This window comes from Acomys minous (assembly GCF_964271855.1).
Source record: "Acomys minous genome assembly, chromosome: 20".
NCBI lineage: Eukaryota > Metazoa > Chordata > Mammalia > Rodentia > Muridae > Acomys > Acomys minous.
Genome location: NC_140502.1, coordinates 23,621,669 through 23,760,987, shown reverse-complemented (window position 1 = coordinate 23,760,987; position 139,319 = coordinate 23,621,669). Strand labels below are relative to the sequence as shown.

Sequence of the window (139,319 nt, the reverse complement as noted above, 5' to 3'; positions counted from 1 at the left end):
ATGCTCTGTCTGCTCCAGCCACCGATAGAGTCTCAAATCATCTACCTCAGGGACCCAGGACAGGGAGGCTGAAGGAGCATATTAAATATCTATGCGAGATTAGCAACCAGCTTTCTCACCTGAGGATGGGACGTTTCTCCTCTAGGCTCATCACTTTACTAACCTGCTCTCAGGCTAATAATGATGCGGTCAGTTGGTAGAGTGATTGCCTTAGACGCACAAAGCCTCAGGTTCTACTCCTGACAACAGACTCTATACTGGCCCTGTCTTAAAAAAAAAAAAAGAATAAAATATAAATTGCTGGGGCTGGAGAGATGGTTCAGGGGTTCAGAGCACTGACTGTTCTCATGGAAGGCGTGGGTTCAGTTTGCAGCACCCATGTGGTGGCTCACTGCTACATGGAAGTGCAGCTCAAAGAGATCTAATGCCTTTTTCAAGTCTCCATGACCGCTGCACTAGGGTGCATAGAAGCATGACTAAAATTAACAACCGGAAAAAAAAAAACAAAAAACCCCTGTGTGCTGGCATATGTCTTTAATCTCAGCACTCATGATGCAGAGACAGACAGAACTCTGACTTGGAGGCCAGCTTGGTCTACGGAGTGAATGCCAGAACAGCCAGGATTACACAGAGAAACACTGTCTAAAAGCAAAAACATTAAATATATAAATTAAAGCACCTTTAAGAAAAGAAAATTATGGCCGGGCGGGGTTGCGCACGCCTTTAATCCCAGCACTCGGGAGGCAGAGGCAGGAGGATCGCTGTGAGTTCGAGGCCAGCCTGGTCTACAAAGCGAGTCCAGGACAGCCCAGGCTACACAGAGAAACCTTGTCTCAGAAAAAAAGAAAAAAAAGAAAAAAAAAACAAAAAAACAAAAAAAAAAAAGGAAAAGAAAATTATTTCTAAACATGATTTAAAACTACATTTTCTTTTCAGATATGGTTTAAAACTCAGCAAGACAAAGTGCTGGCACAGCTGGGAAACTATCAGCGGCGTTCATCTCTGGCAGCATCGAAGCAGGACACACTAACGAGAGCAACAGCATCCAACCAGGGCACGCCAGACATGGGTCCATCATCCAGCCAGGCCATGCTAACGAGAGCAGCAGCATCCAAACAAGCCACGCCAGAGATGGGTCCATCATCCAGCCAGGCCATGCTAACGAGAGCAGCAGCATCCAAACAAGCCACGCCAGAGATGGGTCCATCGTCCAGCCAGGCCATGCTAACGAGAGCAGCAGCATCCAAACAAGCCACACCAGAGAGGGGTCCATCATCCAGCCAGGCCATGCTAACGAGAGCGGCAGCATCCAAACAAGCCACGCCAGAGAGGGGTCCATCATCCAGCCAGGCCATGCTAACGAGAGCGGCAGCATCCAAACAAGCCACACCAGAGAGGGGTCCATCATCCAGCCAGGCCATGCTAACGAGAGCGGCAGCATCCAAACAAGCCACACCAGAGAGGGGTCCATCATCCAGCCAGGCCATGCTAACGAGAGCGGCAGCATCCAAACAAGCCACGCCAGAGAGGGGTCCATCATCCAGCCAGGCCATGCTAACGAGAGCGGCAGCATCCAAACAAGCCACGCCAGAGATGGGTCCATCGTCCAGCCAGGCCACGGTAACGAGAGCAGCAGCATCCAAACAAGCCACGCCAGAGATGGGTCCATTGTCCAGCCAGGATAAGCGAGGGAAAAGAGCATCATCCGAACAAGCCATGTCAGAGATGGGTCCATTGTCCAGCCAGGCCACGCTAAGGAGAGCAGCAGCATCTGAACAAGCCACGCCAGAGATGGGTCCATCATCCAGCCAGGCCACGGTAACGAGAGTGGCAGCATCCAAACAAGCCACGCCAGAGATGGGTCCATTGTCCAGCCAGGATAAGCGAGGGAAAAGAGCATCATCCGAACAAGCCATGTCAGAGATGGGTCCATCGTCCAGCCAGGCCACGCTAAGGAGAGCAGCAGCATCCGAACAAGCCATGTCAGAGATGGGTCCATTGTCCAGCCAGGATAAGCGAGGGAAAAGAGCATCATCCGAACAAGCCATGTCAGAGATGGGTCCATCGTCCAGCCAGGCCACACTAAGAAGAGCAGCAGCATCCGAACAAGCCACGCCAGACGTGGGTCCACCATCCAGCCAGGCCACGCTAACGAGTGATCAGGAGACACAGAAGAAATCTGAAGAAACGCAACCAGAAGAGGCTGGTGCCTCTGCAATGGAACCCCCGCAACCTCCTCTGTTTTTGGACATCTCCGAAATCGACCTGGGGCCTATCACGCCTCCCTGGGCATCTATGACCGAGGACATAGACACATTCATAAAAATGTATGATTTGCCTGGGGATGATGACCCTGAAAGCTTTGATAAGTATCTCCCCCCAGGGTGCTTTGACTGAGGCAATTAGTCTGCGAAACACGCCGAGAGCTTTAGAGAAAGGCCCGGAAATTCAAAAGCTCTGGTTTTTCCATGAGGGAGGCTTCCAGAATTCTCCTCTCATGCTGTTCAGCTAAGTTTCCACACTGCCTGCCTCTAGTAAACAAGCCTGTCCCAATTAAACGCATTCTATGATCAGAACTGCCTTGGTCATGGTGTCTCTTTGCAGCAACGGAATGCTCACTGAGACACTTGCCTTCTGTTCTTTTTTTTTCCTGTGCTAAGGCTAGAGTCCAAAGTCTCTAGCATGCAAGGTTGGGGGATACTACAGTGTACATGTAACCCCAACCCCTCACTGGGGATTCTAGGCAGGGGCTCTAGAATGGAGCCACACCACCATCCCTTAACTGAAGGATTTTAGTCAGGCGCTCTATGGCGAGGCCATGCCTTCAGCCCTCACAGTGGGGCTGTAGGCTGCTGCTCTACCACTCATTTGTGCTCCCAGCCCCTCACTGGGGGTTCTGGGTATGTGCTCTTCCACTTAGTCATATCCCGACACCCCCACTAAGGGTTCTAGGAAAGTCCTCTCCCCCAAAGCCACGGAATTACACCCAAAGGCATTTTTTTTCCCCTGAGTGTCCTGGCATTTACAGATTCTACCTGAGGGATCCCACCCTAAACATCCTAGCTCAGAAAGGAGAGAGGTCCCTGTGAGTCTCCAGAGAGCATGCAGGAAGAGACGTCTATATGGGTAAGCAGGCACTAGCAGCTGCTGCTGAGAGGTGGCTGAAACCCGGAGCTTTCTGTTTTCCTCAGGAGGGATGGCGTTACTCTTTGATCTGAGCTTGGCGGTTGTGTTTCTAACTCCCCTGCATCAGGGAGTTAGCTGGACAGGAAATGCAGCTCCGGAAGCCAGGGACTAGGAAGTCTTTCCAGGTAATAACTGCTCTGGATGGAAACAGGTAAATCTTCCTGTTGCGAGGTCTGAGGACACTGATGGGAAGAGAACAAGACCAGGAGGGAGCTAGGCAGGAAACATGACATCGTCTTTAAGGACACACAGACTGGAAGGGAAGGGTGGCAGAAAGATATTCCCGCTTAGCTGAGGAGCGCCTGTGTACAACTTGGGCACGCATGGCTTATCCCATCCCTCTCCGGTGCCAAAGGCACACACAGTGACTGAGACACATCACTGTCAGCTTTCCTGCTGTCCTGTTCTAGCCCTCCAAGGGACACCTGCAAATCCCCAGTCACTGTCCTAAGCCTGAAGTCACTTTGGCTTTGAGGAACTGCAGAGCCTTGAAGGCAGATCCCGTACACCCCAGCACTAAAGCAAGAAAGGTCGTTTCCTGAGAAACTGCTTTCCCTCTCAAGCAAATACACCTTGTTATGTCAATGGCTGATACACACACACTCACACACACTCACACTCACACACACACACTCACACTCACACACACACACTCACACACACACACTCACACTCACACACACACTCACACACACACACTCACACACACACACTCACACACTCACATACTCACACACACTCACACACACACTCACACACTCACACACTCACACACACTCACATACACACACACACACTGAACATACTACTCCCAAAACTTTAAAACAAGAATGCCAATACCCAGAGGAGGGGTTTCCACCCTTGCACCTGCCCAGTGTGTCTGTGTTAAATCCCACCATGTCTCACATCTATTTAGGGTCTAGAGACGGTGGCAGAGCCTAGCGTGTTCTGCTGGGACTCCCAGATGTGGTTTGTTTCCACCTTTTTAAAAAAAACAAGTTTTATGTATTTATATATTTTATGTATATGAGTGCTGTATTTGCATGCATATCTGAATGCCAGAAGAGGTCGTCAGACACCATTGTAGATGGTTGTGAGCCACCTCGTCGTGGCTGGGAGTTGAACTCACGACGTTTAGAAGAGCAGCCAGTGCCCTTAACTGCTGAACCACCTCTCCATCCCTTGTTTTTACTTCTTTTTTTTTCCCCCCCAAGATAAAGTTTCTCCTTGTAACCTTGGCTGTTCTTGAAGTCACTTTGTAGACCAGGCTGGCCTTGAACTCGCAGCGAGCCATCAGCCTCCACCTCCCCGGTGCTGGGATTAACAGCATGCGCTGATGTGTCTAGGCTGAGCTAGGGGTTTTCTGCTAGAATTCGAGTAAGTCTCGAAGTAGAGCCCAGCGGTTTCCAGCACTAGCTTCCCCCCCTCCACACACACACAGTGATTAGGCCTGTATGAGGTGCAAACATAAATGCAGGCAAAATATCCCTACACATAAAACAGCACTAGAGCGATGGCTCCGTGGTTAAAGGTCCGGTTGCTCTTGCAGAAGGCTTAGGTTCAGTTTGCAGCAGCCGTTTGGAGTCTTGGAATCATCTATAACTCTACTTATGTGGGCACCAAGTGCACATACTACATGCAAGCAAAGATGGCACACAGCCTTATTTTTATTTTTGTCTTTAGGTTTTTCGAAACAGGGTTTCTCTGTGTAACCATCCTGGCTGTCCCGGACTCGATTTTGTAGACCAGGCTGGCCTCGAACTCTCAGCGATCCGCCTGCCTCTGCCTCCCGAGTGCTGGGATTAAAGGCGTGCGCCAACACCGCCCGGATCACACAGCCTTAACCTTGTCATACTGGAGGCAGAGGAACTCTGATCTCTGAGTCGCAGGCCAGCCTGGTCAGCATGGTGAACTCCAGGCCTGTCAGGGCTACATAGTGAGACCCTGTCTCAGAAAGTCTAAAACTTGTCAGGCAGTGGTGGCTCACAGTTGCTTGTAAATTCAATCCCAGGGGATCCTATGCCCTCTGTGGCATACACAGAGCACACACAGAGCCACAGGGCACACACAGAGACTCAGACACACACAGAAAATAGCAGCTGGTGGAGCTGTCAGAGACTGAGGCAAATCATCACGGGCTTCCGTTTTCCCAAGTAAAGATCTCTTGGGGCCCCTGTGGCTGTGCCTACTAGATTGCCTCCCCACCTCAGCAACCGCTGCCCTGTGTCCACAGGCTGTGGGGGAAGCATTCTGACTTCCCAACCCATCATTAATGTCTGTGTAAAACAAGATGTCAGAGTCTTTTTCTTTTTTTTAAGATTTATTTATTATGTATACGGTGTTCTACCTGCATTTACGCCTGCATGCCAGAAGAGGGCGCCAGATCTCACTGTAGATGGCTGTGAGCCACCATGTGGTTGCTGGGAAATTGAACTCAGGACCTCCGGAAGAGCAGTCAGTGCTCTTGACCGCTGAGCCATCTCTCCAGCCCCAGATTTCAGCTTCTTGAAACACACTATCTGGGCTTCTGCCTATTTGATATATATGTACGTATGTAGGTAGGTAGGTAGGTAGGTAGGTAGGTAGGTAGGTATGTGTTATGTGGGTTGTAGCCCAGGCTGCCTTCAAACTGTCAGTGTCTGTGAGGCTGGCTTCAACGTCGTTCCCCTACCCCCATCCCCGCAGTATGGGGATTCCAGGCCGACACTACCATGCCTGGTCTTTTGGCTTTGTTTGGGCCCCTTTGCCACTGTCAACACTGGCCAAATACGAGCCCAAACCTCCCGAACTGTCTGTTCTCCGGTGTGTTGCGTGGCAGGTGAACTGCGTCGTACTGGTTCCTGGTTTTCATGAGTCCTGATTTCTCTGTAGGAACCAACACCTGGGGTAACAGATTTTCCTGGTTCTTCTGGGATTACCAGGTCAAAAGCAACCGCAGTTTTCGGTTTTGTTTTTAGTTTTCGAGGCACAGTTCCTCTGCATAGCCTTGGCTGTCCCAGATCTCGCTCCGTAGAAAAGGCCAGCCTCGAAATCAGAGTGATCTGCTGCCTCCCCAGCGCCGGGATTAATGGTGCGAACCACAGCGGCCTGCCACAACTTAAATTCTCTTTTTTTTTCCCCAGTTTTTAAAAATTATTTTTCATGCTTTTTACATATACATTTATATTATTACACACACATACAATAAACCACCCACAGCAAGAAGAACCACAAAGCTATCAGGAATTATTTAAATGTTACCTTCGGAGTGTTTTTGGCTATTTGTATTTGTCAGCCTTGAAGAAAACACCTTTCTTATATTGGTGCACCTAAAACCCTGAATGTAAATCACCAGCTATCATGTTTCATCATTCTCAACATAAAACATCTATCTAGACCTCAAGATATCTTAACCCATAAACAACCAAGCTTAAATCGTAAAACTAAACTACCTGCTCTTCAACCCCATCAGAGACTTGAGAAGGAATAAAATTAATTACCTGAGTAGGCAGGGAGTGCAGGTTAGCAGCGTCCCAAATGAGAAGGGGGCAGAGACAGTTTGCTGCCTGAGCAGTCACCCAAAACTGTCTATAACGTTGGAGCGTCATCTCCAGCCTTCTGGCCCAATGTATCTGACAGACAATACTTGTGAGGCAGGAACCGTTGAGGACTTGCTTGCCCTGTGTTGGCAGAGTTTGGCCGTCGACTCTGCCTGCGTCCACGCTTGCCCGTTTTCAGACAGAATTCTGCCAGCGGTAGAAACAAGGATATTTTCCCCAGCGGCTGGTTAACCTAAGTCCTGACTCCTTTTAGCCGCGGGCTGGGAAGTGGTTATCACCAGGGAAGAGAACTAGAAATTTTGCAATGTTCAAAAGCAGCCACAGGAGGGCGACAAAGGGCAACCGGGGCCGGGGAGCATGGAGACCTTGCCCAGTGGTCCTCAGGAGCCATCAAGGCAGTGAAAAAGCAAGACCTGAGATCCCGCTGGGTGGCTGTGGTTTGGAATCCTTGAGGATTGCGGGATGGAGACTCAAGAGCCACAACTGACTTGGGGATGGCTGTAATCCCAGCGCAGGGAGGAGGAGGAGGGGCAGGGGGAGAGGGGGGAGGGGGAGGAGGAGGGGGAGGGGGAGGAGGAGGAGGAGGAGGAGGAGGAGGAGGAAGAGGAGGAGACGCGGTGATCCTCGCTTTGAGGCCAACACGATTTACAAAGCCGGGTTTCTCCAGGCCAGAGACACCGCTCAGCGGTTAGGGGCAGCGCCCGCGCTTGCAGAGCATCCTGGTTGGATTCCCAGCATGCACACCGGCTGGGATCTGACGTCCTCTCCTGGCCCCGTGAGGCCGCTTCCGAGCCCTTCCACACGGTGCTCATTCAAACCTGCAGGCAAAGCACCCAAACACATAAAAATAAACCCCAAAACAAACCCCACGCACAGCAAGCACTCAAGGGCTGGGAGCGAGGCGTGGTGGTGCACGTTTGCGACTTCAGCACTTGATCCGCTGAGGCAGAGGAATCACCATGAGTTCCAGACCGACAGGCGAGGGCTACGGAGTCTGAAAAACAAGCAAGCAAACAAACAAACAAACAAACAAAAAGGCTGGAGATGTAGCTCAGTGGCGGTGCCTGGCCCTGGAGTCTATCCTCGCCGCCACTCAAAACAACCTACGACGAAAAAAATATAACTAGGGCCCGAGAAACCGTCCGCTGGATACGGTCTGCTCTGCAGCCATGAACATGTGAGGCTGGGTTCCCAGGACCCGTGGTGGCGCACGCCTTTATTCCCAGCACTCGGGAGGCAGAGGCAGGTGGATCGCTGTGAGTTCGAGGCCAGCCTGGTCTACAGAGTGAGTCCAGGACAGTCAAGGCTACACAGAGAGACTCTGTCTCGAAAAACCAAAAAAAAAAAAAAAAAAAAAAAAAAAAGCCAGATGTGGCTTGCATCTGTGGTCCCACAGTTGGGGAGGTAGAGACGGGGGGGGGGGGGCATTTGAGAATGCCAGGCTAGGCTTGGCTGAGTTAGAGACCCTGTAGGTTCAGTGAGAGAGCACGCCTTGGGGGGGAAAAAAGACAGAGAAAGTTATTGAAGGTGATAGTCAATGCTGAACCTAGCCTTCATTTGCATGTACACACATGTTCACCCTGCTGTCCACCATGCACATGCACACACACACACACATGCATGCACGCACACACACACACATGCATGGATGCACACATCCACACGCACACACATGGGAGAAACAGAGACAGAGAGAGAGAAACAGAGATAAAGAGAGAGAGTGGTCTCTCTTGAGATTGTGGATAGCAACATACAGTCCCCATACTTATGGAGACTGGGGACAAATGGACACCCAGATGTCCCATCCCAGCTGGCCCTGCCCTGGTTATTGGAAAGAGGCTGAAGGATTCCTAAAAAGGTGAAACCAATGGTGGCTCACAGCGATCTGTAATGTGATCTGGCGCCCTCTTCTGGCCTGCAGGTGTACATGCAGACAGAGCATTGTATATATAATAATAAATAAATCTTAAAAAAAAAAAAAAAGGGTGAAACCAGTGCAACTAATCCTCAGTCTTCTACCCTACCCAGCTGGATGGCACTGCTTTCTGGCCTGGGGTACACTGGGAAATTTACAGAGAATGTTTGCTTCCTTCTGCCCTTCTTGGGGTAGATTTATACTATGTTGTCCTCCTGTTGGTGATCCTGCCTCAGGGAGAGCCCCTGCCTAGAATCCCCCAGTGAAGGGCTGGGGGCGTGACTCAGTGGTAGAGCCCCTGCCTAGAATCCCCCAGTGAGGGGCTGGGGTGTGGCTCAGTGGTAGAGCCCCTGCCTAGAATCCCCCAGTGAGGGGCTGGGGTGTGGCTCAGTGGTAGAGCCCCTGCCTAGAATCCCCCAGTGAGGGGCTGGGGTGTGGCTCAGTGGTAGAGCCCCTGCCTAGAATCCCCCAGTGAGGGGCTGGGGGTGTGGCTCAGTGGTAGAGCCCCTGCCTAGAATCCCCCAGTGAGGGGCTGGGGGTGTGGCTCAGTGGTAGAGCCCCTGCCTAGAATCTCCCAGTGAGGAGCTGGGGTGTGGCTCAGTGGTAGAGCCCCTGCCTAGAATCCCCCCAGTGAGGGCTGGGGTGTGGCTCAGTGGTAGAGCTCCTGCCTAGAATCCCCCAGGGAGGGCTGGGGCGTGGCTCAGTGGTAGAGCCCCTGCCTAGAATCCCCCAGTGAGGGGCTGGGGTGTGGCTCAGTGGTAGAGCCCCTGCCTAGAATCCCCCAGGGAGGGGCTGGGGGTGTGGCTCAGTGGTAGAACATGTGCCTCCATAATAGGTTCTGGGTTCCATAACTACAAACAAGGGATGTGGCAGGGGTTGGGGGGGGGAGGGGAGAAAAAATAAATACATTGCTGTTTGAAGTTTGACCTCTTGTTGTTCCCCGAATGAGACATGAGATCTAGAAGTTTGCAGGGTCTCTTTGAGAACAAAACTGTTAGCTCTTCGCTTTTGAATTAGAAGTAGAGCTTGGCTGTTGACATCATTTCTCTGGCATAGATGGGATTAGAGAGGACCCCTCCTGTAGCTGTGCCCCATCAGGAGTGGTGACAGTTTTAAGAAAACAATAAAAGCAAACTCAATGTCAAGAGTTGGAGTTTCCAGCCAGGCAGTGGTGGCGCACGCCTTTAATCCCAGCACTCGGGAGGCAGAGGCAGGTGGATCACTGTGAGTTCGAGGCCAGCCTGGTCTACAAAGGGAGTCCAGGACAGCCAAGGCTACACAGAGAGACCGTGTCTCAAAAAACAAACAAACAAAAAAAGACTTGGAGTTTCCTGGCTCCCAGTCCTTCTTGGGGGGAAATACCTACATATAAATCTTTAGGCTCCAGAAAGTTCTCAGATGTCCATAGAGGAAGTCACGGATTTCCTTGTGGTGATGGCCTGGCAAATGTCCTATATAAAAACTCATCAGATTTTATGTTTTAGCTATAGACTCTGTGGTTGCACTGAGGTGAAGTGTGCAGAGCCAGGGAGACCCACACCAACACAGGGACACGAGGTTTGTTCGGGCGCTGGCAGTGGCTGGTTCAGTGAGTCTTAGGGCTTCCTTCCAGGAAGAGGGGGATAGGGGAGAAGGGCACATCTGGAATGTACTGCAGTGTGTGTGTGTGTGTGTGTGTGTGTGTGTGTGTGTGTCTGTTTATCTGAACACAGGTACACATGGAGGCCAGAGGCATCAGATCCTCTGAGGTTGGAGTTCTGAGCAGTTGTGAGCATCTCCATGGGGTCCGCTCTGCAAGAGCAGTAGACACTCTCCACTGCTGGGCCATCTTTCCAGCCCCTTTAAAGGGTTATTTTATTGCCAAGTACGTGCTCACTGGCTTGTCTCTGTGTGGAGATGTGCATGTGAGCACAGGCATTTGAAGAGGCCACAGGTGCCGGATTCCATGGAGCTGGGGATATGGTGGCTGTCACTGCCCCAGTGTGGGTGTGGGAACTGCACTTGTGTGCCCTGGTAAAGCAGTGTGCACTTGGAACTGCTAGGCCATCTCTCCAGGTCTATTTCTATCATGTTTCTTTTGACTTGATCATATTTAACTTAAAAATCTTCAACAGTGTGTGTGTGTGTGTGTGTGTGTGTGTGTGTGTGTGTGTATGTGTAGTGCTGTGAGTGTCAGTCTTTGGCTTCTACCTGTGTGAGAAACGGTGTCTGGTTTGCTGCTGTGGACATCAGGACAGCCAGCCTGAGAGTTGTCAGTTCTTCGGCCTCCACCTCTCATGTCTAGAAGTGCTTGGGCCACACATGGATCCACACACTGTATCCGTGTGTATATAGGTTCTGAGGACCCTCCCACATTGTGACACTCCCCAGTTCCCTCTATTTTATATAACAAAATTAATTGTATTTGGACATTTTAATGTGTGTGTGTGTGTGTGTGAGAGAGAGAGAGAGAGAGAGACAGACAGACAGACAGACAGACAGACAGACAGACAGACAGAGACAGAAGAGAGACAGAGACAGGGAGAGAGACTCACAGCATGTAGCCCAGGCTGGCCTTGAGTTTTCCATCCTCCTGTTTAGTCCTCTGAGTGCTGGGATTACAGTGTGTATGTCTTTTTCTGGCTATTTGAACATATTTCTCTTTTTGTTTCGTTTGACAGAGTGTTTCACTGTTTAGCCCAGGACGGCCTCAAACTCTTGGCAGGGCCTCTGTTTTGGCATCCTGAGTGTTGGGATTATAGTTCTGACCCGAGAGCCTGGCCTACTTGAACGGGGTCTGGCGGTTACTGAGAAGGCATCGGACATGGCATATAACGTCTGGCCATTCTTACAAACGTCCTCTGTGACTTGCCAGGGCAAGGAACCACACTTTCTTCTTCCAGACCCCACATGATCTCCCTTTGCTAACCCGCGGATCCCAATAGGACGCTCTGCAATGGTGGAACTTTATGTGTGCCGGACAGTGGGATGCCTACAAGCCAAGCGCTATCACGAGCACTTGTGGCGAATACGAGTGGGAAACTGGCTCAAGTAGGATTTCATTTGGATTTATTTAGGTAGCCACATGTGGGCTCGGGAGACGGCCCAGTGGTTACGAGTGCTTGCTGCTCGTACAGAGTTCTGTTCCCAGCACCCACGTTAGGTGAACCCAGGACACCTGACACCTTCGTCTGTGCCTTCACTCCTGTGGGGCATGTACACACGCACGTGCGCACGCGCACACTCACCCACACCACCACCACTCAGGGAAGATCACGAGATGCTGTGATCTACGGGAGATGAAGCAAACACCAGCATGTAGACTAGGGGTTCATGTCCACACGTGGGTGTGCCCTCCAGCGTGAGGGGTGCAGACAGGCAGGGGAGGGGAAGGGTGTGAGCTATAGAGGAAGAGCTTCACTGTGAACTTTTCGTCTACACACCTGCTCGGGATATATTTTTTTTCCAGAGGGGACATAAACATCTCATATTGTTATTGGCCTGGGATTCCCTATGTAGCCTGGCATGGCCTTTGATTCCTGGCAATCCTCCTGCTTCGGTACTGTAAGTGCTGGGATTGCAGGTGTGCACCACACCAGGCTCTAAGAAGCTAGTCACAAATGACAGCTTCTGGGAGAGGGAAAATTGATTTTTCTTTCTTTCTTTCTTTCCTTCCTTCTTTCTTTCTTTTTTTTTAAGAGAAAGGACATGACATTGGGTCAAAGAGGATCGGAGCGGAACTGGGGAACAGAAAAGAATATGACACAAAATACTATATAATATTATCAAGGAATAAATTTTTTCAAAGATTACAAAATAAACAAGCAAACAGCAAAACAAAACGTGGGGTTGGAGAGATAGTTCAGTAGTTAAGAGCGCTGGCTGCTCCTCCAGAGGACCTGAGTTCAGTTCCCGTCGCCCACTCACATGGCGGCCTCACAACCATCTCTATCTTCTGTCCTAGGGGGATCCAGTGCCCTCTTCTGGTCTCTTCAGGAACTGCACACACCCATTGAGCAGACAGGCGAGAGGGTAAAACACAAGGAACAGAGAGAGAGAGAGAGAGAGAGAGAGAGAGAGAGAGAGAGAGAGAGAGACAGACAGACAGACAGACAGACAGACAGACAGACAGACAGACAGACAGACAGACAGACAGACAGACAGGAGAGATGGCTCAGTGGTTAAGAGCACTGCTCTTCCTAAACGGTCCTGAGTTCAATTCTCAGGAATGACATGGTGGCTCACCACCATCTGTAATGAGATTTGGTGCTCTCTTCTGATGTGCTGTCATACAAGCAGTACAGAATACTGTACAAATAAATAAACAAATAAATCTTTTTTAAAAAAAGACCACTGTTAGGCTCAATCTTGATTAAATAAATAAATAAATAAATAAATCTTAAAAAAAAACACTACCGTTAGGCTCCATTTTGAGCTCTCCTTACAGACCCACAGAACCTGGGTACCTCTTTCCACACACCCCCCTCCCACACTTGCTCATGCTCTGAGCCACAGCGACCCCCCCCCCCCCGCACCAGTCACACTGACCTTCGGAAGGTCCTAGCCAGGAAGAGTTAGTTACTGCTTGGAGGAGGTTTAATTGGCTCTTTATTTAAGACGGTTCGTTATTAGCGGGTCCCTCGGCCCTGGGGGATTGAGTAAGGGCTTGGGGGCGGGACAGGTGGTGTTCCAGGAATGGTGTGGTAACTGCAGCTTCCCCCTGGGTGTGTGTGTGGGGGGGGGGGATGGGGGAAGGTTGGGAAGAAAAGGCATCTTCTTATATAAGAGACCTGGAGTCGGTTCTGAAAGGCGCCAAAAAAGGAGCAGGCGAGAGGAGACCGTCAATCAGGTGCCCTGAACAGGTGGATGCGGGGGGGGGGGGGGGGGCGGCACTCTCAGCCGAAAAGCCCGGTTCAGAGCTCCAGTTACCAGCTGTGGGAATCCAACCATGACAGCTGATGCCAAACGGGAGGGAGAAGAGGGGACAGAGGCCTGAGTCAGGGGAAACATGGGCCGTGGAGCACCTGAGGTGACCGAACACTCACCAGGGAGGGAGCTGAAGACCGGTAGCCATAGCATCCCGTGCCGTGGTTGCTGTCGAAGGGAGTGGGACCCCATGGGGTCAGCCGCAGTGACCTGACCAGGGCATTCCTTACACATGAGCTCTCCAGCTTCCGCTAGCGAGTGTCAGGAGAAGGAAAACAGGGGACACCAATCTTCTTCATTATCTTCTTCTTCTTGCCCCCCATCCCGCCCCCCCGCCGCATCCCCAATGGAGACTGAACACAGAGCCTCCTGAATATTGGGGTGGGCGATCTACCACTGAGTCACACACTCGGCCCCTCACTGAGGGATTCTAAGCACGCCCTCTGCTGGCTGAGCTCTATTTCTGCCCCTAATTTGGTTTTTTGTTGTTTTGAGTTTAAAATATTTTTATTTTATTTTATTTTATTTTTCTTTGTGAGAGTGGGTCTCACTGTGCAACCCTGGCTGGCCTGGCTGGAGCTTGCTAGGTAGATAAGGCTGGCCTTGAACTCAAAGATCCTCTCGCCTCTGCTTTCCAAGTGGTGGGGATTAAAGGCATGTACCAGCATCTTCAGCATTTCCCTCCCCCTTTTTTTTAATGGGGGAGGGGAGCCGAGACAGGGCTGCTCTGTAGACTAGGCTGTCCTTGAACTCAGAGAGAGCCACCTGCCTCTGTCTCCCAAGGGCAGGGATTATTAAAAGCATGAGCTACCATGCCCAGCAAAAAAAAAAGATAAAACAATAGTCTCCCTAAATTGCTCAGGCTTGCTTTGCATTCAAGAATTCATTCTGGCTTTGGCCAAACAGACTTTGATTTTTGTTGTTGTTTGTTTTCTTTGATTTGAAACAGGGCTTCTCTGTGTAGCCCTGGCTGTTCTAGAACTCACCCTGTAGACCAGGCTGGCCTTGAAACCAAGATAGACACCTGCCTCTGCCTCCAAGTGCTGAGATTAAAGGTGTGAGCCACAGTCTCCCCGCCTCAGACTTCGAATTTGGGATCATCCTACCTTCAGATTCCCAAGTAGCTAGGATTACAGGACTTTGCCACCAGAACTGGTGCATTTTATTTCTGTTATTTAATAAATTAATATTTTTGCTTTATTAATAAATTTTTACCGGTTTCAAACAAATGGTGCGCTCTTGGGTCCCTCCCCTCCTTCTTTATTTCCCCCTCCCATCCGATGCCGCCTTTTCCTTTTTGACTTGTGGGCTCCCTCCAAGTCACAATCCTCCTGCCTCTGGCACATAGGCACTAGGATCACAGACATGCAACACTATGGCCATTTGCAATGTCTTAGTAAGCCCAGTGTTTTGAGTCCGCTGTTTGCTAAGTCTGAGAATCACTGATCTCACTCGGAGCATGGCGCTATCTATACAAGGCACTGTTTCTGTCTCGGTGGAGGATTCATTGACTCACACAACAGCACTATGAAATTCAAAGTTCCCTGGAGAGCAGGAAACCATCCCAGGATTCCACTGGGCTTGGGCTACATCCACACCATTTTCCTAACAACAGTGCGCTGAGGCTTACCACAGCATTTGCACCTAGCAAATACCTCACACCACATGGCCCGCGCCCGCGCACGGCTGTATACACACCCCTTTTCTGAACAAGGGAATACGTTTTTTTCCTCTCTTATTCAGCTGTCTTCTTCTATCTCTGTATGAGAACAGAAAGGCCTATCCAGCCTGAGCTGGTTCTGGGTGCCCGTGTAACAAGGAAAAAAAAAAGTGTCCATAAATGAATCCTTAGCCAGCATCTTCTAGTTAGTTACTCAGGGTTCTGCACAACTGGACATGCATATGACTAAAATCAGATGCACCATGGGACATATGCAGTGGGGAGATTATCATACAACCTTTCATCAAAACAGAACCACTCAGGCTAGACCTGATAGCATGTTTTCAATCCTTTCACTCAAGAAGCAGAGGCAGGAGGATTTCTGCGAGTTCAAGGCCAGCCTGGTCTTCATAGCGAGTTTGACGGCACCTAGGGCTATACGGAAAGACCTTGTCTCAAACAAACAAAAGGCCCCAAACAAAACAACAACAAAAACCCCACCCCCTTAGTGACTAACCTCTCTTTCCTTTAGACCTCATGAAGAGAGACCCCAGGCTGTGACATAGGGCCCTTTAGTGTCTTTAAAATTTTAGATTTTGAGCCGGGCGTGGTGGCGCACGCCTTTAATCCCAGCACTCGGGAGGCAGAGGCAGGTGGATCGCTGTGAGTTCGAGGCCAGCCTGGTCTACAAAGCGAGTCCAGGACAGCCAAGGCTACACAGAGAAACCCTGTCTCGAAAAACCAAAAAAAAAAAAAAAAAAAAAAAAAAATATATATATATATATATATATAGTAAATATTATACTGTATACACAGATTTATATGTAATACATAATTTCCCAGCCGGGCGTGGTGGCGCACGCCTTTAATCCCAGCACTTGGGAGGCAGAGGCAGGCGGATCGCTGTTAGAGGCCAGCCTGGTCTACAAAGTGAGTCCAGGACAGCCAAGGCTAACACAGAGAGACCTTGTCTCAAAAACCCAAAAAAAAAAAAAAATTTAGATTTTGGTATATGACTGTTTTCTCTAAATATGTGTATGTGTACCATGTGTGCCTGGTGTCTTCTCAAGACGGCACTAAAGCTGGAACTGGAGTTACAGGCAGTTGTGAGCCGCTGTGTGGATGCTGAACTGAACTCAGCCTCCGTTAAGGCAAGAAGTGCTCTTAACGGCTGAGCAATCTCTCTAGCCCTATTTGATTATTTACACACTGTGTGTGTGCGCGCGCGCACGTGTGCATGGCTGCTTGTCCATAAGTACATTGTGTGCCCTCTGTCTGGCTGAGTGGAGAGATTCGTTTCCTATGGTTGGAGCCTTCTGGAGGGAGGTTCTAATCTCTACCACCAAACACATCTTGACTGGTACCCATAGGTTAGTGCATCACAGCTCACCTTTTTGGGGACCTTCAAAGTGTCAGGCTTGCAGAGTGAGCAGAAAAACTGCAATTTGAAGGGCGGGTTTTGTCACAGTGAGTTCTAACAAAACAAACAAAAAACCCATGTGTGTGGTATGCATGCGTTTACACCACTTCACACGCACAGCGCTCTGTGGCACGCGCGCACTCGTGGAGGAGACCAATCACTCGGTATCACTCGCTCCTCCCAGGAAATGCAAACCTGTGGATCCTGCCCCAGTTCAGCCCGGTGCTCCTGGAAGGCCATGGTTGTGAGGCCAGAGCATGCGTGTTGGTGAGATCGCCCCCTTTGTGCACATCTCTGGTTTTAGTTGAGCTAAATTGTCCTGTCTCTCTCCAACTGCAGCTGCTGTCTGTAGTTGAGTTTGGGTCGGGTGTTTCCTGGTTGATACAGGCTTTTTGTGAACGAGACACAGCTGGAGTGATGACTCCAGTGTTAAGAGCACCACCACGCCCTTCCAGAGGACCTGCGGCCAGTCAGACACACCCACAGAGGACCCGCGGCCAGTCAGACACACCCACAGAGGACCCGCGGCCAGTCAGACACACCCACAGAGGACCCGCGGCCAGTCAGACACACCCACAGAGGACCCGCGGCCAGTCAGACACACCCACAGAGGACCCGCGGCCAGTCAGACACACCCACAGAGGACCCGCGGCCAGTCAGACACACCCACAGAAGACCCGCGGCCAGTCAGACACACCCACAGAGGACCCGCGGTCAGTCAGACACACCCACAGAGGACCCGCGGCCAGTCAGACACACCCACAGAGGACCTGCGTCCAGTTAGACACACCCACAGAGGACCTGCGGCCAGTCAGACACACCCACAGAGGACCCGCGGCCAGTCAGACACACCCACAGAGGACCTGCGTCCAGTTAGACACACCCACAGAGGACCTGCGGCCAGTCAGACACACCCACAGAGGACCTGCGGCCAGTCAGACACACCCACAGAGGACCTGCGTCCAGTCAGACACACCCCACAGCTCACACTCTCCTCTGACTCCAGCTCCAGGGGGATCCGACCCCTCTGGCCTCCATGTCCTCTCATGCATATCCTCCTATCATAAAATAATTTTTTAAAAAAAGCCCACACAGATGGCAAAGTAGCAAGGACCCTGTTCAAAGTGACAGCACCCGCCAAAATACACTGCAGGGCAGAGTGGGCCTCAAGAGCTAAGACTTGCAACAGAGGGGCTGCCGGGAGCTAAGCGTTAGGTCTGCTCCCCACTGCCAACACCAGGTGGCTCACACCTGCCTAACTCCAGTTCCAGATGACCCAATGCCTTCATCTGGCCTCCACGGGTCACTACACATACATCAGAGACACATAAACAGTAAATCAATAAAAATAAGGTAGACAGCTCCTGGGGAACATGTGAGGTTGTCTCCTAGTCTCACGTGTGCTTGGTGCATGCATGCACACATGCACGTGTGTGAGCACGTACATGCATACACACACAAACACCAAAGTAACAGAACTAAAGTAACAGACCATCATCAAAGCAAAAAAAAATTTTTTTTTCTATTTGAGTATTTTGCCTGAATGTATGTTTGTGTTGTACCACACATGGTCCCTGTGGTCTGAAGAGGCCATCAGATCCCTTGAGCTGTATTTATAGACAGTTGTTAACAGTCAAGTGGGTAGGTACTGGGAGCCAAACCTGTGTCTTCTGCAAAGAACAGCAAGTGTTCTTAACCACCAAGTCATTTAGCCAGCCCCCAACAGGTAACTTTTTGGTGACTTTAAACTGGGTGGTGCTGGTAGCTGCCAGTAACCCCATGGACCAGGAGGCAGGCCTGGGGATCCCTGGAGCAAGCTGGCTAGTCAAGAGTAGTGGAATTAGCTCTAGGCTCCAGCGAGAGACGCTTCAAGCCAATGCTGGCTTCCACAAACATGAAGTGCATGGACACTCCACATGTGAAGACACGACACACACACATACATGCTGACGGTGTCACAGGATTGAGGTAGGGGAACTCACAGAGCTATGGAAACGCAGCAAAGCTCCTGAAAGCTTCTGTGGAGGGACCACAGAGGAGTCTCTGGATGTGACTTTTGTTTTGAGACAGAATCTTCCTGCCTCGGCCTCCCAAAGGGCTGGGAGTGCAGGCGATTGCCACACCTACCCACGAAGAGACATACTAACAGCAAATCTGGACACCTGGAATTAGTCGCAGGGAGAGAGAGAGAGAAGAATCCACCAAAAAGAGGGGAAGGCTTGAAGACTGGCAAGGGGTTCAGAGTAGCCTGGAACAGTGGACTCAGCAGGAGTACATCCAAAACACATGCAGCCAGCGTAATTTGAATTTTATTAAGAACTTGTTGCATTAAAATCATTCACTTTTGTGTGCATATGTTATGTGCCAGAGGACAACTTGGGCGGGCTGATTCTTTTCTTCCAACATGTGTGTTCCGAGGCTTGAACTCAGGTCGTCAGGCTTGGCGGCAAGCATTTTTGCCTGCTTGGCCATTTTGCTGGCCCTAAGTTTAAGTTTTCTAGTAGCCACTTAATAAAAACAAGTAAGTTAATTTTAATAATATATTTTATTTAACCCAAGATATCCAAAATATTACCATATCAACATGTGAGCAATATAAAAATTATTTTTGTACCACATCTTTCAAATCAGGTGGGTATTGTACACTTAAAATATATCTTAATTCACACGAGCCACATTCTCAAGTGCTCCAAGCCCCTGGGCCTAGTGGCTGCTGACTGAATGGCACAGCAAGGCTCTTGCTGTCCCAGGCCGCCACATCTTGGGCCCTTCCCAGATCCCAGAGAAGTCAAGTGCACATTCAAGACTGAGGAAACGGGCCAGTTCTGCTGAAAACACTTCTGTGGCCACCTATTGCTCTCATGGTTAAGTGCCTAACTATTGAGCTTGGTACCCACCCATCCATCCATCCACCCATCCATCAGCACTCATCCCACACACCGCCCCTGAGCACTGAGTGCCAGGCCTCAAAGTGGGTAGTCTGGGTGGTGCTGGGGACACAGCAGGGCAGACAGGCTTGACTTAAGCAGTCTGGGGGCTCCCAGGCAGGCAGCCACCACCACCATCCTCCCTTTGACTAGTATGGATGCCATGTGCGTCTCACAAAGTTAGTGAGGAAGATCCCAGGAGGCCTGACCTGGCCAGAGTGGACAGGGATCCAAAAACTAAGCCAAATAAGGGAAGAGGCCACAACCGTGGCAAGCAGCCATGAGCAGATTAAATGTCCTACCGCAGGGGGCAGGGCTGCCAAGCAGCCTGGCCTGTTGTTAAGGAGGATCACTTTCGGGCCGTAGAGAGGCGAGGAGACAGGCCGTGAGCGCAAGGTTACAGGAAGATCTCCAGGGCGACATGACACCATGCACAGACCAGTGGGAGAAAGGAACAGAGTAACTTGGGTCAAAAACTCATGGTGAGCCTTTCTTTAAAAAGCCCTTCTGTTAACCAGGCATGGTGCTGCGCACTTTTAATCCTAGTACTTGGGAGGCACAGGCAGATAGACGGGCCTGGCCTACAGAGTAAACTTCAGACCAGCTAGGGCTACACTGAGACCTGTCTCAAAAACAAACCAGAAGCAAAGGAGTTCCTTCCATTAAACACATTTGAGTTTGCTATGACAGCTGAGCAGGGGACAGGACCAGCAGGAAGAGGTGAATGGGGCCGTTAGGACACAGAGTGTGACAGGGTTTTCAGCTTCTCTGTTTGAACTTTTCTCTAAAATGAAGAATTCGTTTTGTTTTGTTTTTTCCTTCAGGCCAACTGAGGACACTGGGAAGTGTTAGCTGCTAGTGAAGGAAGGCACCAAAGCTCTTCCTAAAGAGAGAAGTCACAAAACCAGAGCTCAGACGCCTCCCTTTGGAGGAGGCGACAAAGTGGCTCACGCATGCCCAGGATGCCTGCCTTCGCATCTGAAGGCTAGCAGCTTGAGCCTGGGGAAGCAGCAGGTCAAAGCACGTGGTAAGTCTGCGACAGCCCGGGCTACACGAGGCCTTGTCTTCTAAGACAGGTCTCACTGGATCCCAGAACTCTCTAGATAGACCAGGCTGACTTGGATTCAGAGCCCTGCCTGTCTCTACCTCCCAAATGCTAGGCAAGCTGATCCACCACACCTGGCTTTTAAAAAATACTCATGTGTATGAATGTTTTGTCTGCATATACGTTATGTGCACACGTGTGCCTGGTGCCTGTGGAAGCCAGCAGAGGGCACTGGAGTCTCGGAAACTGAAGCTGCGGATGGTTGCTGGCCCTCACGAGGCCCTGAGAGCTGAAGCTGGGTCCTCTGTGACAGCAAGAGCTCATAAGTGCTGAGCACTCTCCAGCCCCAGACTCCTGGCTCGACAAGTGTCAGCTCAAAGGCCTCACTGCGAACCTTGCAAAGTAAAGGTGACTCTGTTTTGGGCTGTTTCAAGGTGACCAGATCTTGGCTCTGGTGTAGCTGGGTGTCCAGGTTCTATGGCCAGCATGCCTTGTGGAAAAGCTAAGTAGTAACGGAATGCAAGCTACAAAGGGCTCAGGACTGTGGCTGGCTGAGAGACGCCCGCTACCACATACAGCTGGCAGCTACTGTTACGGTTTGGGCCTCTGCGACCAGGCTGGCCTCAAACTTGTCATCATCCTGCCCCTTCCTGTCAAGCGCTGTGGCAGGCCTGTGCCGCCACAACTGGCCGCTAGGTACTGTACAGCATGTTTACCACAGTAGTCGCTCTAACATGGGTCACGTGGCCATACTGACAGCTCACGGAGATGAACCTGCTGTCCTCACGGCCAGACTCCACAGTGGCACTCTCTTCAGGCGGCCAACGCCCAGAGGGCTTGTCCTCTGCTCCAGATGCTGTGACACATGTCGGAGAGCTGACGTGAAGAAGGGGCCTGTTGGGGCAGCTGGAGCGTGTGTGATGGAGCTGCATGTACATGTGACTCAAGAGACACTCAGGCCTTGCCCTGACGGATGGAGAAGCACAGCTCCCCCCCTCCCCCTGTGCAGGGCATTTGCAGTAACCAAGGAATTCCTAGTTGTTCTTTTCCTTGTGGCAAAACAGTTAAACTTCTTTAGTTTAACTCTTCCCACACTGAGTTTAAGTGGGCTGAAAAGGGGGTTGGGAGTAGGAGAGGATGGCAGTGGAGGAGGCTGAGTGACAGAGGGGAGATGCAAGCCCCAGGGCTGTGTGGGCTGATGGCTGCACTGGGGTGGGGAAGGAGAGAGGCCAGAATGATTCTCCCAGGTGACCATGCAAGGGCTACTCTGAAAGAGGACAGGGTGTTTACCCGAACTCGGGACCAGGAGGAGACAACACCAGCACAGACAGGAAACAAGACCGTGACTCAGGCCAGGAGCGAGGAGAGCCCCCACACGGGACCCTCGGGGAAACGTGGACTTGCTAGATGCTGTCTCTGGGGCTAGCAGAGCAGCAGAGTCTGGCTGCAGAGAGAAGTGCTTCAGATGCAGGGCCGGCCATGCTGCTAGCTTCTGCTGACATGGTCAGGAAGACAAGCTCAAAGACCACCCGGGCAGCCTGCTGGCCACAGAGAAGGCGCAAAGGGCAGAGGACTCTGTACGGCTCCTGACCGAGCCAGACCCCCACAGAGGAATAGAGATGTGTGATGTCCTAGCCACCAGCAGCTAGGACGGGAGAGAGTGGCACACCCACGCCTAGACCTGAGTCTAACACTCTTCTTCAGCAGTGTTTGGACCTGCCTGGAGGAAAGCCCGTGAGCCCGTGACATGGTGCTGAGGCAGAGAGAGGGAACTCAAGGAAAGAAAGCCAAAAGAAAGCAGGAGCCTGCTGGTAAAGCAATAGCAGCTTCAACAAACAACTGAATCACAACACTGGGCTATACCAGATGGACAGACACCTCAAGTTCATGCGAATGCAAACTGCTACAGAAGTAAAATAAACACGAGAAAATACAAGAAATCTCATTAGAATGCCGTAGCGGTTGCTATAGGCCAGACTCACTGGTGAGGACTGGCAACGGGTCACACTCAGGAGCAAGGGGGACACTGTTACAGCCCCACAGTATCCTCCTGAGCTTGCTAACTACAGTGTATTACGCCCCGGGAGAGCCTGGTCCATCTGGGGACAGCCTCTTGACATTTTTTCTACAAAGCTAGAAAAGAAAAGTTTCCTCCCTACTGACTTGTCCCCAGTGGTCCCCAGCTTTCCCATTTGACTCCTGTAGGCCTCACCTCCATCTCCTTTCTCTGACACTTCAGACTGGGCCAGGCCATGGCCCCTGGGCTCCCACAGTCCTTTGCAACTCTTCATCCTGTCACCATGACTTACCCAAGGCTGGTTCCTCATCTCAGCCTTGACCACTGTCTGTAGGTAGGCTGCCTTCCCACTGCCTCATGTGTTCTGTGCCCTGCTATCACTATGCCTGACCTGACATACGTAGGCACACACTATGTATGCGCCTGACCTAACCTTGAGCCCTTCTGAGCTCAGAGCCCGCCAGAGCCTACTTTCTGTGGGCATGCTTACCAAGACAGCATTCCCTGCCCACTTCCCCGACCACACAGACGGCTCACCCCAGGCAAAGGCAAAGTTCAGGTTGTCAGCCACTGTAACTGTGAGCCTGGTGTGCCTGCCTCACAAAGAGCCCTTTGCAGCAGCCACACATCACACACAGGCCCAGCAGGGCTGTACGGCCAACTTGGGACCGGGAATGGAGGCGCTGCAGGAACCGGGCAGGAGGGCACACAGAGTTTCCTCAAGAACAGCCAGCCACCTGAACAGAAAGAGGAAGCAGGAGCAGCTCAGAAGCCGAAGCCTGCCTCAAGTCTGACAGGAGAGGCCAGGTGCTGCCGCAGGGAAGACACAGTCCTGCCCCCAGGAGGGCCTCCCTTCTCAGGCCGTCCTGAATTCAGCACTATTCAGAGCCAGTAACTGCTCAATACACCGTGCCCTGGTCAGTGTCAGTTCTCTCACAGATCACAGTGGCCGTCCAGCCCTGGGCTCTGTACTCGCCCTCCTCCTGTGATCTCACAGGCTTTCCCACTAGCGGGATGGTAAGCATCCCCACATGTGCCTACCGAGGCCCGCCCTCCTCCTGTGATCTCACAGGCTTTCCCACTAGCGGGATGGTAAGCATCCCCACATGTGCCTACCGCGGCCCGCCCTCCTCCTGTGATCTCACAGGCTTTCCCACTAGCGGGATGGTAAGCATCCCCACATGTGCCTACCGCGGCCCGCCCTCCTCCTGTGATCTCACAGGCTTTCCCACTAGCGGGATGGTAAGCATCCCCACATGTGCCTACCGCGGCCCGCCCTCCTCCTGTGATCTCACAGGCTTTCCCACTAGCGGGATGGTAAGCATCCCACATGTGCCTACCGCGGCCCGCCCTCCTCCTGTGATCTCACAGGCTTTCCCACTAGCGGGATGGTAAGCATCCCACATGTGCCTACCGCGGCCCGCCCTCCTCCTGTGATCTCACAGGCTTTCCCACTAGCGGGATGGTAAGCATCCCACATGTGCCTACCGCGGCCCGCTCCTCCGCACAGGCCAGCACCCTTCTCCTCCTTCCTTCAGACTTCTCTACCCTACAGCAAACACCTCGCCCCACACCTGACTGACCCCAAGCCACACGCATCAACAGCAGAGGGCTGTACCCCTGGCAGGTTCCCAGGTGGCAGTTAGAGGAGGCCCTTGAGCACCTTGCAGCTCAGCGCGCTAGCGTGAAGGGGCTGATGCTCTCCATGCCACTTGGCACCAAGGCCAAGTCCCCATCACAACCGCTCCACCTCACCCCCTTCACTCCTGTCCCGTTTCCGTTCTCTTTAGCATACCTTGGTGCCTTTGAACTGGTTTATTTTCCTGGAGGGATGTCCTTCATTAAACACATGGCTTCCTCCCTTTTGGTCCAGGGCCGTTTCCCTTAGAGAGTTCTCAGTGTCCATGGCTCTTATCCCCAGGACTCCATCTTGCTCCCAGGATGCTTTGGAACGACAGGGGTGCTTGTCTGCCGCTATAGCACTGGCACCCTCCAACAGTGCTCACAAAAAGTGCCTGTGATCAGATGACTTGACAAGCAGTGACAGGACCCATGGCTCACTAGGACATCATGGCTTCCCAGTAACAAGAGGCTCGATTTGACTTGGCTCTACAGCAAACTGCTGGACTCCCCATGAACAAGTCTGACTCTACCACAGCACTCCAACAATACCAAGGGCAGGCTGCTCTCCCCTAGAATGCTTCCTGTCACCTGCCCATGACTTCTTCAACATCTATGAAGACTAAATGCTGACAAACACATGTTGATAGGCATGACTGCGTACTCAGGACTTACTCTAGGCAAGGTGCCTGGCAATGCTTTAGTGGCATCTGTGTGCCTTGATTCTTCATCTGCAGGATGGTAGTACATTTACCTAGGAGGATTAAGTTAGCTCCATATAAATATGCAATCTTACTATTCTATCATTTAAAACACTGCCTGACTTCAGTTGGCTATTGTTGAGTAGCAGCAGTGCCATAAAACCACAATTGTTTACTCCATGATTCTGGAATACGGACAAGGGGAGTGGCCTGAGGAGGACTCTGTCCCAGCATAGTGTCAGCTGGCTTAGAAGAGTCACTAAGCTATACACATATTTGGCACAGATGAGACAGCTGCTGGACCTCTACGAAGAAATCCAGAACAGGGTAGTAGTGATGTGCGCCTTTATCCTAGCACTTGGGTGGCAAAGGCAGGCCTCCCAACTTCTCCAAGTTCGAGGCCAGCCTGGTCTACAGAGAGTTTCAGGACAGCCATGGCTATACAGAGAAACCCTGTCTCAGAAAACCAACCAACCAACCAACCAACCAACCAAAACAAAACAAAAAAAGAAAAAACTAAAGAAGAAATAAAGAGGCTGGGCGTGATGGCACACAGCTTTAATCCTAGTATTCAGGGAGGCAGAGGAAGGCAGATCACTGTGAGTAGTCCAGGACAGCCAGGGCAAGAAAAAAGAAGAGAGAAGAGAAAGGAAAGGAGGGAGAGAGAGAGAAAGGGAGGGAGGGAGAGAGAAAGGGAAGGAGGGAGGGAGAGAGAAAGGGTGTGTGTGTGAGAGAAATATCAGGGCACCAGGGTGACAGAAGAGGCCGCCACACATGTTACAGCCACCCATTACTCAAGGGGGAAGGGACTCCCTTTTCTGAGTAGAAACAGCAGAGAACAGGGACTGTCTTTAAGTGTAGTAACTGTAAGACCCACCAGTGGACCCTTTGAAAGCATACACTTGCTGTTCTTTCACAGGACCTGGGTTCAGGCCCCAGCACCCACAGTGGTTCATAACTAGCTCTAGCTCCAGTTCCAGGGGATCGAATGCCTTCCTCTGACTTTTGAGGGCACCAGGCATGAACGTGGCACAAACTCACAGGTAAAATATTCGTACGCATAAATCTAAAACAAAACAAAGTGCCAACACAGCTAACCTTACACTCTGTTCCACTGATTGGAATTCTTCTGTAACTCTCTGTCCACAGGCTGGGAGTTGGAGGGGTAGTGGGGTAGGAGCCCAGGCATAGATGATGATGGTTCATGGTCCTCGCGGGATGGCAAGATATGGCCCCTTGCTCCACATCCCAGCTTCTCAATGCCAACCAGCACACACACACTTGTCTCTGAACAGAGCTGACGGCAACCCCATGGCCTGGGATGTCTTCTGGAAGCCAGGTTAGAAGCCCCTATCAAGTGCTCCTTCAATGCTCTTGATCCTGCGACTTCCCACTGCTGTGCTACCTGACTGACTCCACCTTGACACTTCAGAGCAGGGAAGCTCTCCTCCTTTCTCTCTGTGTTCCTCTACTGTACACGAGGAAGCAAAATGCCTCCTCTCAGGAATGCTTAGCTGTACCGAAGGGACTCCCCGGAGGCTGGAACCCAGATCTGTGCTCTCAAAGCACTCATCTGACAGTGAGCCTGAGGGGTGTGGGAGATAAAGCATAAAGTGACCCCAATTCTTGCTTCCAAAAAGTTCAGGGGCTCCCAGAAGGGGAGGCAGTTGACAATACAAATTTTAGCATGTGCCAGCAGCGAAATGACTGACACGAGGGTCAAGTTAAAAGGCGAGTGGGCAGGGCTGCCAGCAGACAAATCAACCAGGCGATGGGAATACCAAGTGCAAAGGCCTTGAGGCCTGTGTGGCTAGGGCAGAGTGCGTGAGATTCCACCAGTTCAGACAGGTGAGAAGGGCGGATGTGAAGACCCCGCAGGTCATGTGAAGGATGTGTGCTTTTACCCTGAGTGAGATGAGGTCCAGAGGGATTCTCAGCAGGGAGGGGAAGAAAATCGGTGCTCCGATCTCTTTGGTTGCATGGTGTGATGGTGAGGAAGACCAGTGAGGAGGATGCCACAGACTTCCACCTGCCTGAACTTCCGAGAGAACCTAGATACCCACGGAGCAGTCAGGTAGTCGGTCAGGCTGGAGCCCTGGGCATTGGCTCTAACCACAGACATCAACGACAGGCCACGCCCACTCCACACTTTTCAAATAAAAATGGCAGGCTACTCCCACTCCACACTTCTCCCAGGGCTCTGCTGATGCCTCCAGCCTCAAATAAACCGTGGTGTATCAACGACTGGCACATGCTCACACTGCTACGTGTACGTGTACACACACACACACACACACACACACACACAAAGCTGAGCCCCCTTCCTGCTTGTGTGACTTAACTTCAACCCGCCTTCACTATCCCCAAACTCAGAGAGGTCACTGTAGCTCTGTCTTCTAGAACTGCTCATTCAAAATCTTTTCACCAGGCCATGGGCGTGTACAACACCTGCCTACTGTCTGGGATTTCTTGGGCTCCATCCCCAGCACCATAAAAACACATAAAAAACAAAACAAAACAAAACCAAGACTACCAATGGGTGCTCTACATGCTGGGAACCTCCCTTCCCGGCCCTCTCCACCTCACCCTTCCACTCAGCCTGTCGACTCAACTGTCTGTCCTTCGCCTGCCTTCTCAGCTCCACCCCTGCCCTGCCGCAGGCACTGCGCGCCCAAGGGCCTGCTGCGGGCTGCCAGTTCCCTCTTTTCCTGGCACCACACTTCCATATTCTCACATCTTGGGCTGTGCACCTTCCTCTCACGGGGCCTCGGTACCTTTGAAAAAGTCTCCCTCTCCACATAAACGTCCCCAATAAATCCTAAACAGCATTCTCAAAATGTCATCAGTATCCCCCGGCAGGCCCTTGCTCAGCAGAGCCTCTGCGTGAGCCCTCCACTACATGGCTGGAGCCCTGCAAGGCTGGCTCTAGCCAACCCACTCCTGCACACCATCCAGTCACCGCCCATCCTATTGACCCTCCAACATCCGGGCTGCTCATCCAACACCGGTCCCCAGCTGCGTGCACAAACACTTCAGGGCTTTGTCGTTTCTCAAGAAAAGTGAGCAAAGAGCCGGCCTTGTAGAACTCCTTTTCTGGGGAATCACCATACCCACACGTTGTGAGAGATCTTAACAGTTAGAACCATGTGGTTCTTACAAGGCAGGTTGGGAGACAGCGGGTTCCAAATTGCCATGGAAACAAAAACAAAACAAAACAAAAAAACAAAAATCACTTACCTGGAAGTCTGAGAGCGTCTTTTTGCCCGAGAATCTCAATACTCTGCAATGACTCCAGAGCAGGACTGGACACAGGTGGGGTAAAATCTGTACCCATTGCCTGTCTGCTCCCCAGATGGTACCAAGGAAGGCTTGCTGAATGCACCCAGTCTCTACTGGATGCCTGCCTGACAGGGGTGGGCTCTACGGAAGCCCTGATGGATGAGGGCAAAAATACTACAATTCATCTCAACAGGCCAGAAGGGGGCCTTTACCCTGGAAATGCAAACGTGGGCCAGAGTTGCTGCATCCAGATGTGTCTAGGTTCTAAAGCCCACTGACCGCCTGCTGCCCCCTGCCTGCACCAAGAACTGTGATGCCCCCAGGAGGGATACACCCACACCTCAAAGCACACCTTCCCCACACCACCTTCCCCACCGTGCCTCTGAGGGCCAGGGGAGGGAGCCAAGGCCCTGCAAACGCTCAGGCAGGCATGTGAGAAAGCTTTTTACTGGGGAGTACAGCGAGGAGGAGCAAGGCCATCTCCCCCTACCTGCCCCCGCCCCCTCCTAGGGCCCTGGGGTAAGGGGGAATCTCCCCTCTACCGGACCACCACTGTCTTTGGTACAATAAATAGAAAACGGGGAGGGGGGAGAGGGGGCCAAGGGTCCAGTCTTAGCGGGAAGGGTGCGGCCAAACCCCTCTCCCTTGACCCCCTGCCCTGGGCCCCAGTCAGTGCAGGCCTCACCCACCCCAGCTGGGTAGCAGCAAGTCCAGTCAAGGGAAGAGATGAGGATGGGAGCCCAGGGCCCCCAGATGGGGGGGTATGGCTTCAGGAGGGGCCCCAGGGAGGGGGCAGGGTCATGAGCTGGCTGCTGTGCTCTGGGGTACACCATGGAGACCCAGACGAGGCCCCAGAGTGGCAGGGTCATCAGAGGGTGGGAGAGGTGGTCGACCTCCCGTCATCCGAGTCCGGAGGGCTGAGGCAGCCGGGTGCTGAGGGGCGGGTGCTGGATGAGGCGGGGAGCAGTCCGGAAGGCTGCCCACCAAGCTCACATCCATCAGCTCCGGGGGTGGTGGTGATGTTGGTGATGGGGGTCTTCCGAGGCATCGGGGTTGGGGGGGTAATTGGGCCCCAATCCCCGGCAATGTCGAGGCAGAGGTAGGGGCTTGATGTGTCTTGTGGGGCACGTCACCCCCTGCCCAGGGGCGCAGAGGCTGGGAGGGTAGGACCTAAAAGAGCAAAGGAGTCGTGACCTGTGAGATCCTCAAGTCCCAGGCCCCCTGCCACCCTCTCCACGGTCTCACAGCTGCAGTACCTGGGGGCTGTTCATCTCACAGTCGGTGATGGGGGGCCCGGGCCCCACACAGTATCGATTGCTGTAGCGGTAGGCCCTGTTGTCACTGGAGGAGCCACTGGAGCCTCCTAGAATCACCGGGAAGGAGATGGTAAGAAGGAGGTTGGGGGAGGGATAAGAGGAGCAGGTCTATTCACCACCTAGCCCCGAAGCTTAGACTCGTGAGGCCAGAGCCTGTGTGAAGGCTCCAACACCGCAACTTTGAAATCTAGGGTCAAAGTTGTGTGGAAGGCTCAAGTCGGGCTCAGGTGTGGAGTCTCAAGCCCTGATTCCAAGATCCTGTTGGTCATGTAGGGCTCCCCCACCCCGCCTTGGAGCTCAGGATATATCTGGTAGCTCCAAGGGCTGGAAGGCCGAGGCCCAACGGTGAGACCACCCGGGCTGGGCCCTGAGGTGCACACCTATCACTGGGCACCCACCAGAGCTGGAGATGGAGCTGGCGGTGCTGGAGGAGGGGCAGGTGTCGAGAGGCGCCGGCGAGGTGGAGGCACTGCTCCCTGCCGGGCCTGTGTTGGTGGCCTCGTCGGCCGTGCGACGGAAGAAGCCATGTTGCAGAGCGCCCAGCGGGCTGATGCGGGCGGCGGGCTCATACTCCAGCATGCGCAGCACCAGGTCCTGGAAGCGGAGGTAGTCGGCGGGGCTGTGGCCCGGCTCCCCCGCCCGCCGGCCCCCGGGCCCGCCCGTCTGCACGCCCAGCACCTCCTGCAGCCGCCGTGTCCCGGGGCCCTGGTAATCCTGGCAGGGAGGGGGTGGGAGGGGGGGCAAGAGAGTGGCCGTCAGTGGGCAGGAGGGGCAGGGAGACACACATGGGGAAACAGAGGCACAAGAGAAAAAGAGGAAGAGAGAAGCTAACAAGAGCTGTGGGGCAGACGGTGATGGGGTGGGCAGGGGAGGAGGGAAAGGACAGACAAGCCAGAGAGGAAGACAGAAAGACACAAGGAGAGGGGAGCCCCAAGTGTGAGTGAGGGGCCACCCAGGGAGGGAGAAGTGGCACAGGGTAGGGGCCGCACCTTCCTGAGTTCCTTTGTCCTTCGTAGGGTCCAGCCACCCCCAGGCAGCCGCTCAAAGTACTTGCGAGCCTTGGGTGCCTGTTCCAGCATGGGCGCGGGCGGGATGCCCAACACCTCCACAATTCGGCTCATCTGGTCCACCTGCGGGCAGGCGGCGGTCAGGGACGCCAGGTGGCCAGGCTCCACCCCTCCACCTCCAGCACACCCCTTCCAGGGGCGCACCTCATTGGAGCCACTGAAGAGGGGCTCTCCGGTGTGCATCTCCACAAGGATGCAGCCCAGGGACCACATGTCAATGGCCAGGTCATAGGGTGTACCCAGGAGCACCTCGGGGGATCGGTAGAAGCGGCTCTGGATATACTGGTAGATCTGGGGGAGGGGACAGTAGTCAGGTTCCATAGAAGACCTAACTGAAGACAAGCCCGCGCCTGACAACAGGACAGAGCCTTCTAGGTCTTGAGGCCCGCCAGCTTCCAGTCTCTCCTCAGTGGCCCTCTTTGACCCTGCCTCCATTCCCAGCTCTGACCCCTCTTGATTAAGAGAGACTAGTCACCCCACACTGTGCTGTGCTAGTTTAACTGGAGGGCTTGGCCTGCTCACATGAGGTCTCAAGGCTTCAAGGAGAGCAGTGCGCCCGCTCAGAGCACAAGTGCACTCCTCTGAGGAGCTGCCCTAGCCCTCAGCTTCACCCTTTCTCTTCCTTGCTTGGGTCTTCTCTGCCCCTTTCACCTCTGACCCCTCCCTCCAGGCGGGTCTCTCCACACCCACTATCTTCTCTTGGCATCAGCTTCCAGGACCAAAATGAAGCCGTCCCACCCCACCCCACCCAAGCCACTGGCCCTGCCCAGAGTCAAGAGTCGCACCCGCTGGCCAAGCTGGCAAGAGCTGCCAAAGTCCACGATCTTGATGGCACTGCGCTTAGGGTTGCAGAGCAGGATGTTCTCAGGCTTGAGGTCGCAGTGGATGATGCTGAGCTCCGGTGTGGCCAGAAAGAGCAGCGCCGTGCAGAGCTGCTGTGCCAACTTCCGCGTCAAGTTCAGTGAGACACCTCGGAAGTGTGTGTTGCGCAGGAGGTCATACAGGTTATAAGACAGTAGCTCAAACACCAGGCACAGGTGATTCCGGAACATGAAGTGCCGCTTCAGGTGCACTGTGGGGGACAGCAGACAACAGGTCAGACGGCTCGAGGCCACACAGCAACCACGCCTGGAACCCTGCAGTGAGCCTTCAGGTGTTTCTGCACAGATTCACTGCACTTCCTTCCACAGCACGTTAACTCTCTTGAGTCTCTCACACCTTGCCATTTTTTGTTTGTTTGTTTGTTTTACCAAAGGGAAGGTTCTTGCTAGGAGGCGGCAGTGAGCACTACTGTAATCCCAGCACTTGGAAAGATGAAATGGAGGAGGATGAGCTCAAGGCCAGCCTGGTTTACACAGTGAAGCCTGGAATTACAAACAACCAAACAACCAAAGGGCGGTGTAACAAAGGTGTAAGGTATAGGATGTCCAAAGGGGGCACCATGTTTGCCTAGCAAGCACAAGGGTCTGGATTCAACCCCTGGCACTGCTAAGGGAAATAAAAGGCACCGTCACTGACTAAAACCGCTTCAGAACAGGCCCGTGCTTCCCTCATTTCTTGAACAGCACTGAGCCTGGTAGTGCAGGGACAGAGCCAGGTCGCTGCACACGGATGCACCAAGAGTGTAAGGCCAAGGCCCATGCGGACAATTCAGCGAGACTCTATCTTAAGATAATTGGTAAAAAGAGGGCTGGAGGTGTGTTTCTGGGGTGGCGTGGAGGGCCATGACAACCGCTTGCCTGGTGGACATGAAGCCCTGGATCTGACCCCCAGTGTGGTGAAACAAAACCTCCTAAAGTACCAGCAGCACCAAACAACCCCAACAACAAACCAACCCACTTTTCCTCTTTGCTGTATCTATCTCTGCGGCGAGGGCCACTGGCTGTCCTTTTCAGAGGAACTGAAGCCGGGGGCCCATCTCCAGAGGCCACTGCTTCTCGTACTATTAACTCTGTTGAGTATAAACTGTCACCTCATGTACGTGACAGCACTGAGTGCCTCGGGTTCTTATCTCCAACACGTGCACAAAATTGCCCCAACTCTCAGCACGCTGGTGGGGGGAGGTTAATTCATGTGACGTGTTGGCAGCAGAGCCCAGCCCTTAGTGAGCGCAGAAGAAAACTCCTGAGCACAGCAGAAGGCTGGCTTAGGTTGAGAAGCCCGCACATGCTCCCTGGCGGGGCCTCTGCTCAGGCGCTGGGCGCGCGCTGGCCGCCCTCACCTATGTAGTACTTCATCTCTGTGTCGTGCTGGTTCATCAGCTCCAGCAGCCTCAGCTCGATCTGCGCCTGGTTCAGGAAGGCCTTTTTGTTCTTGATGATCTTGATGGCCACCAGCTCCTGGGTCTGGTGGTCATAGGCCTTCACCACCTGTGGAAACACAACAGTTACCTGGGGGTGGGAGGCCCAGCAGCCACCGCTTTCTAACTAGCAACTCACAGCGCTGTCATCAGAGCCTTGTAACAGATACAAAATAACCCAGCCCTCTTATGCACAGACAGAGCACAGGCAGAGGGCGGCTGCGTGGCTCTAGTGGCTGGCCCAGGACAGGGCTTGCAGCAAGTGAGCAGGCACTGGGGGGTGGAGGGAGCGTGGCCAGGTCAGGCTGTGGGCCTGCGGGCACTGGGAGCGTGGGCACCACACCTGGCCGAAGGAGCCTTTGCCAATCAGAGAGTCGATCTCGTAGCGCTCCAGCCAGCGCTCGCCGCTGCGCACGATGTAGTCGTGGTTGTCGTCGTCGTAGCCGTGGTTCAGGACCTTCCTCTCCTTCTTGGTGCTCGGGTCCTGGGGCGGCGCCTGCTGGGCCCGCCGCTTCTTCTTCGCATAGTAAACCTGCTCAGGCAGCCAGGACAGCGCACCCTTAGGTGACCCAGGCGGCAGCAGGGCCCTCCCCAGCACCCAGCCAGGACTCCCCGCCCACCTCGTTGATGTGCTTGTAGGTCTTGATGAGGTCCACCGAGAGCTTGCGCAGCGGCGCCGCGGCCGCGTCCCGGAAGGCCAGGGGCAGGCTACGAGGCAGTAGCCGCACATCAGGCAACACCTGGACCTGGGGGGGTGGGCAGAGAAGGCAAACGCTGAGCAGAGTCCGCACCTGCAGCACGCAGGGCGACAAGGGCAGAGCAGGGGACCGTGCCCACACTTGTCTACTTGCGCACAGGACTACAAAGCTCCTCAAGGACAGGACCTATCCTGCGGGGCCTGGCTCATGGCAGCCGTCCTCTAGACATCTGTTCACTGCGGGCTGAAGCGAGCGATTTACCTGACTTCCACTTAGCCCCTGGTCTGCTCATTGCTCTGTTATCTGGGTTCTGCGCCTGAAATCACCATTTCTGGAGAGCAGGCCACTGAATCCCCTGTACGTCCTTGTCTTCACCCTCAAGCGAGGGTCTCGGCCCACGTCCTGAAACTCTTGGATTGGCTCAGACTCCCTGAGCGCCCGCTGCCCTCAGCTCACTTTCCTCCTCGTGAGCCCTCTTCACTTCTTGCCCTCCAGAGCTTGTTCTTGTGAACACTGAGGCCTGTGTGCGTGAGACTGTTCCGAGCCTGAGACACACTGCACTTTACTTGTTTAACCCTCAAAGCCACGGGGGTGGGGTGGGCTGGAGGGACGGAGAGGCTCAGGAATTAGTCTTCAGCAGGGTGAGGATGGGCTCACCAAACCCCAACTACCTCAAACTCTTCAGGATCATGAGGCCTGCAGAATCCCCAGAGGCCCTCCAACAACCGCGCTCTTGTCTGGAGAGCCTTCTATCCTCGCGCAGGTGACAAAACCAGCTGAATGCCTACCTGTGTGTGTTCCTGGGGCCCTGGAAAGCCAGAGAAGGGACCATGGCCCGGTGGGACGGCCATGGTGGGCTCAGAGGGCCGCAGGGGTGTGAGGCCTGGAGCGGGAGCCCGGCCGGGGGGCGCCTTCTCGCATCCTGCACCTCGGCTGCCACCGCCGCTGAGACCTGAGAGCAGGTAGGACGTGGGGAGACAATAGGAACAAGAAGGCATGTAGGTCAGGGCCAGGGAGAGAAGAGGTGGGCATGGAGGGGGAGGGGTTGGGAGGGCAAGGGGAGGCAGAGGGGGGAGGGCAGAGCACTAGCACCAGGCAGCAGCAACGCACACAGGAAAAAACGACAAATAGGTGGGCATAGCCGTGTCCCTCAACAACTGATCAGCCAAATAAATGAATGAGGCAAGACATCAAGAAACCGTAAAAGGGAGTGATCAGAGGCAGGCACGGTGGGAGGAGATGGGGACAGACCAGGACGGAAGGGCAGAGCGCGGCCAGTAACGGGAGAGCAGAAGAGAAGGCAGAGACCGGGTAGTCTAGGCAGTAGGACTGGATCTTTCCTGTAACTCCTGCCGGTGGCCATGCGAAGCCACTCACCTACGGCCCCGCCCTCACGCGCTCTTCCCGCAACCCCCAGGCCCACTTTCAAGTCTAGCACACCCACTAGGTTCTTTCTGCTCTCAAGAACGTGGCAATCCTTGTGGGCCTCCCAGCACAACCAAGGTTATCTGAGAACTCCTTCACACGGGAGCATTACAGATGTCTCAGCCACCACGGCACACTTTCCCCGGGATAGGCCCACCAAGACCGCTCTCCATCTGGGGTCTCCCGCCCCAGGGACCCTTCTTGTGAGTAGTCTACGCTTATCCCACTAGGATCTCCAGGACCCCGACTCCTCAGCAAAACAAGAGGGACGTGTCATTTCTCAACAGTTTAGAGTCACTGTCTTCTTCCAGTGTTCTAAACCGGGTCATTTCACAATTGAGTCTATTCCTAGAAGGGCCCAACAGCCAAATCCCTAAATACCACACACGGCTTCGCTCCCTTAAAGTGTCCTCCGGAACAAAACCCTCTCCCTGGAAGCCTCCCCCACGTCAGAGACCCTTCTATCTTACGCCTTGCTACACACACCAGCCCCCTCCATTGGGGCTTCACTGACAAACAACCCCTTCCCAAGCCCTCCCACCCTCCCACCCCTACCCGGGTCAGGGCTGGCAGTGGGCCCACGGGGGGCTGGAGCGCGATGGGGCCCCCAGTGCGGTGGGCGAGCGGCCAGCATGGTGGTGACGGGGGCAGCGGTGATGAGAAGGTGGCCGCCTGTCCCCGGCCCGGCCAGCCCCGCGGCGGTGAGGGCAAGCGGGACAGGCGGCCCGGTGGGTGACAACAGCCGCCGCCGCCGCCGCCACCGGGGTGGGGGGAGGGCGGGGGAGAGGCGGGGAGAGGACGGGACGAGGGTCAGACCGGGGCACGCGGAGGGGGGGGAAGGGGACAGCAGGTGGACGGGGGAGGGGCGGGTTAACCCTCGCCCTACGGCCCAGCCCCGCCCCGCGCGGCCACCCGCCCCCAGGGACCCTGGCGTCCCGCCCCCCACCCGGCTGGCCCGCCCCGGCCGGTGGACTCCCGGCGGGCGGGGCCCAAGTGAACCCGGCAGGCCGCACCTCCCATGGCAACAACCGCACCATTGGCTGCCGCCGCCAAGAGCTTAACCAATCAGCACCCAGGGCAGCTGTTGCTAGGCGACAGCGAAGCGGCCGGCGCAGCCGAGCCCAAACAAAGGGCGGGAGCGGGGCCGGGCTGCCCCCTCCCTGGCTCCCTCTCGAGGGGGCTCCCTGGGCTCAGCCCCTCCGGGAGCCCGGCCGCGGAGCACCGGCCGCGACCGCCGCGCCGCCCGAGCACCCCCGCTTCCCACGGCTAACTCTCGCGGGGACGGGCAGGGCAGGGCGGATCCCGGCCTGCCCCCCACCCAAGCGCGCCGCCCCGCCCCGCCCGCCGCAGCACCGTTACCTGAGGGCGTGGGTAAGGGGCCTCAATCTGCTCGGGGAGCCCGAGCTCACGCCTGCCCACGGGCTGCGGGTGTCCGGCGGACGCGACGAGCCAGGGCCCCGATTACCCAGTAATGCAACCAGCAAAATGGCGACCACAACAAACCGGCCCCCCCTGCGTCGGCTCCGCCCCCACACCGCCCACGTGACTCGCGGCAGCGCCGTGCGCCTGCGCGTTGGAGGCGCTGAGCCGCGGACATGCGTAGCGGACACCGAGGGAGCAAGCACCATGTGACCGGATGAAACCTTCCAGGGCGCCCCCTCCCCTCCCCAGCACACCCACAGTTGATCAAGGGCGCATGCGTCTTGCGGCCAATGAGCAATCAGCACCAGACAGGGGGAGACAGATGAGTCTTTTAATAAAAAAACAAAAACAAAAAAACAAAAACCACACGTGCAACAGTAGCAACACACATTTCCCCCCAATTCTAGACAGCTCCGAGGTTCAATTCTTCGCCTTGGGAGGTGGCCTGTGAGGAAACCAAAGGGGGTCAAGCTGTAACCGCTCTTAGCGTCCTGGGGCAGGGAGCACCGGGCAGGGAGCACGGGGCAGGCCGGGGCACTCACCGGTACACGCCCACCACCACAGCGTGGTCGCGCTCGTAGGGCTCCAGCGTGAGCTGCTCCTGCGGCTTCATGTTCTCCTGCTGCATCTTCTTCACCTCGGATGCGAACACGGCCTCCGCCGACGCCGTGGAGTCGATGCAGTTGGCCTGGAGGAGACAAGACTCAAATCTGGGTGGTGCTTTATGCTAAAAGCATGCTTTCAATAGAGATTTGGAGACCCAGGGATCTGTAACTTCGTTACAGAAGTTTTAATTTGGCTTGGATTACAAACAGGTCGCTCCATTTATCCAAGGCAGTGTGTACATCAATGACTTCTCTCCCACATCCTGGTAACCGCTGAAGCCCAGCTGGGAACAACAGCACACATGCAGCCAGCTGTGAGCATGGTGAGACGCCTGAAGGGTTGTCTATTTCAAATTAAAAGGTCTTGAGAAATGCACCTGCTGTAGTTACTTTTGTATTTATATCACAACCTGCACCAAATGCTTCACACACACGCACTTCAACACTAGAGAGCTAATAGACAAACTGAGTCAGACGCGAGATCAGGCACCCGCCGCCCTCACAGCCCAAGCCCCACACCTTAATGGAAATCACAAAGTGTCCTCCATTCCGCAGGAAGGTGTGGGCATTCAGGGCCACAATTCGGGTTTGGTCTGGCTGGGCTACGTCGGCAAAGATCACATCCACCATTGCTAAGGAAAAGGGGACAACAATTATACACAGAAGCCACCAGGGAACCTCCCAGGGCCTGCCAGTGGGGCCTATGCTCCATCACTGCCAAGTTCCTGGGAGCCTCCAGTCTCACTCCCCACCACATACCCTCCTTCCAAAGCACCCCAAAGGAGGAACCAGAACCCAAAGCCACATCGCTCATCCGCTCCTCTTGTAAAGCATGGTTGCCACCTACTCTGTGGCCAGCCCTGGGCTGGGCATGGGGGACACAGAGACAAGTCAGTCTGGGATCCTGACTTGGGGGGGGGGCAGGGTTTAGGGGGATGGGGACAGGCAAGTCATCAAAAAGACAAGTAAAGGAGAGCAGTTAAAGACAAGATGTGGGCAGGGCTGTCACATGATCAGAGGAGGGGCCGAGTGCGCTGACAAAAAGCACAGGAACAAACAGAACCAAACTAAAACCAACTAAGCAGACAAAAGAGCAATGCAAACGCAGCGTTTTAAGGTGGTATGAAGCACAATAGCAACAACAAAGTGACGGAATGAAAACACCTTTCAAAGTCCGGAACAAGCGGACGGCAAGTACTGAGCACCTCTGGGGGCTCACCACGCTTCTTTCTCACTTTTAGACTAGACCTTGGAGGTGGTTTAAAACAAACAAACAAAAACAGCCACTGGGTCATAGGTGCTGCATTCAGGGCTGGAATCTCATCAAATAACATCAAGAAAGGCAAGAGGCTATAAAACGCAAACCAGGGCAGCGTAACACATTTTAGAGGGGAACAGAAGTGCAGGGGACTCAAGGAAGGAGAGAGAGATGACCCTGCACCATCTGCACCCGCAACTCCTCACAAGGGAGGAGAGAGAGATGACCCTGCACCACCGCACCCGCAGCTCCTCACAAGGAAGGAGAGAGAGATGACCCTGCACCATCTGCACCCGCAGCTCCTCACAAGGGAGGAGAGAGAGATGACCCTGCACCACCGCACCCGCAGCTCCTCACAAGGGAGAGAGAGACGACCCTGCACCACTGCACCCGCAGCTCCTCACAAGGGAGGAGAGAGAGATGACCCTGCACCGCTGCACCCGCAGCTCCTCACAAGGGAGGAGAGAGAGATGACCCTGCACCGCTGCACCCGCAGCTCCTCACAGTCCTGCAGTCAAGAGCCCTCTCCTCAGTCTAACTGCACTTGCCTCTTCCGGGAGACACGCAGTGGCTTATGCTACCCTCCCTGGGCCACCCCCAGGCCCCTCACCGATAAGCATGCGGTATTTGTGTGGGTGCCGAGCATCTTCAATCACGGGGATAATGTTGGTCCTCTTCTTGGCCAAGTTGATGAGGTCACGGCCAGAGCGGTGGGAGAACTCAACTGCATAGACGAGGCCATCCTAAAATAAACCCACCACGGATGAGCGCACACTGGCTCTCCAGTATGGTTGCCAACACTGGGCTTGTGTGGCACTTGCAGCAGGTCCTCAGACCCGAGTGACTGTCATGTTTACAGTCCAGATGAACAAATGGGCCTGAGCCGAGAAGCCCCCCGCCGTGACCACTCACAAACAAAGCTACAAGATCCTAAGTTTTCTGACTCTGGAGCCCAAGCTCCCGACACAGGCACCCAGCGCAGAGATGAAGGAACAGAGCAGCATTTGCAATGGGCCAGCACTTTGTTTAATTTTCAAAATACGTTTGCTCTCCAAAGGGTTAACCACCGGCTCAGAGAGCTCCAGTGCCTTGCCAAAGCCACAGGGTCAAATGCCTACAGAAGTCAGTTTTGTTGCAGTTTGTTTTTAGATGAGGTCTAAGCACGCAGCTGAGGCTAAGATCACAAAGGTGTGTGCTTCCACATGTGGTCAGGCAGAGGGCTTCATGCACCAAACTGAGCAGTGTGTAATCCAGTCACCAGCAGGAGGCTGTGACCTGAGACACTAAGAAGCAGAGGCCCCTGCACTGGGCACCTGAACTGCCACGAGAACACAAGCTCAAGAGTGGAAATCAGGGGCTGGGGTGTCACCAGCCATGGCACACTTGCCCAAGTGCAAGAAGCCCTAGGCTCAAGACCCCATAGAGGGGAGTGGGGAGCAGAAAACTAGATTTGGGGGAGATAAACGTTCTGCCCGTGTGTATGGAAGCCAGCGGACAGTGTTAGGCACTCTGCCTGTCCTATTTTTGTTGTTTAGAGAGCTGTCCCTTTTAGCCCTGGAGCATAATTTGGTATCTACACTCCCAGCTCAGGGTTATTTCAATACTGGCCACACCCCCTTGCTCACAACTCTTAGAGTCAAGAACCCAGGAGTGGCTCTGAAAGGAACTCAGCTTCAAGCTGTCCCTCTCACAGCATGAAGGGTCAGTCAGTGCAGGGAGACAGCAGGCCCACTACCATGACCCCCACCTGCGCACTCACCGGGCCGACAATATCCGAGACGTGGGAGACGGTGGTGCCCGAGGCGGCACCCAAGTAGAGCACCTTGGCCCCCGGCCTGATGTGGATCTGGTCCACGCCGCCAAGGATTGCTGCCGCCAGCTTGGAGCGGAAGGGGTTCCAGGCTCGGTACTCAATTTTGTCATCTCCCTCCTGAGCCAGGAGACACCGGGACAGAATCAGCGCCGGGTCCTTGTGCAGGACACCAGTCCTGTAACCCCAGGGCCCCCAGAGAAATTGTGCATTCCAATGTGCACGTAGAGCAGGGAAAAGATAGTAAATACAGAGGTGGAAGAAAGAACTGGACACTAGGCATTCCTTCCTGTCCCCGCATCTGTTCCAGGCGCTAGAGACAGGAGCGCACAGGACATCCATCCTGCCCCAGAGACTGAGTACCCACAGAACTGACTAAACACAAAGTGGCACAGGAGATGGTGGCAGGCTGTACGGACCAGGGCAGGAGAGAGGATATGCAACAGCAAGAGAGCAAGGAACATGCGCAAGGGAGGAAATGGACCAGGAAGGGCGGGACACTTGTGAACCAGACTTGCAGGTGAGGAGGGAGCCACCCACACCGGCCTGGAAAAGTGCTCCAGGCACAGGAGGGGAGGGGAGCGGGGAGACCTACGGCTGTCAGACAAGGACTGTCAGACAAGGATGTGGCTGGAGGAAGGCTTTGGACAGGCAGAGCAATGTGGCCAAGCCCCGTCAGAAGGACTAGGCAGTGCCTGGCCAGAGACAGCCGACAAGGGGCCAGTTCAGCATGGAGCTGGGAGACAGCAGGGCTGGGAACAGCAGCGGTTCTGAGGCCACAGAGGGTGGGGAGACTTAAGGGAGGATTGTGCTCGGCCTGACTTACGCAGCAATACCCCCCCCCCAGCGGCCATGTGTAGGGCACACTAGGAGGCCCGGACAGCAGGTAACTTAGCAGCTGAGGCCTGGGTTTTGGACAGGGGTCCAGGACTCACTGAAATGGAGACTCTCTTCTCTCCATACACAGATTCTCCGGGGACCAGGTTCTTTGTGACAAGGGCATCCTCCTTTCCTCGACAGATAAAGACGCCTGGTAAGGGGACGGGAGCAGAGCACAGGGCGGCTGAGGACTCTGGCCACGGTCCACTAGCTTCGGCCACGCCCCCACCTGCCATACTCACCTTCGTGCCGATGTGGCTCTACCATCACATTCTTCCCTGACTGGTTTCCTCTTTTGCCTCCCCGGCCACCACCTCGACCCCGGCCGCCCCCAGACTGGAAGCCTCCACCTGCAGGAGAGAGCGGCAGTAGGAGACGGAGGCGCCCACCTTCCCCCTCCCTGCAGCATCAGAACGTCAACCCCACTCACCTCGTCCACCTCCTCGGCCCCTGAAGCCACCACCTCCGCCCCGACCTCGACCTCCGCCGAAGCCTCCTCGTCCACCGCCGAAACCTCCTCGTCCACCGCCGAAGCCTCCGCGGCCTCCTCCTCTACCGCCTCTGTCACCAAAGCCGCCTCTGCCACCAAAGCCACCCCCTCGGGGGCTGAAACCTGCAGCAGAAACAAAGAGAGGGCCTAAGGCAACGAAGGTGAAGAAGCTAAGCAAGCCTTGCCTGGCAGCTGCACAGAAGCGAGGCGCCAGCAAAGCGCGTGGCCGCGTGTGCTCAGGGGAGCATCCGCTGCAGCCAAGGCTGCAGGCCAAACCGCCCCAAGTCCCATCAGCAGCATGGGCACCTAAGAGGAGGGAACAGCAATCAACAATGCAATCGGCCTTCAGTTGTAAAGCACAGTCCCCAAAACTGAAAGCCAAACCCAGCGGCACACAGTTCTCTTGGAGCAGGGTGGCCTTGAAGTCACCTGTTCCTCCTGCCTCCACCCCCAGTGCTGTTTATGGGCTGCAGCACTGGGCCTAGCACCGTGTCCTTCTCACGATGTGCATCAGCAAGGGGCCGCTAAAGGAAGACGTGCCAGACTATCCAACTGACTAGGGATGAGGTGACACAGACAGTCCAGTTTACTTGTGGCACAGCAGGTTCACGGAACACGTTTTATCCTTGGTATCAGTGAGCCCCAAGTATGCACGTGCTGGACAGGAACGGGATCTCCTACACTCTCACAGCATCTCCAAGACCTCTAGAAATAACGCGCCAAGCCCCCAGCCTGATGCTCAGTTCAGCTAATCCATCCCCCTGCTTCCAAGACTGTCACCTCCCTCCCCCCAGCACAGGGGGGAAAATAAGATTTCTCCAGTTGCCCTTTTAAGGGTGGGCAATCAGGGCTCATCAGCACATCAGTTTGGGTCCGTCCAAACTGGGACTCCAGGAAGTGGAGGCTAGAGACGGCAGGGGCTGCACGGGGAGGCCAGTGCTCAAGATCCCCAGCTCACTTCAGGGCAAAGGAAACACAGTCCACTGAGCAGCAGTGCACTGGATTGCACTTCATACTGTTACTGGGGTTGATAGCTTCTCTATAATGGTTTCAAACACATCTGCATACTATTAGAGTTGATCTGAAAACACAGCTGGAAGATTAGTGATGACTCAAAATGACCTCATTTGACATAAGCTGTCAGTTTTTGTCATGGTACTCTGCGACCATACCCTATTGACAGCTTCCAAATTTTTTTGTTTAAAAATTTTTTTTATTATCCTTTAAAAATCTGGAGCTCACTAGAGACACCAGGATGGATTTGAAGTCAAAGAGATCCACCTGCCTCAGCCTCCCAAGTGCTGGGATTAAAGGAGTGCACCACCTTAACACTATGTTTAATGGTATTTGAAACAGAAAAACCATCTTTGCTCTTTTTCTTTTTACTTTTGGTTTGCTTGGGTTTTTGTCCTTTCTATGTCACTGCACTTAAGGGGCTGGGTACTGCAGCTCTAACACGCCAGGCACTGAGTTCAACTCCCCAGAATTAAAACAAAACAAAACAAAACAGAAAACTCCAACCAAGCAAACATACACACCAGTTCAACTTGGCATCTATTCCTAATTTAGTTTTTGAAGTTAACAGCTTCATCTTCAAACCCCTCACACACTGTCAGGCTATTTCTACCCTTCCCCCTCCCCATCCACAGCAAGACCACAGTTCTCTTCACAAAGAGTCCCTGAGAAAGGCATGTTTTTTCTTTTTGAGTTCCCTTCAAGACCCTAATGTATAGCCCAAATTAACACCCATCATGTCAGGAACCTGTCCCCCATCCTGGCTTTTCTGACTTCAGGCTCTCTGCTGCCTTCCCCTCCCCAACCCCAACCCAGCCAGCTTTGAAAGCTCTCCCGAGAGTAGTTCCCATTTTCTGGTTCCTGTCAACAGGGGCATGGCACTGCAGCACCCCACGGCGCCCAGCCCACTCTGCCCCCCACCATCACACTACATTCAGCACTGTCACTCTCACCGGCCCCCACAGGCTCCAAATGCACGGCGTTTTTAACTGTTCTGGTTACAACATGCCAGCGCTAAGAACAATCAAGACACCAGGTGGGCATGACAACTCTGTTGAGACAGGGTCGGGAACTGCCCAGTGCGATGAGGGCGAGCCTGCACTTCCCGGCCGGCTCTCCTTGTCACGAGGGATTAAACCTGCGGCTTCCTGCACGGCAGCCAAGCGCTCCACTGACTGAGCAGCATCTCCACTCCCGCCAACTCAAGCAGGGATGTTACATAGGAGTCAGGCTGAAAACCTAACGACTTTGTATACCAGCCAGGGCTATGGGTCTCAGCCAGGGCCTGACAACAGAGACCTGGCACATTGTTGGCATCTTCCAGTGGGCAGGACTTTCAGCGCTCAGTCCCAATACCCAACATGTACCTGGATCCAGTTCCGGTCCTGGAGTTTTTAGGAAAATGATTCGGAAGGACTCACTACTCAAACAAAACTCCATATCCACATACAGTCTGCTGGTTTAGACCCTGCTCCCCGCCCCCCCCCCCCATCAGAACCAACAACTCCAGCAGGGTGAGGCAGCCCATGCCTGCCATGCCACCACTCGGACGCGCAGTGTGAGGCCAGCCTACACTATACAGCAAGACCCCATTTCCAAACACAAACAGAAAAACAAAGGCCTTTGTTTTAAAAGGCCCAGACTTTAAGCACACCTCTGCTTAAAAATCTCCCCCAAGCCAGGCATGGCGGAGCACGCCTTTAATCCCAGCACTCGGGTGGCAGAGGCAGGCGGATCGCTGTGAGTTCAGGGCCAGCCTGGTCTACAAAGTGACTCCAGGACAGCCAAGGCTACACAGAGAAACCAAACCCTGTCTTGAAAAACGGGGGGGGGGGGGGGGGGCGCGGACGACTGGACCTGCCTGCCTCCGCATCCCAAGGGCTGGGATTGACAAGCCTGTGCTGCCACAGGTCGAAATAACATATTGCTAAGAAAAGCACATTTTTTTGTCTGGTCAGGAGTGGTGGTGGCACACGCCTTTAATCCCGGTACTTGGGATTTGGAGGATGGTGGGTCTCTTAAGTTTTGGGGCCAGCCTATCTACACTCTACACGGCGAGTTCCAGGCCAGCCCAGCGAAGAGTCACATGGTAAGTAAGACCCTCTCTAAAATAACCAAACCAGCAGCAAGGCGTGGTGGTTGGTGCACGCCTTTAATCCCAGTACTGGAGATATAGAGGGTGGTGGAGTTTGAGTACAGCCTGGTCTACAAAGTGAGTCCAGGACAGCCACGGCTACACAGAGAGACCATGTCTCGAAAAACAAAACCAAACCAACCCAACTCACCTACCATAAGTTTCTCTCTCTCCCAGCTCCCCAGACCTTCAATGCTCCACGTCTAAGGGAAGGCCCCGCCTCTCCCGGAAGCGGCGGGGAGAGAACCCGCGCGTGCCGCACACCCCAGACCGGAGGTCCCCGTGCACCCCGGGGAAGCTAGGTTGTGGACGACCAAGGGTAGCGTTGACGGCGGGTGACACTGGGTGATGACGGCAGCAGCAGGGAGGGCTTGGGGTGGGGGGACAGGAGCTCCCGATCTCAAGCCCGGGGGCCGTTCCATCTGCCGACCCAGGCCGGATCCCCGAAAGCCAGGCTCGGAGATGCGAGACGCCCCCACCCCCCACAAGCTCTGGGGTCTGCAGGGCCGCGCCGGCCGGTCTGAAGCGGCGGGCCTGTAGGCCGGTGTGTGAGCCGAGCTCCCGGCCACGTTCCCCAGGCCCCATGAAGCCTCGGTTCCCCGCGCCTGGGGCTCCCCAATCCCTCCCGCACCGCGGCCTCTACCTGGCTTCATCACTGCGTCCCCGGTAGCGCGGCTCCGCCAACCCGAAGCGTCCGCCCTCCTCCCCGCCAAACCTCCACGAGTCTCAAGGCTTTCGCACGTGGAAAGGAGCGCATGCGCGCGGCGGCGCGTGACGGAAGCGCGTAGCCCCGCCCCTCTGACGCGCGCTCCCCGGAAGTCGGAGAGCGCGCGCTGCGGGTGGGGATTCCGGAACCTCTGTCGGGCTCCTGTCTTTTCTTTTCTTTTCTTTTTTTCTGTCTTTCCTTTTCTTTTCTTTTCTTTTCTTTTTTTTTTTTTTTTGGCTTCGCCCCTTGCTCTTTCCCAGGCAGGGGAATTCTATCCCAGCTGCGCCGCGGTTCTCCCCCTCGCTTGCGGTAACACTCTAGGAATGTCAGACAGTGTCCGTTTGTCTGTTTGTTGTTTATGTTTTATGTGCATTGGTGTTGTGTGCGTGCGTGGATGCCTGTGGGAGGGTGGCTGGGTCGGCCCCTCTCTGGAAACCCCTCGGTCTCCCTAACGTTGTCCCGGCTGCTCTAGGGCCACTGCTGCGCTGCCAGTCTCCTTGCAGTGCTGCTGCTGGTTGGCAGTTGCTTCCGCCTCCTGTCCCTTCCTCTTCACGCCGTGGATTCAGCCCACGCTGCTGATAAGAACTATCAACCGCAGCGAAGGAAGAAGCCAAGGTAGAGTCGCAGATGGTCCAGTATTAATGTTGCACCACCAGGGGGCAGCAGAAGTGCTTCCAGCTCTGCAGAAGCGTGTCCCCTCGGAGGCCACAGCAGGGGAAGGACACTTCACAGTAACCACAGACTTTTGGGTGGGTTATTGGGGGGGGGGGGAAGTGTTTCTCCTCTGGCCTAGGTGAAGTGGCTGCTAGGGTTTACAGAGGCTTCCGGTGGGAAGAAGTCCGTGAAAACTGTTGGGAATAGTCAGGGCTGGAATGGAAGTGATTGTAGCTTCCTGGAGGTGTCCGCGGAGCGTTCAAGAGCTGCCAGGCTGCCATGACAGCACAGCAGCTGGCTGCCAAGGGGAGGCTGGTTGGATGAGAGTCATCCATTCAAAGCAGCCAAGTGCCTGGGGATGGCTGCATGGTCGTCAGGGTGACAAATCACCCTAGCCTCCAACATCCTTTTTTTTTCTTTTCTTTTCTTTTTTTTTTTTTTCTTTCTTAGATTTGGAGACAGGGTTTCTCTGTGTAGCCCTGGCTGTTCTGGACTCACTTTGTAGACCAGGTTGGCCTCGAACTCACAGCGATCTGCCTACCTCTGCCTCTCTAAGTGTTGGGATTACAGGTGTGAGCTTACCCCACCCTCTTTTTCTTCTTCTTTTTAAGGCAAAAATAGCATTAAAGGGCATTCTTACAATAAAAGCCTATCAAAGACACTGACAATGCTTTAATGGTTACATGGTATGTGTATGTGTGCACATAGAGGGCAGAGGAGAATGTCGGCGTCTTGCTCTACCTCTCTGCTTTATTCTTCTGATAGAGGGTCGCTCACTGAACTTAGAGCTAGGCTGGTGACCAGAAAGCCTCCTGTCTCACTTCTACCACACCAGTTTTGTGGTTACAGGCACACAGGTGACCACTTCAGGTGTTTTTTGGTTTTTTGTTTTGTTTTGTTTTTACATACGGGATAGGATTTGAACCCAAGTCCTCAGGCTTGCTCAGCAAGATTTCTTACCTGCTGAGACATCTCCCAAGCCCCTAGTATTTCCAATAATAATAATAATAATAATAATAATTATTATTATTATTATTATTATTTATTGATAAGTAGTCTACATAGTATAAATTTGCTCATGTATGCAATAGAATGACTTTTAGTGTAGTAAAATCATAGGAATTATAGAATTCTTTTGACAATTCTAACGTGTGGACAGTGTGTTGTGGTCATATTCACCCCTTTAACCTTTCTATTTCCTCACTCCTGATGACCGCTTTATTTCTCCCAACTAGTCCTCCCTCCTACTTTCATGCCTGCCTCTGTCTGTCTGTCTGTCTGTCTATCATCTATTTGTCATCTATCTATCTGTCTGTCTATCATCTATCTATTTGTCTATCTATCATCTATGATCTATCATCTGTCGATCTATCACCTATAATCTGTCTGTGTGTCTATCTATCATCTATGTGTATGTTTATCTATCCATCATCTACCTGTCTATTGTCTGTCTATCTCTCTATAGAAGTCCTTTCCTCTCCTAAATTGCTTTGGTCATGGTATCTGACACAGCAGCAGAGTGAAACCAGAGCGTAGGATTAGGTCCTCGTTCCCCTGGGCGCCATCGCTACACTTTTCTCTCTGGCCCCTGGCTAGGCCAGCAGTAATTCTGAAAGCGACTAGGCTGCGCTCCCATTGCTGTCACCAGAACTAGCAATTTCCAGGTTATGTCTGCTTTTCTTGTGACTTCAACCTGCCCCCCGAACTATAGCCCGGTCGGAGCCTCAGCTCTTGTGTGTCCCGTTTCCCACGCATCGGCTCCTACCTCTCCGCCTTACTCCTCGAATGCGGGTGTTCTGAGCATCAGCACACCCACTGACCCACTACAGTGTTTGCCTCTTCGTCATGCCTTGCCCACTTGTGGCCACACTGCCCTCATCACTGTCCATCACACAACTCCACGAATAGCCTTAGACTGTAAAACTGACCCCCCCCCTACTGTCCAACCACTCCACCCTAGGATCCTAGAAGCTGAACATATTAGACTCTGGTTCATAATAAGACTGTTGAAAGAAGATTCTATATTTACTATGTTCACTCTTCTCCGGCTTCATGGACCCATGTCAGTCAGATCTTGCGCTCCGTCATCCCATGAAACAGTAAGGACTCAAGCCATATTATTCTGACATATTATTATTCTGACACTTGACATGATATACTGCGAACTCAATGTGCCCTTTAAATCTGGCTCTCTGGACCACCTTCTGTGTTCCCTGGGGTGGGTTGGATGATGTCCCCCATGAGCTCGGGCATTTGAACATTTGGTCCCCAGCAGGTGGCCCTGCTTGAAACTGTTGGTGGAAGTGCCTCACCAGGGTGGATTTGGTGGCGCACACCTTTAATCCCAGCACTTGGGAGGCAGAGGCAGGTGGATCTCTGTGAGTTCGAGGCCAGCCTGGTCTACAAAGCGAGTCCGGGACAGCCAAGGCTACACAGGGAGATTCTGTCCCGAAAAAAAACCAGAAGAAGAAGGAGGAGGAAGAGAAGAAAAGAAGGAAGGAAGGAAGGAAGAAGAAGCAGCGATCCAGCTTCCTGTTTCCTCTCTGCTCATGTCTGCAGTTGAGATGTAATCTCCCAGCTCTCAGTGTCCTGCTCCAGCCCCTGCTGCTGTGCTTCCTCCACCATTATGGACTCCCTCTCTGGAGCCACAAGCCCACATCGTGTCTTTTTGCTACAGGTTGCCTTTAGTCATGGTGTTTTACCAACAGCAGGAGAGTAATGGATTCATTTTTCTAACATCTCCGTTAAATTTTTTTTGTTGTTTAGGGATTCCTACACTAATCCTCACTGTAACTCTGTGAGAAAACGCCACCCTTTCTGCTACTTAAAGGTGATGAAACCAGGTGAGAGAGAAACCGGGCAGCTCACCAGGCTTATCAATGGCAAAGCCGGAGTCTGTCTGTCTGTCTGTCTCTGTCCACCTCCCACCTCTTTCCCCATCCAGTCATGCATCGGTTCATCCGTCCGCTCCTCAACCTCCCCAGGGCTTCTCCCACTCTGCCCAGCCGATTCTGCCGCTGCTCACGCACCCACACGCGCAGACAGCGTCCCTTTCGCACAAGCACTCATCTCCACCCACGAATCCCACAGTGGGGAGAGAACCGGGGGAGACAGCAGGAGGCAGACACACTGGCGTGCAACGTGGGTCTACATATTTACTCAATGCTTTCAGACTGGGCTCAGCAGAGGGGAGGGACAGGGAAGGGACACACAGGGCATCTGTCAGTCACTGCAACTTCTGGGAGGCAGCAAGTCTTCAAGTCTTCACTGCCAGGGGTAACTGATCAGTTGGAACTGCAAGAGACAGATGCTTAGCCCTTCATCCTGCACACTGAGCAGCTACCCACCCGCACTCCCTCCTTGCCCCGCCCCCAAAGGCCTGGCTTCTGCCCTCCATCCTCACCATGGGGAGAAGTCCTGCGCTCTCCACTTCTCCATCGGAATCTTCTTGTGAGATTTATGCATATCATTAGCCTGGTCCCCATCAAAGTTTCCACAGGCCCCACACAGCATGGCTGCATGGCTATCGCTGACCATCACATCCAGGTGCCCGTCTTGTCCAAGCCACACCTGGACCCCGGCCTTCTGGCGGACAAGCATGGAGCCCTCGGGCAGCCTCCTCACAGACACAGATGTTAACACGTTAGCTGGGAGGTCCACTCGGAGACCGTTCACCTGGTGGGGGGAGGGGGGTGGACCATTGAGACTTGAGTGGCAGAGCAGCTGCGGGGCCACCAAGGCTGGAGTCCTCATGCACAAGGACCAATCAAGCGGGAGGGGCAGGTGCTGGGCGGGATGGGCCCTGGAGAGGAGGGTTAGGAGGAGGACGGACAGGTGAGAAGTCAGCTGCGGATGTGTGGACGCTCAGCCCACTTTGCATGCTTCTGTACATTGCACTGTGACTCCCAAATTGACTTACTAGTATTTTCAGAATCATTGTTTAGGATGTAAATTGTCAGTGGGTGGAAGGACAGAATAGTAGATTTTTTACAATATTCCCAAATAAGGGGGTGGGGGAAGCTCCTTGGGTCAGACAGACGAGTTAAGTAAGCAAGTGAGCGAATCTGGGGTCATCCTTCAGGTCCCAGCTTTCAAAATGTAATACTGATTCAGCGCGTCCTGTCCGGCCCCTCTTTCCCTTTACGTTGTTTCTTCATATCCTCTCATTGTAACAATCCTCAGCCATGCGTACAACTACGTACTGAGTGCTTAGAGGGGACCATGGAACCTGGAAATTGACTTGGCGGGGGTGGGGGGTGGGGGTGGAGAATGCCAACGCTTTATGCAATGCCAACTGGGCTAATGATAGCATTCCACTCCAAAGACCAGGAGTGGGCAGGCAGTCCAAACTCGCTCACTAAGATGCAGGCCTGGGGAGTATGTTGTGGGAGTTTCTGCTGAGGTAGCCGGGATGGGGCAGGTGGTACTTCCCTGCATGAAACGAAAATGGTCTAAGAGTGAAGGCGAGGGTCAGTCAGTGGTGGCGCACACCTTTAATCCCAGCACTCGGGAGGCAAAGGCAGGTGGATCGCTGTGAGTTCAAGGCCAGCCTGGTCTGCAGAGCAGTCCAGGACAGCCAGGGCTACACAGAGAGACCCTGTTTTGAAAAGCAAAAACAAACAAAATAGAATGAAGTTGAAATCTAGGCATGTGGCCCTTGTTCAATTCTTGCATTCAGAGGGTAGAAACAGGTGGATCTATGTGCACTCAAGGCCGGTCTGATCTATATAGTGAGTTTCAGGACAGCCAGTACTATACAGAAATATACATAAATTCTGTCTTAAAAAAAAAAAGTTGACTTCAGGGACAAGTTTGAAACCCAGAAGTGTAAACTCCCAGCAATGTAGCTGGGGTGTGTGGGTCCAGACTTCTGACAGTCTGTCTCTGGCTTTCCCAGATATGGAGCCAGTCCATTCCTTTTCCCCCAAGGACATTCGTGATTGGTTTCCTGTCACTGCCAGCCAGTGGGGTCTTGATTAAAGCCAACAACAGAGCTGTCCTGTTACTAGCGTGTAAGAGCTCAGGCCAAGGACAGGGGCCCAGGCTGACATGTAGAGATGGGTACAAATCCAGGAAAAAAAGATGCGGAGATCTGGATGAAGAAAGCAGACCAAGAGGCCCCCAGGCAGGCGGGACGTAGGACACAGTGACAGGTAGAAGGACAGCCCAGAGAGGACATCCCTGCCCCCTGTGCCCAGGCTTACCCACACGCCCTTGCTTGGGATCACAGTCACCATCCCATCCTGGAAGAAGATGTGGACCTTGCCCACGACCTTGTTGTTGCCATGACAAGGCTCGACATCAGCAACCACACGGTACCAGGGCACGCTCTTCTGGAGTCCAGGGCAGCGAGAAGAAAGCTCATAGACACCAGGGGAGCTGATGGTATTGTGAGCTCCATCAAAGGTAGTGAGGTTGGCATCCACAGTCAGGGAGCAGAGACCATCGGCTGGCCAACAATCCCGGACTCCTGCTTGGATCTCACAGACCTGGCCAGATGGGCAGCCAGCTGCATAGCATGTCAGGCCGGTGCGTGGGGAGCAAGAGCAGCGCTCGCTGCAGTCTGAGGCCATCAGCGAGGAGTTCACCTGCGCACAGAAAGGGATGGATGGTGTGCATTCACACAGAGGGGGAACCACAGAAGTCCCCAGTAGCAAACGGCCTGGATGCCCTCTACCCAGGACTGTGATTTGTAAATAAGATACAGCAGTGACCTGGCTGTGCGGAGTTCACGTCTTGAATCAAGGGCCTTGACATTCCTCCCCATCATCACTTCTGCGTCTGTCTCAGAGTGTGCCCAGTTTGCTGTGAGCACAAGCCTGGGCTTGTCCACTGGAGGATGCAGACAATGATCCTAGCTCAGGCCAGTGCCTTGGCTTGACTATGACTTATTAACCCTGAACCATGCAAGCACTTTAGTTTTGCATGAATGGTATGAAGAAAGTGGAGACTTCGTCCCTCTATAGAGTTTAGAAGTAGGGACTCTGGTTACCCTGGGAGAGCCTGGATGATCCTAGAAGCTCCTGCCAAACTAGCATTATTAGCCTATGGCGTGTGGTTATTATAGCTGCAAGGGAGTCTCTGACAACAAAAGGAAAGCAGGGGTAATGCATGTCTCAAGCAGACCCACGCACAAGGGGCCTGGCCACGCTTCAGTGTAGCCTATTAGTAGGAAATAACTCTGTTTTCAAATGAATACAAACATTAATTTCAGAAAGAAATTGACTGAGGCTGGGTGTCGTGGCACATACCTTTAATCCCAGCGCTCAGGAGGCAGAGGCAAGATTATCTCTGTGAGTTCGAGGCCAGCCTGGTCTGTATAGAAAGCTCTAGGACAACCAAGAGTACATAATAAGACCCTGTACCAAAAACAAACATTCTTTCTGTTTGATGTTGGTATGCCAGAAATTTGGCTGTGCAGATGCAGGCTCGGAAACCAATGAGAAAAAGCCATCAAGACAATATGCATGACTAAGTCTTGTAAAGAAAGAATCAGGCGCTGGCTAGATGGCTCAGAGGTTAAGGGCACTGTCTGCTCGTCCAAAGGTCCTGAGTTCAATTCCCAGCAACCACATGGTGGCTCACAGCCATCTATAGTGAGATCTGGCGCCCTCTTCTGGCCTGCAGGTGTACGTGCAGTCAGAGTACTGTGTACACAGTAACGAAAGACTCAATCCTCTTTGACCATGCTAAATGAGAAAGGAAGGGGAGGGGCAGAGCACTGAGGGTGAAATGGTGATGTCTTATTACAGCCCTTGATTTTAAGTGAGAAATAGGACATGTGTGGCCTTTGGGAGCTGACTGCATCCCTAGAGTCTCTAGGATGGGGGGCATGTCCATAGTAGAAGTCCTATGGCTTGTTAGGAGAGAGGCTCCATGTTGACAGAGACATACAGACGCTCCCATGACGCCATGGTGCAGCCACGGGGGCCTCCCAGAGCCCGTGCCGTGCATGCTCTTTGGACTTCCAAGTCTCCAAAGCTGTGAGTTAGTTACACAAACCTCCTGTATCCACGAAGCAGTCCTCCTCAGGTACTGTCTTACAGTAACAAATGGCTAGTGTCCTACAGCAGTGGCCCTGTCTGTCCCTGTCCCCCCCCCCGTTAGGTGACAAATAAGCTCAGATGATTGTAGGACCCCCATCCCAAACTGCAGTCACAGGATTAGAAACGCAAAAGTAGTCATTGTTTTAATCGATTATATTTTGTAGTGACTTATTAAGATATTAATTATATGAAGACACTTACTACTATAATACATTTTTAAAAATTACTTGGGGAGGTAAGGTGGAGGCTGGAAAGATCTGGAAACGAATGGCCCTAGAGATGCCCTTTCCCTGACCTGGGTGTCTCTTTTCTGACCATCCTGCCCTGAGCTCAGTCCTCAGGCCTACCCTCCGTGGAGATTTCATCAGACTGCATGAACAGAAAACAGTGTCTGCCTCCTCAGGGGCCTTGGGTCAGGGAGGATGACGATTACAGATGTGTGTGCTGAAACAGCTGGTGAAATCCGGGTCAAATTGGTATTGATTAACTGAACTTCCTGGTTTTGAAGGAGCCACCATGTTCACAAGAAAGTCTCAGAATGGTTTATAGGAAATAACAGGCACACACACACACACACTCCCAAACAGAAGGTGGTTAAAGCGAGCAGGGCATCAGTACGAGAGCCTCAGGAAAGGGTACAACACACACACACACACACACACACACACACACACACACACATACGCACACACACTTACAATTGTTCTAAACTTAGATTATTTAAAAGAGCAAAAGTTTGAAAAAAAACCCACCTAAAACTTCGAAAACTTTGCAAGAAAAAAAAAATCTGTAGTTATCACAACAGAGCCATCCCTTGGTCCAGAAGCCCCTGAGGGTCCTGGATTGGAGGATGCCAAATCCATTGCATACATCAGTGTAGTTTCTGCATGCAACCCACCACATGCTACTGTGCAGCTCAGACCTTGTCCAATAGGACGCAAATGCAGCATAAACACCTAAACAGTGTAGCACTGATCACGGCAAGATGACAGTTCTGCGCATGCTCGGGACACTTGTCATTTCCCCCCCCCCCCCCCCAGTGTTTTGCATTCAGGGTGGAATCCATTGGTGTGCCCTGAGACTCAGTGAGCTGACTGTGCTGCGTGTATTCCAAGGACTCCCACATTTGTATTTCCCTGCGGGCCTTCCTCTGGGTGCCAGCTTCACAAGCCCAAAAGGGCGACTCAGCGCAGAGGCCAGGGAAGAGATGGGGAGGCACAGAAAGATGGGGGGACAGGAGGGGTGGGGATGCAAGGAGGGGAGCAAGGGACCGGGTCAGAACTGGAGGGCAGATGTAGAAGTCCAGAGGAGCCTGCAGACCTAGCCTAGGCTTCCAGAAGCAAGCGAGACCTGACGGAAGCGGCAGAAATGTGGCTCCACTTCCAGCCTGCGCACGCGAGGGCTGCTCCCTAATGAGGGACTTTGGGATGGCGTCTCTATTGCGCAGCCTTGATTTGTAACCTTCGTGTTGTTGTGACCACAAGATAAACTAACATTTCAAACACACACACACACACACACACACACACACACACACACACACACACGGCTTTCAAAAAGCATCAGCAAGAACGTTACCTACTAAATGCCAAAGCACCCTGGTGAGTGACTGGTAGCTGAGCCGCCCACTGCACTATCATAAAACTGTTCTTTTTGCTGAATGGGATGCACGGTAGGATGAGGCTTACACTCTCTGGGTACCACCTGTCCTGAGTACCAGGCGCCTATGGAGCCAGGATGAAGAGGTGCAGAGACGGGAGGGTAGCGGAGGAACGCCCCCACACCAAAAGACAGCAACTCACAGTTCCTGGGACCAGGCATGCTAGCTTAAGTGGGAACGTGTCATTGCAGGGTTTATCCTGGTTCTGTGGGTGGGGGATCCCATGGACACCCACAAAAGAACGATGCGGGGAGATGTTGTGTCACACAGAGAAGTGATGGCAGAGCCAGAGGGAGGGGCAGGCAAGGACGAGATTCTCCTCAGGATCCTCTCATGACAATGTCCCTTCCATCCCTTTGATGTTAGGGTGGTGAGCCTGGTCTTTGAGTCCTGGCCTCCAAACTGTGGGGAACTAAGCTCTCTTGTTCTGACCTGCTGAGTCTGGGGTGACTTAGTACAGTGGCCACAGCTGGGAGCAGGTAATGCTCCCCTCACCCCACCCCACCCCCCGTGTCTTGAACAGAAACCCAGGGCACAGCAGCTCTGAATGTCCCTCCAGCCCCTCCACCCACACGGCCCGCTTGGAGCCCCCACTCACCGGCATATATTGACCGTTGTGGGTGCAGCCGCAGTCGTGCACGGGAATGCACACACCCTGGGAGAGCAGGAAGTGATCATCACACTCACATCCTTCAAAGCAGCGAGTGGTGCAGCTAGCAGGGCCGGAGAGCGCAGCACAGGAGCCCTGACAGGAGCGTGTGCAGACAGAGTAGTGGCTGTGGGCAGGGCACGGGAGAGCTGTGGGGAGAGGACCCAGGAAGCCCTGGTCAGGATGCGGCCGGGGGTGCGGATGCCGCAGGCAGTCCTCAACCCTGTCATACAAAGCTCACGCCCAGGCTGACAGAGCACTGCAGCCTGACATGCTGCGCTGGGAGACAAGATGGGGGTGGGGGGCAGGGTCTGTGATGGTGAGAAATCTGAGACAGGGAGTCCGGCCTGGAAAATGGAAACGCGGGGGGAAGGAAGTACTGCGTGGAAGAAGTCTGGGCTTAGATTTGGAGGCTCAGCCATAAGACAGGGGTGCGGCCGGGTGTGGTGGCGCTCGCCTGTAATCCCAGCACTCGGGAGGCAGAGGCAGGTGGATCGCAGTGAGTTCGAGGCCAGCCTGGTCTACAGAGCGAGTCCAGGACAGCCAAGGCTACACAGAGAAACCCTGTCTCAGAAAAACCAAAAAAAAAAAAAAAAGACAGGGGTGCGGTTGAGAGGTACAGGACGAGGGTGTGGATAGCAAGGGGAGGCCCAGGAAGAGGGTGGGGATGGGGTGGAGAAGTGGGGCACGAGGCTCAGGCAGAAGGTTCAGATGAAATGGGAGGGGTGCTTGACAGCCCTAAGTGGGGATGGGGGGGGGGAGGACAGAGTATCTGGGTGAGATGGGAATTGGGCTTGAGGATGGAGCAAGGGAAAGGCCAGAATATGTGAATTATCTAGGATGATACCAAACATAAGGCTCGGGGCTCTGACTAAGCATTGCACGCTGGTGTGCCTATCATCCGAGAGTCCCCGCGGCAAGAAGAGAAGGATCAAGTTTGGGGTGAGGTTTGATTTCAAATTGGAAACACAGCAGGTGCAGAGACTATAAAGACCACCAGGAGACGGGCCCAGAGCACACAGGACGCACGGGGCTAGCCTGCTGTTTGAGCTGGAGACATGGTGCACAGTCAAACCGAGGGGCTGTCTCAACGCCCTTGGGTCTAGGTCCCGCCTAGGGGACTGAAGGACGGATGGCTTTTCACCACTACACCGGGGACCATCGCTTTGGCATGGGGGCTATCCTAGGGGACCTGTGCCTGCCCCGAGGACCGAAAGGAGGGGTGTGGTCCTGGATTGGGGGTCTACTTCCTGTGTGGCCTTGTACTGAGCATGCGAGAAGATACGGAGGGGTCAGTGAGCCGCAGACTCACGACTCCTGTGGGCTCTCCTTCCATCCGCCTCACTTTCAGGCCACTGCGGAAAGAGCCGGGGACCGCCCTGGGAAGAGGCAGATGTGCCAGCTGGGGAGAGTGGACTCGTGACTGGAATCCGAGACCCCAGAGCCAGAAGGAGAGCCATAGAGGATGCTAGGGCAGAGCTAGGGGAAGCCCTGTCATAGGCGGGGACTTCTGAGCAGCAGACAGGGAAGGAGGGCCCGGCGGGGTGAGGGGGTGGCGGGGTGAGGGGTGGCGGGGTGAGGGGTGGCGGGGTGAGGGGTGGCGGGGTGAGGGGGTGTTGGGGTGAGGGGGGGCGGGGTGAGGGGGGCGGGGTGAGGGGGTGTTGGGGTGAGGGGGTGTTGGGGTGAGGGGGGCGGGGTGAGGGGGTGTTGGGGTGAGGGGGGCGGGGTGAGGGGGGCGGGGTGAGGGGGGCGGGGTGTCGCACAGGGGCCCACAGACACTCACGGCAGAAGCTGTCTGTCCTCCAGGGCTTCACTGTGGCACCAGCTGCCTGACAGGCTGCAGTATAGGCTGCCAGGCTCCGGCAGAGATAGGCTTTCCGGCCCTTGTGGGCACACATGTCATACACGCATTGGTGGAAGTATTCCGAGGGACAGAGGATCTGGTGGCAGGCTGCAAAGGGGCCTTGGGGGTCCCGGATCATGCCGCAGGCTTCATTCCTCTCATATTTCTGTGTCTCCTCTGCCAAGCACACAGGGCAGCCCTGGGGCCCGCAGCCTTCCCCACAGCCCAGGAAGGAGCCGGGAGCTCGCCAGGCAGCTCCGAAGGCCTCCACGCTGGCGGCTGCCGCTCCACTGGGCAGCACAAAGTCATCGCTCTGGTTCCCGTTGAAGTTTCCACAGAGGCCACAGAGTCGCCCGTGGAAAGGACTAGGGATGGACATGAGGATGTGGTCGTCACCGTCAAAGAGAAGCTCCAGCCCCTTTTCTGTCTGTAGAAACATGTTTCGGCCTTCAGCAGTTATATATACGGAGCCTACGCTGATGGGTAGCGTCACAGCTTCACCGTCCACGGTCACCTGGATAGAAAAGGTCAATCAAGCTGGGGTGAGGGAAAGAGCAGGTTTGAGGAAGGCCCTCACAGTTCAGGCAAGGAGCTGTATCTCTCTTTGTAGGTATAATGCTATTTGTTGTGCACTGTGTAAAGATTCAAATACTGATTTCTCTGCCTCCCCCAGTCACAAATCTGGTTGCGATCCTTCCTCTTAGAATCTCCTGAGTGTGCACCCCAATTGTTCCCCGATATGTTAATGAAGAGGCTTGACAGCCAATGAGTGAGCAAAGGGGAGGATAAGGCTGGACTCCCTGACAGCCAAGGGAAGAGAGAGGGGAGAGAGAGAAGGACGTGGGGGTTCAGGCAGGAGCAGAGGTCCAGGGGACATCAGGAGAGCGCAGCTGGGGCACAGAACGCCGTGGAAGCAAGTCTCTCAGGGATTCACAGCAGAGGAAGCCAGGTTATCTCAAAGGGTTAAAAATCGATTAACACTGCTCAGTTCTTGTGCCATAAAGCTTGTTAAGTAAATATAATAGTCCCGCTTCGATTACGTTATGTGGGTGCCAGCCAGGTTAAGAGAGAAGCCGCCACACACTTTTAAAACAACCACTGACACCCCTTCGGCCTTCCTGGCAGAGCTAAAGTGCGTTTCAGTTAGAGTGGAGTGAGGCCAATTTAATCTCCCAGAGCAGCGACAGGGCCATGTCTCCAATAGGTTTCAGGGTGGCACCTTTTGCCTCACAGGCTGCCAGGCGCTGTGGTAACTCTTATGACTGTCAAGCTTGCCAACGTCCCCCAAGCCCCTCCAAAGTACGGTGGGGATGGCTTCCAATGACCCTCATTATGGGGGGGCCTGTGCCCTTACCAGAACCAAGGCCAGGGTTGTATCCCCTTACCTGTGGTCCTTGAGCCAGGACCACAACCTGGCCCGTCACAGTCACCACCACCCGCTGGACATCACCAGCGAGGTTCTTCTCCAGCACAATGGAAAATTCCTCGTCTCCAGGTTTCGGGTAACAAACTTGGGCCAAGATGTAGGAGCAGGAGCCGGGGAGGTCGTACACCCGTCCGTCAAGGGTGGCATGATGGGTGCCACCGAGGACCAACATAAACTTAGAGCTTTTGGGACGGCAGCCCCAGATGCCGTCTTCCATCCGGCACTCCTCATAGACCCCACAGGTCTCCATCTGGCAGCTGACATCACCGCCTGGCCGGCACTCGCAGAGCCAATCACACTCAGAGCTGGAATAGAAGGTGGCACCCAGCAGGTGGTAGCGTCCCTCGTAGAGGCAGCCGCACTGGCCCACGGGCACACAGGTGTCACCACTCAGCACGAAGCCAGGGTCACAGACACAGCCCTCACGGCAGGTGGATTCACAGCCCTCGGGGGCTGAGAGGGTCGGGCAGCTCACAGGGCAGGAGTCACCACAGAGCTGGTAGTGACTGTTGGCAGGGCACTGGAGGGCTGTGGGCGGAGAGGAAGAGTCAGGCCGAGGCAATGGCGGCACCAGGAGGAGAGCATGGGTGGGAGAGACTGACTGAGGCTACCTGGTGCCTCTGGCTTGGCCTGGGACTTGACCTAGAACATGTGACCGGGGCAGTGATATGTGTGATTCCGCGTGTGGGGCATGACCAGGTCTCCTGAGAAGGGTTGTCACCCTGACAAGTACTCCTAAAGCAAGTGACTGTCTGGGGGATATGACCACATGCAACTGACCAGAGCAGTCTATGCGTGGGTGTGAGTGTGACTAGAGACCATGTGTGTGGGAGACCGGTGAGCCTGACTGAAGACAGTGATTGGCTGACACTGACACGGTGGGCCTGATCCAACACATCTGCCTGAAAGAGCTACCCCACAACCTCCTGACTCAGTCCACTTGGATCTGCCGGGAGCAGGTCCTGATTGCAGCTGAGCATGTCTGATGTCTGGCCAGCATGTGGCGGGCGGTGTGCAGCCTCCCCAGACACCACTGGGCTATCCGACCACTCCTGTCTGCCTAGCTCTATCCAGTGTGGGAGATGGTCCAGGGACTTGTGACCAGGTGTCACTCGCTTGGCCTCTCACAGGGGTTCCTTGCTGAGTAACTGTCACTGGGTCATATCCAAGTCTACCAGGAACATGAACCTCCAGAGTGGGCTGCACCCAGGGTTTCTGACTTCCGGTGGGCACCTGGGTTCCCCCTACCCCACTGGTGTTTTTCAGCATTAGTGCCAGGGCGTGTCTCTGACAGGAGACGGTGGGGATGGACCTTGAGATTCACCGAAGCAACAGGGCTCTTGTCTTAGAGCCCCTGAAATGTGTCGGGGGAGACCCTGTCTGTGTGGAGCTGCACAGGTCGGTACTCACGACAGAAGTCTGGCTTCCTCCACTCTTCAAGTTGGGCCCCGGCAGCCTGACAAGCTGCCACATAGGTGGCCACGGCAGGACAGAGGCCTCCTGGATGGCCCTGAACCTGACAGGCATCCAGCAAGCAAGCCTCAAAGTACTGTGTGGGTGGCACAAGGCTGTGGCAGGGTGCTAGCGGGCCTTTGGGGTCCGAGATTATGCCGCAGGCGTCGGGGCCACGGAAGGACTCCTGTTGCTCGGGTGTGCAGGGCTGTGGGCAGGGCCCAGGCTGGCACTGATCACAGCCTGGTGTTCCTCCCACCTGCCAGCCCTCAGGTTTGCCACCCACTGCTGTGAGGTCATCGCTGGGATCTTTGTTGTAGTTCCCGCAGAGGCCACAGAGGGCGCCAGCATAGGCTGCAGGCACGTGCAGGCGCAGGAAACTGTTCCCATCAAAAGCCAAGGAGATCCCCGAGGTGGTGTGTACCACCACTGCTGTGCCGCTCAGATGGATGAGCAACAGTGAGTCCAGCTGAAAAGGCAGCATCACCATCTCTCCGTCCACCTGTGGGTGCGGGGAAGGGGAATGCGTTGAGTGCTGTCTATATGGGTTCCAATCCTGCCTACAACTTTCAGTGTCAGTGATGTTAAGCATACGACGGCTGGGTGTAGTAATAGTAAAGCGACTGGTGACATTGGTTAATATGCTGCCCTGAAGCAGGCATTTTCTGACAAGCCACCCTGCAGAGGAATGCTGGAAGGCTGAGCCTGGGGAAGCCAGCGGCTTGCAGCCTTCCTGCTGCCACAGGCTGGGCGCTGAACCAGCCTCTGCTCCTGCCAAGCTGGGAAAGGCGCTCCGGGCAATGGTCACCTCATTCTCTCCTGCACAGCAGAGGCTCGGATGGCTTCTGTGTGGCCCACAGCCCACTCACCTGTAGCTTCTGTGGCCACTGGGCACTGAGGGTCAGTCTGAGGCCATAGATATGCAGAGTGACGCTGCGGGTGTAGCTGACAGCCCGGCTGACCCTGTGCTCGTTAGCCACAGTGACATTGAAGTATTCAGTCCCCGAGGGTGGTGCATGGCAGGGTGCGCTCAGGAGGTACTCGCAGGTGCCTTGGAAGTCAAACCGGTGACCATCGAGGGTGACATAATGGGGATCACCCAATATCTGGCACTCAGCTGTGCTTGTAGGTTGGCAGCCTAGCTTGCCAGAGGGCAACAAGGCACACTCCTCACCCCGCCCGCAGCTGGCCGCCTTGCAGACTAAGGAGTCACCACCAGGTCCACAGTGACACTTCTCAGAGCAGGTGGCATCAGTCCAAAACTCAGTGCCGGCTTCATGGTATGTGCCATTGACCCAGCAGCCACAGCCGCCGTCCAAGGGAACACACTGCTCGGCGCTCAACACGAAGCCCTGGTCACACTGGCATCCCTCCACACAGGGCCCGTCACACACAGGTGGGGCTGTGTGGCGTGCTGGGGGTGGGCAGCTGGCTGGGCACGGTGGGCCACAGAGCTCATAGTGGCTGTTGTCAGGGCAGGAGATCTCTGTGGGGAGAGGAAGGGAGGGAGAGAAGCCGTGGTGTTGGAGTGGGGGGACACTGAGACTCCCAGCTCCAGTGACACGGTCAGAGAGGGACACAGAGACAAAGTAGAGATGGAGTGAGAGGCTGACGGGGAGGTGACGAGCTCCAGGCACGGACAGACACAGCCAGGAGACAGAGACCAACAGGAGCCAGATGGAAGACGCCAAAGGGTGGGAGTTAAGCCAGCGCAGCCCTGCTGAGACAGTGTTTTGTGCCCACCCCTTGCCCGGCTCCCCACCACTCACCACAGCCGGCCTGAGTCCTCCATTCCTTGATTTTGATGCCAGCAGCCTGGCAGGCCTCGGCATAGGCATTCAGTGCTTGGCATAGGATGTCTTTGACTTGACCACCCAGGCAGAGGTCCAGCATGCAGCCCTTGAAGAAGCGTTCAGGAGGCACGTGGCCATGGCAGCTGGCAAAGGGGCCCACTGAGTAAGGGGCAAGAGGTCCACAGAAGCCAGGACCCTCATATTCCTCCACTTTGTCCTCTGGGCATGTTGGACAGGACCCCTGACATTCGTTCCAGCAGAGAGGGTCCCACCCTGGAACTTGCCAGCTGCTGCCCCAGGTGGGTATTGAGGGTGCCACTGTGCCGTTAGGGAAGACTTGGTCATTTTTGGGGTTCTTGTCCATGTTTCCACAGAGCCCACACACTGCACCATAGTAGCTACTGGGCAGTGTGACTTGTACCCTCCAGTTCCAGTCATAGGTGACCTGAAGGCCGAAGTCAGTCACCAGCACGGCCCTTGAGCCTCCATGAAACACTGAAATCCGCCCACCAGCCAAGTAGACAGGCAAGGCCGTGAGAACTCCATTCACCTGGGGAGACAGAGAGGCCAACAGGGGTCAAGGGAGCAGTGGGCACGGAGCTGCAGCCTCTGCTGTCCTGGGGCCCTCCCTCGTCCTGTCAAGGGCTCCCTCAGGCTGTCATAGGGCCAACTTGAAACAAGCTTTCGGGTCCAAGAGCTGAAACTGGGATTTACTTTAGATCTCTTGGTTGACTGAGGCCCTAAGCCTGGCCTTCTTCAGGTGTGGGTGGGACCGTCCTACTGACCGTACCTGGACTCTGCCGATCTCTTTCCTGCGGATGGCAATGCTGGTATTGTAGGTAGCTATGGTGACCTTCTTCACGTTGGACACAGAAGGATTTCCCTGGTTCTCGTGCTTGGTGACGACACTGAAGAGGGTCAATCCCTCATGGGTGGCCCCAGGACAGTTACTCCCTGCCAGCAAGTAACTGCAGGTCCCGTGGAAGTTAGTGCCCCAGCCATCGAAGGTGTAGTAGTGAGGGTCTCCCCACACCCAACACTTGGAGTCATAGTTGGGTGTGCACACGCCCCTGCCATCTTTTTCTGTGCACGTTTCCTTTGACCTACAGGTAACACCTTGGCATGGGTCTGTGGAAAGAGGGAGACGCATTCTCGAGGGTGTGCCCACCCCAAGCCTGGCCGTTCCCAGAATCTGCTCCCAGAATGTGCCAGGGATGTTGGCTCTGAACGTTGCCCACGACGGAGACCAGGTTCTCAGCACCGGTGTTGGCACCCACCTCCTAGGTCTCCGGTTGCTGTGGGGAAAGTGGAGGGATGCTTCTGCAGCTAGGAACATGCGATGCTCTGGCAGAGGGGCTGGATTTAGCTCCTAGCAGCCACATGGCCGCTCACGATTATGTAACTTTAGGTCTGGGGTGAGGGTGGGGTGTCACACACCTTCTCCTGGACTATAGGTGTCTGGTATTCTGCTCAAGACCCCACGCTTGGGATTTTCTGTGTCTGGGGCTCCAGTGTTTCACACTTTGACTCAGTCCCCAGTCTAAATCTCTAAATCGGAGGGGACTCTCGTTACTTAGGGCTATCTTAGAGAGCTCCCACGCCCAAGGCTTCATGCTAGTATCACTGTACCTATGTCTCCAGTTAAGGGGCACACACACACACACACACACACACTCTGTGTCTTGGCGTGGCGGCCTTCAAGCTTGCTTCTCTGTCTTGTTTCCTGTTTGAAATTAGCCTGAAAACTTTGCCAGCAGACGGGCCAGCGCCACGGAGTCTGCAGAAGGGCGCTCCCACCGCCCCCCACAGGCCTGCTCTGTTCTCCCAGCAGCCTCTGCACAGGGGGGACACTGGCTCTCTAGCTAGCCACCCTGGGCTTCGTCAGCATTTCAGTGGAAGTGTCAATTCCTGCCATCCCCACCTGCTGGCTCCTCTGCCACCCAGAGGTGGCTGCAAAGGTGCCTATTCCAGTGAGGTCTGAGGCAGCCTTAAGGGGGTGGCACTTCCTTATTTCGGGGCCCGGCCTTCCTGTCTTCAATTTTTAACTGGGGGCCGGGGGTGGAGGGTGGGTGGATCTTCTGATGCATGCACCTCTAAAATCATGACCCTCTGCTTGAAGGAGACCCCATAGTCAAAGCTCTTCCTTGATTTTTGTCTCTGCCTTTGCACTGGGAGCAACGGCCTAAGAAACTCAGAGCTCTGATTTCCCAGTGACTCTTGCACCATTTACATTGGTGTCCAAAGCCCCACACCTAATCCAAGGCGCCAGCGGCCAACAAATCATAGACCCTGCTGGTGCTTGTCCTTGTATCTGGGTTGCAGTGAGAAGTTATCCTCCAGGTCATGTGGCCTGCAAGCCTAAGTGTTCACCACAGGGCCCTTGAGAAAAACGTTCGTCCAGTCCTGCAGTACTCCAAGGGCCTTTAACATCCACTATCAAACTCTCACCGCTGGCTTCCTGCAGCCCGGGGTCCCTTAGGGCTCCTCGACATCAAGGTTGGACGACCTCTGCCCTCGGCGCCTGGAATCCCAGCCTAAGGTCTGACCCCTCAACCCACAGACCTCTTCACCTCTCCCCATGAAGTCACGCCACCCTCAGCTCCCAGCCCCTGTCCTGTCCCCCCACACACACACCCGACACCAGCCCAGCCACACTGCCCAGCACCTTTGGTGACGCAGGTCAGGACGCCTTCTAAGGACTCGCACAGCTGTCCAGGCTTGCAGCTGTGATCCTTGCACACCATGCCTTTGCCTGAATGGCACACACAGTGCTGCTGGCAGCTGTCAATGAGAACGGACTCCTCCGGCTGTGGGGACAGAGAGCATGCCGTCAGTAACCAGAGGTGGGCGGCAACGTTAGCGTCCCCAGTGACCCATACACAGAGAAAATTGGCGTATATAAAGCGGCAGCTCTCAGCAGTGTGGTCCATTGCCAGTGAAACGGGGACACAGCACGGCTTTGAGGCCTAAGTCATTCATTCATTCATTTACCCATTCATTCATTCTTTCTTTCTTTTTCTTTTCTTTTCTTTTTTGGTTTTTCAAGACAGGGTGTTAGCCTTGGCTATCTTTGACTCGCTTTGTAGACCAGGCTGGCCTCACAGTCACAGTGATCCACGTAGTGGTGTGTGTTATTATCCTCTCAGGAGGGAAAATGAGGCAAAAGGATTGCTGAGCCTTTGAGGCCCGTCTGGAATACACAGTGAGTCCCTTAAGGCCACATACCAAGACCATCAGGAAAGACAGGGTGGGCGTTCTGGTGCAGGCTCCTTCCAAACTCCAGACAACATGACTTAATTTCTTTTTGTTTGTTTGTTTTTGTTTTTGTTTTTTGAGACAGGGTTTCTCTGTGTAGCCCTGGCTGTCCTGGACTCACTTTGTAGACCAGGCTGGCCTCGAACTCACAGCCACCCGTCTGCCTCTGCCTCCCGAGCGCTGGGATTAAAGGCGTGCGCCACCACCACGCCCGGCATGACTTGCTTTCTTTATGTCTCACTTTTCTCATTTGTAGATAGCAGATAGAGCTAGGAAAACAGAATGGTTTTTAATGTCATGTGTAAAGCACACCTGAAAGTCAAAAGACACCATTCCAATAACCCAGGCTGCTCAGTAAAAGAGGAAAAGGGGAAACAAGACTCGGGGGAAAGGTAATTATCGTTAAAGCTACGTGCGTGGCGAGCAGGTGTGCGGGGCTCTGTTTTGTTTCTCTCTTAACGCCACGCATTTGGTCTCATAGCGAAGAGTCTCCCCGTGTGTGGGTCAGACAGGTCCTTGGTCAGTGCCACCCACACAGATGTCTTTGTTACTCTTGTCTATGCAGAGGGCAACTGCAGGGAGGGTATTGCCCTCCGAATCTTCTCAGTTCTACAGAGGGCAGAGTTTCAGCACACAGGCAGACAGACAGACAGACAGACAGACAGACAGACAGACACACACACACACACACACACACCACACTGAGGTAGAGCTCTGTGTGGGGGAGTGGATGAGCAGCCTTTAGAACAGGCAAGGCCTCCTCTTTGTGGCCATTGGGCCAGTAAAGGGGGCACATCTCTCTTTGGGACACTATCCAGGTGTCATAAATTGGGCCGGAGCGATGGCTCAGTGGTTAGGAGCTCTGGCTGCTCTTCCGAGGGACCCGAGTTTGATTCTCAGCACCTATCTGGCGGCTCACAAGCATCTGGAGCTCTGGTTGCAAAGGATCTGATGCCCTCTCCCAGCCTCCTTATGGCACGTATGGGAACACACGTGGTGCGCAGACATACATGAGCACTCACACCTAAGAATCAATCTTGAAGCCTATTATCATATGGGCAAGATAAATTCTTTGCTTTCTTACTATAAGTATACTTTCTGGTGTTCACTTTCTTGTAGTCAAAAGAAGATTTCGGAAGATCGGGCAACTCGATTCCCTATTTGGCAGCTAATGGACCCTTTTTGCCGCCTTGAGCAAAAGGACTGTCACTCACACGAACCAGCCATATTAAGCTTGGGTCAGCCCCTGTGGTTTTGAGCACGCCATGGATTTGTAGAAAAGATCACGGATGGCAGTTCTGGCCCTCGGAGGTGCAGCTGTCGAAGCAGCAAAGCTGTGATTGGTGCAAATACCCCCTGCTCAGACAATGTGAGCACATCGGTTGGGAAACAGTCCCCTGCGCCACCTCCGGTGGTGTTATGAGAAGGCCCGATAGGTCTTGCCTTGCTTGCTTGTATTGAGGGCTGAGCTGGCAATGCAAAGACAGCAACAGGATAGACCGCAGCGCACAGTGGCGCCAGAGACGGTGGAGGAGCGATGGCTGCGGCTGAGCAGTCAGCGAGCCAAGGTATAAAAGCTGCAAAGCTTGATTGCCCGAAGAAGAGGCCATCCCAGCGGGTGACGGGCAGAGTGGCTGCTACTTGACAGCTGAGGCGTGGAAGGGAGCAGCAGGGGTAGGAGAAGGATGAAGAGATGAGGTCAAGGGGCAGCAGGGGGCTGTAAACAGCCAGAAGGGAAACAGGAAGAGTTCCACAGAGCTTGCAATTCAGGAGACTCGCATACTGCTGCCAAGCGCTAAGGAATCCTCGGCCTCTTAGGCCTTTGTAAGAACTGTGACACTTCCAAAGCTAAGGGTCTCATCACCGGAGCCTGAACCAGAGCCGTGACATCAGAGGCTGTTGCCTGCCTGCCAGTTATCAAACACCCATGGATACAAGGTACCCAGGATTGGGGCTGGAGAGATGTCGGCTCCGTGGTTAAGAGCACTGGTTGTTCTTCCAGAAGGCCTGGGTGCAATTCCTAGCACCCACAGGGTGGCTCACGACTGTCTGTAACTCCCGTTCCAGGGCATCTGTCACCTTGGCACAGCTAGACGCGTGGGTAAAACACCAACGCACATAGAACGAAGCGCCCAGGATCAGCGCACGGAAAAAGCCCTTGCTTTCTTACACATGGCCTTTATCTCAGGCCAGCTGAAGGGCTCTAGTTAGGCGACTGGCAGCTGTCTTTGCCCCAGACATGGTTCACAGAGGCAAGTCTTGACTTTGGGAGCCAGGGAGAAGAGTTTAAAACATCACTACCCATGGTGACGTTTGGAAAAGGAGAGCAAAGTTAAGGACGGGATGGATGAGGAGAAGGTGGTACCAAGTCAGGGTAAGGAGAGGGGACAGATGTGGGCAGGGAGATATTTGGAACAATGGGATGGCTAGTGCGGTGGTGAGCATGGGGGGGGGGGGGGGAGATGGGGATGGAGGTTGGGGGAGGGGGAGATGGGGTGGGGGTTGGGGGAGGGGAGGGGGGAAGGGAGGGGAGGGGGAGGGGGAGGGGGTACGTTCAGGAGGGAGGTCCCAGGCTCTGTAGAGAAGGCTAGGTTCCTACCTCATAGTAGACCCCGCTGTAGTAGCAGCCACATTTCTCCATGGGCACACAGGCTGTGATGCTCTGCAGGAATGCAGAGTCACACTCACAGCCCTCAGCACACGTGTTCGGGCACTTTAACGGAGTGGTGATGGTTGAACAGCCCAAGGAGCAGGTATCGGCGCAGAGCTCGTAGTGACTGTTAGGCGGGCACTGCATGGCTGCGAGGAAGGAAGTACCAATGAGGACTTCCAGGGTACGGGTTGGGATTCTATTCCTCTTCCCCGAGCCGCCTCGCCCCGCGCCCCACCCCTCCTCCCCCTCAGCGTCCCATCACGCACGACAGAAGGTTTTGGTTCTCCACGGCTTGACACTCCCTCCAACCGCGTGGCAGGCGCTCACGTAGGCTTGGATACTGTCGCAGAGAACACTCAGGTTCCCGCCGCCCAGGCAGAGGTCAAAGACGCAGTCTCGCAAGGGATCCTGGGGGTCCAACAGCTTGTGGCAGGCAGCCAGGGGCCCCGTGGGGTCGGCGAGGAACCCGCAGAACTCTTTCTCACGGTACTTATTTTCCAGAGGCGGGCTGCACTTTGGGTTGCAGTCCTGGCCTGGTTTGCACGCGGGCCAGGGCGTGCAGGAAGAACCCCCTGGTGGAGCAATCTCCCAGGAGTCACCCAAGTCCTTGGGACTGGCTGCCTGTGAGCCGTCGTACTTCCGGAAGTCATTTTTGGGGTCACCGTTGTAGTCTCCACACAGGCCACACATGTGTTTATAGTAGTTGCGGGGGATGGTGACACGCACGCTGTACTTGAGATTGTAGGACACGTGCAGGCCGAACCTGGTGGTGACCACCACATCTGTGCCGTGCTGGAAGGCCTGAACACCGCCCGCATCCAGCACCACAGGCATCTTCATGCTTACACCGTTCACCTGAGGGGCAGGAAATGCTAAGCTCCAGAGGGCACACTTTGAGGCACCCCATCACTAAGTATCCCTGGTCTGTTCAGCGATGCCCCTGTGTGACACTGAAATCCTGAGTGACCACCCCCCCCTCCATCTTTCTGGCCCCGCCCCCCTAGTTTCTGTCTCCGTAAAACATGTATCATAGTAACAGTGCCGTATACGAGCTGGGACCTCGCAATGTTTGGAAGAGAGTTAAAAATGACAGTCTTGACATGGAAATCCCGTGGATCAAAACGAACCCTGAATCCAACGAGGAGAAGTGTCCTGTGAGGCAGTGGAGTGGGACAGAGACCACAGAAAGAGTATCATGGGATGTCCCCTCTGTGCCCTTGGGCAGGAAACTCATCAGTGTTTCTCCTTCCTGCCTATTTGGGGGGGGGGGGCGGGGCAAGTGCCTTGCATCCAGAGTGTCATCTAGGGAATCTGTACGTAATCTGTGCCAAGTCCTAGCCCCGAGACAATAGTGTATACACCTATCCTGGGGCACCCCCCACCCCGCACCTACTACCTAAGATCTGCGGTAAGTATATAGCCTCTGCTCAGCCTGGATAAAGCTCAGCACTGTTGCTGAAGCTGATCTGGGGGCCACCATTTCTGTCACACTCATGGGCCACCCGAATGCCCCCAATTCATCATGTCTGCACCCCCTGGTCCCCAGGGACTGGTGGCCAAGGACTCCAAGAATAAGAGAGAGAGCTACGGAGGGCACACTTTTCCACATATTTTCTTAGGCCTCTGAACACCCCCTTTTGGACTGCGCACTGCGCATGCCCCACTCACCTATCAGGGCCCCCCCCAAGTGTCCCACCCTCCTCTGTGGCCCCATCTCTGCTCCCTCACCTTGACCTTCCACTGCTTCTGCTCCAGCTGCAGGGTGTAGTTGGCCACCTGGATGGTGACCGCTTTGGTCACGCTGGCTTGCTTGTTGTCCCAGACCATAGTCTCCTGCAGTATTGTGAACTGTTGCAGACCGGGCTGGGTCCAGCAGGTCTGAGCCAGCACATACACACAGTTTCCCATAAAGTCAAAGTGGCGGCCGTCGAAGGTGGTGTAATGGGCAGTCCCAGACACGTGGCAGGTGGCAGAGCCCACACCCACACATCTCAGGACACCGTCGGACACCTTACAGACTTCGTGTGGGCTGCAATACGAGGCTTGACAGGACACCAGGCCTCCCTTCTGACAGTGGCAGAGGGAGTTACACTCAGGGCCAGGATAGAAGTCAACTCCTGCTGGGTAATAAATGCCTTGGAATACACACCCGCAGGAGGATAGAGGCACACAGGTCTCACCACTGAGGACAAAGCCTTCGTCACAGACACAGCCCTCGTAGCATCTTGTGCCACAGCCCCCAGGCACTGGCATGTCTCCGCAGGTCAATGGGCAGCCTCGATGACATAACTCATAGTGGCTGTGAAGTGGGCAGGATATTGCTGCGGAGAGAGGGGCCATCAAAATCAGAGACTTTTACTCTTGGGTGGGCACAGTTGATTGCCCAATATACACAAACACAAGTATACACACACACACACACATGTGCACACACACACACACACACACAGAGGCATGCATGCATGCATGCGCACACACGCATGCACACAAAGTGGTCCCATTTCAAGAAACCACTATGTCCAGTAGTGCGAAGGGAATACCTTTTATCCGTAGCTTCTTAGCCTCAGAAACAAGATTCAGTTCTGATGGAACTGTGGTTTGGGGTCAGTCTTGAATGTCTTTAATGACATGGCTAACATCAGGTATAAATGCTAACACACACACACACACACACACACACACACACACACACGTTTTTCCCAGGCTATGTAATGGAAGTTTTGGTTTCTTTGTATACTCAGTTGTGTTATGTAAGTATGCTTCTGTTTTAATCCCAAGGGTGGGATTCTAGTTTGGGCTTTCGCATGCCCACAGCTGATAACTGCGTCCTGCGGGGGGTGTGGTCTTGGCCAGTGGGTAACGGCCTGCCTCGTGAGGCACAGAGGACTTAGAGAGAGAGAGAGAGAGAGAGAGAGAGAGAGAGAGAGAGAGAGAGAGAGAGAGAGAGAGAGAAAGTGTGGTGGGTGGGTGGTGTTGTACGGCGTGGCGGCTTGGAGAGAGACAGAGAGAACCATCTCAGCACGGCGGCTCAGAGGAGACAGCTTGCTGCGTTTGCTGTTGACGGGGACTGGCATTACCCACAAAGAACCCATTAACCCCAAACAGCTGGGAGAAGTAAGGGGGTCTGGGCCCCTCTCCCCACCAATCTTCTTTTCATATCCAGGGTTAAGGGGTTGGCGGAAGGGAGGTAGAGGCTTCAAAACCCCCAAATAAAATAGTTTACAAAAAGAGCATCAACAAGACACGGTTTCTCTGTGTTGCCTTGGCTCTCCTGGACCCATTTTGTAGACCAGGCCTCAAATTCACAGCGATCTGCTCTCCTCTGCCTCCCTGAGTGCTGGGATTAGCCACTACACGGGGCTACATACTACAGATTTTTAAATAAGCTTATGCCTGGCCCGTATGTAGAATGAGTGAACGTGGCGTTAGCTTCTTCATGTTACGGCATTAATGAAACATTAGTTTAGTAACTTCAAGTATTAAGGAATGCGTAGCAATTAAAAATAATTACTTGTGCTACATTTTAGTGGAGGCATTTAGCATTACAATGAACAGCAAACAAGTAGCCGGCTAGGTAGACCGGGCTCAGCTGTTCTGAGCACTTCCTGCTCTGGCGGAGGAGGACCTGGGTTCAGCTCCCAGCATGCACACAGTGGTTCACAAGCATCTGTGAGCTCACTCCCAGGCGATCTGATATCCTCTTCTGACCTCCTTGGGCACTGCGTGCCTATTCGTGCTCAGATTTACATACAGGCGACACGCTCGCCCAACCAGCCAAATCGAACCGTTTCTTGCTCCCCTCCCTACCGTCTAGTCAGACGTGTCCGTCAGTCGGTCCCTTGAGAATCAGAGGACGCTCCAGGCTACTTGTGTTCTTAATGAACAAACGTCAGATGCAAGCGCCTGGTTGGCACCCCGGATACTCACGGCAAAGTTTCTCCGTCCTCCACGGACGCACGACGCCCCCTGTATCCTGGCATATGGAGGTGTACGTGGTCAGGGAGTCGCACACCGGCTTATTTTGGCCCGGCATCTGGCAGCTGTCGTAAAGGCACTCTATGAGGGCGCTGTTGAACTCCGCCGCATCCCAGCAGCCCTTGAACGGTTCCTGCGAGGCGGCGAGGATCTTGCACTTTTCTTTGTACTCATTCGCTATATCTGTGTTTACGACAGGACACAGAAGCTGCTCATCCGTCCGGCAGCCCGGCCTCTTGGACACCAGCCACTTCTTCCCGAAGTCTCGGGGGTCAAGGGCCTCCCCTCTGTACTGTTTGCCCAGGTCGTCACGCGGGTTCCCGTTGAAGTTCCCGCAGAGCCCACACACGGCCTTAGCATAGCTGCTGGGCACCTTGGCGGTCACATGGCTGTCCCAGTTGTAGCTGACAAACAGGCCAAAGTCCGTGCGCAGGATGCCGTACAGGCCTAGACGTAACACCACGACCTTCCCGCCCGCGGCTTGGAAGGGCGGGAACTGAAGGATGCCGTCCATCTGGGTAGGGGGATGCAGGAGGCCCAATAGGTCAGCATCCCTGTCTCACCTATCCCCCGGATTACCTCTCCAGTTAGCCTGGCCTCGAACCCTTGGGCAGTTACTCGTTTTAATACACGTTGTTAATTAATATTCAAGCCTTGGGTAAAATGCCATCTCAGAGAGGTGGGAGAACATCGTAATAATTATGCCCCCCTGGCTTTCCAGACCAGACGCTGGAGGATACAGAGCCCGGCACAAGCAAGTTCTTTTTTCTACTTTTAATTTGCCCACTCTCTAGCTCCCCGGGCCACAGGCCGTCACCCAAGCTTCTCCGTTGTAATTTTGAGCTATTGTGTGAATATCCAACGACATAATTCTCTACTCACACACATACAGGGTTTTTTTTTAAAATTAATTTTTAGACAAGGACTCTCTGTAGCAGTGGCTATCTTGGAACTCACTATGTAGACCGGGCTGGCCTCATAACGATCCTCTTGTCTGTGCCTCCCCAAATGCTTGGATTAAAGGCGTGCACCGCTACAACAGGTTTTCTCACTACACACACACACACACACACACACACACACACACACACACGAAACAAGGTCATCAAATCTGCAGAACCACGCAGAGTGTGGTGGCTCCTAGTGGAGAACGAATTGATTGTGACCTTTGACTGCGGGGGGAAGGGGTAGGGGTGGGGTGTGGGGGGGGGAGACAGGCTGAGAGAGTCACAGAGCGAAGAAAGAGCAGCCAACCCTGAGCCCGTGGCCTGGACCTTAAGCCACAAGATTTGCTAGATGAATCCCACTCTGCCAGCACCACAGCCCTGGATCTTCCCATGACTTTCCGCCCGGCCAGCGTTCCGCGCCCTCCTCACCAGCACTTTGCCCGGGTACTCTCGGCGAATGGCCAGCTTCACGCCGTAGACCTCCATCTGCACGGACTGCACGAAGCTCACGCTCTGGCTTCCCCGGCGCTCGTTTTCTATCGTCACCTTGAAGTCGGGGAGGGACGGGTGCTGGCCGCAGGAGGCCGTGAACAAGTACTCGCACGTGCCCATGAAGTTGAAGACCCGGCCATCCAAGCTCATGTAGTGCGGGTCTCCCGATGCCCGGCACACGCCATAGTATTCCGGGTGGCAGCCTAGGAAGCCATCCTGTACCCCGCAGCGCTCGCCAGGCAGACATCCCGATGCGTCCCTGCAGGTCACCTTCTGAGTGGCTCCATCACACGTGCAGCGGTGCCTGCAGGAGTCTGAGAACACTTCCTGATCCGGGGCCAGCAGGCGGCCCTGGTAGATGCAGCCGCAGGACGAGGCAGGCACACAGAGGCCGCGACTAGCGAAGAAGCCCGGAAGGCACACGCAGCCCTCCACGCAAGGACGCCTAGAGCAGTTGGCAGGTGTGGCTTCCGAGTTGCAGGAGGCTGGGCAGGCAGGGCTGCAGAGCTGATAGTGGCTGTTGGCTGGACAGGTCAGGGCTGGAGGGTTTGGGAGAAAGGATGGGTCACGCCAGGATGGGGGGACATCCCCAGAAATCCACACCCCTTAGTTAACAGCACTCTTACCTTCTTCTTCTTCTTTTTTTTTTTTTTTTTTTTTTTTTGGTTTTTGGTTTTTGGTTTTTGGTTTTTGGTTTTTGGAGACAGGGTCTCTCTGTGTAGCCTTGGCTGTCCTGGACTCACTCTGTAGACCAGGCTGGCCTCGAACTCACAGCGATCCACCTGCCTCTGCCTCCCAAGCGCTGGGATTAAAGGCGTGCGCCACCACTGCCCGGGCCACTCTTACCTTCTTGATACTCAGGCCCCAAGGCCTCCACTCCATCCCATCCCTGGACAAACAGTCAATGGACAAATCCCGTGACTTTCCCCTTCCAAGTCCACGCAGAATCTGTCTCCACAGCCCAGAGACCTCAGCAGCCTCCTGCCTGGTTTTCTGACACCCCCACCCCACCCCACTCAACAATGTACTCCTTACAACAGCCAGAGGGACTGTGAATGCAGGACCAGACCAGGAACCTCACCCCCCCCCCCGCCCCCTGCCCCCCCCCTCCCGTGCTACTTCCCCATCCTATGGCTTCTCCATCTCACTCGGCCTTTGCACTAGTCAGCCACTCAGGTCAGCCTAGTCAGCCTAGTTAGGTAAAGAAACAAAGGCTGTAGGAGTTGGGATGGCCCAGAGGATTCAAACACCAGCTCCCTCCTTGCCAGCGTGTTCATGAGCAGAGGGCTCTGACCTGTCTGTACCTCAGTTTTGCCTACAGCAAATGGGATGATGCCATGCCCACGTCGCCGGTAATACAGATGGAACGAAGGACGCTTCACGGCCATCGCTCTGAGGACTTTACGCTAACTCCGTGACCTGGCCGTACTCCAAGGATCCAGTGTCATCGACTTCCCATGTCTCCCCTGAGCTCCCAGAGGACAATCCCGTCACGGGATCTTCCTCTTTGCTTTTTGACGGTTATGTCGCAGTTGCTCTGCTAACTGACCCTCTGTCCCTCCCTTACCCGGGATACAGGTGCTGCTGGAGTTGGGGACACAGCCTGACTCAGTCCCACCGAACCTTCAGCATGGAGCATGGGCCTAAGGAGCAGACAGGTGCGGCAACGCACTGTCCGCTGCCTGCTTTGTTTTTGAGTTCGGAGAGATGTGGAGAGGGAGGCTTACAGGAAGGACAAAGGGACATCACAGTGACCCAGGCAAGCCCAAACGGTGCCTTTGGACTTCATCGTCCTTTCGAAGTCCTTGTCTTAAGCCCCGGACCCGGGGCCGGGTTCTTCCCTTTGGTCCTTCACAGCCTCCTCAGCATTTCTCTCAGCTGTCTACCAGGCCACAGACAGATTAGTGTTGGCCCTCCTGTGTCCCCTCCTGTGTCCCCTCCTGTGTCCCCTCCTGTGTCCTCCCACATTGCCAAGAGAGAAATAGGCTGTCGTGAAGACCCAGCATGCTTGTTGTGTCAGCGAGTGGCTTCCTGAGTGGGCGGACACCTGGCTAGTCATCTTTGGTTCAGTCCAGAGGGCGGTGGGAGTCGTCGGGAGTGTTGCACAGATCACTGAATTTCATCTTGCAGCTTGGCTGACTGTCTTTCCTGCCAAACCTCTGTGGTTCCCTGGGTCAGCACCCCCACGTGCTTTTCCTCCTTTCTGGCTATTCCAGTCCCTCCCTTGGATTCCAAATTAGACATTAAAAAAAAAAAAAGGGAAACCGTGGGCTGGAGAGATGGCTCAGAGGTTAGGGCACCGGCTGATCCTCCAGAGATCCTGAGTTCAATTCCCAGCAACCACATGGTGACTCACAACCATCTATAGTGAGATCTGATGCCTTCTGGCCTTCAGGTGTACATGCAGGCAGAGCATTGTATATATAATAAAAAAATAATAAATCTTAAAAAAAAAAAAGAGAGAGAGAGAGAGAAACCGTCCCTGTAACTGTCCCTAAGCCTGAATCAGAAGCCTTTCTCTTCCTTCTTGAACTCCCAAACTCTTTGGTTTTTCAAGACAAGGTTTCTCTGTGTAGCCTTGTCTGTTCTGGACTCAATTTGTAGGCCAGGCTGGCCTCGAACTCACAGCGATTCGCCTGCCTCTGCCTCTCCCAAGCGCTGGGATTAAAGGCGTGCGCCACCACACCAGGCTAACACCCCTAGTCCTGTTCTGCAGCCCTCTCCAACTAACCTCCTGCTTCATTTGAGCGCCCTCTTGTGGCCGCCCCAACCACTGCGTCTACCCCTGCTCAGTGTTAGGTGTGTCCCAGCCTTAGGCTCCCTGTGGCAGAACCGGGAGTGTCTTAGGCATCACAACGGTCCTGTCATTGCCCGTTACCGGGGCCGAAGTGAAGTCAATGCTCAGGTACCACCCAGATGCCGCGGGTCCCCTGGCCTCCCACCAAGACTCCCCACCCTGGCTGTAACTCACGGCAGTTGGATCGTGACCTCCACTCCCGGACAGGGATGCCCAGGTCCACACAGGCGTGAGCGTAGGCACTTAGGCCGTGGCACAGGCTGAGCCGTTCCCCTCCTGTTATGCACATGTCAAACACACACTCTTCCATAAAAGGCTTGGGGTCCAGGAATTTATGGCAGTCGGCAAATGGGCCTGTGGGCAGAGTCAGCATGCCACAGAAAAGGTCTTTCTGGAAGAGTTGGCTCTGGCTTGCGGTGCAGGAGGGACAATTGCCATAACAGCCGTCGTCACATAAGACGTCGTCCCTGTTCACCTTCCAGCTTTTGGTAAAGTTTAGGCTGTTGGAGGCTTGCTTCCCGTCGGGCGTGAGGAAGTCGTCGGCGGGGTCCCCGTTGTAGTTGCCGCACAGCCCAGAGACCTGGTCTTGGAAGCGCTTGGGCAGCCTCAGCATCAGCTGTCTGTCCCAGTCGTAGGTGACCACCAGCCCAAAGTCCAGCTCTACCACGCCCTGCATCCCGCTTTGGTACACACGCAGGCGGCCCTCACTCAGGGAGGCGGGCAGGCTTGAGTACTGGTGGTCGATCTGCAGAGAGGTGACAGTGGTCAGCAGCGGTCAGACCCCTCTGTAGCCTCCCCGTCAGCCCCTCATCTCCTCCACTCAGGTCCCCAGGTTAGCGACCCAGGATGCCCTGCGTCCCTTGTCACTAGCTGAGCTAGGATGCTGCCTCTTGTACCTCCAGTGCCCTGAAGTGCTCTTCCCTGAGATGTGCGTGAAGACCCCACCCCCGCCCCCCAACGACGTCTGCTGAGGTGTCGTCGGCTCAGTGAGGCTGTCCCTGACCACCCTCTCACTAGCCCCTTCCTGTTGCCTCTCCTGCTCTGCTCCGCAGTCCCCACAGCGTGTAACCCTCTCCCTCAGTGTGCAAGCTCCCCACACCCTCCATCTGTCCGAGCCACTGGAAGGCCGCCTCTCGGGTTTATCTCCAGTGTCTCCAACAGTGCCTGGCAGAACAGCAGGCTCCACACAAGAAGCAGGAAGCCAGTGTGAGGAAGGAACCTGGCAGGCCTGGCAGCAGGCAGCAAGGGACAGCTGCTGCGGGGAGCCAGCGAAACAAGCGGGACTCATGTCCATGAGATGAGCCAGTGAGAGTCAGGAGGCTGCAGGCAGAACCAGTCAAGACCAAATCTGCCAGGAGGCCAGCTCATTAAACTACCATCATAGTGTCGCAGTGTCCCAGTGTTCCTCATGTTGCTGTGGTACAGGGCACTGGCCAGAAGCTACTTTGGGGGATGAAAAAGTTTATTTGCTTTATCCCTCTAGAGCTCAATGAACTGATAAGGAAGCCAGGCTCCAAGTAGAAACCCTGAGGAATACTGCTTGTTGATTGGCTCACAGTCTCGTTCCTTAGCCCCCTTATACAGACTAGGCCCACATGCCTAGGGATGGTGCCACCCACAGTGGGCAGGCCGCTCCCACACCCTTCAACCGCCAAGACGGTGTGGGCCAACATGGTCTAGGCAGTAAGTACTTCATTTGAGGCTTCTCTCAGATGACCTTAAGCTGTGTCAAGCTGGCCACTGGGGCTAGCTAGGACAAGGAGCGCTGGCAATGAATGGCACCGTGGACAGGCTAGTCCTCAAATGGTAACACAGGCTTGCCAGCCACCCCAATTTGTTCTTCCCATCCTGAGTCCTACATTTGGACCCCCGGTTTTCTAGCCTCCGAGGAACAAAACTCAACGCTTGTTGCTAGCCTTAAAATCCGTCGCCACGTGTTTGTTTTTTGTTTTGGCATCTGAGACATGGTCAGTTCCACTGCTTATGTGTGGAGTAGCTGTGGTTCTGATCAAAACCCCTGAGTGACCAAGACCTTCCTTTGGACTGAGCGATGTGGGACTCAATTTTCTTCTAAAATGTGGGAGCGAATCTAAGGTGTGAAGACCCCAGACATCACACGCAAACATCCTTCCGGCTCACAACAAAAAACCTCGAAGGAAAGGTACCAGTGTTACTACCAATGACGAACCATGAAGGTCCTGACTCTCAGAAAATGTCCCAGTGCCTTTGGATGGACCTGAGCTGGCTCCTCTCCCCTTCAGGGGAGCGGCTCCCACTGAGATATCCTGGAAGGATAGTCAGATGCCCAAGGCTAGCCCAAGATGTCCAAGGCTAGCCCGAGTGTTGCTCGATCTGCAGGCTGATTCTACTTATGACCTGTTAAGTTGGTTAAAGCCTGGTGAAGCTCCTTGCCAGTGTTTCAGCCACACACCACCTGCCCGGGGCTGCCATTTAAGCCCTCGTCTTACACAAGGCTGGTGAGATACCCGTCAGGACATCTCTCTTCACTCCATAGTCAAGAGATTTGACACCAGTAACCAAACACGAGGGTCTTCTATTCCAGCAACGACAGGTGGGTGCTGCCTGGACTCCATCACAAAGACTCTTTTTTTCTCAGCCTTGACATAAAGATTCTACCAAACTACAGGTGATGAACTAAATTACATTCAGAAGCCTCCAGAAATGGATGGATGGATGGTCAATCAGTTACAAGCAATGAAGGGGGTAGAGGCACGGGCCTCTCCTGATTGGTAGGCTCAGCCTAGAAAGTCACTAGTGACTAAGAACACACACACACACACACACACACACACACACACACACACACACACACACAAAAAGACCAAACAAGCTACCTCTTCCATCTTAAACACCCAGAGCTGAGAATGTGGAACTAGGACTCTGTGCCCAAAGGGGACGAGTCCTCTGCACCCTGAAAGAGCTAGCCCGATAGCGGAGGCTGCAGATAGCAGCAGTCCATGCCACCTGGCTACACACTGAGGAGGCTTGGTGGTTCCTACAACCCATCTGTCCTCCCACTGTGACGGAAGAGCGTCACTTTGCTCAAGACACAAGCTGCTCGTGCAATTGTCTGAGATAGTCACCCTAAACCGGATCCTTACACCCCAACCTCTGCATGTGTTACCAGCACCAGCGCTCCACTGTGCTGGGTTTAAAAGAATTTACTTATTTCTATATGTGTGGGAGTTCTCTGAGTGTGAACCACATACATACAGTGTCCGCAGAGGTCAGAAGAGGGCAGCCGATCCCCCGGAACTGGATTTACAGGCAGCTATGGGCCACCCGCCGTGGGTGCTGGGAGCCGAACTCCAGCCGTTTTCCAGAACAGCAGATGCTCTTAACAGCTGAGCCGTCTCTCTAACCCTCTTCTCTGACCCTGCTCTGGCTGTGATTTTCACTTCCCTCTCCGCTTCTCCACAGCAATAAGCATCTATCCGACAGGGGCCCGAGACCAATAGCTCATAAGCAACCCTCCCAAGACAGGTCACCATGCTGAGATCACCCCCGGATGAGAACGACTGCCCGCAGTGGCCAGGCCGCACCTTGGCGGAGAACTAATCGCTTCAAGGGGACCAGATTGATGCCCTCGAGAGATGACACCAGTACAAGGTTCTCCAGATTCCTTCTAGAACTGGAGCTGAAAGGATGACCAGTCAAACCACACGCTAAGTATAAGTTCCTGCTCCCATAAGCCCTTGTTCTTCCCAGAGTGGCCACATTGGGTAAATCTTACTGTGCTCACCACCACCTCCACCTCCACCATCACCACCACCACCACCACCTCCACCTCCACCATCATCACCATCACCACCATCACCACCACCACCTCCACCTCCACCACCACCACCACCCATTTCTTTGGTTAGCTTATTTGGATGGTGGTAGAGCCTAGTTGTCCACAGCAAAAAGGGATTGTTTGGGATCTAACACCAAGGGACTGGTAGCCTTGGCCAACTTACCCGGGAAAGGCCTATTTCTCCATAGGCGAAGGACACAGTGTGGTTGTAGGCATACACGGTGACCAAGTGCACATAGGAGACTTTTCTGGTGCTTCGGTGCTCGTTCTTGGCTTCCACTTTAAAGGCCAGCAGGGACTCTCTGGAGCTGTGCAGCTCAACCATGGTGTAGGTGCAGGTGCCCATCATGTCATAGCGGCGGCCATCGAAGGTGGTGTAGTGGGGGTCGCCATGGGCGCGGCAGACAGACGTGGACTCTGCCACACACCTGGCCTTCCCACTCACCATCTGGCAGCGCTGGCCAGATGTGCACTGAATGCCTCGGCAGAGAGCCTCTCCCTGGGCGAGCCGAGCTGGGGAGGGAAGAAAGATGAAGCCGAGTTAGAAATGAGCCGGGCGTGGTGGCGCACGCCTTTAATCCCAGCACTCGGGAGGCAGAGGTAGGCGGATCGCTGTGAGTTCGAGGCCAGCCTGGTCTACAAAGTGAGTCCAGGACGGCCAAGGCTACACAGAGAGACCCTGTCTCAAAAAACAAACAAAAAAAAAAAAAAAAAAGAAATGTTCATGGGGTCAGGACCCTGGGGAAACTGAGGCTCCCAGGCTCATGGAGAGAGAGCTCCTCTGGGCTTCCTGACTCCTCAGGGTTTCTGATTCCACGGTTTAATTCAGCTTGACCCAGAGGCGAGGCAGGTAGTGACGGAGGGCCAGGGGCAGCCACTGAAGTGTCAACTGCTCAGACCTCCGCATCCCTCTTCCTCTCTCCCCACCACCTGCTAGGAAATGAAAGACCAGACAGGGGCAGTGTGGGTAAAGTGCAGGAGGTCCTAACTTCAGATTCTAGCCCCGTGTAAAAGCTGGGCGTGGTGGCAAGTGTGTTATTAGCTCAAGTGTTCCTGGAGGGAGTAACGACAGGCAGACGCACCCCGGGGGGCCAACTGACAGCTCTAGGTGCAGAATCCCAAAAACAATCGGACAAGGTAGAGAGCGATCAGAGGAGAATGCTGGGACATTGACCTCTGGCCTCTTCACAAGCATGCCTGGCTGTGTATACCTGTGGACATATGGACACACCCCTGCAGAACACACACACACACACACACACACACACACACACACACACACACACACACACCCCTGCAGAACACACACACACATACACACAGACACACACACAAACACACACCTGCAGAACACACACCCACACCCCCCCCTGCAGAACACACACATACATACACACAGACACACACACAGACACACACCTGCAGAATACACACACACACACACACACACACACACACACACCCCTGCAGAACACACACATACATACACACAGACACACACACAGACACACACCTGCAGAACACACACACACACACCCCTGCAGAACACACACATACACACAGACACACCCCTGCAGAACACACACACACAGACACACACACTTTTTTGAAGGAAGGCAGAAACACAAGCAAAATGGAAAAACCGTGGTGTAGGGCAGCGTCAGTCTGAGTCTTATCCGAGGGAGGAAGCCTGGGACACTGTGTAAACTAATCTAAGTGCGCTGGCCTAAGTGGTCTAATTTGCCGAGGAGGAAGCTTCTCCACAGAGGTTGGAGAGGGGTGTTGTCAGCTTTTAATGAGCTAGAATGGCAGCAAGAAATTTGAACTGGCTACGCATGATGGCACACGCCTTTAATCCCAGCACTCGGGAGGCAGGGGCAGGTGGATCTCTGTGAGTTCGAGGCCAGCCTGGTCTACAAAGCAAGTCTAGGACAGCCAAGGCTACACAGAGAGACCCTGTCTCAAAAAAAAAAAAAGAAAGAAAGAAAGAAATTTGAACTGAATCGAAGGACTGAGTATTACGTACTATAATTTATTATCTACTCACCCACCCCCCTTGAGGTGGGGTACCATGTTTGTTTGTTTGTTTGTTTGTTTTGGCAGGACAAGGATCACCTCAGTGTGGGTTCCCAGGTTGAAGAAGACCATCTGGGAAGAAACAGCCCTTCCTGGTCGGCCTCCAGTCCTCAAGAACTCTCTATTCTGACCCCCACCCCACAACACGGGGTCACCCTGCAGCGCCGCCCTCCTCTCTCCTCACAGACCAATCGAAGGACTTGCATGCATGAACTTGTCCTGCTCTCACCACAGCCCTGCCGCGGGGGAGGGCGGGCATTATCCCTACTTCAGAGCCACAGGGACTGAAGCCTAGAGAGGTGGAGCGACAGGCCGAAGGCCACCCAGGCACAGCGGGCACTTAGCCCCAGACCCTCTGGCTCTGGCCCTGTGCCCTCACAGCTGCCTGGTGGCAGCTTCTGAGTGGGCTGAGCCTGAGGTCCGTCACAGGGTCAGGTCCTGGTCCTTAACTAGTCAAAGCACATGACGGCGCGCAGGGAGGCAGAAATGCAGAGGTGCCCCATCCCAGGGCCTCAGGGTTGCGCTGCCCGGATTTCCCGGCTGTGAGCAGCAGCAGCAGCAGCAGCAGCAGCAGCAGCAGCAGCAGCAGCAGCAGCAGCAGCAGCAGTCCTACCCACATGAGGTGTGCAGGGGAGCAGTCGGAGGCAGGTACAACTGAATCGGCTGCTGAGATATCAAAACAGCGACCAGCCCCTCCCCAAAGACCCTTCCGCCCTGGCACCCTGGGCCCTTCCCAAGACCCATTCTACAACCACAAACCAACATACAAAGGTCGATGCTGGCACAGTGGCGGAGTCTTAGTGCAGTGTCCGCTTGGTGTGCCCTGCGTCAATCTGGCTGATAAATATTTTTAACCTTGTGCCTGGCAAAAGGGAGAGAGTTAAGGAAGGGTGCCAGGCACGTTAAAAGTGAGAGGTAGGCAGGCCAGCTGATCCTGGGAGCCGGAGACAAACAAGCAGGAAACGTAGGGAAAAGATGGTCAAGGAAGGTTTGGGAGGTGAACACACAGCCCTCGGTGTCCAGGGCTCCAAAAAGGCACAGAAGCATCAGTTCTTTCAGGCTTGGTACTTTTTTTTTTTTTTTTTTTTTGAGACAGGGTTTCTCTGTGTAGCCTTGGCTGTCCTGGACTCTCTTTGTTAGACCAGGCTAGCCTCGAACTCACAGCGATCCACCTGCCTCTGCCTCCCGAGTGCTGGGATTACAGATGCGTGCCACCACGCCCGGCTTGGGCTGAGCACTTGGTGTGCACTCTGAGATGCTGTTGTCAGAGTGACCTTCTGTAAGGTATTGCCTGCCTAACCAACACCAGCACCAGAGGCGGTGTCATCTGACAGACTGGAGACGAAGAGGCACAGACAGGCCTTGCTGGACCCAGGCTGGTAATTCTGCAGGAAGGCCGTGAGGAATTCTTCCCCACCCGTGTTCCTGGAGTCCACTGTGGCCTCCTGGGTCCATCCTGGAGAAAACGCGGTTGTGGGTCCACTTACCTAGTCCTCCCCATTACAGACCCAGCCCGCTGGCCTGCGCCTGGGACCCTGCTGAAATAATTCTCCCCTCGGCTCCTATTTCCTTCCGCACGCAGCGTCCACCTGTGAGCCTTTCCGGCCTCTGCTGCCCCAGAGCGGGGGCACCTTGTGCAGGGCTCTTACTGAACTCAAACGCTGCAGGGGCCGGATGAAGAAATGTGTGGGATAGTCCAGGTGGTGACCAAGGACGCTGGAGCACTGCGCTCCGCCTAGAATGAGCTGCCGCCGTTCTCTTCTGCTGACTGCCCTTGTGTCTCGCTGACTTATTTTTGGTGCTACATCTTCTATCTTCCAGATGAAACCAGCCAGGTAGCTGAAGCTTTATATGAAATCCCCAGCCCATTTTTTTTCTTTCTTTCTTTCCTGAGTACCGTGGGAGTATACAATCTGACCGGGCTCAGCAGCCAGTGTGATTCCTGTTTTAATAATTTAATAATTCCTGTCTTGTGCTGGGCGGTGGTGGCGCATGCCTTTAATCCCAGCACTGGGGAGGCAGAGGCAGGTGGATCTCTGTGAGTTCGAGGCCAGCCTGGTCTACAGAGTGAGTCCAGGACAGTCAGGGTTACACAGAGAGACCTTGTCTCAGAAAACCAAAATAATAATAATAATAATAATAATTATTATTATTATTATTATTATTTATATGTATAAACAAATTATTATTATTATTATTATTATTATTATTATTATTATTCCTGGCTTGGTGGTTCATACAAGAGGATGAAGGAAAGTTGAGGACCGTGGAAGTACAGACAGTGTCCTAAAAACAGGAGCAGGTAGACCCTCCAGACACGGGGGAGGGAGGGAGGTTGACCTAATTTTTCTGCAAGTTCTCATTCCTTTTCAGCTAGCCAGGGAGAGACAATTTATGGAAGGTTTACAAAGGAAAGACGCTGGCGCAGACGAGCAAGTTTCCCAGATTTTAGCGGCGACGTGGATGGGGTTCGATTGGACTTACCCCATAGGAGGGTTGATCCAGCCCAGACGGCCCACCAGCTCCACCAGCTCCACGGGGATCCCATGTCTGCGTGGGAAGAGACGGAGGCTCACATGAGGTTGTCACCCTACTGTCCTGTTGGAGACTGTCATGGAGGTGACATGGGACTGGGGATAGCTGGGTGCAAGGAAGGCTGAGGTAGAGAAGGAAGTTATGCCAACAGGACCAAGGCCGTGGGGTGCTGTCTATCCAGTATGCCAGGGAGGTAAGTTAGGGGTTCTAGAATCCGGGGAGATGGGCGTGGGAGCTGGAGAAGATGATGCCCCGAGGGAAGAGATAGGAGGTGTAGAAAAAAGGACAAGAAGAAATTATCTGTCCTGCTTCCAGAGAGAGCCCCACTCCTTCTCACCTGCTGGTCCCCAGAGCTGCAGGACCAGACGGTGCACTGAGTTATATAGTGGAGTTCCTTGTTGCCTCAGACCACACCATTGGCCCCCTGCCAGGCAGATGATGCCAGCTTCCTGGAGGAGAAGGAGGAGGAGGAGGAGGAGGAGGAGGAGGAGGAGGAGGATGCTATCAGGTGGGAATATTGAGTCCTGAAGTCTATAGCCTGTGTTCTGAGACGGGTGTGAGGTCAGCTGGCGACTGCACCCTGGGGAGCTATGCAAAATGTTGGTCCTTGAAAGAGTGCTGTCCTTAGAGAAACAGCTGGGGGGTGGGTGAGCGGGAGGGGGGGGCAGAGGGGGGGGCCGAGAGGAGTGTGCCAGTGGACTGGGTTCCTTGAGCAAGGTAGTGGGGGTTGAAGGGTGAGGTGGCTTTGGCCATGTTTATTGGCTTGCTGGCCAGATTCCCATCTTTGGTGCTTACCTAGAATAGTATCTCAAGGCCCATTTCCGCGTTCTGGCTCCTTGCAGTCCCTATGGGCTGACCCCTGGTCCGAAGCCACAGGCATCTTGATTCTGAATACCCAGTGAGGGTAGTAACCTGGGGATGCATAGCGAGGCCACGGCTTGGGCCGTAGCATAGGACATGATGTCTCGCCTCAGAGAATTATTTGGTTTCGTAGTTCAGACGCCCCTACTAGGCCACGTCTCTCCACAAAGAAGGGCCTGGCCGAGGCACGGGTCAATTTATACCTAGCTTAGAATTTTCTTGAGGCGTGGTACGGGATTTCAGGGTGCAGGGGAAGTAGCAGAGGGAGTGTGGGTTTCCTGGGGTGTAGTCAGTGTCTCCCCGAAAGGCTGGTACAACCCGTGATGTTGTTGGTCGAATCTGAAATGTCTCCCACAGGCTGTTGTGTTTTAACGTGTGGCGGCCAGCAAACGAGTACAGCTTTGGGAGGTCGTGGACTGGGAGGTTTGGGACCTGCAGCCTCACAAATACAAGCAAGCTGCTAGGGATGGGCGTTGTAGGTCCCCCGGTGCCTGCTTCTGGCCTGCTGTGGTTCTTTCTCACTTGCTTCATGTGAGCAGGCACACCCGCTCCCACTTTGGATGGAATCACTCCAGCTAGGACGCCCTGGGCTCTGTGGCAGAGTGTACCCCTCAAACCATGGGCCAAAAGGGCTTCTTCTTCTTCCTCTTTCATCACCTCTCTAAGGTGTTTTTCCATCACAACAATGATAAAGGTAACAGATACATAAAATGGGTCCAGAGAAGACCAGGGGTTTTTTTAATATAACTAACTCTGGTTCTGGTGCTTTGGAACTGGTTTGTTCCAAAGACAGACATGGAGGCCGGGCGGTGGTGGCGCACGCCTTTAATCCCAGCACTCGGGAGGCAGAGACAGGCGGATCGCTGTGAGTTCGAGGCCAGCCTGGTCTACAGAGTGAGTCCAGGACAGCCAAGGCTACACAGAGAAACCCTGTCCCGAAAAACCAAAACAAACAAACAAAAAACAACAATAAAAACAAAGATAGGCATGGAAGGATTTCGAGGTGAAGGCTGAAGAAGCCCCAGAATTGTGGTGGTGGACAATACAGGGCTAACGTGGTGGAAATGTAGAAGGCCAAAATGCCAGTGGAACTGTGGACGATGGAGACTGTACTCACAAGGTTATTGGGGATAACTCTTGCTCAGGCTGCCCATGGAGGCTGAATCGCGTGAGACACATGGGAAGGATCTTCTTTAAAAAGAGAAAACTACAGTCAAAGGGGTACCTTGTTTGAAAATGATCATGTAGGGAAACGTTTCTCTGGCTCAGAGGCACGGCAACTCAGAGGCCACTGCAGCCATTGTCCAAATGGATTTGGCTACACCTTGGGTTGGCAGCGGACCACACAGTGCTGGCTTTGCAGGCGTGCGCGACGAGTGCAAAGGGATGTGGCCTCTGAGGCTTGCACCAAGGTTTGGGGAGGGGGAAGGGTCTACTAGGCTCCATGTTACTGTTTTTAAAAATTACATGTATTATCAGTAGGTCCGGCTAGCGATCAATTAAGATACAGACACTTGTTGTATTTTAAAATAGCCTTAGCTAACCTGGGGCAGGACAGACATCAATCCTCTAAACTACCTCCCACAGTGGGGCAGGCATGGGATCCCTGCCTCGATCCCATGCCACCTGCTTCCAATAACTTCTATCCAGCTCCCTCCCATCCATAATCCCAAATACTTGCTCATGTTCTTCATCTGGGCTGCATTCTCCATCCACACCACCTGCCATGTGTTTCTCCTCCAGCTAACCCATGGCGGCCTTCCTCTCTTCCTTTTCTGGTGGCGGTCCTTCTCCTTCCCAGAATTCCTCTCTCCCTCTCCCCCCCCCCCTCTCTCTCCCCCACCTATCTCCTCTGCCCTGCCCAGGTGGGATGGCTTTTTATTAAGCAGAAGGTGGGGCAGACAGCAAGCTGTAATTAGCATCAAAACACACCAGACCATCCCCCAACACTGTGTGGCAGAGACGAGCTCCATGTGGAGTAGTGCTCCTAAGTCAATGCCCAAGGAAGTGACACTGAAGCCCAATCTGTAATGGGCACCCTAGGGTGGTGGTGGTGGTGGTGGTACCAGGAACTTTGCATTCATGTCACGGGAAGCTAAGGCCACTGACTAGAGCCAGATGCAGTGACTAAAGAGAAGCCATGTGTCACATTGTGACAAGGCCATGGGTTTAAGTATGACCAAGCCCACAGGAAACCAGATGGTGCCCAATAATACAGCCATGTGCTCTAAATTATGTGCTGTAGCTACAGTGTTTAAGGGTTGCCCTGCTGGGGTTGGGTATGGCTTTGCCCCAGTCCTTCCTTATTTCCCTCCCATTCGTCCCTTGTAGAACGGGAGCACTCAGTCTTTGCCGCTGGGTGTTGGAAGGAGGTAACGCTTTATTATTTAAGGGCTCATAGCCAACGGCGCCTTGAGTGCCAGAGGAGATTGTTTCACTTTTGACCAATACTAAAACCGTGGAAACCGTGGGGGAATCCTGAAGTTGGATTGTGAAGTTTGGCATTTGGCATTACTGGATGGCCATGCGTAGCTACCGGGGACCAAAGGTGGAAGGCTACGGTCTGAATCTGAAATGCTCTCCCACCGGTGTGTTCAAACGCCTCTCTGTGTGTAAGGAACTCTTCACTGCTGTGACAAAAGTCTCTGAAATAAGCAACCTAACAGCAGGGGGAGGGTGCGGGGGTGGGGTGGGGTGGGGGGAGCTGAAGGTTTGTTTTCACTCAAAATAGCGGTGATTTTAGTGCAGGGTCACTTGGGTCTATTGCTTTTCAGCCTTGGGCAAGTCAGTAACATCATGGCCGTGGGGCATGGGAGAAGAAAAGAGATGATAGATAGATAGATAGATAGATGCCTTTCTTTCTTTCTTTCTCTTTTTTTTTTTTTCTGAGACAGGGTTTCTCTGTGTAGCCTTGGCTGGTCTGGACTCACTTTTGTAGACCAGGCTGGCCTCGAACTCACAGCGATCCACCTGCCTCTGCATCCCGAGTGCTGGGATTATAGGTGTGCGCCACTACACATGGCTCCTGTGGGTTTTTAAAAAAGATTTATTTATTTATTATTATGTATCGAGTGCTCTGCCTGCATGTACATCTGTAGGCAGAGGAGGGCACCACATCACATGATAGATGCTTGTGAGCCACCATGTGGTTGCTGGGAATTGAACTCATGACCTTTGGAAGAGCAGACAGTGCTCTTAACCTCTGAGCCGTCTCTCTGCCCCTCCTGTGGGTTTCTAAAAGCAGCTCGTGGGAAGGAAAGCCCTAAAGGGAGACCCAATCTGCTATGATCTGAGAGGGGAGAGGGGGCACCTTTCCCCCACACTATTCTACCCACCTCATAAACATGCATGGAAACTGCCTGTGTAGCTGTCAACCCGATGTTCCATGTTGCCGTCCTCTCATTTGAGTCAGCCTGTCCCAACCTCTCAGGGGCAGGCCATCTTTTTGCCTTGCTTTCCTGAACAAACTCCTGAAACTGTCTGTGTTTCTGAGCCCAATTATTTCCTTCAAGAACACACACACACACACACACACACACACACATACACACACACACACACACACACACACACACACACACACACACACACACTGAGGAAACCCTCCATCCCAGTATCACTTGGGGCATTAAAACTCAGACAGCAGTATGAGCCTCTCAGGCCCATATTTCCTGTGAGTCGCAGACTAAGAGTGTCTCCTCTCTCTCTCTCTGTCTCTGTCTCTCTCTGTCTCTGTCTCTCTCTCCCTCTCTCTCTCTCCCCCCTCTGTCTCTGTCTGTCTCTCTGTCTCTGTCTCTGTCTCTGTCTGTCTGTCTCTGTCTCTCTCTCCCTCTCTCTCTCTCCCCCCCCCTCTCTCTGTCTCTGTCTCTGTCTCTGGCTTGGTCTGCGGTGGTTTCAGGCTTTGAGGAGGATCTTCTCAGACATGAGCAGCAGCACTATCGTGCTGTGTCTCCTCATTGTCGTCACAGAGAACCAATTAGCATTCAATGAACGCCTCTAGTGCTGAGTATAAGGAACTCTGGAGTGACTTCTACCCCACCCCCACACCCCATTTCTGAGTCAGATGGAATAATGTCTTGCTCAGGACAGCAGCAAGGCCACCAGAGGCTCATCTTCCTTGTAATGCCTCTGAGTTACTTTCTTGTGTTTGATTAAAAACTAGGCCAGCCGGGCCGGGCGTGGTGGCGCACACCTTTAATCCCAGCACTTAGGAAGCAGAGGCAGGCGGATCGCTGTGAGTTCGAGGCCAGCCTGGTCTACAAAGTGAGTCTAGGACAGCCAAGGCTACACAGAGAGACCCTGTCTCGAAGAGAAAAAAAAAAACTAGGCTAGCCACACGAGACCGTGCTAATGAGAAACTCTGACGTGACACCGTAGTAAGCGGCACAGTGTTGGATCCAAAACACACTAAGGAGGACAGGCTTGCTCTTCGGACCCTGCCTTGCAATCCTCTCTGCCTTGCACTCTGACGCTACATCCGACCCTTGCTCCATCTCCGCTACCACTCAGCCTCGCCATTCCCTTTCTTTCTCTGACGGGGATAATAAAAATGCTGAAAACAGGCAGATGCTCAGCCATTTCACCAAAGCCTCTGGTGTACGCGCGCAGGGCACGAGCCGTTTGGGAACAAGCCCTACGTGAAGCGGACCCAGAGGTCAAAGTCATCCTTCCTTCACACGCGTGGTTGGAAGCCTAGCGCACTGACGTGTGGTGATGACGGTCTGTGCAAAGGGGGAGTCGGTGGGGTCACTTCAGCTCGGACAGTCTCTAACTTTGCCTTCTCTGGGTCTTTCAATCCGGCCTCATACTCACTCTGGCCCCAGGTGAACACCGTCATGTCTCGACATTTTAAGGGAGATTGGGACAAGAAACGAGGACAGAACGAGCCGGATGCCTAGTCTCAGGGATTGTACCCAGCCCTGGTCCTGTAGTTATAGTATGCATAGATGGCCACACAGGGAAGCAGGTGAGGAAAGGCGAAGGCTCCTGATGGAGAGGCTGCGCTCACGTCTCATCTCCTCAGAGGGCATGTCTGAGGGACACTTTTGTCCTCACAATGTCCTGACTTCTCTTCTGGATGTGGAACCGGCCACGAAAAGTGTAGGTCTTAACACTATCTTGAATTGCGTCTCCTTTTCCAAGAACCTGGGCAAGCGGACAGAAGAGTCCCTCATGCCCAGATCCTTCTGGTCTTAAAGCACGCCTCTGACCTCTGTAAACGCTGCGTGGGAGTTGGGTCTTGACGCAAGCGCTGTATTCCTGTTAGCAAGCCTGCTCGGCTCTACTCCTTAACCAACTCGTCACTGGATGAAAACTTGGTGGGGAATGAAATTAAGTATAATTTCATTTTTATAAAGGTACAAAGCATTACAAGGTCTCCCTAAGACCAACCTCGCTCCCAGATCCTGATAGCTTTTCACTGTCCCTGGTTGGAAAGGATGATTATGCAAATGGGAAAATGGGAAGATGAAGAATTAGACAAATGTTAAGTCCTCAGACCCACACCCAGGACCATAAATCCCTAAAAGGTCTGGCTCTGACCAGGGGACAGTTCCAAGACGCTGGCAGCCAGGGGTTCATGGATTACCACCAGCTAGCTCTCTGTTAAATGGAAAATGCTGTAAAAAAAAGGACAAAAGTCCTGGCCTCGTCTTTCTCTTATGGATTCAACAGCGAGGTTCCTGTCCGGCTTGTACCATTGCATTCTCTGTCTCCCTGGGTCTCCTATGGAAAAAATAACCATTTTCTACATCTTCCAGTCCTCAGCTGCAGTTACAGTGGCACCACACAAAACTTTTTTTTTTTTCCTTCATGTGTCTTTTCTTTCTGCTTTTTCTTGCTGGTAGTTAATAGTGGGTTTTGCAGTTCAGTGTCCTTTGAAATCCTTGTTATGGGGGGGGCTTTTGCTAGAGTTTAACATGCAGGTGGGTTAGTCCATGTCTTAGGCCCTGAAGAGGAAGGAGAGGCTGGCCCAGACCCACGGCAGACAAGAAGCTCAGTGCTAACATTATAAAGGCAGGCTATGGTCATCTCTCTTATTCTGCCCGAAATGGGATTTGAGCACAACTTTCCTTTTTTTTTTTTTTTCCCACATTCAAGTTCATAAAAATGAACTTGAACTCTTCACAAATTTGTGTGCCATCCTTAAGCAGGGGGCATGCTAACCTTCTCTGTATTGTCCCATTTCAGTATGTGTCCAGTTGAAGTGAGCGCTCGGCTCCCCTTGCATAAGCTGGTAAACTTTGTCTCATTGCGGAAAGAACAAGGTAGAAAAGAGCTGACAAGCAGGGGACGGACGTAGGGAAGGATGTAGGATGTGTTTTTGGTAAGAAAGGACTAAAAAGACAAGACAGTGTTTTTGAACAAGAAAGGATTTTGTATAGTAAAAGTAAGATTTTTGTTTTAAGGTGAGATGACAGTTTCTTTCCATGGCCCAGGGTGAGTGGACAATGAAACTTCAGTAATATCCTCTCTCTGTCTCTCTGTCTCTCTGTCTCTCTGTCTCTCCCTCTCTCTTTCTCTCCCTTCCTCCCTCCCCCTCCCTCTCTCTCTCTCTCTCTCTCACACACACACTATTTAATTTTCTTGCTGGGTAGTGGTGGTGCACACCTTTAACTCCAGCACTTGAGAGGCAGAGGCCAGCCTGGTCTACAGAGTGAGGTCCAGGACAGCCAGGGCTACACAGAGAAACCCTGTCTCAACAACAGCAACGACCACAGCAATAAAAACAAACAAAACCAAAATGGGTTTAAATTCCTTAAAGTCAAAACTCAGCACACTGAGCCGGGCATGGTGGTGGCAGCGCACGCCTATAATCCCAGCACTCGGGAGGCAGAGGCAGGTGGATCGCTGTGAGTTCGAGAGACCTCGTCTCGAGGGAAAAAAGAAAAAAAACTCAGCACACTGTAATAAAACTAAGACCTGGTTCTCTGTTTAAAACGAGGTTTCCTTGAGAGATTGAGCTTTTCTTGGTAACATTTATAAGAACTGGCTTGAAGAACAACTACTTCATGTTTATCATGATAATAACTTGTGTTTTCTGTCGTTTATTAGGCCTTTTAACTGTGTAGAAACTTGACTCTTTGATAAAATCAGGATGTATTTAGAGCCATGTTTATTTTGAATGTGACAGAAAAGTTGGAGGGAAGGCCCACCATTTCCTCTTCAGGACTGGGGCCAGCTTCCCTTGGGTGGTCTCCACGGGAGCTGGGAGATCAAAGCCAAAGAGGGTACAGGGACTGAGAGGACAGCCAGTGCCTTTGCAAGGTCACTCGGGAGATGGCATGGATTCTCTAAAATGGCCCCAAATGGTCTGTTTTCACCTGTCCTGTTGATCAGGCAGGCCCTGGAGTCACCAGGGGTTAGATGTGTGCACATCCTTTACAGAGAAGAGTCACCGAGAGAGGAAATGTCCCCTGTGCATCCAAAAGAAGCCACAGGGCCGGCAAGACCTGATACATCCAGCACAGCTGATAGAGGAAAAGCTAACAGACCCAAGGGCCACCTCCTGAGCCCCCAAGAGTAACCCCACTGGGTCTTGAATCAATCAATCTATCTATCTATCTTGGTTTTTTGAGACAGAGTCTCTCTGTGCAGCCCTGGTTGTCCTGTAACTCACTTTAGAGACCAGGCTGGCCTCGAACTCACAGAGCTTCACCTGATGGGGTTAAAGGATGCCCCCATGCCCAACTGAGTCTTGATTGCCTTACGAGTAAAGGAAGAAAAGAGTACTTGTCGGCCACCTGCATGGTCTCAAACGCCCAACAGGAGTGTATAACTCCAGAGTGACGTTAGGGCCAGGGACACAGCTAGGCAGGGAACAGAGCTTCCCTCTAACCTGCTACCTGAGTTTAATCTGCGGGACCCTCGTGGTGAAAGCAGAAAATCAACTCCCACAGGTTGTCCTCTGACCTCCATGTGTGTGTGGCCCCCCCCTCTCTCTCTCTCTCTGACTGTCTCTCCCTCTGTCCCCCTTCTCTGTGTGTGTCTCTCTCTGTCTCTGTCTGCCCCCTCTCCCTGTCTCTGCGTCTCTGTCTCTCTCTCTCTCTCTCTCCCTCCCTCTCTCTCTCTCTCTCTCTCTCTCTCTCTCTCTCTCTCTCTCTCTCACACACACACACACACACACACACACACACACAGGAAATAAGGCACTTCTGATGGTCAGTTTCGGCCCACCTATGTCCTGAAGAGCTCCAGCAGGCCGGAGCCCTGCACCAGGGCTCCGAGCATGGCAAACATGGCGTCTAAAGGGTTTGCCCTTTCCCCTTCCCCCTTCACTTGTGAAACTAGTCGATCACATTCCTAAAGCTAGCTACCAAGGTCCAGTCCATGCTTGGCCACTTTACAATGCCTGACTCATTCCTGAGGGTGATCGCCAAGGTTCAACTCTCACAACATCAAGGCCCAGCAGTCAAAATTCGTTATTTTTGGTTAAGCCAATTAAAACGCCCAATAAAAATTCACAAACACGTCCTAGCTCATTGTAACAGAGCCTCCACCGTTTCCCTCCTTAAACTAACACTTGCAAAGCTATTGGCTGCTGTTTCTGAGCGGTTCAGATTCAACCACCTTGTCTTTCTGCCATGCGTAACAAAGAATCTTCTTGTGTTTGGTTTGTACTTGGAAATTAGTGTTTCAGTGTGGTCTGTGTGTAATCCAGGGCCCAGAGGGGAGCACCCCACAGTACTTGGGTTCCTTCAAGTCCACAAATGGCTGTCAGTCAGTAACCAATGGCGTTACTAATTTGGTTCACCAGCTCTTCATAATATTCACTATATTCCAGAAAGTGCTCCCGGTGAGTCCTATTCTGAAGAGAAAACCAATTGAGAACTTCCGTATCTTCCTTAAAAGGAGTACCAAGGGCCAAAGTTACCGCCTATGGACTCATGATCATAACTCCCGGTTTTGGAGTCGTCTCATGGGACACATTGGGACACTACCTAAGCCCACCTGTGCCTCGCCAAGCAAACACTTTCTTGACCGTTATGAAAACTCTTTTACGATATTGTATTTCATTCTCTTACAAGCTAATGCATCTGTCTCTGAGTGAAGGGGGGTCCACTTTCTGCTTAGGATCTCCTCTGTGACCACTCGGAGGAGTTATCACCTCAGGCCCGGCTTGGTCCCTGCTTCTTTCAATGGCTACCCTGGTTTGGTTCTTCCAGAATTCAACAGATTGAGCTTCAGGTGGTCACTCAATGAAGATATTGGTCCATCTCTCCTGGGCCAGATCTCAAGGTCATACTCAGCAGTAGATCAAATGAGACAAGTATCTGTGCGATTTTCCAGCCAGCAAAATAGACATCTATCTATACCAACAACCCTCCATACCTGACTGTCTTGTTACCAACCGAGACAGCAAGGCCACTGGGCCGGTCGGTAGGTAGGGTCTGTGTCCATCCTTAGCCTTAAGAAGTTACTGAAGGAAGAGACTTCTACTTTGCCCTCTTATAAAAATATAAGGGTCCATATTTGAGGGAGGAAGTGATACTAGGTAGGCAGGGCTGTAGACATGGCAGATGGCAGAAGAAATTGCAACTGTGTCTTAGAGGCTGTGGCTACTGATTGTCAAAATGTCCCTTGGTGATTGAGCATCCTTGAAGCAGTTCTTCCCACTAGACTAGAAACAAAGGCGTTAGGGAATCTCCCAGGGTCCACAAGTGCACACTAGCAGAGGACCAGCTTCATCAAAGGACCCTGACTTCACTATAATATAATTTGCATTGCAGCTTTGTCCTCCTGCATCCCTAGAGCTCTTCAGGAAAATCCAGGGAATAAGTACCTTAAAGGGAGGAATGGCTGCACCAGGATTTGGGAGAGAAGAAAAGGTCATTTCATTCTCACGAATATCCGCTTACGTCATAAATATTTATTAAAAACTCCTCACAGCAGCAACAAACCCACCATCTCTTGCTACGACCCCATTTCAGGTCAGCCCTCTCTAAGCACTTTGATGCATGGTCATCACTGGGCTTTGCCAAATATGCACAGTCTTAATGTTTCTCAGCTGAATTCTTTCCCTTTAAAAAGAGAGGAGTGTCTCTCTAGTGTGGTAACAGAGTCACGGGGCCAAGGGCCACCTCTGAACACTGTGTCTGAGGCTGAGCCATGAGCACGTGGCCGCTTGAGGGACGTTTCATACCCAAACAGCGACCCCTTCCGAAGCTTCCTCGCACTCTTCTCCTGTAACCACGCCCTTGCTCCCCTTTAAATACTTGGCCTTCCATCCCACCCTGCCAGACAGTAGCAATTTAATTCTGCTCCAGCCTCCCCTTCACTGCGCAGGCAGAAGGGACGAGACCCCCAGCCCTGGCTCCTCGGTGCTGTCAGTGTCCTTTCTCCCTCGTCCCTTAAATTCTAACACTGAAGTCCACAGTGCTGGGGAAAGATGTACTTCCACCCTTGTAATTAGCATCAGTAACTCCCAGGCTTCCCCAACACAGTCCTCCAACCATCAGCTCTCGAACTGCAGCCGGTCCCATCTTCCATTAAGCTGTCCCCAAACTCAAGGCCCTGCACCTCCTTATGCCCACGCTGCCCTCAGGACGCCCCGAGATCTCCACCCGGCATCATCACACACCTTCCCTCACACCCTCAGACGGGAAACTGAGTCCGGCTCTCCACCAACTCTGTCCCAGCACCCTAGACGCTGCTGAGTGCAGAGCGATATTCACAGGGCGAGTGCATAATGGAACTCCCTGGAAGAAAGTGTTGCACTGACTGCCGTTATTTCATCTCTATTTCTTGGCCTTGTTCCAATAGGATTTTTCCTTTCGTCAGTTCACCAAAAGTTATGAAAGATGTCCCTGTTACTAAGCCAGCGGCGTGCGCTCTGTGATCCGAATAACCAGCAGCGCTCGACACACGCCTTCCAGCTTAGTGTATTTGTTTTCCACTTGGCTTCCAATGGCCTCCACCAATTTCTCTGATCATTTTTTCCTTGTTGATTGGATTCGAGAATTAAATCCTCACTGTAACTCTGTGAGAAATCGCCACCCTTCCTTCTACTTAAAGGTGATGAAACCAAGTGAGAGAGAAACCGGGCAGCTCACCAGGCTTATCAATGGCAAAGCCGGAGTCTGTCTGTCTGTCTGTCTCTGTCCACCTCCCACCTCTTTCCCCATCCAGTCATGCATCGGTTCATCCGTCCGCTCCTCAACCTCCCCAGGGCTTCTCCCACTCTGCCCAGCTGATTCTGCCGCTGCTCACGCACCCACACGCGCAGACAGCGTCCTCTTGGCACAAGCACTCATCTCCACCCACGAATCCCACAGTGGGGAGAGAACCGGGGGAGACAGCAGGAGGCAGACACACTGGCGTGCAACGTGGGTCTACATATTTACTCAATGCTTTCAGACTGGGCTCAGCAGAGGGGAGGGACAGGGAAGGGACACACAGGGCATCTGTCAGTCACTGCAACTTCTGGGAGGCAGCAAGTCTTCAAGTCTTCACTGCCAGGGGTGACTGATCAGTTGGAACTGCAAGAGACAGATGCTTAGCCCTTCATCCTGCACACTGAGCAGCTACCCACCCGCACTCCCTCCTTCCGTCGTCCCCAAAGACCTGGCTTCTGCCCTCCGTCCTCACCATGGGGAGAAGTCCTGCGCTCTCCACTTCTCCACGGATGTCTGCATATCATTAGCCTGGTCCCCATCAAAGTTTCCACAGGCCCCACACAGCATGGCTGCATGGCTATCGCTGACCATCACATCCAGGTGCCCGTCTTTTCCAAGCCATACCTGGATGCCAGCCTTCTGGTGGACAAGCATGGAGCCCTCGGGCAGCCTCCTCACAGACACAGATGTTAACACGTTAGCTGGGAGGTCCACTCGGAGACCGTTCACCTGGTGGGGGGAGGAGGGTGGACCAGTGAGACTTGAGTGGCAGAGCAGCTGCGGGGCCACCAAGGCTGGAGTCCTCATGCACAAGGACCAATCAAGCAGGAGGGGCAGGTGCTGGGCGGGATGGGCCCTGGAGAGGAGGGTTAGGAGGAGGACGGACAGGTGAGAAGACAGCTGGGGATGTGTGGACGCTCAGCCCACTGTGCATGCTAATGCTTTTCTAATATAAAGTTAAACCAGTTAGTTAATGTACGTGCCCATGCCCTGATACAAGGGTGGAGGTCAGTTGGCGACTTGTGGGAAGTGGTTCCCTCCATCCACCCTGCAAGTTCCAGGAATCAAATTCAGGTCCCATCGGGCTTTGGTGGCTTATTTCCCCACTAAACCATTTCACTGACCCAATAATAACTTATTAATCTTTGGAGACTATCTTTCTGTATATGTTGATAAGGCGAGGAAGAAGAGGAGGAAGAGGAGGAGGAGGAAGAAGAGGAAGAAGGAGAAAGGCATGATCCAAAGCATCTCTACAACTTTCCAAGGCTGAGACAAAACAGTTATGTTTCTTTACTGGACAGGGAAACAAACCAGGGATTCAAATCTTAAACTATTGAGTTATAGTTTTCAAAATAAAGGACTCTGCAGATTTCCGTGAGCAACTGGACCTCTAACAGAAGAAACGCTATCAACTCTTTCTGTAGGGCTCATGTCTGAATGGAGGCAACGACCCTAGTGATGCCATGACCGCACGGGAAATTTCTGGTTTCTTATCAAAGGCTGCAGACGCAGCAGCCTGGTAGTTGCTTTCCGGTTTCTGTCTGTTTTCCTTGATGGATTGAGCTTTCTGATGTTAGATTCCTGGGTGAAATTTCTTGTGAGGATGAAACTTGTCAAGTGATAAGTCAGAAACCTAGAGGTGTAAACTCCCGACAGTGTAACAGGGGCCTCTGGCTTTCCCAGATATGGAGCCAGTCCATTCCTTTTCCCCCAAGGACATTCGTGATTGGTTTCCTGTCACTGCCAGCCAGTGGGGTCTTGATTAAAGCCAACAACAGAGCTGTATCCTGTTACTTGCGTGTAAGAGCTCAGGCCAAGGACAGGGCCCAGGCTGACATGTAGAGATGGGTACAGTCCAGGAAAAAAAGATGCAGAGATCTGGATGAAGAAAGCAGACCGAGAGGCCCCCAGGCAGGCGGGACGTAGGACACAGTGACAGGTAGAAGGACAGCCCAGAGAGGACACCCCTGCCCCCTGTGCCCAGGCTTACCCACACGCCCTTGCTTGGGATCACAGTCACCATCCCATCCTGGAAGAAGATGTGGACCTCGCCCACGACCTTGTTGTTGCCATGACAAGGCTCGACATCAGCAACCACACGGTACCAGGGCACGCTCTTCTGGAGTCCAGGGCAGCGAGAAGAAAGCTCGTAGACACCAGGGGAGCTGATGGTATTGTGAGCTCCATCAAAGGTAGTGAGGTTGGCACCCACACTCAGGGAGCAGAGACCACGGGCAGCATGGCAGTCCCGGACTCCTGCTTGGATCTCACAGACCTGGCCAGATGGGCAGCCAGCTGCGTGGCATGTCAGGCCGGTGCTTGGGGAGCAAGAGCAGCGCTCGCTGCAGTCTGAGGCCATCAGCGAGGAGTTCACCTGCGCACAGAAAGGGATGGATGGTGTGCATTCACACAGAGGGGGAACCACAGAAGTCCCCAGTAGCAAACGGCTTGGATGCCCTCTACCCAGGACTGTGATTTGTAAATAAGATACAGCAGTGACCTGGCTGTGCGGAGTTCACGTCTTGACTCAAGGGCCTTGACATTCCTCCCCATCACTGCTCTGTCTCTGTCTTTGTCTCAGAGTGTGCCCAGTTACTGCGCTCACAAGCCTGAGTTAGTCAATTGGAGGATTAAAGAGCACTTGGAGATAATGCTGCCGATGCAGGCTAGCTGCCATGGTCTGAATACGGCTTGTCTATGTGAACCCAAGAGCTCGTTCCCCCAAAGCATTATATATATGAAGACATTGGAAACTTCATGCTTGGAAGGGAGGACTCTGGGGAGTGACTAGGTTAATAGAGTCACCAAGGCAGAACCCTCATGACGGGAACATGGTGGGTTTTAAGAACAGGGAGAGACCACACACTGGCAGGGCATGCACCTGCTCCTGCCATGGCACCTGAAGCCAAGGGGGCTTCATGAGAGCCTGCGCTGTGAGCGCTGTTCACACTTCCAGCCTCCAACACTGTGTTCTTCACCAAGCCATTTTCTCCACAGAGCGGCTTGCGTTAGGTTTTCTTCCAGCAACGGAGCAAGAACATTAGTCTAGAAACCAAACCAACTTCATCTGACCAGTTGGGTGAGTAGGACGCACAAAAACAAAATAAGAAGGTGCCAGAACACTTGGCCCATTCTGGAAACACGGCTTTATAAAGCAAACAGAACCGGCCTAAAGCAACGCATTAGAAGTGATTTGTAACACTGCAAAAGCTAACTTTATATGTGAAGGCGGCCAGTGTGTCCCCACAGCATACAGCACAGAGGACACTGCCCTGGAGAAGCATTTCCTTGTGTAACAGCACCCCAGCCCAGATGGTAACACAACTGACGCCATGTTCAAGGCACCATTTTGACCTTAAAACCCAGCGCGTAGGCCCCAACACCTGCCAAAAATGGAAACAAAGACCTAATCCACCCAAGACCTCACGCACAGTTTCAGAAAAGTCCGGAAAGGAGCTCACCTCCCTTTGGCTTTTGTAATTCTGTGTCTTGCTAACTGAAGTGTGACAGCCAGGATGTGATTTGGGAACACAAGAGACGAAGGGCGTGAAGACTCTGGGCTGAGAATGAGGACTTGGCTTTGAGCTTTGCGCGCGTCTATGTGGAGGGTCTCTGGAGCGCTCACCTCACCTCACAGCTCACTACCCTCCCGGGTGTCTCTCCCCTCACCAGCGGCTCCTCCTCACTCCTCTCACAGAAGCCACCTGTGGCCGTGGGCTCTGCAGATAGAGTTATCTCCCAGCTACTTTTGCCATATGGTGATTTCATCAGATTTTATGAAAACCCTCAGTTGTCCCCTGGCACAGAGAGAAGCAGTTAGCATAGAGGGCTTTTCTGGAACAACTCGTGAGACATGGTTAAAATCCACAGATGAGATCACTGTGTTGAGTCAACGTTGCTTTCCTGGTTTTGATAACTGTCATGTGCATCATATAAATGAGTTCCCTTGTCTTTAAGCGTGAGGCTGGGAGGTGCAGGGAGCTGTTCAAAGAAGGGGAGCCCGGAAGCTGCTGACCTGACCTAGGGGACCCTGGATGGTCTCCAGCAGACAGTGAGACCCAAAAGGAAGGAAGGAAACGTTGGCTCCCCTTGCAATTGGCACACAGTCTCTGGGGTACAATTTCCCTGTAAAATGGGATGAACGGCAATCATATCTGTCTTGTTGGACTGTTATGGGTACAAAAGGAATTGACATTGGAAATGACTTACGCTCACAGAGAGCTCTCAAAAAGCATCAGCAAGAATGTTACCTACTAAATGCCAAAGCACCCTGGTGAGTAACTGGTAGCTGAGCCGCCCACTGCACTATCATAAAACTGTTCTTTTTGCTGAATGGGATGCACGGTAGGATGAGGCTTACACTCTCTGGGTACCACCTGTCCTGAGTACCAAGCGCCTATGGAGCCAGGATGAAGAGGTGCAGAGACGGGAGGGTAGCGGAGGAATGCCCCCACACCAAAAGACAGCAACTCACAGTTCCTGGGACCAGGCACGCTAGCTTAAGTGGGAACGTGTGTTTGCAGGGTTTATCCTGGTTCTGTGGGTGGGGGATCCCATGGACACCCACAAAAGAATGATGCGGGGAGATGTTGTGTCACACAGAGAAGTGATGGCAGAGCCAGAGGGAGGGGCAGGCAAGGACGAGATTCTCCTCAGGATCCTCTCATGACAATGTCCCTTCCATCCCTTTGATGTTAGGGTGGTGAGCCTGGTCTTTGAGTCCTGGCCTCCAAACTGTGGGGAACTAAGCTCTCTTGTTCTGACCTGCTGAGTCTGGGGTGACTTAGTACAGTGGCCACAGCTGGGAGCAGGTAATGCTCCCCTCACCCCACCCCACCCCCCGTGTCTTGAACAGAAACCCAGGGCACAGCAGCTCTGAATGTCCCTCCAGCCCCTCCACCCACACGGCCCGCTTGGAGCCCCCACTCACCGGCATATATTGACCGTTGTGGGTGCAGCCGCAGTCGTGTGCAGGAATGCACACACCCTGGGAGAGCAGGAAGTGATCGTCACACTCACATCCTTCAAAGCAGCGAGTGGTGCAGCCAGTGAGGCCGGAGAGCGCAGCACAGGAGCCCTGACAGGAGCGTGTGCAGACAGAGTAGTGGCTGTGGGCAGGGCACGGGAGAGCTGTGGGGAGAGAGGCGAGACGGGTCGCGGTGTTGTGATACGTTGACTCTCTGAATCTCAGGCCTGGGATGAGTGATTGTTTACTCTGGATGTAACTGTCCCTCAAACAAACAAACAAACAAGCCTGTTGGTCCCCAGTCCTGGGTTCATGACTGAGGGGCCTCTGACCTATTCAATGAACTCATGTTTGAACAGAATACGGGAAGACTGCAAAGCATTTGTTGAGGAAACCTACTAGTTGTGTGCAGTTCACTAGGGTTCTCTCTTGCCCCACGTTTTCCTTGTCTCTGATTCTTGGCCACCACGAAATGAACAGCTCTGTTTGTCATGTCCTCTCTCCCATGACCTGCCTCAGCACATGCTCCACTGACAGGCAAGCCAAGCCCCAAACCCTGCTGCCGCCACACACACAGAAATCTGTGCGACCACAAACCAGAAGAAAGCCGCCCTCTTTTTTTTTTTTTTTTAAGATGCCCATGTATTTCTCAGGGCCACGAGGAGCTAACCCAGAAGTTGCCATGGAGACGTGAGGCCCTTGCCGTGGCTGTTGCTGGCTGTGTGGCTCGTGTGCTTGTAAACATGGTTTCTGGCAGGTGTTTGGGGAGGTGGGTGGCACACCCTGCAACCCTGTGAGCGGGGCTTCCTGCCAGGTCCAGTGGGAGCTCAGGAGAGAAGGCTGACAAGGTATCAGATCGGATGCTTGAGAGAGGTCTGGAGTGGAAACCAGGAGTCTTTCGGGAGCGGGAGTGCCATTGGTGTCACACCCTGCCAGGGAATCGCTCTATAGTCTGCCAACATCCAGAGAACTTGAAGATAAGGGAAATCATTTAACAGAGAACACGTCTAGGCAGCTCCGCATTCTGCCAGTAGCTTGGCGTTCCTGGCTGGTTTAGTCGGGTTTTATAGTTAGTATCAAGAACAGGATCAGAGCATAAATATTTGCCAAGCTTGCAAGGCTGGTCAGGAAAAGCCCGTGTGCTGAGGGCTAAGAAAGGCATGGTTCCTCTAGGGACCACGGGTACTAGATGAAAGCCAGACATGTTGCACTTGGACATCAGTCACCGTGATTGGAGGATGTCTTGGGAATCATCAAGACCTGACAATCATGACCTGAAAGGGGGAACACTTTTTCCCCTTGAGGAAGTGGAGCGACTGGGGCACCTCATGCATACGGGGCCACCTAGACGGCTGCCTCCCCCAGAGTTACTTCCACCATGCTCACTTGTCTGTCGAGGCACTCCGAGACCACTGCAGACATGGTCACGGGACACAGACCTCTGACAACCGCTCGGGCTGGCGTCAGACAATGAAGTCATCTGCATGGAGAGGAGTTCATGGGAATCAATGTGTCGTGCAGCAGTTTCAGGGGTCGGTGGCTTGCACCCGGGTTTCAAAAATATCCCCGAGGGGCCAGGCAATGTGTATCAGGGACAGGGTTGCTGAGCGCTGTGCCTCTGAGAGGGTGGGGTGTGAGCTGTGACAATGAAGCTGAGGAAACCAGGGATGTAGAGAGAGCAGGGGTGTGGACCGGAGGAAAGCAGCAGGCGAGAAGGGGGAGGGGGGGAGGCACGGGGAGCATGAAGCTTGCAGCTGGCGAGGCCTGTAGACCAGGGACTCTCTCAGCTCTCTGGGGCTCCCACCATGCCAGTATTTACCCTGCTGGGTTTCGGCCTTACTTTGGTCCCCTTTCTCCCTTATACGCGCCCACCTTTTGTTTTTAGTGTAGGAGTGTGCACCATGCTATACCACTCGTGTTGGGAACATGCCACTGTATTTTTCAGTTTGCAGAGGCTCACAAGCAAGGGGCTGCACTGGATCTCGGACTTGGACGTTTGCAACACTCTGGGAACCGTAAAGGCTTTGGGATGGGCTGGATACGGTTTTCACTGTTATACACATACAGGTCTGTTGGGATCAAGGGTGGAACGTAACAGTTTGGAAATGAACAGTTTTCCCCAAAGCATGTATGTTGAAGACTTGGTCTCCTTAGTGGCTGGATCATTGACTGGTACCTGAGTCACGAATGCTCTGGCTTTATCAATGCCTAATCCACTGGTGGCTATGTAGTTTGACGGTGTTACTGGGTGCAGATGGATCTATCTGGAGGCTGGGCTTGATGGAAGGTCAGCTAGAATGTGCCTCTCAAGACTCTCTATGGCCCGCGGCCCACTTCTATGTCTGTGCCTGTGTCTGTTATCACTATCTCTTTACAGCTTCCTGGTGGCAGTGAAGTGACACACGCCTACCACAATCCTGTCCTCTGTCAGACCCAAGGGGGCATGCAGTTACCGTGAGCAGTCTGAAGCCCCGAGCTGCATAAGTCCTCAAAACCTGTTTCCTTCAAGCATTTGCCTAAACCCTTTGCCTACGACTCCCCATCCCACTGGAGCATCTATCTGATTTTCTCAATGAACCCTAGTCACTTTAGCTGTCGCTGTTTATCCTGGTGGACGTGAGCTTTTCAGTGCAGCTTCTCCCGTGCTTGTGACCTCTGCAATACTGTGTTAGGTTTTTGTGCCAGCTGGGGAGAGTGGACTTGTGACTGGAATCTGAGACCCCAGAGGCAGAAGGAGAGCCATAGAGGATGCTAGGGCAGAGCTAGGGGAAGCCCTGTCATAGGCGGGGACTTCCCCTGAGCAGCAGACAGGGAAGGAGGGCCCGGCGGCGGGGGTGGGGCAGGGTGAGGGGTGGCGGGGTGAGGGGGTGGCGGGGTGAGGGGGGCGGGGTGAGGGGGTGGCGGGCTGAGGGGGGCGGGGTGAGGGGGTGGCAGGGTAAGGGGGGCGGGGTGAGGGGGGCGGGGTGTCGCACAGGGGCCCACAGACACTCACGGCAGAAGCTGTCTGTCCTCCAGGGCTTCACTGTGGCACCAGCTGCCTGACAGGCTGCAGTATAGGCTGCCAAGCTCCGGCAGAGATAGGCTTTATCGCCCTTGTGGGCACACATGTCATACACGCATTGACGGAAGTATTCCAAGGGACTCAGGACCTTGTGGCAGGCTGCAAAGGAGCCTTGGGGGTCCCGGATCATGCCGCAGGCTTCATTCCTCTCATATTTCTGTGTCTCCTCTGCCAAGCACACAGGGCAGCCCTGGGGCCCGCAGCCTTCCCCACAGCCTAGGGAGGAGCCGGGAGCTCGCCAGGCAGCTCCGAAGGCCTCCACGCTGGGGGCTGCCGCTCCACTGGGCAGCACAAAGTCATCGCTCCAGTTCCCGTTGAAGTTCCCACAGAGGCCACAGAGTCGCCCCCGGAAGGGACTAGGGATGGACATGAGGATGTGGTTGTCACCGTCAAAGAGAACCTTCATCCCCTTGTTTGTCTGCAGGATCATGTTTCGGCCTTCAGCAGTCACACTCACGTGGCCTACAGCCACAGGCAGAGCCACGGCTTCGCCATCCACGGTCACCTGGGTGGAAGGGTCAGTTAGGACGAGGGTGCCAGCACCTCAGCCTAAGGCAGGTTCTGCTAGCTCCTGTACAGAGTGTTGTCCATCTCAGGCCTTCGTGGACTAGAAGCAGATCCTGTTACACTCCCAGGCTGGGGCCATGCCTATACTAAACTCCTAGGTGGCACCTTTACCCACATCCCCAGGACTCTCAGGACAGGGCTGTGCTATTCCCACACTCGGGAGTTTGTCGCGGTCCTCTGAGATGCTATAGGATGAGGCCCAGGACGGGGCTAACTCCCTATCAGAACCGTGGGCGCGGTCGTATGCACTCACCTGGGGTCCTTGAGCCAGGCCCACAACCTGGCCTGCCACAGTCACCACCACTCGCCGGGGGTCTCCAGCCGAGTTCTTCTCAAGGACAATGGAAAACTCCTCATCACCAGGTTTTGGGTGACAGACACTGGCCAAGACATATGAGCAGGAGCCATGAAGGTCATACACCCGTCCATCAAGGGTGACGTAATGGACGCCGCCGTTGGCCAGGCAGTGGCCACAACCAGAGGGATGGCAAGCCTGAATCCCGTTCTCCACCCGGCACTCCTCGTAGGGCTCACAGTCTGCACCTTCCTGGCAGCTGACCTCACCGCCTGGCCCGCACTCGCAGCGCCGCTCACACTCGGGGCCTGGGTAGAAGGTGGCACCCAGCAGGTGGTAGCGTCCCTCATAGAGGCAGCCGCACTGGCCCACGGGCACACAGGTATCACCACTCAGCACGAAGCCAGGGTCACAGACACAGCCCTCACGGCAGGTGGATTCACAGCCCTCGGGGGCTGAGAGGGTCGGGCAGCTCACAGGGCAGGAGTCACCACAGAGCTGGTAGTGACTGTTGGCAGGGCACTGGAGGGCTGTGGGCGGAGAGGAAGAGTCAGGCCGAGGCAATGGCGGCACCAGGAGGAGAGTGTGGGTGGGAGAGACTGACTGAGGCTACCTGGTGCCTCTGGCTTGGCCTGGGACTTGACCTAGAACATGTGACCAGGGCAGTGATATGTGTGATTCCGCGTGTGGGGCATGACCAGGTCTCCTGAGAAGGGTTGTCACCCTGACAAGTACTCCTAAAGCAAGTGACTGTCTGGGGGATATGACCACATGCAACTGACCAGAGCAGTCTATGCGTGGGTGTGAGTGTGACTAGAGACCATGTGTGTGGGAGACCGGTGAGCCTGACTAAAGACAGTGATTGGCTGACACTGACACGGTGGGCCTGATGCAACACATCTGCCTGAAAGAGCTACCCCACAACCTCCTGACTCAGTCCACTTGGATCTGCCGGGAGCAGGTCCTGATTGCAGCTGAGCATGTCTGATGTCTGGCCAGCATGTGGCAGGCGGTATGCGGCCTCCCCAGACACCACTGGGCTATCCGACCACTCCTGTCTGCCTAGCTCTATCCAGTGTGGGAGATGGTCCAGGGGCTTGTGACCAGGTGTCACTCGCTTGGCCTCTCACAGGGGTTCCTCGCTGAGTAACTGTCACTGGGTCATATCCAAGTCTACCAGGAACATGAACCTCCAGAGTGGGCTGCACCCAGGGTTTCTGACTTCCGGTGGGCACCTGGGTTCCCCCTACCCCACTGGTGTTTTTCAGCATTAGTGCCAGGGCGTGTCTCTGACAGGAGACGGTGGGGATGGACCTTGAGATTCACCGAAGCAACAGGGCTCTTGTCTTAGAGCCCCTGAAATGTGTCGGGGGAGACCCTGTCTGTGTGGAGCTGCACAGGTCGGTACTCACGACAGAAGTCCGGCTTCCTCCACTCTTCAAGTTGGGCCCCGGCAGCCTGACAAGCTGCCACATAGGTGGCCACGGCAGGACAGAGGCCTCCTGGATGGCCCTGAACCTGACAGGCATCCAGCAAGCAAGCCTCTAAGTACTGTGTGGGTGGCACAAGGCTGTGGCAGGGTGCTAGCGGGCCTTTGGGGTCCGAGATTATGCCGCAGGCGTCGGGGCCACGGAAGGACTCCTGTTGCTCGGGTGTGCAGGGCTGTGGGCAGGGCCCAGGCTGGCACTGATCACAGCCTGGTGTTCCTCCCACCTGCCAGCCCTCAGGTTTGCCACCCACTGCTGTGAGGTCATCGCTGGGATCTTTGTTGTAGTTCCCGCAGAGGCCACAGAGGGCGCCAGCATAGGCTGCAGGCACGTGCAGGCGCAGGAAACTGTTCCCATCAAAAGCCAAGGAGATCCCTGAGGCAGTGTTCACCACAGTGTCTGCTCCACTTAAGTAAACGCTCAGCTGCTGGCCCACATGGAAAGGCAGAGCAACGAACTCCCCGTTCACCTGCGGGTCCGGGAGAGGGTGAGAGGTGAGAGGCACTGATAATTTTGCAAATGATTCCATGACTTAAGAGATATGGTCTTCAAAACAGTTTTCTTCCCCTGCTACTGTAAAAGGAGAAATGTGGAGTCATGGACTGTTTTTTATTTTGTTTAAATTGTTTGTTTTTGCCCCCTGTAGCAGGGAAGAACTATTGTAGCTGTTGCAAGTCTCCACAGCCTTCCTACCTCAGTCTCTGACAGCTGGATTACCAGATGTGACACACCCTCATCAGACTATGTCCTTGGCTTTTAGCGTTAGCCTGAAGCAGACATTTTCTGACAAGCCACCCTGCAGAGGAATGCTGGAAGGCTGAGCCTGGGGAAGCCAGCGGCTTGCAGCCTTCCTGCTGCCACAGGCTGGGTGCTGAACCAGCCTCTGCTCCTGCCAAGCTGGGAAAGGCGCTCCCGGGCAATGGTCACCTCATTCTCTCCTGCACAGCAGAGGCTCGGATGGCTTCTGTGTGGCCCACAGCCCACTCACCTGTAGCTTCCGCGGCCACTGGGCACTGAGGGTCAGTCTGAGGCCATAGATATGCAGAGTGACGCTGCGGGTGTAGCTGACAGCCTGGCTGCCCCTGTGCTCGTTAGCCACAGTGACATTGAAGTATTCAGTCCCTGAGGGTGATGCATGGCAGGGTGCGCTCAGGAGGTACTCGCAGGTGCCTTGGAAGTCAAACCGGTGACCATCGAGGGTGACATAATGGGGATCACCCCAGGCTTGGCACTCAGCTGTGCTTGTAGGTTGGCAGCCTAGCTGGCCAGAGGGCAACAAGGCACACTCCTCACCCCGCCCACAGCTGGCCGCCTTGCAGACTAAGGAGTCACCACCAGGTCCACAGTGACACTTCTCAGAGCAGGTGAAATCAGTCCAAAACTCAGTGCCGGCTTCGTGGTATGTGCCATTGACCCAGCAGCCACAGCCGCCGTCCAAGGGAACACACTGCTCGGCACTCAACACGAAGCCCTGGTCACACTGGCATCCCTCCACACAGGGCCCGTCACACACAGGTGGGGCTGTGTGGCGTGCTGGGGGTGGGCAGCTGGCTGGGCACGGTGGGCCACAGAGCTCATAGTGGCTGTTGTCAGGGCAGGAGATCTCTGTGGGGAGAGGAAGGGAGGGAGAGCCGTGGTGTTGGAGTGGGGGGACACTGAGACTCCCAGCTCCAGTGACACGGTCAGAGAGGGACACAGAGACAAAGTAGAGGAGATGGAGTGAGAGGCCGACGGGGAGGTGACGAGCTCCAGGCACGGACAGACACAGCCAGGAGACAGAGACCAACAGGAGCCAGATGGAAGATGCCAAAGAGTTAAGGCAGCGCAGCCCTGCTGAGACAGTGTTTGTTTTGTGCCCACCCCTTGCCCGGCTCCCCACCACTCACCACAGCCGGCCTGAGTCCTCCAGTCCTCGATTTTGATGCCAGCAGCCTGGCATGCAGCAGCGTATGCAGCCAGTGCTTTGCATAGGATGTCTTTGATGCCACCACCCAGGCAGACGTCCAGCACGCAGCCCTTGAAGAAGCTTTCAGGAGGCACGTGGCCATGGCAGCTGGCAAAGGGGCCCCCTGTGCCAGGAGCCAGAGGTCCACAGAAGCCAGGACCCTCATATTCCTCCACTTTGTCCTCTGGGCATGTTGGACAGGACCCCTGACATTCGTTCCAGCAGAGAGGGTCCCACCCTGGAACTTGCCAGCTGCCACCCCAGGTGGGTATTGAGGGTGCCACTGTGCCGTTAGGGAAGACTTGGTCATTTTGGGGGTTCTTGTCCATGTTTCCACAGAGCCCACACACTGCACCATGGTAGCTGCTGGGCAGTGTGACCTCTACCCTCCAGTTCCAGTCATAGGTGACCTGAAGGCCGAAGTCAGTCACCAGCACGGCCTTCGAGCCTCCATGAACCACTGAAATCCGCCCACCAGCCAAGTAGACAGGCAAGGCCATGAGAACTCCATTCACCTGGGGAGACAGAGAGGCCAAAAGGGTTCAAGGGAGCAGTGGGCACGGAGCTGCAGCCTCTGCTGTCCTGGGGCCCTCCCTCCCCCTGCCAAGGGCTCCCTCAGGCTGTTGGAGGCAGCCCCATTACAAGCATCGTAGGTATCTCTTCGGGAGGTGACCCCTGTACTCCCCGCCTTTCTGGGTTTTCTCTCTAAAGTCACTCTCTTCCCTCTCTTCCTTGTCACTCCTCCCCCGACCACCCACATCTCCTTCCCCCTCTCTTTCCATGGTCCATCTCTCTAGACATCCCTTCCTGGTCTCCATCTGTGTGCATTTCCTCCCGAGCGCCTGCTCTTCCTGTGCCCCTGCCTCTCTGCATCTCTGTCCCTTCCCCAGAAGCGGTTGGCTCCATGGCCTGCACCCGCCCTCTTCTCCGCCCCGCACCCCCTCTCTGTGAGCTGCTGTTTGCCTATACCTTCCTTCCACGTGAAGGCCGTGGGGCCCACACTTTCCTCCCTGCTCCCCCATGTTCCCTAGCATTTGTAGTCAATCAGTCATGGGGGCTTCCAGGATTCGGCCCCGAGGTGAGCTCTAACTGGTACCACAGCGCGGGGTTGCCAGGGGGAAGATACAAGGCCCTCTGTGTTCAGTCACTTGCACAGTGTCACAGAACTCAGCAGGACAGAGTCTGGACTCAAATCTATGTCCACACCAGCAGTTTTCAACTTATAGCTTGAGACCCCTTTGTGGGTCAAACCACTCTTTTTACAGGGGTCACCTGAGGCCATCAGAAAACACGGATACTTACATTGTGATTCATAACAGTAGCACAATTAGTTATGAAGTAGCAACAAATATGATTGTATGCTGGGGGGGGTCACCGAACGACGAGGGACTGTATTAAAAAGTCGCAGCAGCAGGACGGTGGAGAACCACTGGCCTATCTGAAGTCGCACATCATGGGCCTACTTTCAGCTGTTAGCAGTAAGCTGGGCTTGTCAGGAAAAGGATGCTCTTTCCTGTAATTTTCCCCATGTGGGTTCATGTGTACATGAACCCTGAGACTTTCCAGTTCCTAATCGCTGCCACTAACATTAGGATTCCTTTGGCCCCACGCCCCAGGGTGCTTCTGGGACCATCATGCTGAGCGTACCCGGACTTTGCCAATCTCATTCTTGTGGATGGAAATGTTGCTGTTGAGGGCGGTCACGGTGACCTGTCTCACATAGGATACGGCGGGGTTGCCGCGGTTCTCATTTTTGGTTGTGACGGTGAAGGGCGTCAGGCCCTCAGCACTGATCCCGGGACAGACAGTTCCTGCCAGCAGGTAGTTGCAGGTACCCTGGAAGTCAAAGGCCCAGCCATCGAAGGACTGGTAGTGAGGGTCACCCCACAGCCAACATGTGGAATTATAGTTGGGCACACACACGCCCTGACCACCTTGAACTTGGCAGGTCTCCTGTGGCCGGCAGGTGATACCGTGGCACAGATCTGTGAGGAGAGGAGAGAGCGTGTTGAGGAGCTGCCCACCACAAGCATGGCTGGCCCCACCCAGCATCTGCCTGTCTGTGCTAGCGATGCCAGCTCTGACTACAGGGGTGGCCAGATCTCCCCGTGCCAAGACCTAAGCCCTCGGCCCTTGCTTAGTTGCTGTGTGTAAGACCAGGCCCTAAGAACCTATCACTAAGGGTCCAGAAATTTTCCACCTTGTGCCTGTGGTCTCCACATCTAAGTCTCTCAGCTTGGATACCCCCACAGTGCAAAACTCTATTGCTGGCCCTTTCATCCAGCCTCGGGGGTCTCGTTTCTGAGGGCTTGTCCTCAAGGGCTTTTGTGTTCAAGGTCTCACTTGTGTCACTCCCTCTGTGGCTCCAGCTTTACGGCTAGGCATGCAGCCTTCAAATTGGCTCCTCTGTCTTGTTTCCTCTTTGAAATGAGCCTGAAAACTTTTGTCAGCAGAGGGCACTGGGGAGTTTGCAGGATGGAGGGGCCTTCTGTCCTCACAACTTGCTCCACTCTTGTAGCAGCTGCTGCGCTGTGGGCCTGTGGGACACTGCGGCTGTGCCTAGTCACCTAGACACCCTGGGTGGCTGCTGCCAGCCTAGTAGCACCAACTTCCCTGGAGGTTTCACTCCTGCAACGCCAGCTGCAGGGTCCTCCACCAGCACTGGGTGGAGGCCTTCCTCCAGCGGTTAGGATTAGCTGTAGGGTGGCAGCTCCTCTGAATTTTGGGTTCCTCTTACCTGAGAGCCCTCAGTCCCCCTTTAGAAGTGGGTCTTGAGCGGGAAGGTGGTGGGCCATGCCCACACACTAGCTGCTGTAATTTCTGAGGGAGGAACCAGGGACGGCAGGAAAGCAGCTAGCCTTTGAGGTGGGCGATGGCAGAAACACACTCAAGTCTTAGTGAGCACACGCGCGCGCACGCGCGCGCGCGCACACACACACACACAGAATCTCTCCCATCTCTCTCTCTCTGTGTCTCTCCCCCTCTCTCTGTCTCTCTCTCCCCCCTCCCCCATAGCTGCCCTGTGGGTGCTGGCAGCTGAAACCAGGGTCTCTGAAAGAGCCACTGAGTCATCGTTGCAGCCCTAACCCTTAATTTTAAACACTCTTTCCTTCCTTCTTACTTTTTTATTCCCTACCTTTGGTCAAATCAATTTTCTCTGTCTCGTCTTTTCCCTTATAAAAGACAGAACCTCCCCCTCCCTTTCCCTCGCACCACCTTGTACAAAAAAATCACCTTAAAATGGACCACAGACATTGATGCAAGTCCTGAGATTTTTGAAACTGCTAGGGGGAAACAATGAAAAACAAAACAAAACAGGAAGAGTCACAAGCAGCTTTGTGACTAGCTCAGGAAAAATAGCAAGAATTGGTAAATAAATTGTCACAAAATTAAAAAGCTTCTGCAAGTACCAGAGTGAAGAGACAGCCCACAGAACGGGAGAGGAACCTTTGTCAATCATTAGTCTGACAGGAGATTAACCTCCAGGCTACATAAGACTCAAAAAAGGTAAACACGAGTTGGCCAGTGATCCAAGGAGCAGATGGGCAGAACAGGCAGTTTTCAAGTGAAGGACACAAACCATCAGCGAATCAGTGGCCAAAATCCTTGTTCTAACTTAAAACAACCGAGGCTTCACGTCAGCCCAGTCAAAATGACCATCGTCAAGGAAGCAAGGCACTGCTGGCCAAGGTGCTGGCTGGGTAAGGAAAGGAAAGCCTTATCCACCGCTGGGAGGAATGTTAACACCGAAGCAGCCACAGGGGAAGTCAGGATGACGTTCCTGATAAAACCAAAACTGGGACCACCGTGTGACCCAGCTCCACCTCTCCTGGGTATGTACCCAAAGGAGTCTAAGCAACCGTATAATAGAGGTCCCTGCACAGCCATGTTTACTGTTCACTGTTCACAACTGCCGAGTGATGCTGTCAGTCTGCCCTTTCATCCACTGAAAGGACAAGAAATAATGGTACGTCCACACAATGTGATCATGTCACTTGTAGGAAAATGGATAATGCTTTCTCTCTTGTGTAGAAGACGGGAAAGAAAAAAAGGATATGGAACCTGGCCGTGGGGCGGGGGTGGGGGAGGGGGTGCTGACAGATGTGGAACCTGGCCGTGGGGCGGGGGAGGGGGAGGGGGTGCTGACAGATGTGGAACCTGGCCATGGGGTAGGGGAGGGGGAGGGGGTGCTGACAGATGTGGAACCTGGCCGTGGGGTGGGGGAGGGGGTGGGGGTGCTGACAGATGTGGAACCTGGCCGTGGGGCGGGGGAGGGGGAGGGGGTGCTGACAGATGTGGAACCTGGCCGTGGGGCGGGGGAGGGGGAGGGGGTGCTGACAGATGTGGAACCTGGCCGTGGGGCGGGGGAGGGGGAGGGGGTGCTGACAGATGTGGAACCTGGCCGTGGGGTAGGGGAGGGGGAGGGGGTGCTGACAGATGTGGAACCTGGCCGTGGGGCGGGGGAGGGGGAGGGGGTGCTGACAGATGTGGAACCTGGCCGTGGGGCGGGGGAGGGGGAGGGGGTGCTGACAGATGTGGAACCTGGCCGTGGGGCGGGGGAGGGGGTGGGGGTGCTGACAGATGTGGAACCTGGCTGTGGGGCGGGGGAGGGGGAGGGGGTGCTGACAGATGTGGAACCTGGCCGTGGGGCGGGGGAGGGGGAGGGGGTGCTGACAGATGTGGAACCTGGCCATGGGGCGGGGGAGGGGGTGGGGGTGCTGACAGATGTGGAACCTGGCCATGGGGCGGGGGAGGGGGAGGGGGTGCTGACAGATGTGGAGGAGGAAGGAAAGGGAAAGGAGTAACAAAGAGCAATGACAGGGTGTTTGGAGTTAATAAAATGTAGCTCTAAAGAGAACTACAGGTGGTGGCGGCCCACACCTTTAATCCCAGGCAGAGGCAGGCAGATCTGTGTGAGTTCGAGACCAGCCTGGCCTACCAGGACAGCCAGGGCTATGCAGAAAAAAAAAAAAACAAATAAGTAAAAAAGAAAAAGAAAGGAAGGGAGGGAAGAAGGGAGGGAGGGAGGGAGGGAGGGTGTACTTTTGTGCTGGAAGAGAACCTAGAGCGTTGTGCATGCTAGGCAAATATGCTACCGCCAGATCACACACACTCACACACGCACACACACACACACACTCACTCACATACACACATACGCACGCGCACACACACACACACACACTCACTCACGTACACACACACACACACACACACACGCATGCACACACACGAATCGTTCACCTCAGGCATTATGCTTTCCCCATTCAGGTGGCGTCTCTCTCCTGACAGGACCCCTGCTGTCCTGATTGTCACCTCTGGGAATCCCAGTCCAGCCTTCCAGATCTGTTCCTACTTTGTACTCCTCTGGGATTCTCGCCTTAGGAAGTCAATGCCAGCTTTAAACTAGGCACCCTCGGAAATAGACCCCTTAGACATCCTGGTCCCCCACTTGAAAGAGTCGGCCTTGGCCCAGCCCCCCTGTGCCCTGGGAGACCTTCGAGCTCTGCTTTCCCAGAGCTCAATGACCTTGGTCATCTGGGAAATGGAAATTAAAACATCTTTTTCCTTGACTGACTCGTTGCCCCTTAGTGCTGTGTCTCCAGCTCCAGGCTAGCCCGTCGAGCCAGTGTTCAGGCAGCCATGGGGCTACCTGGCGCCTGTGGGCGCACACAGACTCGAGTTGCAGCTCCGCCCCTTCGGACGCACAGACTCTGCTTGCTTTATTTCGTAAGGGTTGAGGTCGGGAGTGGTGCTTAGAGCTCTGCGGCCTGCAAGCCTAAGTGTTCACCACAGGGCCCTTGAGAAAAACGTTCGTCCAGTCCTGCAGTACTCCAAGGGCCTTTGACATCCACTATCAAACTCTCACCGCTGGCTTCCTGCAGCCCGGGGTCCCTTAGGGTTCCTCGACATCAAGGTTGGACGACCTCTGCCCTCGGTGCCTGGAATCCCAGCCTAAGGTCTGACCCCTTAACCCACAGACCTCTTCACCTCTCCCCATGAAGTCACGCCACCCTCAGCTCCCAGCCCCTGTCCTGTCCCCCCACACACACACCCGACACCAGCCCAGCCACACTGCCCAGCACCTTTGGTGACGCAGGTCAGGACGCCTCCTGAGGGCTCGCACAGCTGTCCAGGCTTGCAGCTGTGATCCTTGCACACCATGCCTTTGCCTGAATGGCACACACAGTGCTGCTGGCAGCTGTCAATGAGAACTGACTCCTCCGGCTGTGGGGACAGAGAGCATGCCGTCAGTAACCAGAGGTGGGCGGCAACGTTAGCGTCCCCAGTGTCCCAGGCCCAGAGAGGGTGGGAGGATGGTTCTCGGCGGTGTGATCCACAGGGCCACAGCGAGGCTTTGAGGCCAACCCCCTCACTTGCGCGTTCATTTTCAAACATCCCCTCCCCCATTCGTTCTAACGCATGCAGCGAGGAGCACAGTGAAGCAGTCATTTAGAGCAAAAGGTAGGGAGCACGTTGCCCTGTTGATGCTGGCCCCACTGCTTCCACACTGCATGACCCAACGGCGTTGCCTAACCTCACTGCGCCTCAGCTTCCTCGCCTGTAAAGAGCAGCTAGTAACAGGACCACTGTGGGAGAGGGCAAGAGAGTTAATAACACGTGTAAAGTAGGGAACGGAGCCAAAGACGGACCTCTTTAGTCACTCAGACTGCTTTGGAAAGGTGAGTAGAGATAAAGCTCGGCTGCAGGGTCGTGGGGCGGACGCTGGTGGTTTTAGAAGTTAAGTGATGAACAGGGATATAGTGAGTCATCCCAACAAATGCACACGTGAGAATTTTTATGATATGAAGTCGGGAGATTTGTATATATACATATATATGTATGAATGTATACATATACATATGTGTATGTATGTGTGTGTATACATATATGTGTGTACGTGTGTATATGGTGTGCGTGAGTGTGCACATGCAATGTATGTACATAATAAAGTAGGTCCATGGCAAGCACCACGCACACATGTGCTTCCAGGACTAGTCTGAGTAACAGAGAGAGAGCACTGTCCTCAGAGAGTCCTCCCTCCCACGGGGGAGGCAGATTTAAGCAAACACACTGAAGCTGAGGCGTCCCCGCAGGGAGAAGGATGGGGTAAGCAGAGCAAACAGAACTTTGTCTTCATGCCCTGGAAGAGCATCTCCGCTGAGACCTGGGTTCGAAGTCAAGCCTTGACCTCGGGAGACAGTGAAGGAGGGTCTTATTTTAAAAGATCTTTCTGCAGTTGTGGCGAGGGTGCGGCAAAGGAAACAAAAGCCGGGGGAGCAAAGCTGGGTCAGGGGAGGGGACGAGGGAGAACAGGGGGATGCTTGGAGCCTGAAACGCTGCACAGGCTATAGTGCTAGTGAGCAGTACAAAGGGCTGAGGCCCTGTGCCGATGGCTGGCTTCTTACCTCATAGTAGACCCCATTGTGGTAGCAGCCACACTCCTGGATGGGCACGCAGGCTTTGCCATTGTACAGGAAGCCCGGATCGCACTCGCAGCCCTCGGCGCACCCTTCTGGGCACTTCTGGGGTGTGCTGAGAGCCCAGCAGCCCAGGGAGCAGGTGTCTGCACAGACCTCATAGTGGCTGTGAGGGGGGCACTCCATTGCTGCAGGAAGAGTACGCAGGATCAGAGGGCAGAGTGGCGGTGGGGACCTCTACCGCTTCTCCCTCCCAGCCTCAGTGTCCCCATAACTCACGACAGAACGTTTCTGTCCTCCAGGGCTCCACTTGCCCGCCAGCATCCTGGCAGGCGCTCACGTAGGCGTGGATGTTGTCGCAGAGAATGCTGAGGTTCCCGCCGCCCAGGCAGAGGTCAAAGACGCAGTCTTGCAAGGGACCCTGGGGGTCCAACAGCTTGTGGCAGGCAGCCAGGGGCCCCGTGGGCTTGGTGAGCATCCCGCAGAACTGCTGGCCCTGATACTTGTCCTTCAGCTCAGGGCTGCACTCTGAGCTGGGGTCACAGTCGTCTCCTGTGCAGGGAGGCACTGGCGCGCAGGGGGAGTCGGGCACGGCTTCCTCCCAGGAGTTGCCAAAGTCGCTGGGGTTGGCCGCCTGCGAGCCGTCGGGCTTCCGGAAGTCATCCTTGGGGTCCCCATTGTAGTCTCCGCACAGCCCACACATCTGTTGGTAGTAGTTGCCCGGGATGGTGACCCGCACATAGTACACGAGGTCATAGGCCACGCGCAGGCCGAAGTCGGTCTCGATCACAGCGTCAGACCCGTGTTGCGAGACCCGGATCTTGCCCCCGTCCAGCACCACTGGCAGCTTCATGTCCACGCCGTTCACCTGGAAGGCAGGAAACACCAAGCTTCAGATGGGCACATTTTGAGGCGATCTGTCCCTAAATGTGCCCTACCTGACGAGGAAATCCTGTGTGACCTCATTTCTCTAGCTTCCGTATTTGTAAAGAATGTACAATCCTAGTGTCTCAGGGGTTTGAGAAGCAGATGCAAAAATGTGAGTCTGGCCAGGCGGTGGTGGCGCACACTTTAATCCCAGCACTCGGGAGGCAGAGGCAGGCGGATCGCTGTGAGTTCAAGGCCAGCCTGGTCTACAAAGGGAGTCCAGGACAGTCAGGACTACAAGAGAGACCCTGTCTCAAAAAAACAAAACAACAACAGCAAAAAAGGTGAGTCTGCTTGGGAGCTGAGGAGAGGGCTCAGCAGTTAAGAACGGCTCCTGCAGCTGGGTGTGGCAGCGCGTGCCCTTAATCCCAGCTGGAGGGGATAGGTCACTGGAGGCAGGACCTTGTGGGTATCTGTACCCAGCCCTTTCATTTCTCCCTTCCCTTTGTCCTCTACCCCGTGTCCCACAGCCACTATGTTCTTCCTGGGCACACAGGGACAGACAACTGTGGTCTAAACTCTAAAACCCTGAACAAAAATAAGTATTTCTTTTCCAGATCATTGCAAAAATAAACAAGAAGAAGAAAACAAAACAAAACAAAACAAAACCCTAACACTGAATTTTCTCAGGGACTTGGAGCAGTGGTAGGAACACTCCCTCTAAAAATGAAAGCGAGCTTCAACTCCACAAGGTGAAAAGGATTGTGTGTCTGTGCCAACAGCCCAGGGCAGTGCATGAAATCTGTAGCTGCTTTATTGTTGTTGCTATAGGCTAGGGATAATGGGATCACAGGCTGCCTTCCTCTTTGAACCCTTTCATCTCTGAATTTTCCTCTGTGTGGTCACAGCATGTCCTGTCTACGGTGAGGGTCCAGGGAGGTGCCTGAGGCAGACACCCATGTGGGATCCAGCAAGATGGGGGTACAAGGAGAGATGAGGAAAAGAGAATTTCAGTGGGAACCATCAGTAGTGTGGGAGAGAAGGGCAGAGCCACATGGGAAAAGGTCCCTAGTTTCTGGCCTCCTGGCTCTGGGCTTTCCCCCAAAGCCTCCTCTAATAGGGACCTCCACTCTACACTTTCTCCAGGGGTTCCGCATATGTTACCTGTGCTTCCCGCATGTGCGCCCCCCCCCGCCCCCCCCCCCCGCCCACAGGGAGCCTCCTCCTGAGCCCCGTGCTGCTCTCACCTTGACTTTCCACTGGTTCTGCTCCAGTCTCAGAGTGTAGTTGCCTACCACGACAGTGATCACCTTGGTCACACTGACTTTCCCGTTACCCCAGGCCACATTCTCCTGCAGGACGGTGAACTGGTGTAGGCCGGGCCTGGTTCCACAGGTTTGCGCCAGCACGTACACACAGGTGCCCATGAAGTCAAAGCGCTGGCCGTCGAAGGTGACGTAATGAGGGTCCCCTGATGCCTGGCAGGTGGTAGTGCCCACAGCCACACAGCCCAGGGCTCCATTAGATGGTTGGCAGGCCTCATGTGGGCCACAGGATGAGGGCTCGCAGGAAACCAGGCCGTCTTCCTGGCAGCGGCAAAGAGAGTCACACCCGGGTCCGGGATAGAAGGTTTCTCCTGGTGGGTAGTAGGTGCCCTGGTGGACACAGCCGCAGGAGGCCAGAGGCACACAGGTCTCACCGCTGAGGGCAAAGCCATCATTGCAAACACAGCTCTCTCGGCATTCTGAACCACAGCCCCCGGGCACTGGCAGGTCTCCACAGGATAGCGGGCATCCATAGGAACATGGCTCATAGTGGCTGTTAGGGGGGCAGGTCAGCACTGCAGAGAGAGGGTCATCGAGATGGATAACTCTTTCAAGGGGACACTGCGGACCTCCGCCCACCTCACCCCACCCCACCCCCAGCACACACGAGCAGGTGACTGGTGTCTGAATGCTCAGTAGAGCCAGGAGAACCTTCTCCTATCACGGTTAACTTCATCCTGTTAATTAATATCTAAACCTAATCCCACTGAGCTCTGGGATTATCCCTAGCGACTCTATTCAAGTCGGGTACAAATTGCATGCTTTAGACGTGAACGCGCATGTACATGCGAGCGGTCTGCGCCGTGTGTCTGCGGACCTTGTCTTTCCTTTCCACGTTCTTCCCTCCCACACACCCTTTGCTTCCGCGTTTTCTTTTAACTCAGGACCTTTGACATTCAAGAAAAGCGTTCTACCATTCTCCAGCGGTAGTTTTGATATACTTACACACACACACACACACACACACACACACACACACACTGGACGATGGACATGAAGGGTCCACTGTCCTGCTTGCTTTGTGGTAGGGCCAACTTTTCCCACAATGAAAGGTTCTTAAAAGTCAGAGGTGAGCACTTGCTGGGATCTCTGCGTTTGCGTCCTCTACGCTTGAGACGGAGCGGCTGGAGGCTTACATCCCCATCATAGCTCAAAGCCTCAAAAGCAACATGGCGGCACGGAGCCCGGGCACCATTTACACAGTTTGGCCTCCAAACTGAAACCCAGCCAAGTTGGTTGTTTATGCACATGGCTAAAATATGTGCCTCATAGGGCACACTTGAGCAAAGTGTAAAACTCAGGAGTTGGGCGCGCGCATGGCTTTCCAAGGCTCTGTGAAAGGCAAGGGGAACTGCTTGCCAAGCCTCCCTGCACCACATCTGAAGTAGAGATGCGCACGGGTGAGGTGGCCACATGGGACCCACAGCAACGCCAGTGGCACCTGCGCTCCTTCTAAACGCAGCACCACTGCTCACCTCCGACTGATAGCTGACACTGGCAACCTGACTCGGGGCCACCGTATAGCTCAGTCACCAGCGTCACTGCATGCTGCTGTCCTCAGGGCAGGCATCTAACCGTGCGCTGGCAGCCTCAGTGCCCTCGGCCCTGCCATGGGATAAGCGCAGCCCCTTCCTCAACAGGCACCATAAGGACAGAACAACGCTATTTGCACGGTCACGAACAAACATCAGACCCAAGCCTAGGCCGCCGTTCCTGGTACTCACGGCAAAGCGTCTCATTCCTCCAGGGATGCACAGTGCCCCCAGCAGCCTGGCACGCGGCGGCGTACGCAGCCAACGCATCACACAGTGGCCCTGACTGACCGGGCAGCAGGCAGAGGTCGTAGACGCAGTCACGTACAGCACCCTGGGGGTTCAGCAACTTGTGACACTCCCGGAACGGACCCTCAGGATCAGCAAGGATCCCACATTCCTTCTTGCTTTGTACTTGCTGGGTCACAAGGGAGTCCAGCTGGGGGCAGTCACCAGGATCAGTTGCTCCACAGCCGGGTAGTATCTCTTCCTGCCAGCTGTTCCCAAAATCCAATGCGCTGGTAGCTTGGCCTCCACCCTTCAGAGCCAGGTCGTCAGTTGGGTCCCCATTGAAGTTCCCGCAGAGCCCACACACAGCATTAGTGTAGCTGCTGGGCACCTTGGCGGTCACACGAGCATCCCAGTTATAGGTGACGGTGAGGCCAAAGTCTGTGCGCACGACAGCGTCATTACCCTGGCGGAACACCAGAACCCGCCCACCCGCAGCCTGGAAAGGCAGGTACTGAAAGATGCCGTCCACCTGGGGGAGAGACGCGGAGGGTCAACAGGTCAGGCTGTTCGTGATTTCACTCAGCTGGCCCCAGCCACCCCGCCCTCCACCACAGGGCTCCACAACGGCTGTTCCATCTGCCTAGCGCATCACCCATCGCTCCTTATCCCCGGAACTGAGTCTCTGATGGCTGCTTTTCAAAGCCTGCCTCCCGGGTACCTATTGGAGTGTGTCCCCACAGGCTCATGGCTTTGAGCGTCATCCACAGCTGATGGCACTGCATTAGGAGGCTTTGGAACCTTTTAAGAAGTGGGCCAAGCCAGGTGTTGTGGTGCACACCTTTAATCCCAGCATTCGGGAGGCAGAGGCAGGCAGATCGCTGTGAGTTCTAGGCCAGCCTGGTCTACAAAGCGAGTCCAGGACAGCCAAGGCTACACAGAGAAACCTTTTCTCGAAAAACAAAAAAAAAAAAAAAAAAGAAAAGAAAAGAAAAAAGAAAGAAAGAAAGGAAAGGAAAGGAAAGGAAAGAAGTGGGCCAAGCTTCAGAAGCACAGAGCAGGGGCAGGGAGTAAGGTTTTGCAGGCTATAACCTCGCGCTCCTGTCTTTGCTTTCTGGGCCCCTCACGTTCCAGTTGATACAGAGCTAGCGGCCATGTCTTCCTACCACAATGTGCTGTATCCCCTCAAACCGCGAGCCAAAACGAATCCCCTTCCTTATGCTGCTTCTTGTCAGGCACTCGGACGTGGAAAGAAGAGCGGCTAGCCCATCTGGTAAGATGCTTCTGTTTTACCCTTCTGGGCTTGGCTGCGGTGCAAGCCTCTCGCACGGAATGTCTTGGGCCCCCGCCCTGCCAGCGCCTTACCCGGCATTCCTCAGCCCCACTGCCTCCTGGAACAGCGCTCCTCACTCTCCCCCTGCTCTCTGCACCTCTACTTTTCAGCGCTAGGTCTGAGCCAAAGCTCTCAGCCCAGCCTCAGATGCTCTGAGCCCCACTACTCCCTATTCTGCCTCCCAGCTCAGCCCCCCTCCCCCCTGCATCTCCAGTCATGCATGCGCTTGAACTCACGGAGCTCAGTCCAGACTTGAGGCTCTTGTATTTGCTGTACCCCTGCTTGCAACATTTTCACATCTGCATCTCAGTTCTCAAATAGCTGCTCACACCGCCTTCATATCCTGCTTAAAAGCCAGACTTCTCTACTCACTTGACCCTTCTTAGGCCCGCTTTTCTGACCCACAATTCCCCTGCCTCTGCATGCCACCTCCCAGTGTTACTCTCTCAGGAGTATTCTCGTCAACTTAGTGCTGTTCCAGTCTCTTCAACACTCCCCAGCCTCGGACTTCATATCTGCTGCTCCCTCTGCCTAGATGAGGCCACCATTTACCCGATGGCCTGTTCATTGCTCTCTGGGCCTCACCTGAATCCAAAAGCTTGGTTATAGCTAGCCCCTGCCTCATCTCTTCACTCATCATCTCTGGTCCCTATCATCTCTTCACTCAGCATCATCTCTGGCCCCTCATCATCTCTTCACTCAGCATCATCTCTGGTCCCTCATCTCTTCACTCAGCATCATCTCTGGCCCCTCATCATCTCTTCACTCAGCAGCATCTCTGGTCCCTCATCTCTTCACTCAGCATCATCTCTGGTCCCTCATCATCTCTTCACTCAGCATCATCTCTGGTCCCTCATCATCTCTTCACTCAGCATCATCTCTGGTCCCTCATCTCTTCACTCAGCATCATCTCTGGTCCCTCATCATCTCTTCACTCAGCATCTCTGGTCCCTCATCTCTTCACTCAGCATCTCTGGTCCCTCATCATCTCTTCACTCAGCATCTCTGGTCCCTCATCTCTTCACTCAGCATCATCTCTGGCCCCTCATCATCTCTTCACTCAGCAGCATCTCTGGTCCCTCATCTCTTCACTCAGCATCTCTGGTCCCTCATCTCTTCACTCAGCATCATCTCTGGTCCCTCATCATCTCTTCACTCAGCATCATCTCTGGCCCCTCATCATCTCTTCACTCAGCAGCATCTCTGGTCCCTCATCTCTTCACTCAGCATCTCTGGTCCCTCATCTCTTCACTCAGCATCTCTGGTCCCTCATCTCTTCACTCATCATCTCTGGTCCCTCATTATCTCTTCACTCAGCATCTCTGGTCCCTCATCTCTTCACTCAGCATCATCTCTGGCCCCTCATCATCTCTTCACTCAGCAGCATCTCTGGTCCCTCATCTCTTCACTCAGCATCTCTGGTCCCTCATCTCTTCACTCAGCATCATCTCTGGCCCCTCATCATCTCTTCACTCAGCATCATCTCTGGCCCCTCATCATCTCTTCACTCAGCAGCATCTCTGGTCCCTCATCTCTTCACTCAGCATCATCTCTGGTCCCTCATCATCTCTTCACTCAGCATCTTTGATCCCTCATCATCTCTTCACTCAGCATCTCTGGCCCCTCATCATCTCTTCACTCACCATCTCTGGCCCCTCATCATCTCTTCACTCAGCATCTCTGGCCCCTCATCATCTCTTCACTCAGCATCATCTCTGGCCCCTCATCATCTCTTCACTCAGCATCTCTGGCCCCTCATCATCTCTTCACTCAGCATCATCTCTGGCCCCTCATCATCTCTTCACTCAGCATCTCTGGCCCCTCATCATCTCTTCACTCAGCATCATCTCTGGTCCCTCATCATCTCTTCACTCAGCATCTCTGGTCCCTCATCATCTCTTCACTCAGCATCTCTGGTCCCTCATCTCTTCACTCAGCATCATCTCTGGCCCCTCATCATCTCTTCACTCAGCATCTCTGGTCCCTCATCTCTTCACTCAGCATCTCTGGTCCCTCCACTCAAGCCCCACTAGCACGGTTTCTGCTTCTCAACCACTCAGACTTATTCCTGAGCCAGGATCTTTACACGTGCTGCCCCTTTGTCCTGGAATTCCTTTCTGCCTGCACCGCATCTCACCTCACGACAAGCAACAGAACAGAATAGCTGTCTCTCCTGCAGGTGGGAGAGGTAGCTCAGCAGTTCTCAGCACAAACTGCTCTCACAGAGGCCTCAAGGGCTGAGTTTGGTTCTCAGCATGCACGGTGAGCAGCACTTTGCCTGTAGCTCCAGCCCAGCAGGATCCCATACCTCTGTATAACCCATGCCCGCCCCTCGTTAAAAATAACAAAAGCTTTTCTTTTTTTTTTTTTTTAAAGTATGGGCTTCAAGCCGGGTGGGTGTGGTGGTGTGCGTCTTTACTCCTAGCCCTTGGGATGGCAGAGGCAGGTGGATCTCTGTGAGGCTGAGGCCAGCCAGGCCTACACAGAGAAACCCTGTTTTGAAAACAAAAATGTATGAACTCCAGAGCAAACCAGCTGGGCCCCAGTTCTAGCTCTGGGCCTCTCAGACTCAGCAGACGTCATTAATGCACACTGTGAGCCTCTGTGGGTGACCTCATCCCTCTGCGGTTCTTTCTTTTTTCTTTTTCTTTCAGTCACAGGTGAACTACTTTCCTTGCTTGCCGTGGAGAGGAGATGAATGGACAGGCGCTGTGCATTTAGCCCGCTGAAGTAAGCAGTGGCATAATGTATGTTGCTATCAGGACCCTCGCCTTAGCAAATGTCGTTTCAGAGAGGTGAGAAGACAAAAATTATTAATAATTATCCCCTCTCCTTATCTGGGGCCCCTCATGGGCAAGATTTCCTTCGCTCTAAGATCTCCTTGGGGACTAGGGATGAAAGTGTGTGAGAGGCACACAGGGCCAGAAGCACAGAAAAATTCTCGGTCCCCAGTGTCCAATGTCCCTGTCCCCTCCCCAGGGGACAGGCCGCACTCCCCCTATTGCCCAGACTTCTTTGTTGTGAGTATGAGATAGTGTGTGACCATCCAATGGCTGGCTTTTCCAGTTTCCCCTCTGCTGTCTGCAGAGTCAATGAGCAACTGCTCTACTCTGATTTGGGGCTGGGACCTTCTGCAGCCACCCAGACACCTTCCACATGTCGACTTCCTTTATGAGCTACCATCTTCCAGAAAATGCACAGACCTACACAAGTCGGAAGTTTCAGAAGATAGCAACCACCAACATCTCCTGAGCACCTCGTGGGCACCAGGGGCATCTGTTATAGACCACCCAGCCACACACTCCAGGGTGTGGCTGCCATCTTCCTCCTCCTTTCTCGGAGGAAAGCACCAAGGTTGGAGACATCAGAGCCGAGAAGAGATGCTGCCTGGCCCACTGGGCCACTTTCTTAACCACGAGATCTTTTTTTTTTTAAAATAAGCCTCTTCCACTCCCAACTCCAACCACTAATATTTCAGGGGAGTCACACCCCCTCCCCCAGTTCCCTGCCCTGTGGTACTCACCAGCACTCTTCCGGGGTGCTCCCTCCGCACCGCCACCTCTACGCCGTGGACTTCCACCCGCACAGCCCTCGTGTAGCTCACGGTCTGGCTGCCTCGGTGTTCGTTTTCCACCAGCACCCTAAAGGCGGGCAGCGCGGCATCCTGGCCGCAGGAGCCCACCAGCAGGTACGCGCAGGTACCCATAAAGTCAAAGCGCCTTCCATCGAAGCTCACGTAGTGCGGGTCTCCGGACGCCTCGCAGCTGGCGAAGTTGTCTGGGTAGCAACCCAGGAGGCCGTTCTGCACTTGGCAGCGCTCACCAGAAGGGCATCCCGATGTGTCCTTGCAGGTCACCTTCTGAGTGGCTCCATCACACGTGCAGCGGCGCCTGCATAGGTCGTCAGCGAACACTTCCTGACCCGGAGCCAGCGGGCGGCCCTGGTAGGTGCAGCCACAGGACGAGGCAGGCACACAGTCGCCACCGCTAGCCAGGAAGCCCGGAAGGCACACGCAGCCCTCCACGCAAGGGCGCCCAGAGCAGTTGGCAGGTGTGGCTTCCGAGTTGCAGGAGGCTGGGCAGGCAGGGCTGCAAGGATCATAGCAGCTGTTGGCTGGACAGGACAGGGCTGTGGAAGGACGGAAGTCGTGTCAGGCCAGGGTGGGGCTCCCACAGGCAATGCTGCTTCTTCGGAGGTCCACACCCCTTAGTTAACAGCACTCTTACCTTCTGGGTGCTCAGGCCCCAATGTCCCCCCACTTCCACCCCATCAGTGGATAAATTCTATGACCTTCCAAGCCCACACAGAACCTGTTTCTACAGCTCAGAAATCACAGCAGCCCTGTGCCTGGTTTCCTGCTCCCCTGTACCAAATGTGCTTCTCCCAGCAGCCAGAGTGGCTGTGAATGCAGGATGCGACCAGGAACCTCACCCCCCACCCCCACCTCCTGTGGCTCCATCTCACTCAGAGGGAAGCAGAGTCCTCCCAAGGACCAGGGTCTTCCCTCCTCATCTCCCTGTCCCCATCTCTCTCACACCCCTACCCACTTGCCTGTGTCTTCCCTATATCAACGCCCCGATCGCTCCCCCCTCTCCCTATGTAGAGATATGTCTGCCCCAGCCTTAGGCTAACTTTGGCAAAGCTTGGATGTTGGATGTTTTGGCCAACCTGTGACTCTGGCATTGCCCAGGGTCAGGCCCAATCACAACCATGACTCAGATACTGAGCAAATGCAAGGGGTCCCCTTCCCGTCATCATGGGGCTCCCGTGGTGCTACTTACGGCAGTTGGCTGGTGACCTCCAGTTCCCGATAGAGACACCCAGGTCCACACAGGCCTGGGCGTAGGCACTAAGGCCCCGGCACAGGCTGAGCCGCTCCCCTCCAGTCACACACAGGTCAAACACACACTCGTCTAGGAAAGGCTTGGGGTCCAGGAGCTCGTGGCAGGCAGAGAAGGGGCCTGTGGACAGAGTTAGCATGCCACAGAGCCGGTCTCCCTGATAGTGCAGGGTCTGGCCTGGGGTGCAGGAGGGACAAGCGCCATGGCAGCCGTCTTCACACCGGCTGTCCCCGTCATCCAGCTTCCAGCTGTTGGCAAATTCCAAGACATCCGGGGCCTGTTCCCAGTCGGGCGTGAGGAAGTCGTCGGCGGGGTCCCCGTTGTAGTTGCCGCACAGCCCACACACTTCGTTCTGGAAGCGCTTGGGCAGGCTCATCGTCAGCTGGCCGTCCCAGTCGTAGGTGACCACCAGCCCGAAGTCCAGCTCTATCACCCCCCGGGTTCCGCTTTGGTACACACGCAGGCGGCCCTCACTCAGGGAGGCGGGCAGGCGGGAGCGCTGACTGTCGATCTGCAGAGAGGTGACAGTGGTCAGCAGCGGTCAGACCCCTCTGTAGCCTCCCCGTCAGCCCCTCATCTCCTCCACTCAGGTCCCCAGGTTAGCGACCCAGGATGCCCTCCGTCCCTTGTCACTAGCTGAGCTAGGATGCTGCCTCTTGTACCTCCAGTGCCCTGAAGTGCTCTTCCCTGAGATGTGCGTGAAGACCCCACCCCGCCCCCCAACAACGTCTGCTGAGGTGTCGTCAGCTCAGTGAGGCTGTCCCTGGATCACCCTCTCACTAGCCCCTTCCTGTTGCCTCTCCTGCTCTGCTCCGCAGTCCCCACAGCGTGTAACCCTCTCCCTCAGTGTGCAAGCTCCCCACACCCTCCATCTGTCCGAGCCACTGGAAGGCCGCCTCTCGGGTTTATCTCCAGTGCCGCCAACAGTGCCTGGCAGAACAGCAGGCTCCACACAAGAAGCAGGAAGCCGGTGTGAGGAAGGAACCTGGCAGGCCTGGCAGCAGGCAGCAAGGGACAGCTGCTGCGGGGAGCCAGCGAAACAAGCGGGACTCATGTTCATAAGATGAGCCAGTGAGAGTCAGGAGGCTGCAGGCAGAACCAGTCAAGACCGGCAACCAGCAAGGTGATGACAAATCTGCTGGGAGGCCAGCTCATTAAACCATTACTGTAGTGTGTCAATCAGCCTAGTAAGATCCCTGCCCAGGGGCAACATGCTTTTATTTATATATTTATTTATTCTTTCAAGACAAGGTTTCTCTGTGTAGCCTTGGCTGTCCTGGACTTGTTTTGTAGACCAGGCTGGCCTGGAACTCACAGAGGTCTGGCTGCCTCTGCCTCCCTAAGTGCTGGGATTACAGGTGTGCACCACTGCACTGGGCTCTCAGGGGGCAGCTCTAACACAAGCACTGGCACATCTCTGAGCTGTGTACAAAAGCGCGCCACGTTGCTGCACGCCTCCTCCCTCTTCTGAAGCCAGCAGTCGGCCGTCTTTCTTGCCTGTAACATAACCTTCGCCTTCCTTCACTTTAGGAGCGTCGCGTTTCTGCCCTACCCCTGGGCTGAGGCTAGTGCTACGACCTGAACTCACTTTGCTCAGGCCCTGTGCCGAGAGACCACTGGGGATGGAGTGGTAAGGCAGCGTCCACTGCACTGCAAGCCGGGGAGTCGGGACTGGGATGGGGCAGGCGCTGGCACAGGGGTTAGGCCTGGATTAGAAGCCCTGAGGAAAGGCCATGCTGCATGCTGTTAGTCAAGGAAGGCTGCCCAAAGAAGGGACAGTTGAGTTAAGCTTTAGAAGACCGATAGGAGTCCCAAACACTATGAAGGAGACAGGAGGCGCAAGTGTGAGGCCACTGGGGTGGTTCAACGAATCCTTTCTCAAAATAAACCAAAGACAGGTGGAATATAGCGCAGCAGTCCAGTGCCCAGACAGCAGCCGTAAAGCATTGAGCTCAATAATAACACCTTTTAAAGACTGAAGTAGTTAGTTCCTTGGGTGGAGGAGAAAAATCCCATATGGTGTCATATGCAAAACTGGTAAGCTTTGTAATATAACATGCCCTTTTACGAAGTCCTCTGGGCATCTCTATACTCACTATGTAGATGAGGCTGGCCTCAACCTCACAGGGATACCCATCTCTGCCTCCCAAGCATGGCGAGGCACAACTAATCTATGTAATGGAATATATATATATCAACACACCGCTAACCGGGAGAGATTGCGTGAAGCTGGCCCGGGAGCTGCTGCAGGGAGCTGTCCAAGGTGATGAAAACAATCTCTCTCTTAATGGGGGCTGCAGCTGAAGCGCACTTACAGTGTGTGAGTCTGATGCTGAAAGAGGGGTGTGTGTGTTACTATGGGTTGAAATTAGGGCTCCGGCAGGTGGGAGGCAGAGGCAGGTGGATCTCTGTAGGGCTCAGGCCACCCTGGTCTACACAGTGAGCTCCAGGCCAGCCAGTTACGTAGCGAGACTCTAAAAGAGAAACTAGCACCTGGTACATGCTAGGCAAGCACTGTGCCACTGTGACTATACACCCAGCCCCTCGATTTGTAGACCAGGCTGGCCTCGAACTCACAGAGTGCTGGGGTTAAAGGCATGCGCCACCAAGCCGGGCTGTTTGCAGATCTCACCACTTCCTACCACTCACCTACCAAAATGACCTTGAGTTTGAGGCTCTAACACCAGGTCTTTGTCTCTTCCTTTCTCACTGGTAGCCCATGAGCGTCAGACTCTGAACACTTACCCGGATGAAACCAGTTTCCCCACGAGCCAGCGACACAGAGTGGCTGTAGGCCTGGACTGTGACCAAGCCCACGTAGGAGACTTGCCGGCTACCCCGGTGCTCATTCTTGGCGTCCACAATGAAGGCTGGCAGGGTCTCATCCTGCCCGCACAGCTCAATCATGGTGTAGGTGCAGGTGCCCATCATGTCATAGCGGCGGCCATCGAAGGTGGTGTAGTGGGGGTCGCCATGGGCGCGGCAGACAGACGTGGACTCTGCCACACACCTGGCCTTCCCACTCACCATCTGGCAGCGCTGGCCAGATGTGCACTGAATGCCTCGGCAGAGAGCCTCTCCCTGGGCGAGCCGGGCTGGGGAGGGAAGAAAGATGAAGCCGAGTTAGAAATGTTCATGGGGTCAGGACCCTGGGGAAACTGAGGCTCACAGGCTCATGGAGAGAGAGCTCCTCTGGGCTTCCTGACTCCTCAGGATTTCTGGTTCCACGGTTTAATTCAGCTTGACCCAGAGGCGAGGCAGGTAGTGACGGAGGGCCAGGGGCAGCCACTGAAGTGTCAACTGCTCAGACCTCCGCATCCCTCGTCCTCTCTCCCCACCAGGTTAGAAGTTGCCAAAAGGGTAGGAAATGGAAGATAGAAACTTCAGGAATATGGAGACAACTGCCGGAGAGGTGGCCTTATTAGAAGTCCTAGCCCAGTCACCCACTACTGGGCCCCTGGGTGTATTACTGTAAGTATTCTGGCTTCCGTGTCCTGTCACATGGCTTAACCATAGAAATCTGAGGGAGACACTGCCACGTTTTAGCAAGTTAAACGGGAGTCGGGTTGGTAACTGAGCCTATGTAATGAATGTGATTAATAACCTAAACCCACCCCCACCCCCGTTTTAATATCCAAATCCCAAGTGTCCCTTGAGGTGGGGTGCCATGTTTACCAGGACAAGGATCACCTCGGTGTATGTTCCCAGGTTGAAGAAGACCATCTGGGAAGAAACAGCCCTTCCTGGTCGGCCTCCAGTCCTCAAGAACTCTCTATTCTGACCCCCACCCCACAACACGGGGTCACCCTGCAGCGCCGCCCTCCTCTCTCCTCACAGACCAATCGAAGGACTTGCATGCAGGAACTTGTCCTGCTCTCACCACAGCCCTGCCGCGGGGGAGGGCGGGCATTATCCCTACTTCAGAGCCACAGGGACTGAAGCCTAGAGAGGTGGAGCGACAGGCCGAAGGCCACCCAGGCACAGCGGGCACTTAGCCCCAGACCCTCTGGCTCTGGCCCTGTGTCCTCACAGCTGCCTGGTGGCAGCTTCTGAGTGGGCTGAGCCTGAGGTCCGTCACAGGGTCAGGTCCTGGTCCTTAACTAGTCAAAGCACATGACGGCGCACAGGGAGGCTAGAATGCAGAGATGCCCCATCCCAGGGCCTCAGGGTTGCGCTGCCCGGATTTCCCGGCTGTGAGCAGCAGCAGCAGCAGCAGCAGCAGCAGCAGCAGCAGCAGCAGTCCTACCTACATGAGGTGTGCAGGGGAGCAGTCGGCAGCGGGTACAACTGAATCGGCTGCTGAGGTATCAAAACAGCGACCAGCCCCTCCCCAAAGACCCTTCTGCCCTGGCTCCCTGGGCCCTTCCCAAGACCCATTCTACAACGTCACTGAAAGCCAACAGAGTGCACAGTGGGGGCTTCCTGATGCAGTGCTCTGGACCGGTGTGCCTTGGGGCGCTCTTGTTGGCAAACAGTTAGAATCAGTTACCGTAAGGGGAGGGGAGGGCCTGAAAAGAGTTAAGGAAGGATGCCGTGGAGGGTAAAACTGAGATAGAGGGCTGGAGAGATGGCTCAGAGGGTGAGGGCACCACCTGCTCTTCCAGAGGACCGGAGTTCAGTTCCCAGCAACCACATGGTGGCTCACAGCTGGCTGTGATGAGATTTGGCGCCCTCTTCTGGCCTTCAGGTATAAAGCAGTTATATACATTAAATAAATAAATAAATTTTTCAAAAATTGAGATAGAAAGGCTAACTGAGTCAGGAAGGCAAAGGGAAGAGGTAGGGAAGGCATGGCCAGAAGGCCAAGGCCGCAGATGGTTCCCCATCACTCACTCTGGCCGCAGGCAGCTGCTGTCCCATAGCCCACAGCCTGGGCCAGCCCGAAGGTGAGCAGTCCAAAGCCGGTGGACGCCTTGGCTGTGTGCATCTTGTCAGCAGTGCCAAGGTCCACTTCTGCATAGGAGAACTCACTGCCTGGCACAGCCACCCAGGTGAGTTTCCCCTTCAGTGCCTTCCCGTCCACGGCTAGTTCACTGGTAGCCTTTGTCTGTGCAATCACCAGGGCCACACCCTCAGCGCCTGGCATACTCCTGATCACATAGTCAGGGCAGTAGGCTGCCACATCTGGGATGAGGAGCAGGTAAGGGTCATAGGCAACCTGGTCCTTTATGGCCCCTGTGCCAAACAGCACAACCTGGATACCCACGTCTGCAGACAGGTAGAGAGGCCGGCTTGGCCGGACCTCAAACTCAACCACATCACCCATCTGGAGACCTCGGGAACCGACGGTGCCCCCATGGTTGTAGGTCAGCTTTGTGGGCTGGCTAGCTACGACATAGGCCAGGTCATAGCGGGACTGGGAGGCCAGAGGGGGCACTACATAGTGGGTTCCCCAAGCAGATGTGGGTAGCAGTTGCTCCACCACATGGTTGCAATCTGTGTGCTTGTAGGCACAACTGTGGCCAGAAAAAACAGCTACTGGGCTGCTGGCTGTGACCCTTGACCCGGAGAGATCTTCTGTGCTCTGTAACTGGGCTACTTCATAAGGCTGCAGGGTCACACTAAAGGCACTGCCAGCCGGATGGAAAGTGCCCTGGAACGTCACCGCTGCCTTCAAGCTGATAGTGACTGAGGCCCCTGCTCTGCCAGCCACCACAGCAAACTCCTTTGCATATCGGGCAGAGATGCCCGGGGGTGTGAGCACAAAGTACTCGGTGCCCAGGGCTCCAACAGGCCAGAGCAATGTTAGCTCTGCTGTTGTGGGCTTAGCATTTAAAGCCTGCACAGTGACAGGGTGGTCAGAGTGGACCACCACTGCATGCCGGAAAGTGTCACTGCCAGTCATCTCTGCTCTGGCACTGATGTTGACCATGACCGACTCCCCAGGATTCACTGTGACCTTCTGTGTGGTGTCATCAGCCTGGCTGAGAATGGAGACAGAGGCGGTGTCGTCTGACAGACTGGAGACGAAGAGGCACAGATAGGCCTTGCTGGACCCAGGCTGGTAATTCTGCAGGAAGGCCGTGAGGAATTCTTCCCCACCCGTGTTCCTGGAGTCCACTGTGGCCTCCTGGGTCCATCCTGGAGAAAACGCGGTTGTGGGTCCACTTACCTAGTCCTCCCCATTACAGACCCAGCCCGCTGGCCTGCGCCTGGGACCCTGCTGAAATAATTCTCCCCTCGGCTCCTATTTCCTTCCGCACGCAGCGTCCACCTGTGAGCCTTTCCGGCCTCTGCTGCCCAGAGCGGGGGCACCTTGCGCAGGGCTCTTACTGAACTCAAACGCTGCAGGGGCCAGATGAAGAAATGTGTGTGGTGGCCTTGGCAGTGACCCTGGACGCTGGAGCACCACACTCCACCTGAAACAGCTTTCACTAATTGCTAATACAAAAGATTGGAGCCCTAAAAAGAAAAATACCACACACTCACGTGTTTTTTTTTTTTCAAGAAAACCTGGCTGAGGGCTGGATGAAGTTCTAAGTGGGTCCTTCCTGCCTCAGTATGACTCCGAGGTTTGTGTGAGGAAATGAAGGGGAAAGGGGGCGGCGGGAGTGTGGAGAGAGTGTGAGAGACAGAGCAGAGGGCAGCGGCCTTCTCAACATAAGAGGGAGGGAGGGAAGGGAAAGAGAGAGAGATAGAAACGGAGACACACAGAAAGAGAGAGGTGTAAATGGCGTCTACCCTGTTTCCTTCAGTGCCTAAGGGACCTCTTCAGTTTCAGCAGGCCTCTGCCTCATTGAGGTCAGCCTGGGGAAGGCACTGGGAGGTGGTTTGTGGAGGGGACAAAAATATAGGGTGCTGACCAGGGCAAGCAGAGATTCTCAGACATGAATCGGGGGGCGGGGGGGCTCGATCTGACTTACCCCACAGGAGGGTTGCTCCAGCCCAGAGGGCCCACCAGCTCCACAGGGATCCCATGCCTGCAGCAAAGAGAGAGGGGGTTCAGAGGGTGCCGGCCTGTGGGAGACCATTCCAGAGGGAACAAAGGGGACTAAGGGGCCAGTCCTAGGACAAGAGCCACATGGGTGCACGGAAGGGTCCAGTGGTAAGAGAAGTTGAATAAATAGGACCAGATGGGTTTGGGGTGGGGGTGAGGTGAGGAGGACAGGATCAGGGGCCACGTATGAGGTGTTGGCTATATCCAGGGGTCCGAGAGCAGAGGTAGAAGAGGTGATCCAGGGCCCAGACCCAGAATAGGATGTCAGTTAGTTGTCCCACCTCCGTAGGGAACCCCATCCCTTCTCTCACCTGCGGGAGTCCCAGAGCTGCAGGACCAGATTGCAAGCCAGGCTATATAGAGGGGAGATTCCTGGCTCCTCCGACCACACCCCGGGTCACCTGACCAGGGCACAGCGCCAACTTCCCGGAGAAGGATGCTGATCTCAGACCAGGTGGAATGGGGCGCCCTGAAGACCTGCCAAGGGTGGAGGATGTCTCTGTAGCCTGTGTTCTGGGAGGGCTGTGCGAGCAGCTGGTGGCTGTACACCCTGACAGCTCATGGATCAGTCGGGTCATGGAAGGGCGTTGTCCTTGTGGGGACAGCTGGGGAGCAGCATGTTGAGAGCCTGACTCCCTGGGCAGGGGTAGGGTGGTGGGCAGGGTTTGAAACCAAGACAGGAGGTGGCGACTGGTCATGTTTGCCGGCTCACTGGGCAGATTAGTTTCCTTGACCCCTGCCAGAAGCCGCAGTAAAGGACCCATATCCGGGTCCTAATTCCTCGCAGTCTCAAGCTGAGCCTTGGTCCCTGGCTGTCTCATATCTTCTTTCCAGTCACCAGCAGAGGACAGGTGTCTGGGTGTGGGCAAGGGGTCTGAGGCCTTGGCCCGGGGCCTGTAGTGTGGGCCTTAACGCCCTTACCCTCAGTCCATCAAAGTCTCCTGGGTTTCTCACCTGTGAAGTGTAAACACGAAAAACCCAGCTTTGCTGATCTTCTTCATGTTCTGGTTGCTCTTTAACTACTTGTGGTAAGGCAGGGGTGGGGGTGAGGCAGGTGCCGGGGCTCAGTCTGTGTGTGGTTAAGGCCAGAGGTCTCTATTTCCTGGTCCCATGAGACCATGCGGGTTTCACTTCCTGGAGAATTATTTGGCTTGGGGTTTTCAAAAATGTCTGTGGTTTTGTTGCTCCCTCTCTTGTATTTTCTTCCTTTCTTCTTTCCTTTGTGCCCGTAGATAGGCTTTGGGTGGCTGTGCCTCTCCATTACCCTGCAACTGGTCTGAGGTGAGGGCCAGGTGGCACAGTGAGAGGCAAGGCGGTCTGGGCTGGAGTCAGCTTGTCTCGTGGGGTTGGCCTGGCCCATGCCATACTCTCCTGAGCTCTACTTTGGGGACCACTGTTTGCTGAGGAGTCTTCTCAGGAAACAGCAGCTGCAAAGCCTGGTGCCCTGTGTCAATACTTCCCGCCCTCCCCTCCTCCCTTATCACTAAGGCCTAGACTTCTGTGCAGCCAGGGTGGGTGGGGGAATCTTCTCTCTCTAGGGCTGTGACTTTTCAGAGGGAAAGATAAAGCTTTGGTACTGATAGGGCCCTCAAGTCAACCAGGAAAGTGAAGTGAATAAATAGGAGGCTGGCTATAAGCCAGAGATAACAAAATCAAGTGGGTGCGGGGTGCGGGTGCGGGTGCGGGGCATGGGGCGTGGGGTGTGGGGTACGGGGCATGGGGTGTGGGGTGCGGGGTGCGGGTGCGGGTGCGGGGCATGGGGCGTGGGGTGTGGGGTACGGGGTGCGGGGCGTGGGGCGCGGGGTGCGGGGTGCGGGGTGCGGGGCGTGGGGCGTGGGGTGCGGGGTGCGGGGTGCGGGGCGTGGGGCATGGGGTGTGGGGTGCGGGGCGTGGGGCATGGGGTGTGGGGTGCGGGGTGCGGGGCGTGGGGCGCGGGGTGCGGGGTGCGGGGTGTGGGGTGCGGGGCGTGGGGTGTGGGGTGCGGGGTGCGGGGTGCGGGGCATGGGGTGTGGGGTGCGGGGTGCGGGGTGCGGGGCATGGGGTGTGGGGTGCAAGGTGTGGGATGCAGGGTGCAGGCTGTGGGGTACAAGGTGTGGGATGCGGGGTGCGAGGTGCAGGGTGTGGGGCATGGGGTACAGGGTGTGGGGTGTGGGGTACTTGGTGCAGGGTGCGGGATGCAGGGTGCAGGATGCAGGGTGTCAGGCATGGGGTACTAGGTGTGGGGTGTGAGGCGTGGGGTGCTTGGTGCAGGGTAGAGGGTGTGGGTTCAGGGTGTGGGGCATGGGGTACAGGGTGTGGAGTGTGGGGTACTTGGTGCAGGGTGCAGGATGCAGGGTGTCAGGCATGGGGTACTAGGTGTGGGGTGTGAGGCGTGGGGTGCTTGGTGCGGGGTAGAGGGTGTGGGTTCAGGGTGTGGGGTGTGGGGTACTAGGTGCAGGGTGCTGGATGCGGGGTGCAGGGTGAGGGGTGTGGGGTGCGGGGTGAGGCCCATGGCGAGTGAGGAATGCCCATATCCTCAGGGAAATCCTGTGAGAGCTGGCTGGGAGAACACTACTGTGTCCCTGAGAGGAACATGGGTCAGAAGAGAAAGGACTCCCAAGAAAGCGATTGCAAACTAAGATGTCAAAACACGCAGTGTGGGTATTTTCTTCTCTCTCAAGACACTCAGAGAAAGGAGACAGGAGACGTGAGCAGGAAACCATCAGGGCGAGTTCTCGGAGAGAATTCTGGCCTCCTTTCCACTGGCTCTGTTGTAAGCCTTAATCTGCCTCCTCTGACTGAAACCAAAGAGAAACGTATGCTTTGATTACTGCTCTCTGCAGATGGAGACCTCAGAAATTGGGTGGTGGAGCAAATCTTACTGTAACTTGGCAAATTGCTCGGCCCCCCCCCCACCCACCCACCTCACCCCCCCCCCACCTCACCCCCCCCCCCCGCAGGGACCCTTGGCTGTTACCCTGTTCAGGGTTCAAAGAGTGTGTGTGTGTGTGTGTGTGTGTGTGTGTGTGTGTGTGTGCGTGCGTTATGATACTCTCCTGTGCCCTATCACAGATTATTTATATTCCCAGGAATTTCCCTACCTACCCTGGAAATAAGCTATGGGAACACTTCCTTATGGTCAGAAAGATTCTGTCCATCTGGCCAATGGCAGTGTTCTTTTGAGCCTAAGCAATGGGTGCTTCCATTTGAACCTTTGGGCCTCTCCGTGAGCAGGGCCATACTATGCCAGGCCCTGGAGACGTTCTTACCTGTCTGGGTTCTACAAGCCAGGGCACAGGACGAAGGATCTACTGTGTCCAGCTAAGTTCAGGTCTTGCTGGAAGTTTCTTTGCTTCTTCCTACTGGACCCCATGATCTGACTTTGCACATGCACAGAAAGTGCGTTGTGTTCTCCAGCGACCTGGTGCTTGCCACATGTTTCCAGATTTTTCCTCTGTAATATCAAACATCAATGTTTCCTTCTTGAAACTGTCTTGGCTTCCATGATGCCCCTTCCCGGATTTTGTGCTACTTTGGTCTGAATGCTGGTGGTTTTTAGAAACCATGTTTGCCCATGCTGTCCAATGGGACATCGTCTGGTGAGAGACACTTTCCTTTGCCTGCGGTAGACAATTGAGCTATTGTACTCATGTGGCTACTGAGCGTTGGAAATGTGACAAGTGCAGTCGAAGAGCTGAATTTTATTTTATTGAGTATATTTTCAAACGAGGACCTGTGCCCAGTGTCCGTGTTAGCTCCCACCCCACACCAGAGCTGTTCCGTGTGCAGGCCCAGTCCCTCTGCCCATGAGGTGTTGACTTGTGCTACCCACCCACATAGCGCGTCCCTTATTTGCTCTTTCATACTCCTTCACCCCTTTAGTTTCTGCTGGGACCCGGGAGTCTATTTCTTTAAGTACCTGATTAAAATAGGACGCGGTATTAATGAGTAAACAAATCATAAATGTATATAGCTCACTAAGTCCTCTCAAATAAACACACCCTTATAAGCTGCAGGTAAGGTTTTATAAGGCCAGGTGAAGTCTCCAGAAAGATCATTTCAGTATCCCAGAACCCCTCTTTGTGTTCCCTCCCAAACACTGTTCACTCCCTGCCTCTTAAAGGATAGTGACTATTTTGGCTGTTTCAGTTTTCAAGTCTGTGTAAATGGAGTCTGTCTTGTTTTGTGACCGTCTATTTACAGTCAAAGGCTTCTTTGGCCAAGTAACTATAGTTCATTTTTCAGTGCAACATGCTACTCAGTTATACTAAAATATACGTATCCATGAACATTTAGGTTGTTAACTAGTTAATGGGCTTTTGGTGAATGTATACAATTTCTTTGGAAAACAGTGCGAAATTCCTGTAAACTCTAAGTTTTCCAGGTCACTGATTAATATTTAGATGCTGTCAGTATTTTTTCAAAACTAAGGTACTGATTCTAATTCGCACAGTATGCGGTCATGCCACACCAATGCTTCTAAAAGTGTAGTGGTGTGGATCTATACATTTACTTTTTCGCATATCCGTGTCTGAGTGTATATGTCTGTGCACCACATATGGGCAAGAGCCCGTGGCGTGCAGAAGATGCTGTCAGATTTCCCCAGAACTGGAGTTACAGATGCTTGTAAGCCACCGTGTGGGTGCTGGGGACCAAGCCTGGCTCCTCTGCAAGAGCAGCTATTGCTCTCAACAGCTGACCCCCCTCTCCAGTGCCTGGCCTGACGCCCCGTCTCCAGTGCCTGACCTGACCCCGCTCTCCAGTGCCTGGCCTGACCCCCTCTCCAGTGCCTGACCTGACCCCCCTCTCCAGTGCCTGACCTGACCCCCCCTCTCCAGTGCCTTACCTGAACCCCCCTCCAGTGCCTGACCTGACCCCCCCTCTCCAGTGCCTGACCTGACCCCCCCTCTCCAGTGCCTGACCTGGCCCCCCTCCCCAGTGCCTGACCTGGCCCCCCTCCCCAGTGCCTGACCTGACCCCCCCTCTCTAGTGCCTTACCTGACCCCCCCCTCCAGTGCCTGACCTGACCCCCCCTCTCCAGTGCATGGCCTGACTGCCCTCTCCAGTGCCTGGCCTGACCCCGCTCTCCAGTGCCTGACCTGTAGATTTCATTTGTGTTTGTCAGTGAGGTTGAACCCATTTTCATGTTTACTGGCCGCCTGGATCTTTTTAATGGGATTTCAGTAATATACATATTCAAGTTTCTCTCCCAATATCTTTCGTTGCCTATCTGACTGAACTATATGAATTCTTTTTGTTTTGTTTTGTTTTGTTTTTTGAGACAGGGTGTCTCTGTGTTAGCCTTGGTTATCCTGGGCTCACTCTGTAGACCAGGCTGGCCTCGAACTCACAGCGATCCGCCTGCCTCTGCCTCCCTAGTGCTGGGATTAAAGGTGTGCACCACCACACCCGGCTTATGAATTCTTTATATGTTCTGAACATAAACGGTTTGTTGGTTGCATGTTTTGTAAATATTTCCCTCCTTTCTGTGACTTGGCTTTTAATATTCCAAAGAATGAAAAAGATCCTTAGTTTTAATGTAGATTTTATCCATCAGTATTATTTTTAGAATTGGCCTTTTTTTTTTGTGGCAATATTGAGTCATCTAATCCATGTACATTAATTTTCCATTTATTTAGATCTTGATTTCATCAGTTTTTTTTGAAATTTCTCAGAATATAAATCTTCTACTTATTCCCTTAGATGTAATAATAAATTTTAACTTTTATCTGGGGAAAATTATGCTTTTAATTTCAGATTCCCATGCTTTCATTGTTAGTGTACAAAAATTTATTCAGTTTTGTCATATTGGGCCATCCTTTGTCCAAACATGTTGGACTTACTGATCTCAGCAGATTTTTAGCAGGTCGTGGGACTGTTGAATGCAGTTATTTTATCCAAAAGTAGGGACAGTTTTAGTCCTATTTTATTTACTATTTGTTATATCTTGGGTATTTTTTTTCCCCACTGAGCGGGATGTAAGTTCTAGCAGTGTGCTAAGAATGGTGAGAGCAAACAGTTCTTGACTTTTTCCTAATCTGAGAAACATTCACTCTTTCACTGCTACATACAGTCCTAGTTAAGAGGCTTTGGTAGATGTGCCGGTTCTCTCCTATTTTCAAGTTGCTGAGAGTGCTGTCATAAATGAATGTT

At 54.1% G+C, this 139,319-nt stretch overlaps 5 protein-coding genes and 1 long non-coding RNA gene across 16 annotated transcripts in view; 2 read left to right on the top strand and 4 right to left on the bottom strand.

Moving 5' to 3' along the window:
* The window catches only part of LEUTX (leucine twenty homeobox), a 9,296-nt gene extending 6,726 nt beyond the window's left edge, over window positions 1-2,570 (top strand). For all 3 annotated transcript variants that reach the window (XM_084771063.1, XM_084771061.1, XM_084771062.1), the window contains one exon: window positions 937-2,570. In XM_084771063.1, the coding sequence (XP_084627189.1) occupies window positions 937-2,397 (1,461 nt within the window). In that variant the 3' untranslated portion in view covers window positions 2,398-2,570. The remainder of the gene's footprint in view (window positions 1-936) is intronic.
* A 26,075-nt stretch (window positions 2,571-28,645) lies between these two features.
* On the bottom strand, window positions 28,646-36,613 carry DYRK1B (dual specificity tyrosine phosphorylation regulated kinase 1B). 5 transcript variants are annotated; one of them, XM_084771568.1, is made up of 12 exons: window positions 34,846-35,534; window positions 34,383-34,546; window positions 33,517-33,642; window positions 33,240-33,428; window positions 32,819-32,966; window positions 31,383-31,669; window positions 30,742-30,888; window positions 30,520-30,660; window positions 30,209-30,244; window positions 29,929-30,124; window positions 29,471-29,577; window positions 28,646-29,384 (listed from the first exon to the last, which is right to left on the bottom strand). In XM_084771568.1, the coding sequence occupies exons 1-12, from the start codon at window positions 34,955-34,957 to the stop codon at window positions 29,013-29,015; spliced, it is 2,025 nt and encodes a 674-aa protein (XP_084627694.1). In that variant the 5' UTR covers window positions 34,958-35,534; the 3' UTR covers window positions 28,646-29,012. The 5 variants fall into 5 exon arrangements, with proteins under 5 accessions (XP_084627694.1, XP_084627696.1, XP_084627693.1 ...); XM_084771570.1 differs by lacking the exon at window positions 34,846-35,534 and adding an exon at window positions 36,379-36,613 and having other exon boundaries at window positions 29,929-30,244; XM_084771567.1 differs by lacking the exon at window positions 34,846-35,534 and adding an exon at window positions 35,575-35,976 and having other exon boundaries at window positions 29,929-30,244.
* A 145-nt stretch (window positions 36,614-36,758) lies between these two features.
* FBL (fibrillarin) lies at window positions 36,759-45,417 on the bottom strand. Its single transcript, XM_084771595.1, has 9 exons — window positions 45,275-45,417; window positions 41,424-41,606; window positions 41,236-41,343; window positions 41,050-41,144; window positions 40,064-40,234; window positions 38,915-39,047; window positions 37,566-37,678; window positions 36,984-37,129; window positions 36,759-36,886 (listed from the first exon to the last, which is right to left on the bottom strand). Exons 1-9 carry the CDS (start codon window positions 45,282-45,284, stop codon window positions 36,862-36,864), a joined length of 984 nt encoding a protein of 327 aa, XP_084627721.1. The 5' UTR covers window positions 45,285-45,417; the 3' UTR covers window positions 36,759-36,861.
* A 34-nt stretch (window positions 45,418-45,451) lies between these two features.
* Window positions 45,452-49,395, top strand: LOC311591686. 5 transcript variants are annotated; one of them, XR_014777166.1, is made up of 3 exons: window positions 45,461-45,646; window positions 45,810-46,086; window positions 46,442-48,727. It is a non-coding gene; the product is annotated as an uncharacterized lncRNA (long non-coding RNA). The 5 variants fall into 5 exon arrangements; XR_014777163.1 differs by adding an exon at window positions 48,758-49,395 and having other exon boundaries at window positions 45,496-46,086; window positions 46,442-48,090; XR_014777164.1 differs by adding an exon at window positions 48,758-49,395 and having other exon boundaries at window positions 45,496-46,086; window positions 46,442-48,668.
* On the bottom strand, window positions 49,127-95,976 carry LOC311591685 (IgGFc-binding protein-like). Its single transcript, XM_084771596.1, has 22 exons — window positions 95,942-95,976; window positions 85,203-85,344; window positions 84,745-84,856; window positions 84,357-84,422; window positions 79,960-80,309; window positions 76,154-76,724; window positions 73,120-73,721; window positions 71,696-72,257; window positions 69,497-70,089; window positions 68,035-68,623; window positions 67,715-67,914; window positions 64,526-64,667; window positions 62,651-62,988; window positions 61,837-62,410; window positions 60,937-61,553; window positions 60,026-60,569; window positions 58,575-59,143; window positions 57,130-57,703; window positions 55,296-55,495; window positions 51,196-51,579; window positions 49,395-49,666; window positions 49,127-49,285 (listed from the first exon to the last, which is right to left on the bottom strand). Exons 4-22 carry the CDS (start codon window positions 84,418-84,420, stop codon window positions 49,276-49,278), a joined length of 7,755 nt encoding a protein of 2,584 aa, XP_084627722.1. The 5' UTR covers window positions 84,421-84,422; window positions 84,745-84,856; window positions 85,203-85,344; window positions 95,942-95,976; the 3' UTR covers window positions 49,127-49,275.
* A 610-nt stretch (window positions 95,977-96,586) lies between these two features.
* On the bottom strand, window positions 96,587-136,453 carry LOC311591671 (IgGFc-binding protein-like). The gene is made up of 20 exons (XM_084771539.1): window positions 136,436-136,453; window positions 133,114-133,170; window positions 128,996-129,345; window positions 126,191-126,761; window positions 124,933-125,537; window positions 120,041-120,608; window positions 118,239-118,831; window positions 116,404-116,992; window positions 116,113-116,312; window positions 114,790-114,931; window positions 110,351-110,688; window positions 108,645-109,218; window positions 107,747-108,363; window positions 106,684-107,227; window positions 105,230-105,801; window positions 104,341-104,914; window positions 101,313-101,512; window positions 98,373-98,756; window positions 96,855-97,111; window positions 96,587-96,745 (listed from the first exon to the last, which is right to left on the bottom strand). Exons 2-20 carry the CDS (start codon window positions 133,166-133,168, stop codon window positions 96,736-96,738), a joined length of 7,743 nt encoding a protein of 2,580 aa, XP_084627665.1. The 5' UTR covers window positions 133,169-133,170; window positions 136,436-136,453; the 3' UTR covers window positions 96,587-96,735.
* Between the last annotated feature and the right edge of the window lie 2,866 nt (window positions 136,454-139,319).

Excerpts from the sequence above, each read along its gene's own strand:
- DYRK1B (XM_084771566.1), bottom strand. The coding sequence starts at position 34,957 with ATGGCCACCGGCAGGAGTTACAGGAAAGATCCAGTCCTACTGCCTAGA. Across the intron at positions 30,889-31,382 it reads CTTGCCAGCTTGGCCAGCGG|ATCTACCAGTATATCCAGAG; the intron begins GTGCGACTCTTG and ends CCCCTCCCCCAG. Across the intron at positions 29,578-29,928 it reads CAGCTCCATCTCCAGCTCTG|GAGGCTCCAGTGGCTCCTCC; the intron begins GTGGGTGCCCAG and ends CGGTGATTCTAG.
- FBL (XM_084771595.1), bottom strand. Across the intron at positions 41,145-41,235 it reads AGAGCCACATCGGCACGAAG|GCGTCTTTATCTGTCGAGGA; the intron begins GTGAGTATGGCA and ends TCCCCTTACCAG. Across the intron at positions 37,130-37,565 it reads ACTTTGTGATTTCCATTAAG|GCCAACTGCATCGACTCCAC; the intron begins GTGTGGGGCTTG and ends TGTCTCCTCCAG.
- LOC311591685 (XM_084771596.1), bottom strand. The coding sequence starts at position 84,420 with ATGGGATCCCCGTGGAGCTGGTGGAGCTGGTGGGCCGTCTGGGCTGGA. Across the intron at positions 70,090-71,695 it reads GAGGACGGAGAAACTTTGCC|CAATATCCTGCCCACTTCAC; the intron begins GTGAGTATCCGG and ends CTCTCTCCGCAG. Across the intron at positions 60,570-60,936 it reads AGTGGCCACAGAAGCTACAG|GTGGACGGAGAGATGGTGAT; the intron begins GTGAGTGGGCTG and ends CCGCACCCACAG.
- LOC311591671 (XM_084771539.1), bottom strand. The coding sequence starts at position 133,168 with ATGGGATCCCTGTGGAGCTGGTGGGCCCTCTGGGCTGGAGCAACCCTC. Across the intron at positions 114,932-116,112 it reads ACAATGGGGTCTACTATGAG|CCGGAGGAGTCAGTTCTCAT; the intron begins GTAAGAAGCCAG and ends CTGTCCCCACAG. Across the intron at positions 98,757-101,312 it reads ACAACGGTCAATATATGCCG|GTGAACTCCTCGCTGATGGC; the intron begins GTGAGTGGGGGC and ends TTCTGTGCGCAG.